The 143,602-nt window shown below is 38.7% G+C and overlaps 10 protein-coding genes across 17 annotated transcripts; 5 read left to right on the forward strand and 5 right to left on the reverse strand.

The window, feature by feature from the left end:
- Positions 1–21,284: 21,284 nt before the first annotated feature.
- LOC127798504 (sucrose synthase 2-like) lies at positions 21,285–25,794 on the forward strand. The gene is made up of 15 exons (XM_052332113.1): positions 21,285–21,391; positions 21,669–21,801; positions 21,898–22,049; positions 22,163–22,355; positions 22,462–22,580; positions 22,697–22,913; positions 23,056–23,151; positions 23,302–23,475; positions 23,776–23,892; positions 23,977–24,143; positions 24,287–24,511; positions 24,725–25,046; positions 25,167–25,411; positions 25,502–25,640; positions 25,753–25,794. Exons 1-15 carry the CDS (start codon positions 21,291–21,293, stop codon positions 25,792–25,794), a joined length of 2,442 nt encoding a protein of 813 aa, XP_052188073.1. The 5' UTR covers positions 21,285–21,290.
- Positions 25,795–27,195: 1,401 nt separating this feature from the next.
- Positions 27,196–30,070, reverse strand: LOC127797926 (endoglucanase 17-like). The gene is made up of 8 exons (XM_052331127.1): positions 29,704–30,070; positions 29,199–29,405; positions 28,894–29,094; positions 28,694–28,789; positions 28,418–28,579; positions 28,160–28,268; positions 27,902–28,065; positions 27,196–27,830 (listed from the first exon to the last, which is right to left on the reverse strand). Exons 1-8 carry the CDS (start codon positions 29,950–29,952, stop codon positions 27,498–27,500), a joined length of 1,521 nt encoding a protein of 506 aa, XP_052187087.1. The 5' UTR covers positions 29,953–30,070; the 3' UTR covers positions 27,196–27,497.
- Positions 30,071–32,636: 2,566 nt separating this feature from the next.
- LOC127797927 (60S ribosomal protein L18-2-like) lies at positions 32,637–36,191 on the reverse strand. Its single transcript, XM_052331129.1, has 5 exons — positions 36,048–36,191; positions 35,863–35,952; positions 35,635–35,763; positions 35,249–35,431; positions 32,637–33,025 (listed from the first exon to the last, which is right to left on the reverse strand). The coding sequence occupies exons 1-5, from the start codon at positions 36,048–36,050 to the stop codon at positions 32,867–32,869; spliced, it is 564 nt and encodes a 187-aa protein (XP_052187089.1). The 5' UTR covers positions 36,051–36,191; the 3' UTR covers positions 32,637–32,866.
- Positions 36,192–37,365: 1,174 nt separating this feature from the next.
- LOC127797577 (uncharacterized) lies at positions 37,366–67,561 on the reverse strand. The gene is made up of 14 exons (XM_052330601.1): positions 67,418–67,561; positions 66,446–66,734; positions 66,042–66,158; positions 60,143–60,210; positions 59,152–59,257; positions 56,903–56,974; positions 56,203–56,262; positions 55,981–56,110; positions 55,718–55,905; positions 55,372–55,556; positions 54,014–54,141; positions 51,126–51,403; positions 39,315–39,558; positions 37,366–38,290 (listed from the first exon to the last, which is right to left on the reverse strand). The coding sequence occupies exons 2-14, from the start codon at positions 66,728–66,730 to the stop codon at positions 37,596–37,598; spliced, it is 2,556 nt and encodes an 851-aa protein (XP_052186561.1). The 5' UTR covers positions 66,731–66,734; positions 67,418–67,561; the 3' UTR covers positions 37,366–37,595.
- Positions 67,562–69,319: 1,758 nt separating this feature from the next.
- On the reverse strand, positions 69,320–72,106 carry LOC127796484 (mediator of RNA polymerase II transcription subunit 28). Its single transcript, XM_052328641.1, has 3 exons — positions 71,440–72,106; positions 69,957–70,069; positions 69,320–69,828 (listed from the first exon to the last, which is right to left on the reverse strand). Exons 1-3 carry the CDS (start codon positions 71,615–71,617, stop codon positions 69,694–69,696), a joined length of 426 nt encoding a protein of 141 aa, XP_052184601.1. The 5' UTR covers positions 71,618–72,106; the 3' UTR covers positions 69,320–69,693.
- An 820-nt stretch (positions 72,107–72,926) lies between these two features.
- Positions 72,927–75,140, forward strand: LOC127798508 (uncharacterized). The gene is made up of 2 exons (XM_052332119.1): positions 72,927–73,659; positions 73,858–75,140. The coding sequence occupies exons 1-2, from the start codon at positions 72,927–72,929 to the stop codon at positions 75,138–75,140; spliced, it is 2,016 nt and encodes a 671-aa protein (XP_052188079.1).
- An 8,421-nt stretch (positions 75,141–83,561) lies between these two features.
- On the reverse strand, positions 83,562–87,021 carry LOC127796339 (O-methyltransferase 1, chloroplastic). Of its 2 annotated transcripts, none has more exons than XM_052328424.1 (7): positions 86,676–87,021; positions 85,502–85,660; positions 85,315–85,419; positions 84,724–84,848; positions 84,184–84,312; positions 83,938–84,099; positions 83,562–83,778 (listed from the first exon to the last, which is right to left on the reverse strand). In XM_052328424.1, the coding sequence occupies exons 1-7, from the start codon at positions 86,860–86,862 to the stop codon at positions 83,707–83,709; spliced, it is 939 nt and encodes a 312-aa protein (XP_052184384.1). In that variant the 5' UTR covers positions 86,863–87,021; the 3' UTR covers positions 83,562–83,706. The 2 variants fall into 2 exon arrangements, with proteins under 2 accessions (XP_052184384.1, XP_052184383.1); XM_052328423.1 differs by having other exon boundaries at positions 85,315–85,435; positions 85,509–85,660; positions 86,676–87,019.
- A 1,561-nt stretch (positions 87,022–88,582) lies between these two features.
- Positions 88,583–92,375, forward strand: LOC127798372 (outer envelope pore protein 16-4, chloroplastic). Of its 7 annotated transcripts, none has more exons than XM_052331899.1 (6): positions 88,583–88,747; positions 88,831–88,882; positions 88,978–89,009; positions 89,114–89,147; positions 90,352–90,419; positions 91,897–92,375. In XM_052331899.1, exons 1-6 carry the CDS (start codon positions 88,652–88,654, stop codon positions 92,029–92,031), a joined length of 417 nt encoding a protein of 138 aa, XP_052187859.1. In that variant the 5' UTR covers positions 88,583–88,651; the 3' UTR covers positions 92,032–92,375. The 7 variants fall into 7 exon arrangements, 4 of the variants coding, with proteins under 4 accessions (XP_052187859.1, XP_052187860.1, XP_052187862.1 ...); XM_052331900.1 differs by having other exon boundaries at positions 88,831–88,873; XM_052331902.1 differs by lacking the exon at positions 90,352–90,419 and having other exon boundaries at positions 91,897–92,038.
- An 899-nt stretch (positions 92,376–93,274) lies between these two features.
- Positions 93,275–97,213, forward strand: LOC127796412 (caffeoylshikimate esterase-like). The gene is made up of 8 exons (XM_052328547.1): positions 93,275–93,600; positions 93,687–93,777; positions 93,861–93,893; positions 95,677–95,826; positions 95,921–96,051; positions 96,159–96,296; positions 96,492–96,590; positions 96,663–97,213. The coding sequence occupies exons 1-8, from the start codon at positions 93,580–93,582 to the stop codon at positions 97,038–97,040; spliced, it is 1,041 nt and encodes a 346-aa protein (XP_052184507.1). The 5' UTR covers positions 93,275–93,579; the 3' UTR covers positions 97,041–97,213.
- A 24,933-nt stretch (positions 97,214–122,146) lies between these two features.
- LOC127796184 (uncharacterized) lies at positions 122,147–125,902 on the forward strand. The gene is made up of 7 exons (XM_052328197.1): positions 122,147–122,277; positions 122,410–122,462; positions 123,635–123,659; positions 124,073–124,147; positions 124,427–124,531; positions 124,638–124,755; positions 125,562–125,902. Exons 2-6 carry the CDS (start codon positions 122,458–122,460, stop codon positions 124,752–124,754), a joined length of 327 nt encoding a protein of 108 aa, XP_052184157.1. The 5' UTR covers positions 122,147–122,277; positions 122,410–122,457; the 3' UTR covers position 124,755; positions 125,562–125,902.
- Positions 125,903–143,602: the final 17,700 nt, after the last annotated feature.

The following is a 143,602-nucleotide window of genomic DNA, read 5'->3' on the forward strand; positions in this document are numbered from 1 at the left end:
GAAATATGGAGGCTTACGTCGACGACATGCTGGTAAAAAGTATGGTAGCCGAATGTCATCCGGAGGACCTGGAGGAATGCTTCAAAACCCTTCGTAAGTTCCATATGAAACTTAATCCTGTCAAATGTGCTTTCGGCGTTTCTGCAGGAAAGTTCCTAGGCTACATAGTACACCACCGAGGGATCGAGGTAAACCCTGCGAAGGTCAAAGCTATCATGGATATGCCGGCCCCGAGGAATGTGAAAGAGGTACAGAGCCTTACGGGTAGGATGACAGCCTTGGGCAGATTCCTTTCTCGTTTGGCAGAAAAAGGCCTTCCTTTCTACAAGGTCTTATCGAAAGCAAACAACTTCGAATGGAATTCTAAATGCCAGCGAGCTTTCGAAAAGCTTAAGGAGCACCTAGCCACGCCTCCGGTTCTTACCAAACCGAAGCCCGGAGAACCATTATACATATATCTGGCGGTGGCCAACGAGGCCGTCAGCTCAGTGTTGATCCGAGAAGAAAATAGGATCCAGAGGCCCGTTTATTATGCGAGTAAACGATTATCGGGAGCCGAGGTTCGGTATCTTCCTATGGAAAAACTGGCGTTCGCCTTAATAACATCGGCGAGGAAACTCCGACCCTACTTTCAAGCTCATACGATTATAGTGCTTACCAACCAACCTTTGAAGCAGGTTCTTAGCAAGCCAGAGCTTTCAGGCCGGATGTTGAAGTGGGCAGTAGAGCTCACCGCCTTCGACATTGAGTATAGGCCGCGACCGGCCATTAAGGCGCAGTCGCTAGCAGACTTCATCGCCGAAGGGATAGGAGCTCCCGAAGGTCCCGAAGAAAACCAGAAGCCATGGTTAGTGGCGGTAGACGGAAGCTTGACCTCGGGCGGCGGTGGGGCAGGATTAATGATAAAGAGTCCCGAAGGGCAAATATGGCCTTACGCGCTACATTTTGAATTCCGAGCATCTAACAACGAAGCAGAATATGAGGCCTTATTGGCTGGGCTGAGGTTGGCTGAACAGTTGGGGGCTCAAAACGTCGAGGTGAGTTCAGATTCTAACTTAGTGGTGCAGCAGGTGAATGGAGAATATGAAGCCCGAGAAAGTCACATGGCGCAATACTTGACCCTAGCCAAAGAACTAATGGCGCGTTTCCAACACGTAAAGGTGGAATACGTCCCTCGAGCCATGAATACAGAGGCGGACTTGCTGTCCCGAATCGCCTCTTCCTCTTTCCCTACAAGCTCTCGGGAAATTCGGATCGAATCTCTTCCGCAAAAGAGTATCGAAGAAGCCGCAGACCAATTTTGTATCAATGACGAGCCTAGCTGGATGGACCCCCTGTTGTCATATTTAAGAGAGGAAAAGCTTCCGGAAGACGACTCGGAGGCACGGGAGGTCAAACGAAAAGCCCGAAATTTCGTGATAGTCGGGGGGGAACTATACAGAAGGTCTTTTTCACAACCCCTGCTCAAGTGTATCCGACCTCGCGAAGCAGACTACATCCTACGGGAAATTCATGAAGGAATATGTGGAAACCACATCGGGGCTCGGGCGCTTAGTCAAAAGGCCCTACGACAGGGATATTATTGGCCAACAATGGTACGAGATTCCGAACAGCGGGTTAGAACTTGCGACCGGTGCCAGAAAACGTCTAACTTGGTCCATGTGCCGGCAGTCGCGCTAACTCATCTCGCCACACCATGCCCCTTCGCCCAATGGGGTATAGACATCCTGGGACCTTTTCCCCCAGCAGCTGGACAGGTCAAGTACATCATGGCCGCTATAGATTACTTCACAAAGTGGGTTGAAGCTGAAGCAGTGGCCTCTATTACTTCTCGCCGGGTGAAACAGTTTCTATGGAAGAATGTAGTCTGTCGCTTCGGAGTTCCTCGGGTGCTGATCTCAGACAACGGCACTCAATTTTCTGATCGATCCGTTCGGGAATGGTGCCAGGAGTTGGGAATCAAGCAACAATTCACCTCGGTAGCTCACCCCCAGGCTAATGGCCAAATTGAACTCGCTAACAGAACTCTGTTGCGTGGGTTAAAAACAAGAGTAGATAAGGCGAAGGGTAGCTGGGTAGAAGAACTATCGAGCATTCTGTGGTCTTACCGGACTACGGCGAAGGTCTCCACGGGAGAGACTCCTTTCAGTCTATGCTACGGCTCGGAAGCATTAATCCCAGTTGAAATTGGAGTACCTACGCTACGAGTAGAGCTATTCGACCCTGAATCCAATGAGCAGAGTTTGAGGGACAACCTAGATTTCCTTGATGAATTTCGTGACCAGGCGAAATCTTCAATGGTCTCGACACTCGGACGCTTATGCTTAGTGTCCAGAGTCCACTCATTACTGACAGACCAGATCTCTTGAGAAGAGCCGGATGGCCTGGGGCGGACGAAGACAAAACGCTCCTTCCAATCATCAGAATCTTTCGACCCGCCGGATTGCATGAGAGTCGAAGCAGAAATCTCAAGATTAGAGTATCCCTTGCAGGCGAGAAGACGGCTATCTTTCACGATCCGAGGGGAGATGGAGATCCACCCTCCGGGGTCGCGGTTGGTCGTGAAGAAATAGTCGAAGAGGTCTCCAGTTGGCTCAATCTTGCCAGAATGACAAATAAGGAGGAACCCCATCAAGTATCGCCATCCGAAGGGGGACAGCTGGGCGGGAGCGATAGTAAGATGTTGAAGTAGGGTCATCACTCTTCTCCGGGGAGGGAGCCGAAAGCCCCTGTCAAAAGCACACTTATAAATGCAAAGGCGGCCGGCGACGGGATGACATGCTCGTAGATGGCTGTTGAACTCTACCTCCCACTCTTCGGGGACGTTGTACTTTTCTCTAAACTGTTGACATTCCGCTTGGCTCATCCATTGACATGGAATCGACGCAGCAGGATGTTTTTCCCACTCAATAAGCTCTGCACCAGCGGGATTAAACCTTCCAGAACCGATTATCGCCATGGCAAAAAGCTAGGAGAAAGAGAGGCGAAAGAGGAGGAAAACACTTGCGGGCACAAGAAAAGCTAAAACTGAAGGAAAGTCGCACGAAAAGAGAAGTAGAGGGACTTAAGGGTTCCCATTTTAAAAGATTAAACTGCGGGGATAAGAGACCAAAGGACGAGCAATAATGAGCATTGATCACCCCGCACTGACAGAACTCGAAAGACGAAACGGCCTCGGACAGCGCATAGGGAAGGGATACCGCCGTCAAAACCGATTGATTTTCGCGTCTGCCAGACACCAAAAAAAAAAAAAAGGGGGGGAGTTAAAGTGAAGAGCCTCAGGGGCCTTACTACTCCTCGGGCCCTTCAAACCGAAGAGCTCAAGGAGTAGGGGGCAAGTGATGAGGGGAACGCCCTCGGTCCCATAATTACGCCGAGACGAATACCTAACAGCGGTCAAAAGATACACAGCAGATAGGCATTGCCACGTCAATCAGATAAGCACTCAATAGAGAAACCCCCGAGATCTCGGGAACAGGCTATCCCACCGAAGATCACGGAGGCAACAGTTATCCCGAACTCCTCGGAGGCGGAGGCTATCGCGAAACCCTTATCGGGAAAGTCCCGAAGAAGGCGGGAGGAAGATCCCGAAGATCCCTCATGATCCCTATCCCGAGAAAAGGTAAGCGAAGAAGGTGGGAGATTCTCCTGATCTTTCCATCAATTAACATAGTTTAAAAGGGGACAAGGAACCCTAGATCAAAAACTAACTGAATCATCGGAGATCGACCGGGGGAGCAAGCCCCGTCTCCATTGCAGGTACATTCAGAGAGGCAAGAAGGGAACGTGCGGCTACCACTTCCGAAAATCCTTCATCAATTATGATTTTAAATTTGACTGTACTTAGAATATTAATTAAATTCGATTTTAAGTGAGATTTATCTCATCTAAAGAAATATTTTTATGAATTATTTTTTGATCAAAATATGATTTTCTGTACATATTTATAGATAATTTTAGGTCTATAAATAGATATCCAATACTTTGAAATTAGTTACAGTTATATTATTTTTATTATAATAATATTATTTTAATGATATTTTATTCTTTCTATGTGATTTTTCTCAATTTAAGTTTTTACAAAAAAAATTATATTCATGGATGATTGATTGATCTGATTTTGATTTATTATCAATCTAATTTGTAACAAGTGAGAACATTTTAAGCCACGTTGATAAAGTCATATCCAGTGTCATACTTGAGATTTTGGACCATGAGTCGAAATATAAAAATAGGTCTCGAATCATTTTACAAATTTTGGATTGAGGAGAGTGATTTATATAGAGGTAAAATCGTCATTTAGACATAAGGATAAAATAGTCATTTTCTCTCAATTTTATGTACTTCTTAAATTATTATAATTTATGGGGCCGGAGACAATGGATCGTTGAATTGCACTATAAGTCCAAGTCTGGCCATATGCCTTGAGTTATACGATTGGGTCACGTGACCAACACCCATTGGTCCACGTCCCCTATGAATTAATCGATATGGTGCTTCTTAAGGATTGATTGGTAAGTTAATTAATTACATCCATTAATATATAACCTTTTCTTTTCTTTTTTTTTTGTGAAATCAAAAAAAGAAATTATTATTAAAAATCTAAACATTTGACAGAACTTCACGCGGACATTAAATTGACTGTTCGCCTAATTAATATTAAAGGAGCGATTTGTGTTAGGTACGTGGAAAATGGGACGAGGGTAGAATGTACTGACTATTTTATTTTATAATTATATATTTTGTACGGATAAGAATCAAATGATTATTTTATTTTATTGTTATATTTGGTTGGCGTTCATTTCATAAACGATAAGGTTATCTATGTGGTATTATGTAATTAAAAGAAAAATATATTAATATCCCTCGTTCTACGAAATCCGAAGATTTTTCGTCCATTTTATGATGAATTTTTTTTCATCATTTTAAAAGAATGAAAGTCATTCCACTACTTACGAGCTATGATACACGAAAATATTTTGGGAGCATCGTTTTAATGTTTGCGAGATATTTTCATTCTCAAAATATTAAAAATTATTTTTAGATTATTTCTGTAATTTTAAAAAAACATTGGGGTTATTTTGAAATGTTAAGAAAATACTATAAACACATTTTTATTCACGAAAAGGTTAGAAACAAATTTTTTTTTGTCCCTAAGTCAATTTTTTCTTTTAAATTTGTATTTTCAGATTGAATAATTATTTTTTATATTAAAAATTATATTTATAAAAAGATCTATATATTTTTTATTTCTATTTCGTTTTCCTTTCTTCTAATCAAATGTAATCTTAATTTAAGGCTTAATGCATATTTTAGTTCATGAACTAATAAAAAAAATGACTTTAAGGATATTAACTAAATTGTGATCACTATTCATTTTTGGACAAAATAATTTTATACACTTTTAGTCATTGGCTTAATCGACATTAACTGAGATGTTAACTTTGTCTCGCCACGTCACTGACACATCACTCCTCAACACTGTCATGTTACCACGGCTTAATGCATTTTTTAGTTTCTGAACTAATAAAAAAATGGCTTTAAGGATATCAATTAAATTATATTCATTATTCATCTCTGAACAAAATAATTTTATATACTTTTAGTCATTGGTTTAATCGATGTTAATTGAGACATTAACTTTGCCTCGTTACGCTGCCACATCACTCATAATATCCATGTCTGTTGTCCATATTTTTATAAAAAAAATAAAAAATAACGTCTACAAACACCCAGCCATGGTTGTCGACAGCCATGGGGAGCACTTTTTCCCTCATCTCCCTCTCTCCTCGTTCTAGACCGCTCTTGCCTCTGCACCTGTCATCGATTCAGCCATAGCTGGTCGCCTCGGAACGACTGGGGGTGGAGGACCCTAAACCTAGCAGTCGAGGAACTACTCGGGGTCGGGGACTAAGGTTCTAGGCATTGTTGTTAAAATCCCGATTTTATGCGTACGATTTTACGATTCGAAGACCCCCAAACGATTCAAATCCCATGTAAAATCCAATTTGGGATAAAATCCTATAAAATCTCGATTTTACATGTACGATTTTACGATTTTATGCTTCAGAGATCCCCAAACGATTTTACGATTCAAAGACCTCCATTGATTTAAGTTGTAATTTAGAGGATGCTTCCAACGTCTCAATGTCACATAGCATCTGACATTGGAACTTATGCAATGAATTGTTATATTTTGCCTCTAAATTGGAACTTGATTTAACATTGATTGCATAAGTTCCAATGTCACATAGCATCTAACATTAATTGTATAAGTTCTAATTTACTTGATTTAAATTATAATTTTTACTTGATTTAACATTGATTGCATAAGTAAATCAAGACAAATAAGTAATTAATTAATGGACCACCCAACTCCAAATCGGGATATTACTTAATTTAATCAATGTTAAATAAAAAAAAAATTACAATCTAAATCTAATGGAAGACGTTGGAAGCATCCTCTAAAGAATTTTAAACTATATTTTACCTCTAAATTACCTATATTTTGCCTTTAAATTACCTATACCAACCTGCTGGTTTTTGAGCTATATTTTGAAAATATCATCTTTTGAATTATAATAAGGAATAATTAGGTTATTAAATGATATTAATTCATTTTCTACAAAATTATGTTATTATAAACATATATTTACAAAAATTAAAGGGTATTTTTAATTATCTCTAAAATCTTACGATTTTACGATTCGATTTTACGATACGATTTTATGGACTCTTTGTCGATCCCACTTAAAATCCCGATTTTAACAACCTTGTGATTAGTGGTTAATTTTATAAAAATTTTGTTATAATTATATCCTTCTTTTGATCTTAAAAATAGTTTAAATTAGATATTAATATATATTTTATGGTTATATGCAAGTTTAAATTGAAAAATGAATGAAATGAAATTTTAAAGTAAAATTTAATAATAATAATAATAATATATAAAATTATATATAATACATATACATCATTATATGCATTCATGTAATATACATAATATAATATAATATATATATGTGTCATGTGTAATACATATATATAATATATAATTTATTAATAATATTAAATTATTTTTATTTTTTTTTAGGCATGAAGAATTAAAGCCCATGAAGACTTAAAGTCCATGAAGAATTCAAGTCCATGAAAAAATCAAACCCATGGAGAAATCAAGCCCATGAAGAATTCAAGTCCATGAAGAAATCAAGCACATGAAAAATTAAAGTCCATGAAGAATTTAAGCCCATGAAGAATTAAGGCCCAATTTGAGCAACCCATGGAAGATATTATTTGGAGAAGGCCCAAGGATTATTTTTAATCCTAATGAAGATTAAAAATTAATTTATAGAAATCTATTTTTATTTTTTATGTAAGAGCTTTATTAGGTGTGTTTTTCAGCTAAAATCCACTTAACTATTAGGTGGATATTATAGCTAAAATCCATTTAACTTTATGAATGCTTTATTAGGTATGTATTTTAGCTAAAATCCATTTAATATTAGGTGTGTATTATAGCTAAAATCCATTTAACTTTAAGTGTGTGAGTGCCCATTAGATATAATTATGTCTAGTTGAATAATTGAAATTATGTGGTTTGTATTGCATCTTGTGGCCTATAAATAGATCACTTGATTGCATTTGTAAGTGTGATTATTATTCTTGAATCAAAGTTTAGTTGTTTCCTTATAATTCTCTCTTTGAGAATTGTTCTTGTTCTTTCCCCTTTTCTTTAGTATTCTCTCTTGTGATCTTACTTCCTTCCTTTCTTCTTTTAAATTCTTATGCTATTTATTATTACTTTATTATTCACCGCCTAAATGGCCGGTTAATTTGTGCCTTTAAATTTTCTTGTCATTTAATTATTCACCGCCTAAATGGACGGTTAGTTTATGCTTTTAAATTTCTTGTCATTTTAATTCTTGTTATTTAATTATTCACCGCCTAAATGGCCGGTTAGTTTATGCCTTTAAAATTTCTTGTCATTTAAATTCTGTTATTTAAATTACGTCGTTTAAATTCATGTCAATTAACTTTTAAATGGAAATGAGTAGCTAAATCTAATCTTGGGTTAAGGCAAGGACAGTGTCCAACGCCAATGATTCCCAAAGAAAGCTGCGCTTTAAATAAGTAACATTAATTTAAATTTCAGTATGAGTGTATCTTAATTATTGAGAAATCACTAGATTTGGATTGGAGCGTAAGCCTAACTTAGAGCTTTCATGCCATGTATGAGAGTTACTAGAACTGGAAACGCTATCATACCCAAACCCGGATGATTAATTTAGTTGTTTTGTGTATTAATTGCAATTGAATTTATGGTGGTTGCTTAAATTAGAATCCCGCATATCATGTATGGGGATTGCTTAACCTAGAACTATCATCATCTCTAATTGCATTTAATAACAAACCCTCATATCTGAAATTAAATTAATGTTGCTAAATCTTTTATGCTAAAATTTGGGAATCAACGGGTTGGCACTGAAATTGTCTTAAACTCAAGTACTATCCAATTTTATATTCTCACTTAAAGTATTTATTTCAATTACTGCCTTAATTTATTTCCTAGTATCTGTTGTTTAAAAAACCATAAAAAACCTTTTTGCCAATTTATCCAAATGCGTGTGTGCTTGTGTGACATTCTTTTTATTTTGCCATAAATAAATCTCTCAGTGGACGACCTGGACTCATTCAGAAAATATAAATTTAAATTTGGACTACAACTGCACTCGTACACTGACGAGTATAAACCTCTCACCTAAACAAAGAAAAAAATATAAAATTTTTATTGTGTTTTGTTTTGTGTTTTAATTGCAGGGTGGGAGTGCAGTCAAATTTTGGCGCCGTTGCCGGGGAGATTGAGGCAAAAACAAAAAGGAAAAAAAAATATATATATATATATAAGAAGAAGCATCTCCTGATAAATTCGGTAACTCTATTTCTTTTTACTTTATTTTTATTTGTGCATAGTATATGATACTTAGGTCAGGTAAAACTGTAGAAAATCAGTCACTCATGTCTCAACACAACGAGAACATGCCACTTCCACAGAACATGTCTGCACGTGGTAGTGACCACGGTGACCCTGATCCCATTGATCAGGAGATGATCAGACCCCTTAGGGAGTATCTTCATCCTCCTAGGCAGACAACCCCCTCATGCATTATTCTTCCCATCAATCATCATAGGTTTAACTTCAAACCTGGCACAATCCAATTGTTGCCAACTTTTCATGGCATGGATTCTGAAAATCCATATACTCATATGAAAGAATTTGAGGAAGTATGTAGCACTTGCATGGACCATACAGCAAATGAGGATGTCATAAGATTAAAACTCTTTCCATTCTCACCGAAAGATAAGGCAAAAATATGGTTAAGCACTCTCCCACCTAGATCTATAGGAACTTGGAGAGAAATGCAAACAACTTTCTTAAAAAAATACTTCCATGCCAACAGAACTGCTTCTCTTCAAAGACAAATCATGAACTTTGCCTGTAAACCAAATGAGAATTTTGCGCAAGCGTGGGAAAGGTTTAAAAACCTTCTTCACACTTGTCCGCACCATGCTTTTGAGCAATGGAGAGTGGTCAGTTTCTTTCATGATTCACTCACTCCCCAATTGAAAATGCTAGTTTCTACAATGTGCAATGGAGAATTCTATGAGAAGACTCCAGAAGAAGCTTTCCACTTCTTTGACACATTGGCTGAGAATACAAGGAACTGGGAAGTTGGTCCAACATCTGCTCTTGATTCAAGAGAAAATCCATAACCTAGAGGGAGATACCAACTGAGTGAGAGTGACGATTTAAATGCAAGATTAACTGCTTTAACAAAGAAAGTTGAAAACATGCAACCCAAAAAGGTGCAATCTGTTAATCAAGTGGAAGTGAAGTGTGCTGTGTGTGATGCAACAGATCATTCAACTGAAGAATGTCCTACCCTACCTGCTTTCAAGGAGGTATTGTATGGGCAGACTAATAACAATCATTCACACAACTTTGAGGGGAGACAAAATCAAAATCAGAGTGGAGCCTATTATGGGAATAATCAGAACTACAATTCATACCATCCCAATAATAGAAATCACCCCAATTTTTCTTGGAGAAATGATTCTGGAAATCATTCTCAACCTCCATTCCCTACACAACAACATACCTTCCAACAAAATCAAGGTTCTTCATCCAATACTTACCAACCTCCTCATAGGAGATCTTTGGAAGATACCTTGCACCAGTTCATCCAAAGTCAAACAGGTATCAATAATCAGGTTGATCAGCTTGTCAAAAATCAAGACCAAACAAACAGAGCCATAGAAGACATTAGGAGCCAGTTGACCAAGATAACACAAACATTGAGTGTGAGAGAACCCGGGAGGTTTCCATCCCAAACTAATCCTAACCCAATTAGGCAAACCAACCAGGTAGAAGCTTCAAATAGTGAAACCAACACTCATGAACAAGTGCAAGCAGTGACTGCCCTAAGAAGTGGAAGAATAATTGAGAAATCAACTGATCCTAGGATAAACCAACATGTTGATGAAGAAAAAGAACCAAAAGATCATGAATCCACCGATGAAAAAAATGAGAAAAATGAAAAAAATGAGAAAAATGAAAAACAAAAAGAATATGAGAAAGAAATTCAATACAGGCCCAAACCACCTTTTCCACAAAGGTTGAATCATTTGAAAAAAGAGCAACAAAATGCAGATATATATGAAGTGTTTAAGCAAGTGAGAATCAACATCCCGCTGTTGGATGCAATCAAACAAACACCTTCATATGCAAAGTTTTTGAAAGATCTGTGCACTGTCAAAAGGAAAACAAATGTGCATGAAAAGGCATTCTTGACTGAACAAGTCAGCGCCATTCTCCAATTGAAAACTCCTCCCAAATACAAAGATCCAGGCTGTCCAACCATTACATGCATCATAGGAAGTCAAAAGGTTGATCGGGCACTCTTAGATTTAGGAGCTAGTGTCAATTTGTTGCCATACAGTGTGTATCAACAGTTGGGATTAGGTGAGCTTAAACCCACTAGAGTGACCCTTTAGCTGGCTGATCGATCAGTCAAAGTTCCACGAGGAATTGTGGAGGATGTTTTGGTACAAATCGATAAGTTCTACTTTCCAGTGGACTTCATCGTTTTGGACACCCAGCCGCATCAGGGGCCTCAACCTCCTGTGCCAGTCATCTTAGGTCGACCATTCCTTGCCACATCAAATGCCATCATCAACTGTAGGAATGGTGTGTTAAAGCTATCTTTTGGGAAGATGACTGTAGAAATGAATATCTTTAGGGTAGCCAAACATCAGGACACTGAGAGTGAAGTGGAGGAGATAGACTTGATCCAAACACTGACCAATGACTGTTTTGAAGAGTTCATGAGAAGACCCAAAGAAGGAAATCAAGATCTCGAAGAAATAAAAGAAGTGGAAGTCATAAGCAAAGAAAGTGAGAAGCCTACATGGATGCCTGGTTTAGAGCCATTAAGGAACTTGGACAGTAAGCTCATGGCTCCTGATAGCCATCAGTCCACGCCTGAGAGAAAGCCATTGCCCAGTGATTTGAAATATGTCTTTCTAGGAGAAGGGGAAGCATTCCCAGTGGTGATCTCTTCAAGTTTGACACCTCAGCAAGAGCAACAACTGATAAAAGTTCTAAAAGCACACAGGAAGTCATTAGGATGGACCATTTCAGATTTGCAAGGTATTAGCCCTTTGATCTGTACTCATAAGATATTCTTGGAAGAAGGAGCAAAACCAGTTAGGCAAATGCAAAGGAGATTAAATCCCAACATGAAAGAAGTTGTCAGAAAAGAAGTGCTTAAGCTATTGGATGCTGAAATAATTTACCCAATCTCTGATTCTAAGTGGGTAAGTCCAACACAGGTAGTACCCAAAAAGTCTGGAGTCACTGTTGTAAAAAATGAGAACAATGAACTGATTCCCACGCGCATCCAGACAGGATGGCGTATGTGCATTGATTATAGAAAGCTCAATTCTGTGACAAGGAAAGATCATTTTCCTTTGCCTTTCTTGGATCAAGTTCTGGAGAGAATAGCAGGCCAAGCCTACTATTGTTTCTTAGATGGTTACTCAGGGTACAATCAGATAGAAATTGCACTAGAAGATCAAGAGAAGACAACTTTCACATGTTCATTTGGGACATTTGCATACAGGCGCATGCCATTTGGGTTATGCAATGCTCCAGCCACCTTTCAAAGGTGTATGATGAGCATTTTCAGTGAAATAGTTGAGCAGATTGTTGAAGTATTTATGGATGACTTTTCTGTTTATGGAAGTAACTTTGAGGCCTGTTTGGAGAATCTGAAAAAGGTTTTAGCAAGATGTGAGGAAACAAATCTGATACTCAATTGGAAAAAATGTCACTTCATGGTGAAACAGGGCATAGTCTTGGGGCACATCGTTTCATCTAGGGGGATGGAGGTAGACAGGTCAAAAATTGAAACAATTCAAAAACTCCCCATCCCTAGGAATGTGAAAGACATCAGAAGTTTTTTGGGACATGCAGGGTTTTATAGGAGATTCATTGCTTCCTTTAGCACCATAACAAGACCCTTGTGCCATTTGTTGTCTCAAGATATTCCGTTTGAATGGAGTCCTGCCTGTCAAAATGCTTTTGATAAATTGAAAGATGCACTCATTTCAGCACCTATCATTCAGTCCCCTGATTGGTCCCTCCCGTTTGAACTTATGTGCGATGCTAGTGATTATGCGGTAGGAGCTGTGTTAGGGCAGAGGAAGGATAAGAAACCTCATGTGATATATTATGCTAGCAAAACTCTTAATGAGGCATAAAAGAATTACACCACTACAGAGAAAGAGTTACTAGCAGTTGTCTTTGCCCTGGACAAGTTTCGATCTTACCTCGTAGGGTCACTAGTGATCATTTTTACTGATCACGCTGCTCTGAAGTATTTGTTCACAAAGCAAGATGCAAAACCCCGTCTGCTCCGATGGATCTTACTCCTGCAAGAGTTCAACATTGAAATCAGAGACAAGAAGGGAGTAGAAAATGTGGTGGCTGACCATTTGTCAAGGATTCCAAGTCAAGATCTCACACAATTTGATGAACCAATTCATGACAATTTCCCTGATGAGCAACTGTTTAAAGTGAATGTTATTCGTGCATCATCTGTTGTCCCTTGGTATGCCGACATTGCGAACTACCTGGCAACTGGTCTGATCCCAGACCATTGGAGTAAGCAAGATAGGCATAAATTCTTCAGAAAAGTCAGAACATTCTTTTGGGATGAGCCCTACCTCTTCAAGTATTGTCCGGACCAAATCATCCGTAGATGCATACCCGATCATGAGCAACAAAGTGTCATCAATTTCAGTCATACTCTTGCATGTGGAGGCCATTTTTCTGTCAAGAAAACAGTTGCAAAAATTTTTCAGAGTGGATTTTATTGGCCGACACTGTTCAAGGATGTGTACAAGTTCTGTTCAAATTGTGATCGATGTCAAAGGTTAGGAAGTCTGTCAAGGAGAAACATGATGCCATTACATCCGATCCAAGTGTTAGAAGTTTTTGACTGTTGGGGTATGGATTTTATGGGCCCATTTGTCAATTCATTTGGTCATGAATACATCTTGCTTGCTGTTGACTATGTGTCCAAATGGGTAGAAGCAATCCCGGCCAGAACAAATGACCATAGGACTGTCGTGAAATTTTTGAAAGAAAATATATTCAGTCGATTTGGGATGCCACGAGCAATCATCAGTGATGGGGGTTCCCATTTTTGTAATAAAGTAGTGGCAGGATTAATGAAGAAATATAGTGTACTGCATAAAGTTGCAACACCATACCATCCCCAAACCAATGGTCAAGCCGAGCTAGCCAATAGGGAGATTAAGCGCATATTGGAAAAGACTGTTGCTGCTAATCGTAAGGATTGGTCCTTAAGACTAGTAGACGCTCTTTGGGCATACAGAACAGCTTACAAAACAATTTTGGGAATGTCTCCCTATAGGCTAGTATACGGTAAATCTTGTCATCTGCCGGTGGAAATTGAGCATAAAGCATATTGGGCAATTCATAAGATCAACAAGAGTCTAACTGAAGCAGGCTTATCCAGGAAGCTCCAATTGAATGAACTTGAGGAAATTCGGAATGAAGCATTTGAAAATGCACGATTGGCCAAGGTTCGCATGAAAGAGTTACATGATCGGCACATCATTCGAAAAAGCTTTCAGGTAGGGCAACGGGTACTCTTGTATGATTCTCGATTGCATCTATTCCCAGGAAAATTGAAGTCTCGATGGGTCGACCCCTTTGTAATCAAGTCCATCTCAGGATATGGGGCATTTGAGATAGAAAATCCGGAGTCAGGACAACTTCTAACAGTCAATGGTCATAGGTTGAAACCATACCAGGGTAGTGTTGAGGAGAATGAAGGAGTTGTGGATTTAGATGATCCATCATCATCTGATGAGTAGGGAAAGTTTCCTATCGTCTGGGAATTTGACGTTAAAAGACCACCTTTCCATTTAGGTTAAATGGATGTTTATAGATCTGAAAAAAAAATAATAATAATAAAATTAAATAAAAAAAGAAAAAAATAAAATAAAATAATAAAGAATTATATATATAAGTTGTTCATTTTCTGCATTACTTAATTAACTTTGATTCAAATAGTGTTTCTCTGTGTGCAGTCTAAATAAAATTTTTTTTGCATACGAGTTCATGCATTGAAGACCACCAGGTATGCCTATCTTCTATCCTTTTATTGTCGATTGAGAACAATGCGCAATTTAAGTTGGGGGTAAGGTGTACTTGATTTTATTGGTGTTTGAAACTGATCTATTGTGCAAATAATTTTGTTAGACTCGATAATATTGTCTTGTGTGGTATGTATGATTTTATTGGGCCCCTAAAACAAAACATTTATTAAAAAAAAAAAATCAAAAAAAAAATAATAATAATAATAATAAGAATAAGAATAAAAAAAAATTAAAAAAATAATAAAATAAAAAAAAAAAAAATTTGAATTGAGAGAGATAGAATTGACGCTGGTGGTAGCTATCTTTTCTTGGGCAGTGCAATCACACTGCCCTATAAAGGATAAGGCACACTGCCAAATGTTGAAAAATGAGGCACCAAGCGTTGAAAAAGAGACGCCAAGCATAACCCTGTAATTATGGCATGCCTCGAGCCGAGTGTAAAATAGTGATGGTCATTGCTCTATAAGAGACTCCATATCTGTATAAGGCAAGCCACCCTTCTTGAGCTCAGTCTTCTCTCTTTTGTGTTATTCTCCGATCAGGTACTCTCATCCCTTTTGTAAAGTTTATAGTTCTTTACTTTTTTTTTCTTAGTATAGTTAAAAAAAAAAAAAAAAATGGATCTTTATCTCTCAAAAATTCACAAGTACTATCCATCTCTCCCGCAGAATGATTTGAAAAAAATTTATGTTGCTAGGTGTGAAAGACTTAGGTTGTTGATGCTTAATAACATCCCTGAAGATATTCGTTGGCTGATCGAAGCAAAAGTTCGATTAGCTGGTGAAACTTCACCTAGTTTTAAGCATTTTCCAGACTTAGGGAAGAGTAGTTTTGCGAAGAAAAGAAGAGCGAAAAGAGTGAATGGTTGTTACAAATGTGCTCGATGGACCTGTAACACACGATGCAAATCTGTGGGGTTTACGTCCATAAATCGAGAAGATAAAATTAGTTTCATAAAGGATGGACTGAGTAAGGAGTCTCTGGATGATATCCGATTGACTCTTGAGACGCATCCGTGTGGAATAGTGCAAAGAGAACTTCTTGCTTTATGGACCCAGTTCAGAAGTGACCACCAACGCTATAGTCTTGGGAATCTGACTAAAAACGACCCTGTTTGCCAATCTATAAGAAAATTGGATGGGAAGCTTATCCCCACTTCATAGAAAGTGTTTAAGCCGTTTCTGGACGTAAAACCAGAGGAAGATGTGAGCCACAATCACAACTACTTATATATACGCAAGATTTTTGTTTGTATTTATTTCTTGTTGAATTGTTGTATAGCTACTTTTGATCTCCAAACTTCTTTTCAGGACATACAAAAGAAACAAACATGGAAGGGCAGTTCGTTCGTCAAATTAAAACCATATGTGTACTTTGTGGCTCTCAACTTGGGAGTGATATTCGTTACGCACTTGCAGCGAACGAACTTGGTAAAAAATTAGGAGAGAAAAAAATTAATTTGGTATATGGAGGGGGAAGTCGTGGATTGAATGGTTATGTTTCACAAGCTGTACATCTTGGAAATTCATCTGTGGTAGGTATAATGCCAATCCCTTTAGCTGAACCACATATTTCCGGGATTACACGCGGTCAACTTATAGAAACGACTTCTATGTCTGAGCGCATGGCTTGTAAGATTTATCAGTCAGATGCCTTCATTGCTTTACCAGGAGGTTTTGGAACACTTGAAGAAATCTTTTGTATAATCTCCTGGGCCAAGAGTAATCTCCATACCAAACCCATTGGACTTTTAAATGTTAACCATTTTTTCGATGGGTTACTCTCTTTTCTTGATCAGGTTTCTCATTTCTGCATCCACCATTGATAAGCTGTTAGAGAAATTACATGCTTATGTTCCACAGTACGATCCTCATGAGCCTCGGATAGACTGGTCTAAGGCAATTAGTAACAAGCGCCCAAGGGGTCCGATTAATTTAGATTTATCACTATGAGAAATGCTCTTTATTAAGATGGCTGAGTAAGGAGTACTTTTTGTACTCTTGAGACGCATCTAGTTATTGTACAACTTGCAGGATTTTTTTGGTTGTGTTCTTGAAAAAAAAAAAAAACAAAAAAAACAAAAAAAACAAAACTGTGGAATGTTGTTAGCAAAGTCTTTGATAAGATGGCTGAGTAAGGAGTACTTTTTGTACTCTTGAGACGCATTTTGCTTATCTTATGACTTGCATGAAATTTTTATTTTGGTGTGAAAATATAAATATATATCTATATGGTGTGCTCATTTGTTGTTTAAGTTTTAGCAGTTCACAGCAAATCTATGGACTTGTGGAGTTACAGGTATTCCTAACAACCCTGATTTATTACTGCAATTCAAGTTGGGGGGTGTAAGGTCTAGTCATGAATCATCTGGTTTATATTTAACTGTGAGTTTGTAATTACTAGTTTGTAGTCTTGTGGGAATTGATTGTCTTTATCTACTCTTATAAAAAAAAAAAAAATTATTATGTGTTTTAAATAATGCTATTCCTAAAGCTTTAAAGTTATGCACTGATAGCCGGTTAAGTTTGCAATACGAAACATGAATGCATTGATTTCTCATTTGAAAACGTTTATGCATGAGAATAAGTAATTTACATTCATCAGGGATTCAAAATTTAGAAATTGGTTATCGGTCATAAAGTCAAAGGTAACAGTAATTAGCTGATTAGTACACTGTATGATCCCTCAACAGAAGTGGAGACTATTACCCAAGCAAGTGTTTGAGCCTAATAACCGTTAATTCTGAGTGAAATAACACTTACTCTAAATATGCTCTCTTGTTTATCTTATCTTTTCAATGGCTTCAAAATATCAATTCACTTTGAATGTCTAGTATGATAGCGGATGAATTTGACTGGTTTCAAACTATGAATTAGATGACTGAGAAGCATGATAGGGGGATCAATTTCTTTCATTTTGAGCCTATTTTTTTTTTTCTTTAAATCAACCTCTTGTTAGCCCATTTGAGCCATTTGTAGTACAACTTCTTTCGTTACCTTTGTTTAACCCATAACCATATGAATTTTATCCAATCTGGTGTGATTTTGGGAATTAGTCTGTTTATCTATTTTCATATTTAAAAAGAAAAAGAAAAAAAAAAGTGAAAAAAAGGGGGCAAATTCTCTTAGTTATTCAGCATAACTGTTTCAAAATGAATGCTAAAAAAAAAAAAAAAAAAAAATTCCCGACACACCCTTTGCACACTCTACCTTTTCTTTGACAACCCGTATTAACCTTATAGCCCCATTACAACCCAGTCTGGTCCCTTTTGATGCTATAAATCATGTGATCTCAGAATTCGAGTTTGGAGTAGGGAATCATGTTTAAATTCAGAAGTTACTCATCTAGAGCATTATTCCAATCATGAAGCTATGTCAATTTCCTTATTCTTTCATGAAAATACGTTCCTTGTATTTGGGATGGCACCGAGTTTTGAACTTGTTCTGCATTTACTCTTATAACGGTGCACCCCCTTGTGTGTACACCTGAGGAATCCTTTTTATTGGAGAGAAAATTCATAGTAAGATTTGAAGTCAAAACTTCGAGGGAGTAAGTCTGTGTGTTGGTTATCCTAATTTTCATTCCTGAGATTGTATGACCTTTAACCAAAAATCTGATTTAGAATGCTAAATTATTTATTTAATTTTATGCATTTCGGTTTCGAATTTGAAATTTTTACATTCATACAGTTATTGTGAATAAAGTTTGGCAGGTGTATAATCCGATTGCTAAGGGACTAGCAATGTTTAAGTTGGGGGGTATGATTAGTGGTTAATTTTATAAAAATTTTGTTATAATTATATCCTTCTTTTGATCTTAAAAATAGTTTAAATTAGATATTAATATATATTTTATGGTTATATGCAAGTTTAAATTGAAAAATGAATGAAATGAAATTTTAAAGTAAAATTTAATAATAATAATAATAATATATAAAATTATATATAATACATATACATCATTATATGCATTCATGTAATATACATAATATAATATAATATATATATATATGTGCCATGTGTAATACATATATATAATATATAATTTATTAATAATATTAAATTATTTTTATTTTTTTTAGGCATGAAGAATTAAAGCCCATGAAGACTTAAAGTCCATGAAGAATTCAAGTCCATGAAAAAATCAAACCCATGGAGAAATTAAGCCCATGAAGAATTCAAGTCCATGAAGAAATCAAGCACATGAAAAATTAAAGTCCATGAAGAATTTAAGCCCATGAAGAATTAAGGCCCAATTTGAGCAACCCATGGAAGATATTATTTGGAGAAGGCCCAAGGATTATTTTTAATCCTAATGAAGATTAAAAATCAATTTATAGAAATCTATTTTTATTTTTTATGTGAGAGCTTTATTAGGTGTGTTTTTTAGCTAAAATCCACTTAACTATTAGGTGGATATTATAGCTAAAATCCATTTAACTTTATGAATGCTTTATTAGATATGTATTTTAGCTAAAATCCATTTAATATTAGGTGTGTATTATAGCTAAAATCCATTTAACTTTAAGTGTGTGAGTGCCCATTAGATATAATTATGTCTAGTTGAATAATTGAAATTGTGTGGTTTGTATTGCATCTTGTGGCCTATAAATAGATCACTTGATTGCATTTGTAAGTGTGATTATTATTCTTGAATCAAAGTTTAGTTGTTTCCTTATAATTCTCTCTTTGAGAATTGTTCTTGTTCTTTCCCCTTTTCTTTAGTATTCTCTCTTGTGATCTTACTTCCTTCCTTTCTTCTTTTAAATTCTTATGCTATTTATTATTACTTTATTATTCACCGCCTAAATGGCCGGTTAATTTGTGCCTTTAAATTTTCTTGTCATTTAATTATTCACCGCCTAAATGGACGGTTAGTTTATGCTTTTAAATTTCTTGTCATTTTAATTCTTGTTATTTAATTATTCACCGCCTAAATGGCCGGTTAGTTTATGCCTTTAAAATTTCTTGTCATTTAAATTCTGTTATTTAAATTACGTCGTTTAAATTCATGTCAATTAACTTTTAAATGGAAATGAGTAGCTAAATCTAATCTTGGGTTAAGGCAAGGACAGTGTCCAACGCTAATGATTCCCAAAGAAAGCTGCGCTTTAAATAAGTAACATTAATTTAAATTTCAGTATGAGTGTATCTTAATTATTGAGAAATCACTAGGTTTGGATTGGAGCGTAAGCCTAACTTAGAGCTTTCATGCCATGTATGAGAGTTACTAAAACTGGAAACGCTACCATACCCAAACCCGGATGATTAATTTAGTTGTTTTGTGTATTAATTGCAATTGAATTTATGGTGGTTGCTTAAATTAGAATTCCGCATATCATGTATGGGGATTGCTTAACCTAGAACTATCATCATCTCTAATTGCATTTAATAACAAACCCTTATATCTGAAATTAAATTAATGTTGCTAAATCTTTTATGCTAAAATTTGGGAATCAACGGGTTGGCACTGAAATTGTCTTAAACTCAAGTACTATCTAATTTTATATTCTCACTTAAAGTATTTATTTCAATTACTGCCTTAATTTATTTCCTAGTATCTGTTGTTTAAAAAAACCATAAAAAACCTTTTTGCCAATTTATCCAAATGCGTGTGTGCTTGTGTGACATTCTTTTTATTTTGCCATAAATAAATCTCTCAGTGGACGACCTGGACTCATTCAGAAAATATAAATTTAAATTTGGACTACAACTGCACTCGTACACTGACGAGTATAAACCTCTCACCTAAACAAAGAAAAAAATATAAAATTTTTATTGTGTTTTGTTTTGTGTTTTAATTGCAGGGTGGGAGTGCAGTCACCTTGGTTCTGGGGTTCCTCGACCCCCAACAGCTGATGGCCATAGTGGCCAGTCGCTAGATTCCTGGTCCCAACCACAGTTGGGTCGAGGAACCCAACCTCCCCATGGCCGTGGTCGGGGAGCCCAATTGTGGAGATGTTTTTTTTTTATAAAAATATGGACAATAGACGTGGATATTATGAGTGATGTGACAGCATGACGAAACAAAATTAACATCTCAATTAAGTCAGGAACTAAAAGTATATAAAATTATTTTGTCCAGAGATGAATAATGAGCACGATTTAGTTGATATTCTTAAAATTATTTTTTTATTAGTTCAAAAGTGTATAAAATTATTTTATTCAGAGATGAATAGTAAGCACAATTTAGTTGATATCTTTAAAGTTATTTTTTTTATTAGTTTAAGAACTAAAAAATATATTTAGCCTAATTTGATGTGTCTGAGGTCTCAGGGACATATTTATTAGAAAACATTTTACAAACCATTTCAAGAAAAAAAAAAAAAGACAAGAGGAGGAATGCGCAGCGACGGACACGTGTCAGGACACCAAAGCTTGAAAACCGATTTCTCCTAACTTTCTGGACTATTATCCATTGTTCTTCCCGGCCCTTGCAGCTGCTTTTATAGCTTCGATGCTCTCTCTCTCTCTTCTCCTCATCTTTCTTCTCTCTCTCTCTCTCCCTCTCTCTCTCGTCAATTCAGGAATAGAAGGAGGATTATGGCGACTGCTACGACATTGACGCGGATGCCCAGTATCAGAGACAGGGTCGAAGACACTCTTTCCGCTCACCGCAATGAACTCGTCTCCCTCCTCTCCAGGTTCCCCTCTTCCTTTTGCCACTTTTTTTTTTAATTCTCTTCCTGCATAAGTCTCTTCCTCCGGTGGACGGACGGACGTGACAGGTTGAGACCGGACCAGAGCCAACAGAACATGAACATGAACGTGATGGTCTTGTTTCATTAATTATATATTGTATATCGTTCCGTTCTCTTCTCAGTTCCTCTCTTCCCCGATCAAAATCGAAGGCTTGCCGTTAATTAATGGAAGCCGGGTTATTATATTTTCTTAAACTGAACGGACCCTGTGTTGGAAAAGGTACGTGGCCCAGGGAAAGGGGATACTGCAACCCCATCATCTGCTGGACGAGCTTGATAGCATCATCGGCGTCGGCGAGGCCAACCAAACTCTGTATGATGGTCCCTTTAGCGAAGTTCTAAGGTCTGCTCAGGTCAGTTCTACGTGCTCTTTCTAGCAATCTAGTTCTCTAATTGCGAACAAACAACAATATATAGTACAATGGATATATATGGTGTTCTGGTCATAGGAGGCCATTGTTCTGCCTCCATTCGTGGCGATAGCAGTTCGTCCAAGGCCCGGTGTCTGGGAGTATGTGCGAGTGAACGTGTACGAGCTAAGGGTGGAGCAGCTGACTGTCTCTGAATATCTTCGTTTCAAAGAAGAACTTGTGCAGGAAGAGTAAGTGGTTTAATCATCTTATCTTCTTTCATCATATATGCATAGAATTCGTGACGATCTTGTTGCATGTGAGCTACTTGTTCGCGCCAATTGAACTTAGCGAAATGCACCAGGATAAATGACAATTACGTGCTTGAGCTTGATTTTGAGCCTTTCAACGCCACATTTCCTCGCCTAAACCAGTCATCATCCATCGGTAGCGGCGTCCAGTTCCTCAACCGACACCTCTCCTCAATCATGTTCCGCACCAGAGACAGTTTGCAGCCCTTACTTGATTTTCTCCGAGCCCATAAACACAAGGGGCATGTAAGTTGAGTCCGATAATGTTCATGTGTTGTTTCCTTAATATGTATGTGCAAAATCTTCGGCTATCAGTGCATTTGATTGTCGGAACTTGATTGTAAATACGTAGGTGATGATGCTGAACGAACGAATAGATAGCATTCTCACACTTCAGTCTGCATTGTCTAAGGCAGAGGATTATCTTTCTAAACGACCACAAGACACACCCTATTCCGAATTTGCACACTAGTGAGGTTCTACTTTATGTGAATGTGTTCCGGGTTCTTACTCCCATTATCAATGTCTTGTGATTGTGCTTGTGCTTGTGCTTGGCATTTTAATTACTTCTGCATCCTGCAATGCAGCCTGCAAGGGCTGGGTTTCGAAAGGGGTTGGGGTGACACTGCAGTACGGACTTTGAATATGATGCATCTCCTCTTGGACATCCTCCAAGCTCCAGATCCCTCTGCTCTGGAGACATTTCTCGGTAGAATACCCATGGTGTTTAATGTTGTCATTTTGTCTGTACATGGATACTTCGGCCAAACAAATGTTTTAGGCTTGCCTGACACTGGTGGACAGGTATGGTTATGGTTAATCATCTTCTCCAATTGGTAAATTTTCCTTTTGCCATGTTTTTTGGCTGGTTGTTTTTGTTTATATTCATTAGATGATGTCAATTGTTGCTTAATTCTCTCTCTCTCTCTGGGGTGTTGATGTGCAGATTGTGTACATACTGGACCAAGTGCGTGCCCTGGAGAATGAAATGCTTCTGAGAATAAACCAGCAAGGACTGAATGTTACGCCTAGAATTCTTATTGTAAGTGTAAATGCTATCACATACTGTAAAGCCAATTTCTTAGACATACACGTATAGTTTGCTGCTGGCCAGGCCCATTTTAGGCACTTGCAGTGCACAGAGCGTATCCCTTACTGGAAATTGTAATACAGTTTGCAATGGTTGTCTAAGGTGACACGGTTGATACCTGATGCAAAGGGAACTTCATGCAACCAGAGGCTCGAAAGAGTAAGTGGAACCGAGCACACACACATTCTTCGAGTCCCTTTTAGAACAGAGAAAGGCATTCTCCATAAATGGATCTCAAGGTTTGACGTATGGCCTTATCTGGAGACCTTCACAGAGGTAAAACTGATTTAACAGTTAAAGCTTTTACGTACCTTTCTTTCTTCTCTCTGTTATGGGGTGGGCCGCTGAGCCCCCTAGGGGTGTTGGGGGGTGGGAATGTGGAATTATACTAAGGTGCAGTTGAGGAGAAGGGATCAAGTTAGAGTAGCTGATTCATTCCTATATATTACCTCTTCCATGACTTTGTCTTCTATTCTACATGTGCACAATGTCACAACACACTTGCGTTTCGATTGCTCATATCACTCACGAATTGGATTATCGAAACCATTCTTCTATGACTCTCTGATGGTTCAGGATGTTTCTAGCGAAATAGTTGCCGAGTTGCAGAGTGTTCCAGATCTGATTATTGGGAACTACAGTGACGGGAATCTTGTTTCATCTCTGTTAGCTCATAAGATGGGAGTAACACAGGTCACAAGTGATCTTTAATTTTCCTCAAGCTCACCCTTTCTTCGGCTGGGAAGTTAATCTCATGTTTATACACTTTTATGGCAGTGCACCATTGCTCATGCGCTGGAGAAAACCAAGTACCCTGATTCCGACATATTTTGGAAAAGCTTCGAGGATAAGTACCATTTCTCATGTCAATTTACAGCTGACCTGATAGCCATGAATGGGTCTGATTTTATCATCACCAGCACATACCAAGAGATTGCAGGAACGTAAGTTTCCTTCCCCTGGCCATATTAATGCAAAATTCTGATTTTTCTGTGTTACATACCTAGTTCAGACATGCACACTGCCACTTAGACATATCTGGTACCCAATTAATTAACTGATATTTTTGTGTTATTTGTTCTTGTAGAAAGAATACTGTTGGCCAGTATGAGAGCCACAAAGCTTTCACCCTTCCAGGACTGTACCGAGTGGTCCATGGCATCGATGTTTTCGATCCAAAGTTCAACATCGTCTCTCCTGGGGCAGATACGTGCATTTATTTCCCATACTCGGAGAAGGAAAAGAGGCTCACATCTCTACATGATTCAATCGCGAAGTTGTTGTATGATCCAGAGCAGAACGACGAACACATGTGAGTTCTTTTCCCTGTTGCTTGATTTTCTGCAATTAGAGTGAGTTTAATGTCTGTAGAATGTTATTACTCTTATTCTCAGCTATACCTGTCACAAGAATGATTTTTCTCTGCTTCTTCTTCTCCCTCCAATTACCAATATCATCCAAGTTTGATCATACTTCTCCGATGTTTGAATTATATCATGCATCTTCTATATCTGTTTTGATGCAGTGGAACACTGAGTGACCCATCAAAGCCCATACTGTTCTCCATGGCAAGGCTCGACCATGTAAAGAACATCACAGGGCTGGTAGAGTGCTACGCTAAAAGCATGGTGCTAAGGGAACTCACAAACCTTGTCGTGGTAGCCGGTTACAATGATGTGAAGAAGACTAGTGACAAAGAAGAGATCGTAGAAATCGAAAAGATGCATGAACTCATCAAGAACTACAACTTGGACGGGCACTTCAGATGGATATCAGCCCAAACAAATCGAGTTCGTAATGGTGAGCTCTATCGCTACATCGCCGACAGGAGAGGCGCTTTTGTGCAGGTATAATTAATTAATTAAGTTGTGGTCTCTTTCAGTTTGTGGGGGTTCTCATCACACACACACAATCACAGATGACAGACACATTGATCCATGTTGTTAACTCTTCTTCTCTGATTTCAGCCAGCATTTTACGAAGCCTTTGGGCTCACAGTGGTGGAGGCCATGACTTGCGGCCTTCCATCGTTTGCTACTTGCCATGGTGGCCCTGCAGAGATCATTGAGGATGGGGTATCTGGATTCCACATCGACCCATATCACCCAGATAAGGTGGCCACACTTTTATCAGATTTCTTCCTAAGATGCAAGGAGGATCCCAGCTACTGGGAAGAAATCTCTAAAGCCGGGCTTAAACGGATCCATGAAAGGTATCCATCCGTCTTCATGGCATATACCACCAACCTCCTTTTATCTTACTACATGAATTCTAACTCTCCACCCGGCCTTGTCCTCTGTAGGTACACATGGAAGATTTACTCGGAAAGGCTGATGACATTGGCCGGGGTTTATGGTTTCTGGAAGTATGTTTCGAAGCTGGAGAGGCGTGAAACCCATCGGTATCTAGAGATGTTCTACGTTCTCAAGTACCGTGATCTGGTGAGCTCTGGAATGCTATATATATATATATATATATATATATAGTTCATGGTTGTCTGTCACAATGTTCATGGATTTCAATTTCCTTATGTTTTTGTTTCTCTGTTGACAGGTAAAATCTGTGCCTCTGGCAAGCGATGAGGATGAAAGATAGGCTAGAGGAAGTAACAGAAGAGTCCCAAAACCGGTTACTTGCAAGAGCACCAAAAACTATATATATATATATATATATGAGATGTGAATAAAGCTGTGTCTGTCCATGTATATATATGTCATGCAAGAGTAACAAATAAAAATGGCTTCTTAAACTTGGAGCCCAATTCTGTAACCTGGGCAATGCCGAGGTCCTAAATTATGGATATAATGAAAAGCAATAAAAGTTGATATTTGAAAGAAGAGCTTCCAAGTTCCAACTATTAAATGGTTTAGGGTTTTCGTGGAACTATTTTTAGTTTGCCAAACTTATATTTTTGCACATCTAATCTCACATTTTTTTCATATGGTCACTCCAATTTTTGTTGTTTAGATTCCATCCCTAAACTTATATTTTAAAATTAATTTAACTTATATATTTTAACATTTTTTTCATTTCACAATTTGAACTTTTTTATTGTTTCGATTATATCTATAAATCTACATTTTCAACTCAATTTAACATTTATATTTTGACGTGAACAAAGTGTAACATGTATTTTATTATCTCACTTTATCTTTTTTTTGTTTATACATGAAAATATAATAATTAAATTGATTTAAAAATGTAAGTTTAGGTGTGTTAATTGAAATAAAAAAATTTAAATAATCACAAAAAATATAGAGGTACATAAATAAAAATATGAATTTGGCCCCTTTATTTTTTTTTATTAGTAAATAAAATTTATAGATCAAAAGGAATTGTACAACTACACTGGCATTCCAGGCAATACAAAAGAAAGGACCAAAGTTAATAACCTATAGAAAGGGTCTCATAGTGAGTTAAAATACGAGGATACAAAGTAAAATTATTCTTGTATATATGTGTTTTAACCCTTTTAATGATGTTATTTATGGATGGATTTTGGCCTTAAAAAATATAACGATTCTTAGTTGTCCAAAGAAAGTAGACCGCACTAGCAAGCGCAATTTTCTTTGCCTTACTCTACCAAGAAGACCCAAAAGCCTCTTTTTTAAGCTATTTTAAGACACTCTAATAGAAGACAAAGTTCTGCGAATGCCAAACCAAGATTTAATATGCCCCCAAATCACTGAACTCACTGAACACCGGAAGAAAACATGCTAATGCTATTAACCTGAAGAAAACATCACTGAACTCATTGAATTTGGCCTTTATTTAGTTTGAGGGAATGGAGAGAAAAGGGTTATTAACCTCTTGATTGAAGTAATTTTAAGAGGAGGGGGAAAATCTCCAAAATGTCTTTCCTCTCAAATGGGAGACTTTTCTACTCATTTATAAACCTTTTCCTTAATAGATGAACAAAGCATTACACATATATTTACATTTGAGTTTAGTTTTTAAATGTATTGTTGAATGGGGATTTGGTTGGAAGTTACGAACACTGCCAAATGCCAGCCCAAAATGCAGCTTTTTGACCATTTAGACCCACTTCCAAGAGCAGTTTCAGAGGCCAATGCCTTCGAAGTTTTAAACCCTAAACCCCATATATATAGAGAGAGTATGGGGACCACTCAAAACAATTAGAAAGCTTTTCATACAAACGCCATTTCTGACACCGGAGCAAAGCCCCCAGCAGTCCAACCAGTAGAAACCCTTTCCAAATACAAACAAGATGGGCTACGTAAAATAGATCGGATCACAGATACTGTGGGCTGGGCAAGGCAAGGCTGGTTCAGTTTAATTTAGAGGTGGGGGAACGAGTGAGCCAGATAAGCCAGAGCTCCGACGAAGGGTGCGTTGATATAAGTCGCCGGTTCCGACTGCTGATAGTCGGAGCGTTGGTCGGCGAACTGGTCTTGTTGGTCGGGCCCACCCACCACGGCCCCCACCAGGATGTTGGGATTTGGGGACTCGGAATTGAAGCTGCTGAAGCCGGACGAGCATTGTATCTTGGCCGGGTGCGACGCCACCGACGGCAGAGAGGATCCTCGGTGGTGGATCCTCAGTGGGTACCTGCCGCCGTACCCCACCATGTACGACATCTTCTTGGGGTTGTCTCCTAGCAAGTAGTCCACCTGGTCGCTCATAATATACGTCATCCGTCACAAATTTAACTCATAATTTGTAAGTTGTGTGTAAATGAAACCTGTTTCTTGGCCAAGGTCCGGAGGCTTTTGGGGCAGACGGCTGCGCCGCCGCAATTGACGACGTTATGGGCGGAGGTCAAGTACTTTGCGTAGGTTAAAAGAACGAAGGCGGTGGAGGTCACATACTGCATGTTACTGTCACTCATCTTGAACAGAAGCCCACCTGTTAAAAACTAACCGTTAATCATCTATATATATATGTATATATATATATATAGAGAGAGAGAGAGAGAGAGAGAGAGAGAGAGAGAGAGTGCCTGGAGTGTATTGGGCTTGAGAGGAGGGCCCTGGTAGGAGGGAACAGATGTAGTTATCTGCATGGCCTTTGTACTCATGGAGAGATTGGACCTTTTGGACAAGAAATGCCTGGAAATTGAAGAATAATGAGCCAGAATTTCAGATTTATTTGTACTAGAAAAAGATTGAACAGCTGAAACCTCCATAGAAATAAACAAGTGAAGTGACGAAAATAAATACATAAAAATATATAGATATATATATATATATATAATGACCTTCGAGAGCAGAATCCTGGCACCAACATGCTTGTTATCCCACCCAAAAGTAGTGTCACTTTGATCCGCCCCAAGGTTCTGCCCGTTCACTTGAATGTAGTTGAGATATGTCTGGTTCTTGCTGGCTCTGTGCAACCAAGCAGCCCCCCACAGCAGCTCATCCTTAATACACGAAGGGCACAAATTAAACAAACCCAAAAAAGGGCTTAAAATCATTTTAAAAAGGGCGTATAATTAATGGGAAATTAAGGCTTGAAAGAGGAGACAAGATGTTACCTGGAAACCAGAGTAAGAGCAGTAGAAGGGGCAGACGAAGCTTTTCAAGTTCCCATTGCTGTAGGCCCCTCTGTACTTATCAGCAAACTCGAACACCTAAAAGGCAACAAGCAACCAAAAGAACTTGAGATATGTTTTAAATTTTTTTTTAATTATACCCTGCTTTAATTAAAAGCCAATAAGCAACCAAAAAACTCTACCCTGATGGCCCTCCCGAGAAGAAGTTTGGCATAAGTGGGGTCAGATCTCCTGAACACCAAAGAAGCAGCAGCGAGAGCAGCTGCAGTTTCAGCTGCTACGTCTGAACCAGGATTGTTTCTGTCCACCTTCAACACATTTCTTGGGGTGTCCATGTCTTCAGGCCTCTCCCAACAGGCATGGTCCTTGTTTGCATCCCCCACCTACACCTTATTATGCACTAAATAAATACCTATATATATGAACATCACAGTAACCATGCATGAATGGGAGAATGTAAAAGAGAAATTAAGCAAGTGCACGAAACCTGGACATGTATGGTGTCTGGTTCGGCAGTGGCTTTGAGAAGGTAATCAGTAGCCCAGCGAATGGCTTCTCTTGCATTCTGCAACTCTGCTTGCATCAACCCACCAAACTCAATCGCACTCCAAGAGAGCATTGTGGCTGTGAAAGCCATGGGGAACCCAAACTTCACATTGTCTCCTGCGTCATAGTACCCTCCCACCAAATCAACCTGCATTCTCAAATTCATATAGATCTTAATCAACCCATCATCTTAGCCACAACCCTACATGCATTCTGAGTGCAAAAGGGACACCCCGCTTTGTGATGGTTGATATAGAGTTGCACTTGTATACAATTTTTTCTTTGCTTTTCTTTTTCAAAGAAACTATTTTTACAACTCAAACCAGAGATTTTGGTAATATAAGAGTAATCTTACCATTGCTGTTAAGGCTCGGCTTTTAACCTTTGTAGAGAGAATGACAAAGAAATTAAAAAATGTTAGAAAGAGTGTAGAGTTGGGTATTTACATGCAAGGTTGATCCATCAGAGAGAGCAGAGTCCCCCCTCCAAGTGATCCTTTGGTCAGGAGGGAGCTTCCCTGACCTTTGCCCTTCAAAGAAGAGGATGGATTTGGAGAGGGCGTCTGAGTAGTTCTGACCGGAAAAGAGACGGTGGTGGCGGTGATTGAGAGGGTTGTGCTGGGCATTGGAGAGAGGAGGAGGAGAAGACAAGCAAAAGAGAAGGAAGATCAGAACTAGAGAATATGGCAAAGCCATTAGGCCACACTGCCCTGCCCAGAGTCCAAAAGCCAAATCCCCAACTGACCAACCAACAAACTAACCGCAAGGAATCACTCTACTACTTATGCAAGGGAAAAGCTGCAAGCCCACCTCCCAAGGCTATGTGCCTCTGTTAATTACTGCAGTATTGACTTCTTTTCTCCTATCGTCCATTATTTATTCATTACAATCGGTTCTCAAAGCATCATTTATCAAGAAAGAAAATAGTAGCTGAAGAGATGGATACGTCCCTGTCCAAGGGTAAATTGGGCATGCGAGGAAGCTGTCTGCGCTCTTAGTTAGCTATGAGCTATGTTGTACGAAAATATTCTATAGGAGTTATTTTTCTGTTTTTTAAATTTTTTTATTTTTATTTTAAACCTTATTTATGTCTATCTTTTTTAAAGGAATATTCGTTCCTGTATTTCTGTTTTCTATCAAAAATATTTTCTATTTTTATTTTCATGTAACATAATCTATGAGAAAAAATTTAATTTGTAATTCAAACTTCCAGCAATAAAATAATCATAAGTCTTAATCTCATTACAAAGAGATTGGTTATATAAATTTGAGATCCCTGTATTGTCATATGCTGTGACATCCACTCTTAAATTCTAGTTTTATTTTGAGTAAACAGTGTAATGCCAAAAGCAAGACAATGCTAGTTAAGTTGGGCCTGATATATAACAAGAAATGCTTAATAGATAACCTCTTAAATATTTATCTCAAAATTTTTAATAGATAATCTTATATTAGGGTCTTTACCATCTACATCACTAGAGTAGCGAGTGATCAATGTTAGAACCCACATCTTTCGAATCATGTATTGAGCTCAATTTCAATGCATTAACATCAATCATGTTTATCCTTTCATATATCACCCATGAAAGGATAAACATGATTGATTGATAACAACATATCAAAAATGCAATAGTGTGTGTTGCAGAGGGGCAAAAGAAACCATTATTCATAGGGCAACACTATATACCATTGGTTACTGGTTAGGGTTTTATTTAGGGATTCATATACATGAGGTGAATAAGAAATGAAGACCGGTACAACATTGATCTTTGAACGAAAGCAAACAAAAGTAAAAGGCGGTGAGAGACGAAGACGGATTGGATGGGTGGCCATTGCTCGAGTACGTATGCAGTTAATTCAAACTTCAAACTTCAAACTTCAATCGGCAGAATAGGAGAGAAAAGTGTCAAATTGAACCAAGCAGATTCTGGAACCAAGATATGCTAGCAGAGCACAGAGAGAGAGAGAGAGAGAGAGAGAGAGAGAGACCTGTATATATAGAGTTGATACGGCAGGCAGCAGGAAATCCCATCCATCCATCCAATGGACAAATGCTTGAATCCCATAAGCGCCATCATCGTTTGCACAGTGGTCAAAACGTGGCGGGGTGGGTGACTTTCTTCTCCATTTGAATGAATAATCCGAAAAAGGGAAAATTTCCAGATTTCTTTTTCAATTTGCCCGTGACCGTGAGAGCATGCCAGTAGTAGCTACAATTTAAGCAACAGCGCAGAAGCAGAGAAATGGACAAGGCAAGGGACAGGGACAAGCCCAATCCCATTCATCTTCTTCAACTCAAAGCCTCAGTGGCTTGGGAGAGGAAAGAGATCGCTGTCTCTCTCCTTTGTTTAAGCAACAAAATGATATTCGGACACTCATTTATATAAACATCTATTATAAGTACATGGCACGGAGAAAATTCGTTCGCAGGCGTTTGAAGTAGCGATTATATGGTTGCGGTTATTAACGAAAAATTATTCATTTCAATATAATATAACAACTACAAGTCCCACAATCAATACTATTATTTTTGGAACAATAACTGGAAATGTCACACACCAAGAGGTGTAGAAGTTCGAACCCTATTCTTATCCATTAGTCGACCTTTTGACTCGAACATTTCTAGTTATTGCATAAAAAAAAGAAAAAAAAGTACAATCCATCAAAACCACCCAGAAGTACAGAAAATAGAAAGAGGGAAGATCCACAACATTGGGCTGCGTTTGGTATAGGAAAAATTTTAAAATTATTAAGAATGTTAGATTAAAAATCTGTATTCCCATTTTGATATAACTTTTTTATAAAAAAAATCCTGAAAAATAAGATTCTCAAAAATAAATTTTAAACAACTTTCCCAAATTTTTTTTTATGAAAATTAAGAATCCAAATTTTTCATAGATTTAAAAATATTTTTAATAAATAAAAAAATTAAAACACCCTTTACTCATTTATAATTCCATACAAATATATTATAATATATTTATATTATTTATTATAAAATATTATATATATTATAATAAATATTCATACAAATATATATATTATTATGTATATATATAATATATACATACATACACATACATATATATACATAATGTGTAAAAAAATAATATTTTTTTATTTTCTAAAGATATTGTGAATCTTAATATTTTATATAATAAAAAAATTTATCATTTTTAAATAAAAAATTAAACCAAATATAAGAATGTAAGATTCTCATAAAAAAATACTCAACATTCCTAAGAATATTTAAATCTATCGAAACATAGAATTGCATAAATTATAAGAATCAAAGATTTTCAAAAACATTCCCAATAATCATGAATCCTAAGAAGGATACGCATATAAAATGTGGAAGCCGAAGCCTGCTCATCCACAGATTTCTCTCCAATGGGAACTGCTAATTGAATCAAATGCATAATAAAATCCTTGGACAGGCATGTCACATAAACCACCTCCTAAGAGAGCAGTTATAGAAGGATATTGAGGATCACTCACTACATGTATTGAAAAATGTCTAGGATGTCAAAAGAACCCAAATTCAGGATGGGTGAACAAAACCTTTTGCTTATAGAAATTTAAGAGATTAACTGCAAGCCTCGGCAATAACTTAGACCTTGAAGCCTCTGCTGTTCCTCCTTCCTCTAGCCATCTCAAATTTCCTTCCCTTGGATCGCACATAGGGCTTAGTATGGCTGTGTGGCACACCAGGAGCCTTACCAAAATGCTTCACAGCTTCACGAGCATTCTTTGGACCTCTAAGGAGCACCTGAACGGAATAAAGAAACAACTCAATTCAACATTGAACAGGGGGAAAGAACAACTGTCACAATCCAACCAAGCACAAATATCATGTTCTAATAAACATGAAAGGCGTCCCAAATGCACGAGACTTCCTGATTTAGAAAGGTTGGGGAGGGTTGTTTTTCTAAGCAACCTTAACCTCTTCTTTGCAATGCTTCTCTGCAATCATACACATGGAGTGCAGCTTAGAGCAAACTGAAAAGAAAGACATTTACAAGGTGCAACATGTCTTAACATCAGCAACAATATCCACACCAAATTCTTGATGGACACAAACCCATCTGACTTCTAAACATATCTTATATTCTAGAAACCACTCTCCACAGGCATGATCGTTCATAATGAGTAATCACATCACTATGGTTAGCACGCAGACACACAACTACAACATACCATGCCTTCGTACATGGGGTCGGCAGATAAATTCTAGTTCTCCATTCATTCCTTAAGTCTAGCAATAAAATATATATATAAATAGTGGTCCAAACCGTGACTAACTCCACATCTTTTTACATTTTAACTTAAGAATTCTCAAACCTAAACTTAAAACTTCAATAAAACTGATTATTTAAGCGTCTTCTAATTATATATTATAGCAGATAATGTTCTTTTATTATTTCAATATTTATATGAATGCAGGTGTGATATTGAAGATGAATAAAGCTATTAGTATTTCTGATGTATCCACAGCATCTACAATTTTTTGTCATGTCCTCAACATATTTTATCTTTTGCTGATCACAAAATCTACATGGTCATATAATTTGCATCACATGCCAGGACCCAAACTTCTGGTGAAAATTTAGCCAACACATGGGTAACATGCTCACTTCCATACTCAATGATGAAAAGGTAATGTGTGTCATGTTTCCAAATATTTGGGGGTTATATTATTGAAAAGTTTTCCGACTCACCAGGGAAGGTACTATCAACTTTCATAATATAAAATGAGCCAGCTGAAGCTGAAAGGCACATTTCAAGTCATGTTTCTTTTCTTTTATAAAACTAAGATCTGGCATATTGCTCATTGTTCCTTCTTTTTATGGGGTATAGTTTATTGGGATTAAAAAATCACTCTTGACTGAAAATCTAAATATTTATCAGGCCACATGAGCCAGAAAAAAGTAGTTGCCATATCCACTAGAAAACAAAATTATTCTCAACCTACAATACCATGATAATTTAGTTTCCTTTCCCTAAAATCTTAAGACAACTCCTGAAGATGCCATGAACCAGGAGCCACAGAAACAGTAATAAGCTCCATCCTGTTGTTCGCAGAAGAGCATATAACATATACTGGTTTTTTAAGTCAAATAATTATGGAAAGCAGCATTTACCAATAAGTCCCCAACAAAATTAAGGCCTTGTACTCTTTGCATTTTTCAGGCCGTTTTTAATTTTCAGTTTTTCAAAACAAATAAAATGTGTTTACCTTCATATTTTCAAAAACGCATTTTCGAAAACAAGAAAAAAAATTGTAGAGAAAACTCAAAACAACAAAAAAGTCGTTTTGACTGTTTTCATCACTCTCAAAATTTCTAAAACGCGAAAAACACTACAGATAAAAAGAACGCATTTTCAGCAATCTCAAAACAAACACTCAAAACACAAGTAAAAATGAATTCAAAACTCAAAGCTAAAACATGAAAAGACCAGCCCCTAAAGTTTTTCTTCAACTACTTTTACTCGAGTGGAGAGGCAACATACATATGGATATTCTTTGGATTAAAATTGATAAAGAAATATCCATAAAAGATGGAAGTTAACTTGCAAGACATGATTAATGGATCATTTAAAAGAAGATGAACATTAGGACTTACACACGAAAGAGACTGAACACAAAAATAACCATGCTAACTCCCAAACTAGATCAACTCAAAACATGAATTCCAAAAAATATTTAACCTTAAATATACTGTACAAGAAAAAAATTAAGAATCAATAACCAAGCCAAATGGCTATATATATTTTACAAGCTTTCAAATATTAATGGAATGCATTTGAACTGCAAATCAAGCATTCTTTCTGGCAAAATATTAGCAAATCACATGTAATTAAATGCCAAGGTCATTTTGGTTTCCAATTGACTCGTGCCAAATTCTCCAACATTTTTAAGATTGATCAATGCAGCATGTGATCTAAACAGCATTACACTAGGAGAAATCCACAATTATAATTGAAATCATACCGTGTTCTGGCCAAGTGGAGCTCTCAGAGCCAGCTGGTCAAACGTTAGGCACTCGCCACCTGCCTTCTCAATCCTAGCTCTCGCTCTCTCTGTGAACCTCAGCGCAGTCACCTTCAAACAAGGGACTTCGTATACCCGAACATCATCAGTAACGGTACCAACAACCACTGCAATCTTATCCTCCTGACAACAAATTCGTAGAAAAGCTTGTTAATCCAATAAGTCTTCAATACACAAACATAAACACTATCGTTATTCGTTTTCCCCAAAACCTAGGGGAAAACGAAGCAAACAAAATGAAATCCTTTTTTTACTTTATTAAAACACGTGTCTTCTTAGTTCAGATAACAATCTACCGTCGATAGAGAAAGAGAGACATGTACAACCTTTCCCTCCATGAAACGGACCAAGCGAGAAAGAGAGAGCGGAGGCTTGTTGATCTTGCTCATGAACAGCCTCTTCAGAATCACAGCATTGAACTTGCTTCCCGTCCTCCTTACCAGAAATCGGTAAAGCTGATCACACATCAAACCTCATCTTCTTCAGAAAAGAACAAATCACATAAACAGTCGAATGGAGACACAGAGCGACACAGAATAGAAAAGGAGTCTTGCCTTGACGAGGAGCTTGAGATAGATATCTAGGGATTTAGGGGCGGTGCGTTTGGTCTTCTTGCTCTTCCCACCGGCTTTTAGATCGATACCCTAACAAATACCAATCAATCACAATTGTTAAAGCAAAGACAGCAACTGATGGGAATGAAGAAAGTATTCTAGGGTTTTGAAGGCGATGAAACTACCATGTCTGCCTCCGCCGCTGCCGCTCCTCCTTCCTTCGCTGCTAATTCCCTGAGCTTTAAACTGCCCCCCCACCCTGGCTATAGAGAGAGGAGATAGGGTTTAGGTCTTGCGCTTTTATTGCGTTCCAAACCCGGGCCGAACCAAGTTCGGGCTGGGCCCAATGTGAAATTGATTCCGGTACAAGCCCGATTTAACACATGAAAAATAAACAAATAAAAAATCTGTTAAATAAAATTAATAATTAAAAAATTAAAGTGTTCAAATTTTAGTTCACATCGATCTTACCTAAAATGGACTAAAATTCAGTCCGGTTGGTATTTCACATTTTAACTTTAACTGGTTTTTAGTTCCAGATTGGTCGAAGATGGAAAATTAATTAAAAATAAATAATAGTATTTATTAATATATATTATATTAAAGTATAAATTGATCTATACTTATTTAGTTTTTTTTATAAAAAATTTATTTAGATGATGTATATACATATGTATATATATATTTTTAAAAATTTTACATTAAAAATAAAAAATACATTTAAGATCTAATCAAATCGAACCAATCTAATTTCAACCTTAATTATCTCAATTTTTAATCTAAAATTCTTAAAAATTTTAGTTTTGATCAAGTTCAAATCAAACTAAATAAATACTCCTAGTTAACAATATCCTTTTTCTTTTTATAGACTAATTCTTAGTTAATTTTTTTTTGGTTGTTATGGGGCATTTTTTAGACTTTTATTGAAAGATAAAATTCATTTATATTAATTAGAAAGAAAATTTGAAAAATTTCTCCCAGTTTGGTTAAATTGTTTTAGATGTGAGAAATATAAAGTGAAGTTAAAGTTATAAAGATTTAAGTTGCACAAACAGATAAACAAAAAATTAATACAATACGAAATGTAAACGAAAAAATAAAAATTTTTTAAAAAATAAAAAATAAAAATACGTAAATAAAAAAATATAAAAAAAATTTTATAAATATATTTTTAATATAAAAATTATAAAAAATAATTATTTAATTTAAAAAAACATAAATTTTATGTATTCAAATAAATATAAATATAAATTTTATCATTTATGACTTATTAATTAACAACAAAAAAATAAAATTTTTGAGTTAAAGCCTAAAAAAACCTCTTCATATAGACTGAATATTTTTTTAATATTACAAAATAACCCTAAAATATTTTTTAAATTACAAAAAACGGTCCAAAAATTAATTTTAGTGTTTCTCGACGTTCTGGTACAAAAAAACGTGTCGAGAAACGCCAAAAGAGCATCCTGAGGTGTTTTTGTGCATCGATCAAATTACAAGATATAGTATAAAACACATGGGACTAATCAGGACTAGTGGCCAAACAATATTTGCTTTTTGAGTCTCACACACCACTAATGTAAGTCTAAACAGAAGAAGCAGAACACCCAACACAAACTACATAACCTGGACAGCAACCCAAGGACAGATGTTTTAAGTTTCATCCATCATGAGAACATATTACCCACATTTCAATTACAATCTACACTACTTGTTTCATAAGTTGGGAAAGCCTAGTCAGAATCTGGGTCTGCGGCGACGATGTCAGGAAGCGACTCCATTGATGATGATGATGCTGCTTCAGTATCCAATTGGACGGCGGCAAACGCGGGGTCAGCCCTGTCTGCCAAGGCATCCCTCCTGCTGCTGCCTGCCGCCGGGTCTTCTGCTGGCTCTGCAGCAGGCGCTGGATCGCCTCGCTTGGTGGCAGCCTCTTCAAGTAGGAATGCTTTGATCATGTCTTCATCCCCTTGCTGTTCCATCCCCGTAGCTGCACTGGCTGATGCTAACTCCCCTTCAATTCCTTCGAGAACTCTAGTACTCCCAGAATCAGCTACAGGAGGAAAGCTGGGTGTCCCTGGAGGTTTCAGAGTAATAGTTCCATCACTTCCTGAGACAGTTGCCGGAATCTCATGCTCGTCGTTTGCCAGCCAACTTTGGTACAGATCATCGTCATCGTCGTTGTTGCAGTCCTCATCATCTACAATGCAATCAACAGGCCTCTTTCCCCGGCTGCTGCTTGAAACTGGGGCATTTTGTTTACCACTATATGCGTATACAAGTGGAGACCTGCCGTCAAACTCATCAAAGAAGACGCTGCGGCATGAGGGATCAAGAACCGAAAACACCCTAGGATGTATGAGCCCTTCCAAGGAAAGAAGTGCACGAACACAGAATTCGTTAAGTTTTCCTCCTGCTCCTTGCTTGCCTGCAGAAATCATTTTCATGAAAGGTGGGTTATAAAGCAACAAATGAACCGACATCTGGGGACTAAATAGAATGATTAAGGAGAGAATAATACAGATGAAGCCAGAAAAGCCTATTATTAGCCAACTGAACTTTTAATGTGTCTGCAGTGGAGTCTTTTTCACCAAAAAATTAATAAAAAAGAACCTCTCTACAGCCACTAAAGACGAACTATTAGGACCATGAAAGTCGAAAGGCTGACAAAAGTTCAATAGGAGGAGGTGTGTGACAATATGTACTGTCTTCCACGTGAGCAGGTCAGTACTTGGTGGAGAGAGAGATCCTTGCTTGAAAACAGTTTGGATAATCTACAACTATATGCATTACTACTCCAGGCAAACGTGTCCCCACCTCCTCCAGGGTCTGTGTAGAGGAGAGTCTTCGGAGAGCTTCCCATATTACACTCTTCTTTTAATCTAGATCTGAGCATCCAATTATTGAACCCAATCCAAAAAGAATTGACACTTGTTGCTCCTGTAGAGCCTTTGTTGCAGAACCAAAAAGATGGGCAAGCAATTGCAGATGACTATCTCGAACTCAGTTTTAAATTGATTGCAACTACACTTTCTCTGCAATACATAAATTTTCTGTAACATGTCCTTGTTCATCATATCTAAAGTAGCCATCCAGGTACTTCAAATCACTGTTGATCTCATAGTTGTCTACCTTGTGTGTTTGCTTGCATATCCTAGTTCTGTACACGTGTCATAGTCTGTGTTTCCATTTTTAGATGTGCCAAAAACATTTTCAATGCACCCAAGTGAATTGAGTAAACTTACTTTCTAAAATGCCCAAGGTTATACTGCAAATTACAACAATAAAGAATAAAGACAAGTTTGATAGCTGAAACTATAAATTTTAAAAATGTCATTGAATGAGAATCAACTATACCTTTACAGAACTATACCTAACATGATGCAGAACTTCCAGAATTGAAAATGCTTTGAACAAAAATGATCTTCAAAATCTCTACCAACAGACCTTACCTCTACGGAAAAGCTCAAGACTAGGGGCTAGAGTTGGGGGCCGAGCACGAGCAGGCGAAAGAAGAGATACCAAAACTGCACGCAAGGCTGCAAGCTGAAAATCTGCCCAGGTTGGGACATGTTCACTAGAAAAGAAAACACGTTTTTCCTCGTTTTCCCATCCTCCTTTACATGCATTTGTAGCTACATTTAGAAGAAGATAATCAACACTTGATCGCCAACTGTCAGCTCCCAAAGCACCACCCTAACAATATCACATAGTTATAATGGATCGCATTTCGTTTTAGAATGGGGAGAAACAAAAAAACAGCAAAGGACAAGAAGAAAGATTCAAGTGTGTCTTCCATACATGCAGATAATGAACTTAAGTCAATGCCTTAACAGGATGAATAAAAACTGAAAACATGAGAAGATGAGGAACAAGAAACCAGATGGAAAACAAACAATTATTAAACTGTGTATGATTAATATGTAGATAAATAGAAGAGAGCAGATGGAGGTGGGAGAGAATAGATCTTAAGCAGCAATGTCATGATTCATGATTGAACAAAGGGGCAACGGCAATAAATTTGTCCCCTAAAAATTAAGTATAACTTCTTCCTCTCTGAAGCAAGTTTGCTCATTACAGATATTCTAATTAAGCAACCCTCACTGCAATGCAACTAAGTTTTGAGTATATAATCCATGACAGAACTGAAAGCATGCCCTTGCAGTAATAGGAAAATATATTGTACAAAAAACTGCAAAATGCATATTGATTTTGATACTTTACTGTTGCCAGATGATGTTGATAGGCCCCCGGTCCACTGGACGTACCAAAGACGATCCAAGGGGCAGGGGTAGGAGAGTAAATTGGCTGGCTAGCATAACAGCCAGCCATGTGCCGGGGGGGTTTAGAGTGGGAATACACAAACCAGCAGGGGCGAATCCAAATTTGGTTAGAGAAGGAGAAGAAAATATAAATAGGAGAGAAAATTGTAGGAGAGGGTCTGATTTTGGATTTTGGACTTAGTTTCTGGAGAGTTAAGGGCCTCTCGAATGCACTGTTTTTCTTGTATTCCTGATCAAATTGGTGAATTGAATCAAAGAGCAGTGAATATTTTCTGGTACCCATCATTTTGGTATCAGAGCATTGTCGATCCTCATGGTGAACTTGATGGAGAGAGTGGGTGATCTGGAGTCGAAGATGGATGGCATGCAAAGGGGAGTCGAAGCCATGGGCGGAGATATCCAGACCATGGAACGGAATGTGGAGGTGATGATCAAACAATTCGCCTTCATGCAAATAAAGTGGGACAAGCAAGAGCGAGAGAGAAAGAGCAAGTCCAAGGAGGGCGAAGGACCTTTAGAATTCACCTTGGATCCCGAAGTAACCCCTAGAATCGAAGGCGGCCACGACTTGGAAGGAGGAATTAGGGGTGGGTATCAGCCGGAAGTATGAGGAAGAAGGCTGGAGATGCCAATATTCGAAGGAGAGAACCCAGGTGATTGGATATTCTGAGCAAAAAGGTACTTTGCAGTAAATCAACTAACGAAAGAGGAGAAGATAGACACAGACGCACTGTGTTTTGAAGCCGCGGCTTTGGCTTGGTTTCAATGGGAGTCACGACGAAGGGGAATTCGGAGTTGGGAAGGCTTGAAGCAGGGAATTCTGGGTAGGTTTTGCTCCACTTAAGAAGGGTCGTTGGAAGAGCGTTTCTTGGCTCTCTGGCAAGAGGGGACTGTCAAAGAATATAGGTTGATGTTTGAGACGTTGGCTATGTCTGTGTCGGATGTTCCTAAGGCATTTTTGGAAGGCCAATTCCTAAACGGTCTCAAACCTGAAATAAGGGTTGAGATCAGGGTGCTGCAACCCCGAGAGTTCGATCAGATCATGACAGTGGCTCAAAATATTGAGGACAAGAACGTAACACTTTAGAACTATTTCAGGGCAACAAGACCACCAAAGAATGGGTACCCTTTTGCACCATCCGTCACCAACCGGACGTCCCCTGTATCAGCGAAGAGTTCGGTTTCCTCCCAAAAGTCTGTGACCCCAACGGGACCTCGATTTCACACCTCCGGAAGTGTCGGGAATTTCCCTTTTAAATGGCTTAGTGAGGCCAAATGGAAGGCCAAACGAGAGAAGGGCTTTTGTTTTCGCTGCGATGAGAAGTATTCGATGGGCCATAGGTGCAAAAACAAGGAACTCCAGGTTATGATGATCCATGACGAAGAAATAGGAGAGGCTGGGGGAGAGGAGGAAACATTGGAGGGGGGTGAAGAAGAGTTGATGAGTGGGAGGAAAGTGATTGAGCTATCCATGAATTCGGTTGTGGGATTGACTACACCACAAACGATGAAGCTAAGAGGACACATAGAAGGGCAGCCAGTAGTGGTGCTTATTGACGGAGGAGCAACCCATAATTTTATAGCAACCGAGCTAGTGCAACAGTTGGGTTTACCAAGGGTGGAAACAGTAGAATATGGGGTAATTATGGGAACGGGAATGGCAATGCAAAAGGCTGGAATTTGTAAAGGAGTAAAGCTTGTAGGAATTCAAAATTATACTTTCATAATAAATTTTGATTGACACAGCAGTCTTCTTATAGAGGGAGAGATTACATCAAAAATGGAAACTATCAAAAATGAAACTATCTCTAAGGAAACAAATTAAAACACAAAGAAGGAAATATACACTAAGATACATATGGACATAATCAAGAAAGATTCCTAAATGATAATTAGAGATCTTTCCTAATCTAAGATTAGGATCTCTTAACATTCTGATAAGTTAATACTCCCCATCAAGCTGGAGAGTGGATATCAACCATTCTCAGCTTGCTTACCATTCCGATAAGCAAGAAAGATTCCTAAATGATAATTAGAGATCTTTCCTAATTTAAACAGATCCCTTAACATTCTGATAAGTCAACACTCCCTCTCAAGCTGAAGAGTGGATATCAACTATTCCCCAGCTTGCTTACCAAAACATCGAACCTTCTTCCAGCTAGCCCTTTAGCCAACACATCTGCCACTTGATCTTCAGATGGCACATATGGGAATCGAATTAACCCAGCATCCAATTTTTCCTTGATAAAGTGTCGATCAATCTCTATATGTTTAGTTATGTCGTGTTGTACTAGATTATGGGCAATATTAATAACTGATTGATTATCACAAAGTAAGTCAATAGTACCTTGAACCTTGATTTTCAAGTCTTCTAAGATAATCCGAAGCCACAGAAGTTCACACAATCCAAGGGTCATTGCCCTAAGCTCTGCCTCTGCACTGGATCTTGCCACAACAATTTGCTTTTTACACCTCCAAGACACTAGGTTTCCCCCCCCCAAAACACACAATAGCCTGTAGTGGATCTCCTATCAACCAAGGATCCACCATAATCTGCATCAGTAAATCCTTGTACATTCAATTCAGTCCCTTTTTTAAACAAAATGCCTTTACCTGGTGTTACCTTTAGATAGTTCAGGATTTTCCGTACAGCTTGCATGTGCTCCTCGGTTGGACAATGCATGAACCAACTTACCAGACTGACAGCAAAGGCAATATCAAGCCTAGTATGTGAGAGATATATCAACATACCCACAAGTCTCTGAAACCTCTCTTTACCAACCATTTGTCCCTCTGAGTTCTCCTGCAATCTAAGATTAGGATCCACAAGTATACTAGACCCTTTTTCCTCCTGTCATTCCAATTTCAGCTAGAAGATCAAGAATGTAATTGCGTTGTGATAGAAAGATTCCAGTTTCTGAATAGGCTAACTCAATTCCTAGGAAATATTTAAGTACCCCAAGGTCTTTGATCTCGAATTCTTCAGCTAATTTCCTTTTTAAACTCTGTTGTTCATCCATATCACTTCTAGTCACAACTATATCATCAACATACACTAAGAGTGCTGTAACTTTTCCACCTGAATGTTTGAAAAAAAGAGTGTGATCACCTCTGCTCTGAGCATATCCCATAGACTTCATTGGCTTAAAAAATCTGCCAAACCATGCCCGGGGAGACTGTTTAAGTCCATATAGGGCCTTTTTAAGTTTACATACTATACCTGGATCCCTTTCCTGAAGTCCAGGAGGCACTTCCATGTATACCTCCTCTTCTAAATCCCCATGTAAGAAAGCATTCTTCACGTCTAACTGCTGCATTTTCCACCCAAAATGAGCTGCCAGGGATACAAGAATTCTCATCGTTGTCATTTTTGCTACTGGTGCAGAAGTCTCAAGGTAATTTATGCTATAAGACTGAGTATAGCCTTTGGCCACTAGTCTAACTTTATACCTTTCCAGTGTGCCATCAACTTTATACTTCAAATTAAATATCCATCTGCATCCAACTAGAGTGATTCCCTTAGGCTTAGGCACCAATTCCCATGTCTGATTTTTATTTAAGGCATTCATTTCCTCTTGCATGGCTTGCTTCCAATTATGGTTTTTTAGAGCCTCTTCTACTGACTTAATAGAGTCTAATGAGGTGAGGAAGCTTTTGTGGTTTTGGGAAAAGCGATGATAGGACAAGTTATCAGTTAAAGGGTGTAAAGTACAGCTTCTGACCCCTTTTCTCATAGCAATTGGTAGGTCTAAATCATCAGAAACGGGGCTGGAAAGGGATGAATCTAATGATTGTGCAGTTTCAGTCCTAGATCTGATGCTAGTGAGGGCTGAGACTCCACAATAGGTTGCCTCCTTTTGAACACATAGGGAGAACTCTTAAACCAAACTGGAGAGGATGGCCTGTGAACTGCTTGTTCAATACATTCTGTAGGTAGAGGAGAGGGGTTAGGAGATTGGGCTGGAACAGCATAGGAAGAAGGATTAGAACTAGACAAAACAGGAGTTGGTGTTAGGACAGGAAAAATTTCAAATTAAGTCTTGGTCCTCAATTCCTCGAGTCACCCGGGAGGACCAAGGTCTGGAGAGCCAAAGAAGGGCTGAGATTCAAGGAAAAAGACATCTTTGGATACAAAGAACTTTCGAGTTGGAGGGTAATAGCACTTGTAACCTTTTTGGGTTGGAGAATACCCTAGGAAGATACACCGAAGGGCACGAGGATCAAGCTTATCCCGATGTATTTTGGGGATATGAACAAAGCGCACGCAACCAAACACACGGAGAGGGAGAGGAGTATGCAAATAGTAATCGGGAAAAAAAGCGGATAGGCACTAGAATGGGCTACGGTGATTTAGGACTTTAGAGGGAACACGGTTGATGACATAGGCCGCGGTTAAAACGGCTTCACCCCAATAGGTTTTAGGAACATGAGTGTGATGAAGGAGTGTGCGAGCCACATTAAGGAGATGTCTCATCTTCCGCTTTGCTACTCCATTTTGTTGTGGAATGTCTACGCAAGAAGACTCATGAACAATACCCTCATGTTGAAAGAAAGAATTCAACTGATTATTAAAATAATTTTTAGCATTATTTGTTCTGAATTTTTGGACAGGAGTACCAAATTGGGTGGATACCATTTTGCAAAAATAAGGTAAGATAGTGCCAATTTCAGCCTTTTCTTTCAAAAGAAATACCCAACACATGCGAGTACAGTCATCAATAAAGGAAACAAACCACCGAGCCCTAGAACAGTTGGGAATTTTGGATGGTCCCCAAACATCGAAATGAACTAGGGAAAAAGGTTTAGAAGATAATTTGTTGCTCAAAGGATAAGACAACCTATGGTGTTTGGACAACACACACACATCACATTGAAACATCCTAGGATCTAAAGATTTAAACAAATGAGGAAACATAGCTTTTAATAAAGGAAAAGGCGGATGACCTAATCTATAATGTTGAAGCCAAATGGTGATGGATGCTAAAACAGAATGAGATGAACAAGCAATGACAACTGTTGCTTCCCTGTAGAACGGCCTGCCTTGTGTAAGGTATACAACCCATTACACTCCTCAGCCACACCAATCATCTTCCCCGTGATCATGTTTTGAAATTCACACATATGAGGGTAGAAGATAGCACGACAATTTAATTCTTTGGTTAGTTGGTGAATAGATATAAGATTGGTAGCTAATTGTGGGACAAGAAGAACTTGTTTGGCTATTAGCAAAGGGCTGAATTTAACTGTACCTTGGCCAGCAATAGGAACAGTGGTTCCATTAGCAATAACAATCTGTTTAGAGCTAACAAGAGGTTGGTAAGTGTCAAAGGAATTTACGTGAGGGGTCATGTGATCAGTAGCTCCTGAATCAAGGACCCAATTGGTATTCCCAGCAGTTTTAAAGACAAAAAAACACTCAGAATTGGCGAGTTTACCTTGTTGTGCAAGTGAACAAGCTCCATCTTGGAGAGTTTTGAGGAAATTCTTGAGTTTGTTCATCTCTTCTGCATTCAATTGTGAAATATCAGCACCAATAGATTCAGTTTTACCTACTGATTCAGCTTCCCCTTGATCTGTGAGGGAAAAATAGGCTTGAGTCCTAGGTGGACGACTCTTAAATCCACCTATCCTGCTTAGCACAACTTCTTTGCCATGGAGTTTGAAGCAGTTATCCTTAGTATGCCTAGGTTTTTTGCAATGACTGCACCACAAACCTTCTCATCCTAAATTTTTCTACGAATTTTCTGTCTTTCCTGCTTTAAACCGAGATCCATCTCTATGGCTTGACACCATGGCTGAGCCTTCAACATTGTGATCTCCTCTGATTTTCTCACTTCGAACAATGGAAAAAACCTCATTAAGAGTAGGTAATTTTTCCCTACCAAGCACTTGGATCCTCACTTGATCATATTTCGGATTAATCCCTGCTAGAAACTCTACAATCAAGTGCCTTTCTTGAATTTGTTTAAGTTTGATAGCATCATTGCCACAATCCATCTTGATATCTTGATAATGATCTAGTTCTAGCCACATCCCCTTCATTTTATTATAATATTCTGTTATAGTAGATGCCCCTTGCCTTGTTCTACTAATCTTAGTCTTAACCTCAAAAATCACCGAGGCATCTTGAACTTTATAATAGGTTTGCCTCACAGTCTTCCAAATGTCCCTAACTGACGTTCAAAACATAAAGTTTTTACTTACCTCCGGCTGCATGGCACTCCAAAGCCATGACATGATTGATGAATCTTCAATTTCCCATGCTGTGAAGGATGGGTCCGAATCTTTTGGACGAGTTCCAGTCAGGTGGCCTAGCTTTCCTCGGCCTTTGAGGAATGTGCTCACAAGTTGAGACCATTATAAGAAGTTTCGCCAATCAAGTCGGTAGGAAGGATGCATCCCGGGCATATCACCCCCTCCCATTGTTTGCTGATCATTAGGATAGGATTCATCAGTGGTAATGACCGGAGTTGCATCTGATATCTCAGGCATGTCTAAAGAAGTTTGAGTTTGGAAAGGGAGACTAGAAGTGCAGCTGGAACAGAATTGCCGAAGAACAAAACAAAATAGCAATTAAGGTTGGGCTGAAACCCTAGAGGAGTTTAGCGCAAAGAAGTGCAATGAAGGCACTATTAGGGTTTCAAAAATTTTAGAAGGGAAGGGAAAAGCTCTGATACCATGTCGGAATTCAGAATTATACTTTCATAATAAATTCTAATGGATACAGCAGTCCTCATATAGAGAGAGAGATTACATCAAAAATGAAAACTATCAAAAAGGAAACTATCTCTAAGGAAACAAATTAAAACACAAAGAAGGAAATATACACTAAGATACATATAGACATAATCAAGAAAGATTCCTAAATGATAATTAGAGATCTTTCCTAATCTAAGCAAATCTCTTAATATTCTGATAAGTCAACAAAGCTTAATCTTTAAAATCTGCAAATTGCGGAGGATTTTTTACCTCTAGAATTGGGGAGCTCGGATGTAATTTTGAGAATGAAGTGGCTAGTAGCAAGTGGAAAAAATGAATATGGATTGGAAGACCCAAAAGATGAAATTTCAGATAAGAGGCATAGTTGTCAAGTTGCAGGGGGACCCTAGTCTGAGCAAGACCTTGGTGTGTCCTTGAAGGCTATGGTGAAAGTCTTTAAGGAAAATGGGGAGGAAATGTTATTGGAATTGGGAACCCTGGCAGCCAAGATTAAAGATGATCAGAAGGAAGCTCCAGTGATACTAATGGGGGTGTTGGCCGAGTTTGAGAGGGTTTTCCCTATTCCGAAGGGGCTGCCACCTTGCAGGAGGAGGGAAGGGATCATGCCATAAACCTGGTTTCGAGAACCACCCCGGTTAGTGTAAGGCCCTACTGCTACCTTTATTTACAAAAAAAGAAATTGAAAAGTTGGTGGGAGAGATGTTGGTTGCTGGAATTGTTCAGCCTAGTTCCAGCCCATTTTCTAGTCTGGTGTTGTTAGTAAAGAAGAAGGATGGAGGATGGCGTTTTTGTGTGGACTATAGGGCTTTGAACAAGGTCACTATTCCAGACAAATTTTCCATTCTTGTGACAGATGAGTTATTTGATGAGTTGCACGGTGCCATGGTCTTCTCCAAGCTCAATTTGAAGTCTGGTTACCATCAGATTAGAGTCAAGTTTGAGGATGTTCCCAATACCACTTTCAGGACTCATGAAGGGCATTACGAGCTCCTAGTAATGCCATTCGGGCTAACGAATGTGCCAGGCACCTTCCAATTGTTGATGAATGATATTTTTAGAGAATATTTAAGGCATTTTGTGTTGGTATTTTTCGATGATATATTGGTGTATGGCAAGAATTTTGAACAACACACAAAACATTTACGTTGTGTCTTAAAGGTACTAGCGGACAACCATCTCTTTGCCAATAGGAAGAAGTGTGAGTTTGGACAGTTAGAAATTGAAAATTTAGGCCATATTATATCCCAACACAGGGTTTCAGCCGATCGAAATAAGGTACAAGCTCTATTAAATTGGCTTACTCCTACAATGATGAAGGAATTGAGAGGGTTTATTGGCCACAGGGTATTATGGACGTTTTTTTGAGAGATCATGGCAAGTTGGCAAGGCCTCTAATGGAGAGATTAAGGAAGAACAATTTCTTTTGGGATGTGGTAGTCGAGCACGCCTTCCAACAACTCAAGGCTAAAATAGTATCCTTACCTGTCTTAGCCTTGCCGGACTTTGGAAGGCCCTTCGTCATTGAAGTTGATGCCTTGGGACAAGGTATGGGGATTGCATTAATGCAAGAGCAAAGGCCTATTGCTTATTTCAGTCATGCTTTTAGTCAGTTGGAGAGGAAAAAATCTGTTTATGAGAGGGAACTGATGGCCATAGTGTTTGATGTGCAAAAATAGAGACACTACTTGTTAGGCAGGAAGTTTGCGGTTCGAACTAATCAAATGAGTCTCAAATACTTGATGGAACAACAGGTGGTGAGTCCAAAATACTTGAAATGGATGATGAAATTGATGGGGTTCCAATTTGAGATACAATATCGGCCAAGGTTGGAGAATAAAGCTGCTGATAGGATGTCACGAATCTGCCACCTAGCAACAATAATGGCCTTAACAGTGCCTAAGGTGGTCCAAATTGATCAGTTAGCCAATGAGGTAGAAGCAAATGAAAGATTGCAAGGAATTATCAAAGATTTCCAAGTTGATCCTTCTTCACAACCAACTTCCAACTAGTGAACCACCATCTCCTTTACAAGGGAAGGCTATATTTACCAAAGGGATCCACTCTCATTCTGTTGTTACTTCATGAGGACACAATGGAAGTGTAGGAGGACATTCAGGGTTCTTAAAAACTTACAAGAGGGTGGCAGCAAATGTCTATTGGCAGGGAATGAAGGAGGACATATATCGGTATGTAAGTGATTGCTCGATTTGCCAACAAAATAAATATATGGCCTTAGCACTGGGGGGACTCTTGCAGCCCCTTCCTATCCCTAACCAAAATTGGGATGACATTGCTCTGGACTTCATTGAGGGATTGCCAAAATTCTGGCAAGATGGACTCAATTTTGGTGGTGGTGAACAAACTTAGTAAGTACGGGCATTTCATTAGCCTTAAACACTTGTTTACAACTGGGGAGGTGGCAGGAATTTTTATTAAAGAAGTGGGGAGGCTTCATGGAATGCCAAGGTCCATTGTCTCGAATAGAGACAAAATTTTAATGAGAAAATTTTGGGAGAAGATGTTCCGACTACAAGGCACCAAACTCAACAGAAGCATAACCTATCACCCTCAAACGGATGGGCAGACAGAGGTAATTAATCGAACTTTAGAAACCTACCTACACTGTTTTGCTTCCTCAAAAATCAAAGGCATGGTATATATGGCTATCTTGGGATGAATTATGGTATAATACCTCCTACCACACAACTACCAGGGTGACTCCATTTCACGCAGTGTATGGGCGAGAACCACCACCCTTATTGAGATTTGAGAAGGGAACTACCCATGTTTCAATGGTGGAGCAGTTGATTGAGAGAGATTTAATCCTTGAGGAATTGAAGGCACAACTACTGAGAACACAAGCAATGATGAAGAGAGGGGCAAATCTGAAAAGAAGGGAGGTGAAATACAAAGAAGGAGACTTGGTTTATTTGAAATTAAGGCCATATCGTCAAAAATCGTTGACCGCTCGTGCAAATGAAAAGTTGGTTGCCCGATATTATGGTCCATTTGAAATTGGGAAAATGAAGTAGGCCCGGTAGCCTATAAGCTGATACTGCCACCTCATTACCCCATCCAACCCGTATTCCACGTGTCCCAACTACGGGAGGCAAGAGGGACATTGAAAGCTAATGTGGAAATTCCCTAACAGCTTAATGAAGACCTTGAGATGTTGGTAGAACCGGAGGCAATGCTTGGAGTTCAGTCAGGGATCGGAAAGAACTTATGGGAATTAGAGGTGCTCATACAATGGAAGGGGCTACCACTATTAAAACCTACTTGGGAGCCTTACCACTAGATCCAGTAGCAATTTCCATTTTTCCACCTTGAGGACAAGGTGAAAGTTGGAGGGGGGGGGAGTAATGATGTCCACTAGACGTACCAAAGACGATCCCAGGGACAGGGGTAGGAGAGTAAATTGGCTGGCTAGCATAACAGCCAACCATGTGCGGGGCGTAGAGTTGGAAATTGCTGGTTTGTGTAACAAACCAGGAGGTGCAAATCCAAATTCAATTAGAGGAGGAGGAGAAGAAAATATAAATAGGAGAGAAAATTGTAGGAGAGGGTCTGATTTTGGATTTTGGACTCAGTTTCTGAAGAGTTAAGGGCCTCTCAAATGCCCTATTTTTCTTGTATTCCTGATTGAATTGGTGGATTGAATCAAAGAGCAGTGAATTATTTTCTAGTACCCATCAGATGTTAGGGGAAAGCGTCATAATGCTGTTGTAATGGTGATAAAAGCATAAAGCCCTGGATTTTATGGAAATCCGACACGACAAACTCGGTTAGACTTCAAGCAAAAAACTTTACGGACTTCTTTAAGTGGGTAACCGTTATATTTCTTATGGTGCTCTGGTTGCTCTCCCTTGTTAAAGAGATTTCTGAGAAGATAATAAGGTGAACTTGCACTAATTATCAATTGCTTTGCAGTTCAAATATGGAGCCAGTAGAAACATTAGAGGACTACAAAACTCGTAACGGGGGGATCATAGACACACAAAAAAAATTTACATGGGGGAAAACTTAAAGCTAAAGTTTGAAATCTATTGTCAGAGATGTCAACAAGATTGGGTAATGCCACAAAAAAAAAATTCAAAATAAAATAATTTGGTAACAAAAAACTTGATAGGAGATTGAAGACAGTTAGACCATGCGAGTATAGTTATAAAACCATGATTTGAACACTTAATAAGGGACTGATATTCAAGGATGATTCTGTTCTCATCAGCAAATAGATGCATACCGACTTTTTGCACATACCACAGTCAGGAGTGCTTCTAATGCCTCTAGTGCAGCTATCTTTATTGATATTGTGGCTGGGTTTATGGGCATCCCCACATCTAGATCAACTCTATCAGGCTGCTCTTGAAGAGAATTGGCTATACTAGCCTGCTTCCGTTTCTTTTGGAAGGGCAGCAACATATCATTGGAGGGCTTTGCAAATGGACTAGAAGATATTCCACCACCCTCATGGGCACTAGAGTCCAAATCAACAATGGCATTGTCGATAACATCCTGGCTGATATAAACTGCAGTTCCTGAACATATACAACCATGCAAAAATATATTACTCAAACTGTCTAACGAGAACCAACAATTTAACTTATAGTAAACTAAGCTAACATAAAAAGGCTATTCATGGATGGCTTGAGGCCAGCCCTATTTATGTATGTGCTAACACTCTACACTAAGAACAACAAAAGTTCGTTTTGGAATTTGAGAACAGAAAATGAGAAGTTATCTGAGTTAGTGCCACCATCCAAGGTTGTGCAACATAGATTTTTCTTTCTTTTTTAATTTTATTTTAAATTATTAATAAGGTCTTGCAACTCTGCCCTCACCTGGTGGGATTAAGGCTTCTGATTGTTGTTGCAAGGTCTTGCAACTCTGATACCAATAGCATACGTGACATTTTTTCTTTTTCTCAAGGTTCAGAAAATGAGGTCAGATTGTAATTCTAGGTTTTGCTTTTCATCTTTGAACAAATGAGGAATTATAAGTCAGCTAGTCCTTTGAGCTGTCAGGTGTCAATTACTTCCACGCTTCTACTTGACCTACCAAGAACTCGCCTTTAAAGCATTATAATGCTTGTAATAATTAAGAAGGCAGATCAGTATCAAACCTTCCCTTACATACATCTTAAATACTAGGATATGGTGCAGTAAAGTCTAGTCAGGCTGTTTGGGAGGTTAGTTCATGGTTTTCATTTGTGTCACAGGAATCATAATCCCTAACTGGTATCTCATCTCATTTTTGAGGTGACACCCTGCCTTTTGTGGAAACTCAGAAGAGGCTTCCAGATATCTGCATATGTTCGTTTATCCTTTAAGGTCGTCCCTGGCTCATGAGTTAATTTGAAGAAGAATGAGATCACGCCAGTTAAGGTGGTGATAAAGATGCAGATTTTGGGTAGTAATTACAATTATAAGACAAGGCTTTCAAACAACTTATTTTGGGTTTTCAGCTGATACGAAGAGGCTTAACAAGAGATTGACTTTGGAAGAGGTGGTATTTGTCACAGGGACAGCACTTTAACACTTACCAAGACAAGTCTCTCTATCTTACTAGATATTCTAAGTTTTTTTCACTACTCTAGATGATGATAGAATGTTTAGAAGAATAAGACACAGTCAAGTTTGTTTGGTAATGTGGAATCTTTAAACTCTGACAAAAAAAATGAAATTGATGGATGTTATGATCAAGGAAACATATTAGTATTATTTGCCTTAAGAGAGACGAGATAGGTTAGACAAGAAAGCAAAAATGTTGACTAGGTTTGGCTATAAACTTTGGTGCCTAAGCAAGGTCAAACAAAGGATGAAATAGGATAATTTCAGATAAGATTTTAAAGAATGAAGCAGAATATGTGAAGAGGTCAGGAGGGGATTATCGCAGTTAAAAATTATTCTATGGGAAGAGACTTAGAATATTATTAGTACATACCCACTACATGTTGGGTTGGGAGAAAAGATAAAGATAATTTTGGGAGAATTTATAGAGATTATTGCAAGAAATACTTAAGAGGAAAGAAAATCATTATAAGAGATGACTTAAATGGTCAGGTGAACTAAAAAATGAATAGATACAGAGATGTGTATGGATTATGACTCAGAAAAGATACATAATGGAAAATTCATTTTGCGACATATGGTCTCAGTATGAGATGTTATGATAATATACTTGAAGATCAACTCATTCCCATAAAAGATCAGTTAAGATATCTTGGATCAATTATTCAAAATGACGAAAAGAATAATGAGGATGCTACCCATAGAATTAAGGTAGGATGGTTACAATAGAAAAGTAGAAATGATGTTTTATGTGATAGTAAGATTTCATTAAAGTTAAAAAATATTTAAAAGACAACTATAAAATCAGCTTTGTTGTATGGCACAAAATGTTGGGCAACAAAGCATTAACATGCACATAACATAAGCGTCACAAAGATGTGGATATTACCTTGGATGTGTGTCCACACAAGAAAAAGATAAGATAAAATTATAAATAAGGTTATCAAAAATAAAGTTAAAGTGACTCCTATTGAAGATAAGATGCATGAAATGCAATTAAAATGATTTGATCATGTGAAAAAAAAACAAAAGAGGCTCCTGTGAGGAGAGTGGATGCAATGAACGAGTATTTAGCAAGAGAGGCATAGGAAGATCAAGAAAAGCTTGCGGGAGATTCTCTGGTATGATGTGAGTCATAAGGCCATAGATAGAAATGATTGGCAAGCTACAATTCATGTAGGAATAAGGCTTGATATGTTGTTGCTATGCATCAATGTGCAGCCATTACTTTGTCCACCTGGGCACTTCATGAGTTGATATTCAAACTCAAATTAGTTTGAGGGGGGAGGTTAAATATCTTGAGAATATAGCTAGAATATTTTATAGATTTTTTATATATTCATTGTAACCTTTCATGGTTGTTTATTACCTTTTTAGGTTTTAGTCAAAGACTTATACCCATCGTATACCCTCTAAAGTGCAATACAAGCATAAAATATTCTCTTACTTTAACATTACACATATACCTCGACTATATATTTGATCAACATACTGCTGTTACTATATTGATAACATTAATAGATAAATTCAACAGTACTCCACAATGGAGGTAGGAATTTTTAGGAACTAAATGCTTACCAACCCCTGTGGAGAGCAGCAAAATCCTTGTTATTGAGTAGACCTTTATCCTTAGATCTGGCAATACACATCTCTTGAAATATTCTTTTAATATCTGCACAATTTCTGCTACATGTGGTAATAGTTCACTGCAAAACATAAAACAGGTGAGCGTGCTTTGAAGATAGAGCCAGACAGAAATGAAAATAAAAATTTTAGTCAGATCCAGTAGGGAATGTAGCAAAAAGAGAAACTAAACACCTAAGTATTTAATGGTTAAGAGAAACTAACTGAAGTTATCCCCAGAATATGCCAGTAAAAACAGATCCCATGAAGGTGACATGCACATTTTCTTAATTCAAAACAAGATCAAGTTCTATAAAATTTCCATTTATAATCTAAGAAACTCCTATAATAGTTGAAAAGAAGTAAAAAGAAAGATCTTGAACAGACACACAATTACATGAGTTATAGATCGCCAGTTACTATCTATGGCCATATCCTCTGCAAAGCCCTTATAACTCATATAATACCAACATGTTCCAACCAAGGTTCTCTTGATCTCCTCTATCTCTTTTGCTAAAGATTTCTTCCATTCCATCCACTCTCGCCACAGGACCTTCCATCGATCTCCATAACTTAGCCTGCTTTTAAGTAGGCACAGCACGAGATGATTACGCGCCCTTCCCGCTAGTGTCTCTAGGACTTCCATTGTTGGTATCTTTAGAAGAAACTAAAGGCACCAACCTAGATTGGATATATCACTCAAACTACCAAAACAGAGAACTAAAATGTTAAAACTCCCTAGCTTGAGAAGCCACTCGTCTCTAGATAAGAAATTTACACTAGTTCTCAACCTTTACTGCCTTATGGTAAGCTTCCGCTAATGTATCAGGGAGAACAAGACATTTAACTAACCTCTCATTTAACTTTTGATCTCAACCCTATAACTCAAGGGTCTTCTTACTGTTATACCTCAAAATAAGTACCCAGAATTTGCTCGGATAAGCAGTCACGGTTGACTTGAGATATTAGTAACTGCCACCTATAGAGATAAGAAAATATTTCTTTTCTAAACTCTCTTATTAGAAGCTGTAAAGTCATGAGCTCTTGTCCATAACAAATTCATTTGGACCCATAGAGAATAATTCTTGTTGGAACCAAGTTTAATTTGACAAAACAACCTATTTATGTGGTCATATGTCATACAGAACTTAGCCTAATAACTTGGGGCGTCTACTTTAACCTCTTTGATGATATCTTTAGGATCCTCAAGAACATATTCAGGCCCCCACAAACAAAAATAAATAATGCAGTTCAAGAAAGCTTCAACCTGAAACAAAAATCATTTTCTTTTTCAGGTCAATACTGTCATTCACCTGAACACACCCTCTAAGACAGCACCAAGGAGATCCAGACTGCACAAATGCAGAACTGGAAGTTCTGAACATATGCGTTCTTGTTGCATGGAAGTAATGCAAGACAATAAGGCTTGGGACAAGGACCCATCAACCATCAGCACTCTCCGAGCAAGGGCTACCAATTGTTGGATTGGAACTTTTACCTGTCATTTAAGAATAAAAAGATTATTTCTAAGAACAGCAGCATAGTTATATCAATTATATTTCACTACTGAACACAGGAAGTCCCAAAGTAACTGTTAAAGAAGTGGATCTTCATCTTTTTGTAAACTGGAAAAAGTTAACCCTAATTAAGTAGTAGTACCTGTACAGGATAAGAACATGTAAGCATTGTACAACAACAATGCATCAAGATAGAGATAGTGGATATCTGCAATGGCTCGGGTCTTTTTGTTCCATGTTCTGACACTTCTCCTGCTAGATGACCTAAGGGAGGAGGGGGATCTTTTCCAGGGGGAACCAATAGCCTCATAGCTTCATTACTTTTTGATTCTGCAAGAAGTGAAACAAACCCATAATTCCTAGATACCAGCAAATACCAATTGTCAGCATAGTCTTACTACACACCTTCTTCAACACCCTGAAAATTATCATTTAGGTGCATATTGATTGATAATAAAATCTTCTGCATCATTAATGACCAGCTATCCTCATCTCCTCTTGATTTTGGTAGTAATGCCAAGCAATGACCAAGCTCCTAAACAGAGAAATCAAATAAGTTTGCATTCATAGGCATTGCCTGTTACCATATACCAGAGACTGAGATTGAGCATTCAGAACCACTCTTACCTCCAACAATTTTCGACTGCACTTCCCTGACATAATTTTTGAAACAACAGCAGATTCAGCCTGCAAAAAGAAATTGTGTGCTTATGTTAGCAATCAAATAAAGCAAGTAAAATCAACTGCAGAAAAATATATATGTATCAGCTGCAGCAACTTAAATGAGCGCCCCCCCCCCCCCCCCCCCCCCCCTCTCAAAAAAAAAAAAATCTGAGAACTCCTCCAACAGAGAGAGAGAGAGAGGGAACAGAACTCAAAAACAATTAAACAAACAAAATAACAACAAAAAACAAGAACTGCTCATCATACAACAAGACAAGTCACATTCACAACTAAATCAAACTATGATTTACTTTTCAACCTACAGATTCAGTACAGCATTTGGCACCATAATCATAAGGTCCATGATAATTACTCTCCCACTTTGAGTTTTCAATTCCAATTCTCTAAATTTTATCACGTTTCACAACCAAATGCTTGGATTCCCAGTAGTACTGTTCTTAGATTTCACAAAAACAAGTTTTAGTTTATATATCAACGGGCTATAGAAGTAAATCATAAGCCTCGGTTGATACAAGTATGGTATATAACAAATTTAATACATATGGTGGCTTCTTTTAAGTAGGCTAAGCCATCATTTAAACACTCCAATCCTATTAAGACAATGTAATTGGAAATCTTCAAATCAAAGGACCAGAAAACATACGCTATCATAAAAACAACTAATGGAAGCAGGGAAGGAAGTTAAAAAGGTGGACAGCAATCGAACAGCTCCTTCCTGCAGGAATGACCACAACAGAAAGATGTCAGTCTTGAAATTATAAAACTAGATCACAAATGGCACTACTGAACAGATGATCCAAAACACAAAATGAAGTTACAATCACTCCAACCAGTGAAATAATCTTTCCTAAACAAGGTAGAAAAATATAGACCACAAATACAGCATGACTCTTATCTGACTTGTGTGCAAAATAGGGATGTCAATGTACATATAACTTAGCTCATGTCTAATTTAAAAAACAGATCGTTCCCCATCTTGAAATTCATTTTAAGTACAAATTTGAGGAGTTGTTTCGGCGACAAAAGTCACAAAACATGTTTTCATTTTCCAACTGATGTAATTAAATGTTGTCTATTTCGTTTTCCATCAAAAAGTGACAAAATGAGATTTTTAAGGGATTTTTCTATGCTTCAAATAGTCACTAGGGGATAACTGTGAGAAAAGCAAGTGCAGTGTGACATAATCTTCAACAGTGAAATTATCCACAATCTACTGGGAAAGGTGTGTATATGGTGGCATGAATCCAGTAATGAAATCAGTGGGATAATCATGGGAAAGGCATGCGCAAGGTGAACACAATTGGAAACATGAGAAAATCCAAAGGCCACCATGGGATAGTCACAATGATCAAAATGTTCCATCTGATTTTGAAGCTTGATTTACTTGCATTTGCTCCTTCTTAGATAGGTCTGGAATCTTTGAAACTGGTAAAGACTTTAACCTAATTCTGACTTCTTTTTTTTTTCTTTTTTTGCTACACGACCAGAAAAGTCTTAATAAGGACAGGGAACCCAAAGTTCATATTTTTCACTGCCAAGGGCTAGCAGATCAACAAACTACAAAAAAAGGACGAGAAAAAATAGAAGATGAAGAACAAGAAGAGTCCACCTTCAACCAAGATAAAATGGATGAAATAATCCAAAAGCCTTCCTATTTCTTTCATTCCACACATGGAAAAATAGTGAAAGAAAGTGATGTCCAAACTATCTTAGGTGACCTATGAGTAGCTACACCTTCAAAAACACAAAAAACCCAAAACCATGCCTGGCATCACCATTTGTACACCCAAAATCAACTACATACCACCCATATTTGGCCACAAAGTAGTGAAGGAGATGATCCACTGAATCACCACTCTGTACCCAAGAAATAACAATCAATAGCTACCTACGTACGCTTCCTAAGATTGTCAAAATTAATAATAGCGCTGATGACATCTGTCCAAGGAAGAAAGGCAACCCTAAAAGGAATGACCATACTCCAGATGGATTTCTAGGGGAAGTCAGCCCTCCCCTTCTCAAAAAGAGCATCCGAATAGGGAAAAGCAGTTTATTCCCCCCCCCCCCCCCTCCAAAAAAAAAAAAAAAACAATAATAATAATAATAAATAATAATAATAATAACAATAATAAAAAGAAAGAAAAAAGGTAATGGGCACCAAACCCATCTATAGTTCTCTTACAGGCTAAGCAAGACAGTCACAAAAACCCATCATCAAGTCACTTCCCAGTCTTGTAGGCTCTCAACAACATAACACTTAATCTGAGTCTCACTAGGTGGGATAAGCTCATTGCCAGTCATCTTTATCTGTGCCATATCTTCTGTAAGGTAATTCTAACCCATATTATGCCTAAGAGTTTTCCACCAATTCTTTATTTTATGATTATATCCTCAATAGAAGCAAAAGTAAATAGGTCAAAGAAAGCATCCTTATTATCCTAACTAATGTTTGAAGTTTTCTTAAACCCAAAATTTCATATTATTATTCCAATTTTAATCCTACACTGTTTTCAACCCTATGCACTTGTTTGTTGTCTTCTCATCTCATCTTACACTAGATAGACCCACAATATTCGCTCATGAAGGTACATTTAAGTTGTGACATTTTCTCACCACTGAAACCACCTCTTAGATCACAAATTTCAAGTTCAGCTCTAGCATGTTTAGTTCTTCAGTCTCTCAACATGAGACTGAAAAGAGCAAGGTGCAATGCATATTAAAATAACCATCAATGGCATCAACACATACTCGTCATGTCAGTTAACATCAACATTATCTAGTTTCTTTAATTAAAAGACATCAATGATAAAGAAGTTAGTTAAGCTAAATTTCTGGAATCAGGTACAGTTTAATAACCAGGTAAGAATAAGTATCCAAGCAATTAATACTAACCAATAAAGCTTCTGAGCTATCTTCATTCAGAATCTTCAAAACTGATCGCACAACTTTTACAGCCACAGAGTTTACTTCTTTCTTTACCCTTGGAAATTTGCGCAGCCTAATTTGGAGAGAAAAGACAATATCTATGAGCCTTGCAACAGTACCAATTAAAAAATGCTTCAAGGCAAACGGATGAATATTATTAATTGTAATCTCTGATTCCAAAGTGTAGCAGCATGTGCAAGCATAAGATTGATGTATATAGGTCTCTCACCTAGATGTACATACCCGGTAACAGCTGTTCTACTATAAAAGTCCACAAATGATGAAGCTAGACATCAAAGAGACACTATTGCACTAACACTATAAAGAAACTCTTCCATCCTAGATTTTAACATGAATTCCCTCACTCCCTTGAGCAAGTCATGGCGTGACTAGCAATTCCGCTCCAGCACCATTCTTAGTAAATTGTAAACAACAGCCCCTTTGTCATACATCCTGCTCAACCAAACTCATAATAGTTTTCCCTGCCTGAATAAATAGCAAGCATTGCCATGAAAATGTGTAGCATCTCTTGACACATATAATCATATATAGCACTGATGTAGGAGAGAGAAGCTAACTGTCATGACCCTAGGAGCAATAGAGGGGCATTATTGTAATAGGGTATAATAGTTTGTTAGGGATATTTTGCAATTTGTTAGGAGCACATGGGTACTGTTAGAAATCAGTTAAGCAGTTAGCTTTGCCTATAAAAAGGCCAATTGGAAGAGGATGGATATCATATGTATTGAAATGAAAATTCTATCTTCCTAATTCTCTCTATCCCTCTCTCATCTCTTCTCTAATTCTCCCTCCCTTTTCTGCAGATTTCTCCCCCTCCTTCAATTCTATCATTCTGATTTCTTCCCCCAATTCCAATCACAACCCTAGGTAACCCTAGGAATGCGACACTAACCCCAATAGCAATCATCGATAATTCCTCAGGAACAAAGAAACAAACCTTGTGATCATATCCAACAGAGAGGCACAGCAAGCCACCTTCAGGAACTGAGAATCTGCTGGAGTCTGCTTAAATAGGAAATAACACAAACACATCAGATTCACAAACTTTTTTTTTTTGGACAAATAACGCAGTTATATATCAAAAAACTTCCAACAGGCAAACCCCATATAAAAGAAAGATAAGAAACCAAAAGTTCACACCATCCAAAGCTAAACAAAAGCAATATCTATGAATTGCAAAAGGCAGGACAAAGGAAAAAAAGAGTCCAAAGACAAAAAATTAAGATCCTCATCATTTCAGCAATATCCTGAACAAACTATTGCTTGCCAACAACTTTTTGTCAAAGTGTTTGCTTTAAGACTTGCGCCCATGAAATAATAGTAGCAAAGCCATTTGTAATTAAGATGATAATTCATGTTGGAATTTGGCCCAAAACCAACTTCTAGAAATTTTTAACCCAAGCATGCCACATTTCTTTTTTGGCAAGTAATGCAATGCCACGCATAGCAAAAACCTCCTTACTAAGTGAACATATGGCTATTCTGTCTTAGATCTCAATGACAATATATGCAAAATTCCACATCAGTTAGTTTTGAACATCATAGTTTGCAGAATGTTAGCCTCTGAAACAGCAGCATACAGAATGAAATAACATTTGAGAGGCCAATGGCAATTATGGCACTTCAATGGATTGTCCATACTGCCCAAAATATTAGATCCTTCATTGGCGTCTTCCAATATATGGAGAATTAAATTTACACGCTACAGTTGTGTAGAAGTAAAAATCTTACCAAAAAAATCCATAATCCCAAAGGATGCCAGTTTTTCCATTTAAGCCATTCATAACAATCTTGAATATCCTAGTCCCACTACTAAAGATTATCTATTTTCCCAGAACTATCTCTTGCCAAAAGGAATCAACTCATTAATACTCACAATGAGATAAAGATAAAACATAGGGCTATAATTAGAAAATCAGAAATGTTTATACTTGCAAAGCACAGTGAATATTTTACCAAGTCAATCCACATTCCTTTATGCATATCAATTTATAATGTACAAACAAAGATACCAGCTTAAGACAACATACACCACAAACCCATGACAGCATAAAGATATTCAAGGCTAAAAATTAACTCTAGCCATGGAATGTGGGAGTTTTTCAGTTTAGGCATTGTGATCTCTGTTTTTCAATTAGTGAATAGATTGATTATTACAGTTTTCTCTAAGCATGTTACACTTTTTTGAATTATGTGATGCAATTCTAACCTTGGATGTGACACCTAAGGAACCCTAGTTATGATGCCTACAAGATATTTCTCTTTAACTCTCTAATCTTTCAATTTCAAATTCTGATTTTTGTAACCCTAGTTTCAGATCAGTTTTCGGCCCCCCAAAATCCATCTGTTTGGCTCTCATTTACCCCCCAACCTGTTACAAATCAAAACCCTAGCCTTTTCTACAATTTTTCCTAGCATTCTCCTAAATAAGCCTCCAATTAGTCAGCATTCTAGTAGATTCCATATCAGTCCTACATCAGAGAAAGAGAGAGAGAGAGAGAGAGAGAAGTGGGTTTCTGTCATGGCATTACACAGAGCAGTATCAGAGGGGTTTTCCGTTAGTTCACAGCAAGAAAGAAGAAAAAGAAGAGGAGAAGAAGATTTACCTGCTCGACGGAAGAGGAACCAGATCTAAGCTCTCTCTCTTCGCTAATTCATTCCATTTTCTGACTTATCGAGCATCGGTTTCCTCTTTAAACCCTAAGTTTCTAGAAATTGCAGAAAAGGGGCTCAAAGTTTTGAAAATAGCAGAAATGCCCCTGAAGTTTTTGAAAATTACAATAACTGAAAGAGGACTAAAGTTTTCCAAAAATTACAGAAGAGTCCCTACATTTCCAAAAATGATGGAAAAGACCCTTAGCTTTTGGAAATGACATTAAGGCCTTAGAATGCTTCTAGGCTAGATTTTACAAAATTAGAATTGTATTGACATAGGCTTAGACTGATGATTTAGGCTAAGGAGTTATTGTGGAATAAACACATTGCACAAAGGCCGGGAGAGTGGTTTTTCGGTTATATGAATACCTTGAAAAATTATTTCTATGCATGTTTGAAATGTTTTGGATGTTTTGTTCTAAATGCTTATTTTGATATCATATAACATGAAATGTGCAACTAAATTGAGAACATGATTTTGAAAACTGATAGCATGTCACGGTAGTTAGCTGATTCTAGCTGATTAGCATAAATAGCAATGTAATTGGGCTATTAGAATGTAAATAACCGTTAAGCATAGCTGGGGAAAATGTTCTAGCATGCAGAAACGCATGAAAGCGCACCCAAGTGCAAGCTGTAGCCACTTGTGAGTGCACATGGGCGCAGCCCAACAGCTTTTGGCGCCCAAACAAGCTTGATCAGTATATATAAACTGATCAGGAGCGCCTAAACAGCATGTTGAATGAATTCGGAAATGAGTTTCCCTCCATCTCTTCTCTAAATTCTCTCTAATTCCCTCCCTATCTGATCTCTAAATCTCTCTCTCTCTCCCAATTATTTCTCCAATCTCGTTCTCGATCCCTCGAGAACCACTGTCAGATTTAAGAATCTGACATAGCAATGTGAGGAAATATTGTTTGGTGTTAGCATGTGGTTATGTCTTGTGATATGGGACCATTGTGGGAAGACCAAGCACTATATGTGATCTAGTGATGACTCTCACAAATAGAATCCAGCTACTAATTGATGAGGAAAACTCGAAAGGACATTTTATACCAAATATGATGCGAAAAGTAAAGATTTGAGAAGAAGAAACAAAGTAGGGAGATAAGAGAGAAAGTCAATATCATTCAAATAATCAAGTTGTTTTTTTTCTAAAACCAAGCAAGAAAAAAATTATAAATACATCATGCACCTTATTTGTAGGCAAAACAAGATAAAATCCTATTCAACTAAACTAGAAAAAAATTCTAAGGTTGGGAGATAAACTCAAGAGAAAGTCAATATCATTCAAATAATCAAGTTGTTTTTTTCTAAAACCAAACAAAAAAAGAAATTCTCAATACATCACGCACTTTATTTATAGGCACAAGAAGATAAAATCTTATTCAATTAAAATCAAGATAAAACCTAAGAGATAACAAGAAAACAATATCAAATATAAACCAACTATGTGTCTTAAGTTTGAACAAAAGATAAATTAAAATAAAAAAATATAAATCATATGATATCTTCATCAATAATGTAGCATAAAAGATGTATTAGTGTCTGAATGGTTGGGGAAAAGGCTAGGAGGCATCCCTATTGACTCGACTGGTTACTTGTGGATATGGTCCCAGGCTTTGCCCTGTGGGCACCCCTAGTACATGTGGAACCACAGACTATACAAACACCCACTGAGATGATTATGGATATTGATTGATATGATTAATGGTTTCCTATGTTATACGTATGTTATACACTAAAATGGATGCATGCCAAACTCTTATTGTTGCTACACCACATGAGAAGACTAATTTAGACTATTGCACTCGTAATATTATGAAAAGAGATCATTTTTATTGTATGCATATGAAAATGCAATATTTTGGATATGATCTAATACTTGTAGAATGCCTATCACTAAGTTGTGAGTTGACAGCTCCACCTAACATTTTGAGCAAGATTAATGAGGTCGGACTTTGATAGGGGAATTGTCCATGGACTCATTGGGGCCAATAAAATTATTTCTAGATATGTAATTAGGAGACATTGTATTGTACCTTTACCACCTTGGTTTCTTTTGTATGATCATTATCGATCTTGATGATTGCAATGATGGATAGATTCTTAAGCTTCGTGTTCCTTACATTTCAACTTCGGGTTCACAACCGATCATACTACTCGCAAGAGGGGGTGTGACATTGTTACCTTATCACCAAAAAATAATGTGTACATTAATCAAAGGTGGCTTCAAATGGAAAAGGTACTTTTGAACTTTCTTCCAATAGATAATTGAGAAGGAATCAGAAAACAAAGGAGAAAAGATGACAATTAACTTAAATGTACAAATAGAGAGATCATAAAAAGCACAAGAGGAAAGTGAAAAGTGAACTCAGGTAAGGAATTATAGTAAAAAAAAAAAAAATGTCAAAAGACAAGATTATGCAAAGCAAATGTGAGTTAATTACCAAATTTTCACAAAATCTCTACAATAAATTTAAAAGGAAAAAGGTTATAAAGAATGATGAAAACATAATATATGAAAAATGAATTGTTTAGTCATTGATAGGTGAGTGTTAGTCAAAGCAGCTAAGTTGAAACCGAAAGCTTTTGTCTTTTGTCAAGCTAAGAATGTTATTTTGAGTCATGTTAATAGGGTTTATATTATAAAACTTATATGCAATATTATATAATATGGAATGACAGCCTTGTATTAAACCATTTATCATGGATGAAAAAGAAAAAATGTAGCATGGTAGTTTTCAGTGCACAATTTTGGGCTCAGTTAATACTAGAGCAGCCTAACTAGAAAGCAGATGAAGCCTTGTTCTATCAAAAGAATGATGGTAGCACTTCTGGGTGAGGGACCGTGGTGTTACAGTATTGATATGCCTTGACGACAAATCTATGAATTTACTTTGGGACAAGGTATGATGAGTTCAAAGCATAGTCGTCAAAGGTGCACCAAGGCTCTGCGCACACAGAGGTGCAGCTCTGCACACCTTTTCACAACTCAAGCAAGGTGCCATCCATGAGGCACCTGCCTAGATGCATCAGGTACACACCTCTTGCACCTTATAACAAAACCTAAAAAGATTAAAACAAATTTATATCAAATCATACCAAACCCTTAAAACATTCAAACAAAACCGCCATTAGCTATCCAACAGAACTGAGAAGTTGAAAAGACAAAGGAGGTAGAGATCCAACTTCAATTCTTACTCTTCATCAGCAGACTCAACTATCAAATCTCTATTCAAGTGTTCAACTCGCCATTGCTTCATTCTTACTCTTCATAAGAGATTCGACAATAAAAGGAGGTTTTTTATTTCCAAAAACCTTTTAAGTTATTTCTCATCATAGAATCTGTTTCCTGTTGATATGAAAGCATATTCACATAGATCAATGAGAAGTGAGCCTGCTGATGATGGCCAAAGGATCATCAAAGAAATGAGTGTAACGTGTAACTTCTATATTTGCAAATTGTATTTCATTTCACTAGCTTTTCAAACAATGTTTCATGTTGAAGTTTTAGATTTCTAGTACTTCATTAAATAATATTAGTTGTTATTATAATTGTTAAAATAATATTAACTGTTGTTATGGTGTTAGTTATTCGTCAGTCATGATTTTATGAGTTCGCACTTACCTCTTTATAGGTATATATTGAAATAATGGTGTATAAGTATTTAAACACATTTTGAATAAAAACGTGTCTCGCTTCCATGAGGTGCACGCCTGCATCTTGATCCTTGCACTTCGTGATGGAAGGATTCCATGCCTACTTCTAACTTTTGTATTAGATCTCAACAACACATTTTGCAACTAGCCAAGTTACCTTGAATTACATGGTGATGTCTATGGTAATATTTTATGATTGATCACACAAACTCAGTTTATCATTTTCTAAAGAGGCTGTAGGAAACTGAAAGAAATGACATCATGATGAACTTTCTCATATGGGTGAAACAATGAGAAGACAAGGCATAATGCAACAATCATACATACAAATTCTACATATATCTAAAAAAAAGAGGGGGGGGGGAAGATAACCATTAGTGAATATCACTTAAAAAATAAAGAAAACCATAATTATTGAATACAAACAAAAAAAGTGAAAATTCATAGTCCTCTTCTATAAAGTAAATCAATACACATTATAATTCCATAAACTACACTCATTAAATTAGTTGAAATACCTGAATAATCAATAGGAGCTTGTGGAGCCAAATGGAATATGATGCCAGGAAACGTTCAGGACTGCATTCTTGACAAGTTACTCCAAGCAGGCATATTCCAATCCAGCATTTATCTGGCTAAATCATATGTGATCAAGTAAATTTACAGTTAATTCATAGTTCATACTTGAACAAAAACCTTATGCGACGTTCATGGCTTCATGCATGCTCAGGCACATGCATAAAGGTTCGGCTAGACAGACATACAAGTTAATTATTTTTAATGGTTATGTTGAAATTGTCCCAAATCATAATACTGTTGAGGACAGGCATAAACAATACATGGAGAATTGCATTTTATGCATGCATCTATGTACACATTTATCAATATTGCTTTGCGGCATATAGATCGAACAGAAATTTACCATTTTGCTGGATGCGAGCATCAGTAAGTGATTGATCCATGAATCTATGGCAGCTTTCCAGTTCTCAATCACCTTCGGCAAATTTTCTTTTGCAGCAAGAGATTCCAATAGCAGTCGGTGAGTCTTGACCATAAACACAACATAGGATAGCTTTGGAAGGCCTTTGAGTGGATGCTTCTTGTCCGGCAAGTGTTCACTTATGAGTGAGCGCAGCAACTGAGGCTTGAGAGCAATATCGTTCATGTTTTGAATATGATCGAAAGTCACCATAGGAGGAATGGCCATATATCTGTGTTTCAATGTGCATTAGATATAATTTAGGGGTGAGCAGTCGGTTAATTTAGTCAGGATTGGCGGAGGTTGATGACTGAACCGAATTAACCAAATTATGTTATTGGAAAACCAAACTTAAGCAAAATTTAGGAAAATTCAACTAACTATTTCAGCAGAATTAACCAAATTTTAAAATCCAAACAGCAGGAGAGATTGTACCTTAAAATCCAGGGAAAACCTACTTGGCCTTAAATATTATGTGTCTTCCAATTAATCCCAAACATGAGAGTTTTCGAAGGAAAAATGGGAATGTCTCAAAGCTACAACAACATACCAACTCTTTATCCCACTATGTAGGGTCGGCCATCATATAATCAGCATATCACCATCATCGTGAACATTGAACCGAAAACACAGCCACAAACCCAACAGAATAGAAAGGGGGGAAACAGAAGAACCATTCATCAAAAGAAAAAAAAAAAAAAAGGCTATGTAATTTACTCGTTTGATGTTTCACTGAACCAAATCACACGCCCAGGAAATCTATCGATCCAAATCCACCAAAAGAACAAAGAAACACATAAAATAGAAAGAATAAAACAGAAGCAATATCAAAACCTTAAATGAAATTAGTTGCTAAAAGAAAAGCCTAAACATTTGTCAAAATTGTTTTCTGCTTTAGGAAAGAGAGATGTTAACCTTGCTCCGTGAGTGAGGGAGATCGCTGCGACGATTGACAGCGATTGCAGCAGTGGGCGAGTTGCAGGACTTGCTAGCGAGAGGAGGACTGATGGAGACCATTGACACGAGTGAGTTGAATAAAAAACCCTGCTGTCGTAACTGCGTGGCCTCATAGACTCACCCGAGCCATTTTCCACTTTTACTTTAATTATAATAATCATAAATTAAAATTAATAATAATTTTATCTAAAATTAATAATTAATCTATTTATTATTATATAAAAAGAGTAAAAGTTTGATTTAGCCGAACATAACTAACTAAACTTTTCACTTCGGTTTAGTTTTTTCTTATATCAGTTTGATTCGATTTATTTTTTTCAAAAATTTGATTTTTGATTTTTGATTCATTTTTTTGGTTGAAATAATTGAACTTTTAAACGATGTTATTTTTATATTTATAAAATAATGATATTTTTATTTTATTTTATGTATTTTTTATCAATTATTTTAATTTATTTATATTTTTTATTAAATTAATTTTATTTAATTTATATAGTTTGGATTTAATTTTTTTCAATTATCGATTAGTTCGATTTTTCGAATTAATCAGTCTGTTCATTTGATTTTACTCTCTTATTTGGTTTAATCGATTGTTGAATTTTGATCGATTCTATAATCGATCTAATCATTTGCACACCCTTAATTATATAAATTCATAGAAGAATTATTATAAATTTTATCAATTTACAAAGAGTGTTTGTCAAATTCATTCATGTGTGTAATATTTTTAATATTTTAAATAAAATAAGAACAATAAATAGGATATAGAAATGTTAATAAGATGCTTTATAACACTTTTGGCAACACTCATCTATTAATTTAACACAAAATATAATATATTAATGTACATATGTCACAATTGAGTTTTCATATACCAAAATAAAATATTCTTACAATAATATTTTTTGTACACTAACTTTTTACCTCATAAAATTATAAGTATTCATTAGAGGACTTTGTAAATTATCAAATGAGTTTTAAGAATTATTAACATTTTTGTTATGTGTAAAAAGTGTTTATAATTTTTAAAAAATAAATACTATTATTATGTAAAAATATTTATAAATTTTTAAAAATAATTAATAATTTATTCAAAAATATTGTTATTTTTTTAAAATATTTATAATTCTATATAAGTATAAAAAATTTGTGTACAAATGGCATTGTCGATATTCCTATTATGAACATCCTATTATTTACCATTGCATCCTCTTATTACACAATCTATCTTTGCAAGAAAAAAAAAAAAAAGCCCCCTTCTTGTGTATTTAACACATCAAACATGATAATCACTTTTTAATTAATTAAATTTTTAAAAGCCCTCTTGAGATAGGGTAGGTAATTTATTACACACATTGGAGAACTTGAATTATCATAAGATTATGAAATCAAATTTATGCATAATACATAATTAATATTAATCTCCGTCTATTTAAAGAGGCAAACCTCAAATTTCAGTCCACAACCCACTTGTTCGTCCCCTCAAATTGAAGGAGTGGCAAATCATAAATTTTTAAGAGGGTAAAATAATCCCAGTCAAAGACTCTGTATTGATCGAAGATCTCCCAAATTTTTAATGCAAAAAAATAATAATAATAAAAACATAGCCCAATAAGGCACAATTTTTTCGATAGAAATTAAATTATATAAAAGGATATTATTGAAAATATCAAACTTTAATAAGATTCAAAAGATGTAAAACTATACATACTTATATAATAGAATAGAATAGATTAGATGGATTATACATATTAAAATCTCACTTGACTCATAGGAATGATTTATTAGATATAATAATAATTATAAGTTAGGTAACATTAGTGAGTTCTTCGACAACTCTTGAAGATTAACAATGACATGTAAGAAATTATATTCTTTTGTCAAATAATAGTACTATATATTAAAGTACATTTAAAGTTTGAATCAGTCTGATCCTTCATCTCCTTTCTCCACCCTTGGATCAGTCTGATTAGGAAACTAACTCAGTAGATTTACAAACACAGATGATGTGTCAAATTTTGATTAGGCTTAGATGTTAAATTTTAATCTACTCCAACAAATGAAAATTTCTAACACATAAGGGGATTTATGAACCCATTGAATTGAATTCCCCAAACTTCCTCCTAATTCAGAAAAGATCCCAAATGCCTCTGCTAATGGAATGACCTCACCCATGTCCAGCAAGACAACTTTGAAATGACATGATGGGTTAAATTGGCATGGAAGAAGCACAATCATACCCTCTCTAACTCTGTCTTGTGCTTGTCTAGCTGATCCTTCATCTCCTTTCTCCACCCCTGGATCAGTCTTTCTTGCTTCTTTATAAGCTCCGACTTGATCTTCAACTCTTCTTCCATCAGGGCAATCTCCTGTCCAGAATGTAATTATTATTCAGTTCCAGAGAAAGCAGTTTGAAAGGTTCCCAAAAGAAGGGCAGGAAGAAATATTTGGATTAGGAAGAGTTAACAAATATTAAGTCAAACATAAACTGCATTACTTTTTGCAGGGTTTCTACTCTGGTAGGTTGCTCTTCGCGTTGCAGGCCAATGAAATAGAGTTGAAGCTTTTTGGCAGCCTCCATGAAGTCTCTGGCATGTCTTTCAACGTCAACTGGCAACAAATAAAACATATTTACTTCATTAGGTTAGGCAGCAAATTATATCCATGCCATGCCATGTCTTCATATGATGTCGTGAAAAATCAACAATGCGAAATAGAGCAAGAAAACAATTAACGAACACAAGATTTATGTGGCCCAATCACAGTGTGTGGTCTATGTCCATGGGGAAAGAAATAGTTTCACTATGAAGAAATTGAAGCAATGTAATCGGTCAGATCCCACAAACCCGAAATCACAACACACCCAATTACCCACCCTCTCTCTTGCAAAACCTGTCTAATAGTGACATTATATACCTGCCCAATTAGGGCTTCTCCATACACAATCCCTCCGCTACCACATCTTTTCCAGAAAAATTCGCATTTAGGTTTTCAAGTTGGTAGCGATGTATGTTAAGAGAAAAGCAGGAAATTCTAGATTCAACTCTGTACTAGTTCACAACATCGTATCAAGAGTTAATCCCACTATGGGAGATAGGCTCAACTTTACAATTCCATGCTGAATATCGGAGCAGTCTTTGCAAAGGATATCAAGATCATGCAAACCCATTATCTTATCAAGTCCCTGACAACTACAGCATTCCTTAACCCTTACTATATGAAAGGTTAGACTTGCACAATGCCGGCTACTCTTTCCTTTTCCTAAGGAGAGCAGGAGTAACAGTTAATAAGTTATCCTTCGTCTTGGTGCAGCTGCTCCACAACAGCAGTAACATACTGGGCAACAGTAATTCCATTGCTACTACAGTTTCTACAGCAGACTAGAAGCCATTCTATATTGAGCAATAACTATGTCTATTTGACGGATCAAAAACTTAGATATACTTTTTGGGCTATTGTTGATATGTTTCACTAACTAGGTTTATTCCTTACACAGCTGATGCATTAATCATATTATCGAAAAGAAAAAATAGAACTAACGATCCTCAACCCAGTCCTACATTCTGACCCAGAAGACCCCTCCCCCGACAAGGGTCCCAATTTTGACGGCCAACAGCAGTAGTAAAGAAATTAAGATTGAAGGCACAATAAACATCTTTTGATTTAGAAACCCTAAGCTGCTCGATCACTATTCACGTTGGGGATTTAGAAAGAAAATGATAATTGTTCTTGGGGCAGAATGGAGAAAGGAAATATGACTTGATTATGAGATATTTTTGGTTCCAAATAATATTTCTTCTTCTTTAATTGTTTGGTTTTCTTTTATTTACTTATTCTGTGCGTGTTCGAGTGCGTTATCTATTGCTATCTATTCTTAAGAAATAGCAAAAAGGGTTTATTCTCAGAGAAAGAAAAACAGGAAATAAATAAGTTTTCCTTCTGTTGCTAGCCATGAATTCTAGGGTTTAGGGGCCACTTACTCTGATGAGAGGGATGGGGGGAACGGTCAATTGCTTGGAGCTCTCTTGCAGGCAAGCACGGAAGCAGAGCGGCCTCTAAAGCCATCACAAAACCAATCGTGTCTTCCGGCGGTGGAGACGGAGACTGCATCTGCGGATCAAGAGGATGTTGCTGATCGAAGGATTGCCTCTCGGCCATACCTATCCCTCCCAATCAGAGTGCACAGCTATAATAGGGTTACTAAAGAAGCCTCGGCAGTCAACACTCAATAGAAAAAGCTAAAAGCGGAGACAGGATGGAACTGGGTAGAAGTGACCATTCGGTCGAACCGACCGGACTTCAAAAACCGAACAAACCAAGCTTCACTTATTAATCGAATCGAACCGAACCGACCCGACCAAAGTTTCCCACCAACCGAATAGACCGAACTACTTTGCGTCGCCGAAGATGAAGAGAGGAGAAGAATCTAATATTTAACGCAACCCTCTTCATTTTTTCAGACTTGAAACCGATTATAAATAGGAAAGAATCCACCAACAGAGCTATTTAAAAAGCATACAAAACCAATCTAATTCAGTTGTTGGTTGCTAAAGCCAAAGCCATATATACCTACATTCTACTTTAGTACTGGATCTAGAAATAACATCTTGCTGGTCGGCCCTCCAAGGGATTAAATTATTGTTGAGAAATATTCCATGACCAGTGACCACCGATTGATAAAAGAGTGATAGTTTCTGATTATTTTGGAGAAGATTAATAATAACATTATGACGAGGAGAACGTCCTCGGTCCCATAATTACGCCAAGACGGATACTTAGTGGCGGTCAAAAGATACATGGCAGACAAGCATCGCCACGTCAATCGGATAAGCACTCAGTAAAGAAATCTCCGAGATTTCAGGAACAGGCTAACCCACCGAAGGTCACGGAGGCAACAGCTATCCCGAACTCTTCGGAGACGGATATTATCGCGAAATCTTTATCGAGAAAGTTCCGAAGAAAGCGGAAGGGAGATCCCGAAGATCCCTCCATGATCCCTATCCCGAGAAAAGGTAAGAGAAAAAGGTGGGAGATTCTTCTTATCCTTTTCTGAGAGATATAATTTAAAAGGGACAATTAATCCTAGATCAAGGACTAACTTAATCATCGGAGATCGACCGGGGGAGCAAGTCCCCGTCTCCATTGCAGGTACCTTTGGAGAGGCAAGAAGGGAGCGTGCGGCTACCACTTCAAAAAATCTATCATCAATTGGCGCCCACCGTGGGGCCGACATTCTTCTCTTCTATCTCTCCAGTGCAGCAGAACACCTTGCCTTTTTTCTCTACCTTGAATGGCAACCAGAAGATAGCCGTCTAGGGCCGTGGGGAGCAACCCTGTTCCAGAGCCGAGTCAGCAGAATCCTCCCCGAAGCCCGCCGGGGAGAGCTCAGAGTCCGGAGGGCCCTCCGCCTCCCCCCGATCGGATAGCACTCCTGGAGGGTCAAGTGCAGCGATTGACGGAGTTACTCATGGGTTTTCTAGATCACCAGCATCAGCAAGCCCAGCATTCTAGGGCGGAAGAAAGGCGCGAGCCCCCAAGAGAAGAGGAGTCTTATCGACGGGATGAGAATCCGCAGAGGCCGGGACAAGATGATGGTCATGGCGAGGCGGCCGAGTCTCTTGACTTGTCGTTTGTGCAACAGCGGCAGGAAAGAAGATTGCAGCAGTTAGAGGAGGAGATGGCCGCCCTAAAGCCGAAGACCGGAGAAGCTCAGGGACCAAGGATAAATCAGCCCCTTAGCCTAGAGATCATGGCGGCCATACCACCGGAGCGTCTCCGTATCCCAGCCATTAAGCCTTACGCAGGGACCTCTGACCCGATGGATCACTTTGATCTCTTTACCTCGCATATGATGGTACAGGACGCCTCAGACGCGATGTGGTGTAGGGTTTTCTTGGCCACCTTGGAGGGGCATGCACGGGCTTGGTATTCAAATCTGGCTCATCATTCCATCGTAAGTTTTGCGCAACTCCGAGGCAGCTTTCTGGCGCATTTTGCACCTCTTAAAAGACACCGAAGGTCTACCATGGCCTTGGTAAGTATGAAGCAGAACCAAGGAGAGCCCTTGAAGGATTTCGTTTCACGATTTAATATGGAAGCCTTGAGCATTGAGAACTTTGACCACAGCTTAGCTATGGTGGCATTCCAGAACGCCCTGAGGCCCGGCCCTTTCGCCCAATCATTAGCCAAAACGCCTCCGAGTACGTTCACGGACATATTGGGCCGGGCCACGAAGTACATAAATGCCGAGGAGGTCATGCAGGCTAAGAGGGCGGAGCATGTGGAAAAGAAGGATAAAAAGAAGCATCTCGAGGAAAGGAGGAGTGACGACCGAAGGGAAAAACATCGCCCTCGGTGGGATTCGGGGGGCTTCACTCCTCTGAATGCCCCGAGGGCAGAAATCCTGGCTACTATTGAGGGAAAAGACTATTTGAAAAAGCCTCGGCCGATGAAGGCACCATCCGACAAAAGGAACAGAAGTAAATATTGCCGATTTCATCGAGATCATGGTCATGACACTGAGAAATGTCACCAATTAAAGGAGGAGATTCAGGAACTTATCAATCGGGATTTCCTGAGGAGCTACGTGGCTAAAACAGGTGATTCTCGGGGAAGAAAGGATCGACGGTCGCGATCGAGAAGCCCCCCCAAGAGGGACTGCACGGAGGATCGAAATCGGGCCCAGCAGGAGAGATCACATCGAAGAGAAGACGATCATCCTCAGCCTCTGATATTCCATACACTCGCAGCCGGGGAGGTTCCAGTCATGGAGGATGAAAAAAGTAGTGCGGTCCGGCTGAAAAGATCGAGGAATGTGGATCCAATCTCTTTTTCAGATAGCGACCTCTTGGGATACCCGACTCAAAATGACCCACTGGTGATAACAGCTGAACTCGGGAAGTGGGAACTTCGGCGGATCCTCGTGGATCCAGGAAACTCTTCAGAAATCTTGTATCGGCAAGTCTTATTAGGCATGGGGTATGAAATGACACAGTTGAGGGCAGCGAGGGTCCCTTTGGTGGGATTTGATGGTGAAGCCGTATACTCAGAAGGGATCATTCAGCTCCCATTGACAGTAGGGAGAGGTTCCCGCACTTCTCGAGTTATGCTAGACATCCTGGTAGTAGACGTACCTTCGGCTTACAACATGATTCTAGGAAGATCTGGTCTCAATGCCCTCCGAGCCATTCCAAGCACATATCATATGATGATGAAGTTTCCCACAAATAGAGGGATAGGCGAAGTGCGGGGAGATTTGCGCTTAGCCTGTGAATGTTACATGGCCTCTATAGGCATTGCGAAGAGTAAAGAAGCAGGGTCGCAGAAGGACGCTGACCCCCCGAAGGAGGTCAGTTTTTTACTAGAAGGACCCGAAGATCCCAAAACAGCAGAGCCGGTGGATGAATTGAAAGAAGTACCTCTGGAAAAGGATTGCCCAAGCCGATGCGTAAGAGTGAGTATGGAGTTAAAGGACCCGCTAAGGAGTCAAATAATATCACTCCTTAGACAGTATGCGGATATCTTCGCGTGGACAACCCGGAACATGCCAGGAGTAAATCCAGAAGTAATGACACATAGGCTGAGGGTCCGATCAGGTTTTCAGCATGTCAGGCAGAAGAAGCGAAGCTTCGCCCCAGATAGAGCTCGGGCAATCGAGGAGGAGATTGCAAAGTTAGCATAAGCGCGTCACATTCGGGAGGTGGATTATCCAGATTGGTTAGCAAATGTCGTGTTGGTTCCCAAAGGGCAGAGCAAGTGAAGACTTTGTATCGATTTCACCGATCTTAACAAAGCCTGCCCAAAGGATAGTTACCCACTCCCAAGGATTGACGCCCTAATTGATGGAACTGCTGGATGTTCGCTCATGAGCTTCTTAGATGCTTTTCAGGGATATCACCAGATTCCATTGCACCCGGAAGACCAGGAGAAGACGGCATTTATCACCAACAAGGCAACCTACTGCTACACCGTAATGCCTTTCGGTTTAAAGAACGCAGGAGCCACTTACCAACGCTTGGTAAATAAGCTTTTTCACCAACAGCTCGGGAGAAATATGGAGGCATACGTCGACGACATGCTGGTAAAAAGCCTGGTAGCCGAATGTCATCCGGAGGATCTGGAGGAGTGCTTCAAAACCCTTCGTAAGTTCCATATGAAACTTAATCCTGTCAAATGTGCTTTCGGCGTTTCTGCAGGAAAGTTCCTGGGCTACATAGTACACCACCGAGGGATTGAGGTAAACCCTGCGAAGGTCAAAGCTATCATGGATATGCCGGCCCCGAGGAATGTGAAAGAGGTACAGAGCCTTACGGGCAGGATGACAGCCCTTGGCAGATTCCTTTCTCGTTTGGCAGAAAAAGGCCTTCCTTTCTACAAGGTCTTATCGAAAGCAAACAACTTCAAATGGAATTCTGAATGCCAGCGAGCTTTCGAAAAGCTGAAGGAGCACCTAGCCACGCCCCCGGTTCTTACCAAGCCGAAGCCCAGAGAACCATTATACATATATCTGGCGGTGGCCAATGAGGCCGTAAGCTCGGTATTGATACGAGAAGAAAATAAGATCCAGAGGCCTGTTTATTATGCGAGTAAACGATTATCGGGAGCTGAGGTTCGGTATCTTCCTACGGAAAAACTGGCTTTCGCCTTAATAACATCGGCGAGGAAACTCTGACCCTACTTTCAAGCTCATACGATTATAGTGCTTACTAATCAACCTTTGAAGCAGGTTCTTAGCAAGCCAGAGCTTTCAGGCCGGATGTTGAAGTGGGCAGTGGAGCTCACCGCCTTCGACACTGAGTATAGGCCACGACCGGCTATTAAGGCGCAGTCGTTAGCAGACTTCATCGCCGAAGGGATAGGAGCTCCCGAAGGCCCCGAATAAAATTAGAGACCATGGTTGGTGGCGGTAGACGAAAGCTCGACCTCGGGCGGTGGTGGAGCAGGATTAATGATAAAAAGTCCCGAAGGGAAAATATGGCCTTACGCTTTACATTTTGAATTCCGAGCATCTAACAATGAAGCAGAATATGAGGCCTTATTGGCTGGGCTGAGATTGGCTGAGCAATTGGGAGCTCAAAGCGTCGAGGTGAGTTCAGACTCTAACTTAGTGGTGCAGCAGGTGAATGGAGAATATGAAGCCCGAGAAAGTCACATGGTGCGATACTTGACCATAATCAAAAAGCTGATGGCACGTTTCCAACACGTAAAGGTGGAATACGTCCCTCGGGCTATGAATACAGAGGCGGACCTGCTGTCCCGAATCGCTTCTTCCTCTTTCCCTACGAGCTCTCGGGAAATTCGGATCGAATCTCTTCCACAAAAGAGTATTGAAGAAGTCGCGGACCAGTTATGTGTCGATGACGAGCCTAGCTGGATGGACCCCCTGTTGTTATATTTGAGAGAAGAGAAACAACCCGAAGACGACTCGGAGGCATGAGAGGTCAAGCGAAAAGCCCGAAATTTCGTGTTAGTTAGTGGGGAACTATACAGAAGGTCTTTTTCACAACCGCTACTCAAATGTATCCGACCTCGCGAAGCAGATTATATCCTACGGGAGATTCATGAAGGAATATGTGGAAACCACATCGGGGCTCGGGCTCTTAGTCAAAAGGCCCTGCGGCAGGGGTATTATTGGCCAACGATGGTACGAGATTCCGAGCAGCTAGTCAGGACTTGCGATCGATGCCAGAAAACGTCTAATTTGGTCCATGTGCCGGCAGTCGCACTAACTCATCTCGCTACACCATGCCCCTTCGCTCAATGGGGTATAGACATCCTGGGGCCTTTTCCCCCAGCAGTTGGACAAGTCAAGTATATCATGGCTGCTATCAATTACTTCACGAAGTGGGTCGAAGCTGAAGCAGTGGCCTCTATTACTTCTCGGAAGGTGAAACAATTTCTATGGAAGAATGTAGTCTGTCGCTTCGGAGTTCCTCGGGTGCTGATCTCAGACAACGGCACCCAATTTTCTGATCGGTCTGTTCGGGAATGGTGCCAGGAGTTGGGAATCAAGCAACAATTCACCTCTGTAGCTCATCCACAGGCTAATGGCCAAATTGAACTCGCTAACAGGACTCTGTTGCGCGATTTAAAAACAAGAGTAGATAAGGCGAATGGTAGCTGGGTGGAAGAACTATCAAGCATTCTGTGGTCCTACCGAACCACGGCGAAGGTCTCCACGGGAGAAACTCCTTTCAGTCTATGCTACGGCTCAGAAGCGTTAATCCCAGTTGAAATTGGAGTGCCTACGCTACGAGTAGAGCTGTTCGACCTTGAATCCAATGAGCAAAGTTTAAAGGACAACCTAGACCTCCTTGATGAATTTCGTGATCAAGCGAGGATTCGACAAGCTGCTTATAATCAGCGCATAGAGAGATACTACAATCGACGAGTAAGAGCACGAAATTTTCTACCAGGAGATCTGGTATTAAGGCGAGCAGATGTTCAGGGAGCCCGAGAAATAGATAAGTTAACACCAAATTGGGAAGGTCCTTACAAAGTAACAGAGGTTCTCAGCCCGGGGGCATACAAACTACAGACCCTCCAGGGTACAACGGTGAAAAACGCATGGAACGTGCAGAACTTGAGGAAGTTCTATCAGTGATAACTCTTTATTATCTTCATATGATCTGTTAGTAATAATTTTACATTACATGTCTTGGCATTTTTTCTTTTTGTTGCTTTGCGATGCTATCCAGGAATAAATTCATTTTTTTTCTCCTATGCGTAAAAACTCATCATTTCCAAAGATCTGGGAAGGCACATCAGAGCAAAGGAAAAAAATTGACATACCCTCAACGGGGCTAGACCCCTCAACAATAACAAAGGATCAGACGTGATCCTCGGGGGGTCCGAACCCCCGACAAAAACAAAGGATCAGATATGATCCTCGGGGGGCCCGAACCCCCGACAAAAACAAAGGATCAGATGTGATCCTCGGAGGGTCCGAACCCCCGGCAAAGACAAGGGATCAGATATGATCCTCGAAAAGCTTAAAGGATTAGATACGACTCAACACCTCAAAGACGTCATGGGGATCAGGCGTGATCCTTGGGGGGCCGGAGCCGAGCCCTTCTGAACAAGCGACGAAGACCAATCGGAGCCGAGCCCTTCTGAACAAGCGACGAAGACCAAGTCCTGCGATAAGCAGGGCGTGGCAAAAAGGAAGGATCAAGCCTGATCCCAAACGGCCTTTTCTTGTTTTCGACAAAAAGCAAAGGAAACAAGGCAACAAAAAGGCAATAGCAAAAGAAAATTGTGTGAAAAATCTAACACTTTTATTATTACGACAACAGGTTTGAATACAAAAATGTCTACTCTAAAGAGGACAAGGCGGCGACAACGTCGAAGGGGATGGAGTCTACATCCAGGTTCGGGAAGCGCTCTTTGATGAGTTTTCTCATATGCTCGAACCCACCCCGAAGAACTCCTTCTACTTCCGTGGCATAAGCTTCGGAAATCCTCGCGACCATTTTGAAAAGCCACTTGGGCATCCTTGAGGGCGGATTGGAGTTGGACATGAGCAGTGCGGAGGTCTTCTTTGCACCGAGAATAAGACTCCAACGCTTCGACCTGTCCCTTCTTGGTTTCCTTCAGTTCTAGAGTAAGTCTTTTTATATCCTCCTGAAGCTGGTGATTAACAACTTTAGTGGCGTCCAGCTCCTCCCCAAGTCGGGAATTGGCCTGATTAGCCTCAAGCATGTTTTTTTGGACCAACTCCAAATCCTCGCGCACCTGAGCTTCGGCTTTGTTGGCAAGTCGGGCATCTTCTTGCGCCAGCTCAACAACCTTAGTTAAAATATGAACACGGTGCTCGAGACTCGACAGTTGGGAGGAAAAAGACTCAAACCCCCGAAGCCTTTCGACCTCAGACTCCAGGGAAATAATCCGGGCTCGAAGTTCGGATTCTCGTCGAGAGACCAAACCTTGGAACTCTGTAAGGTTCTAAGGAAGTGAAAACAGAATATAGATTAAGACCTACTCGCATAGAAAAAGAGCAAAGTCAAAAGAGAAATGAGTACAGTCGCACCCTCAGAATCTCGGCGCAATAGTCGATTTCGTTCGAAGTTCGTAGGGTCCCCGGTAGGACTAAAGCTGTTGAAGGAACATTGGTGGCTTCAGGAGCCGGAGGCTCGGAGGGAGTAGCAGCCGGGGAGGTGGCCTCCATCCTACGACGCTTCGTCCGGCGTGCTAAAATCTCCTTCGTCGACAACGCCGAAGCCTCCTCTAGCGAAGCCTCCCCCGTCAGCTCCGAACACCCCGCTGGTGCTAATGGCGTTAAAATTCGTTTAAAAATCGAACTGATAGGGATGCTGGGAGACGTAGCACTGGACTCCGTACCTGCCAAGGTTTGCCTTTTCTGGGCCTCTGCGCGAGCCACAGCAAGCACCTGTGCGATGGTCACTGAATCGTCTTCGTGAGAGATCGGCAAGGGCGCAGGCATGGTGGAGGCTTCTCGCCGCGCGGTCGGAGAGTCTCTGGTCTGAGAAGTGAGGAGCTGGGAAGATGGGTCCCCCGAACCCCCAGCAACGCCCCTCTTGGAAGCCTCTTGGAAGGTCCTAGGATCTTCCTCCACCGCTCTTCGCGACCTGGGCGGTATTGAGTTTTTCTTATTATTCTTCTTGCTCTTTGGAACTCGCTCGGGAGGCGCAGCCCTCTCCGACACTCTCTGGTTGCTGAAGGATGCCGAGGGGCCCTTACTCCCAGGGAAGTCCAAAATCATTCCTCTGGTGATAGTAGAATACGATATCTCCCAGACCTCTTCAACTAAGAAAGAGATAACAACGAAAATCAAGTACAGACAAAGGAAGAAGAGAGGGTAAAAGAAAAGATGAAAGAAGAAGAGCTCACAGTTCTCGCCGTCCAAACCCGCTTGGGTAAGGCTGGGATTGGAAAGCCATCATTCTTCCCAGTTCCAACTGTTCTTCATAAGTCGGCAGGCGAAATCTTCAATGGTCTCGACGCTCGGACGCTTGTGCTTAGTGTCTAGAGTCCACTCGTTGCAGACAGACCAGATTTCTTGAGAAGAGCCGGATGGCCTGGGGCGGACGAAGACGAAACGCTCCTTCCAATCATCAGAATCTTTCGACCCGCCAGATTGCATGAGAGTCGAGGCAGAAATCTCAAGTCCGGAGTATCCCTTGCAGGCGAGGAGACAGCCATCTTTCACGATCCGAGAGGAGATGGAGATCCACCCTCCGGGGTCGCGGTTGGTCGTGAAGAAATAGTCGAAGAGGTCCCCAGTTGGCTCAATTTTGCCAGAATGACAAATAAGGATGAACCCCATCAAGTATCGCCATCCGAAGGGAGACAGCTGGGCGGGAGGGATAGTGAGATGTTGAAGTAAGGACATCACTTTTCTTCGGGGAGGAAGCCGAAAGCCCCTGTCAAAAGCACACTTATAAATGTAGAGGCGGCCGGCGACGGGATGACACGCTCGTAAATGGCTATTAAACTCTACCTCCCACTCTTCGGGGACGTTGTACTTTTCTCTGAACTGTTGGCATTCCGCCTGGCTCATCCATTGGCATGGAATCGAGGCAGCAGGGTGTTTTTCCCACTCAATAAGCTCTGCGCCGGCGGGATTAAACCTCCCAGAACCAATTATCGCCATGGCAAAGAGCTAGAAGAAAGAGAGGCGGAAGAAGTGGAAAACGCTTGCCGGCACAAGAAAAGCTAAAACTGAAGGAAAGTCGTGCGGAAAGAGAAGTAGAGGGACTGAGGAGTTCCCATTTTAAAGGTTCAAACTGCGGGAATAAGAGACCAAAGGGCGAGCAATAATGAGCATTGATCACCCCGCACTGACAGAGCTCGAAAGACGAAAAGGCCTCGGACAACGCATAGGGAAGGGATACCGCCGTCAAAACCAATCGATTTTCGCGTCCGCCAGACACGCAAAAAAAAAAAAGAAAGGAAAAGAAGAAGTTAGATGGAAGAGCCTCAGGAGCTTTACTACTCCTCGAGCCCTTCAAGCCGAAGAGCTCAAGGAGTGGGGGGGCAAGTGATGAGGAGAACGCCCTCGGTCCCATAATTACGCCAAGACGGATACCTAGTGGCAGTCAAAAGATACATGGCAGACAAGCATCGCCACGTCAATCGGATAAGCACTTAGTAAAGAAATCTCCGAGACTTCAGGAACAGGCTAACCCACCGAAGGTCACGGAGGCAACAGCTATCTCGAACTCCTAGGAGACGGATATTATCGCGAAATCTTTATCGGGAAAGTTCCGAAGAAGGCGGAAGGGAGATCCCGAAGATCCCTCCATGATCCCTATCCCGAGAAAAGGTAAGAGAAAAAGGTGGGAGATTCTTCTTATCATTTTCTGAGAGATATAGTTTAAAAGGGACAATTAATCCTAGATCAAGGACTAACTTAATCATCAGAGATCGACCGGGGGAGCAAGTCCCCGTCTCCATTGCAGGTACCTTCGGAGAGGCAAGAAGGGAGCGTGCGGCTACCACTTCAGAAAATCTATCATCACATTACTCTCATCCTTGTTAGTGAAAGATAAGCCAAGAAGAGATCTAACATTCTGCAATGAACATACATAGGTTCACCACTTGAAAGGGAAAATTACAACCAGCTTGGGCACTTGAAATAAAAGGGCTCTTTATTGTTATATAATGGCGGAACTGACAGACTAACCAAGTCAAGTTAAATAGTATAAATAATTATTGAATTTTATAATAAAATATAAAAAAATTATTAAATTTTAATTTGTAGTTAAAAAATCGTTGAATTTCAATTTAGTATACAATTTCATAATTACTGTTAATTGCCGTTAAAAAATACTAACAAAATGCTGACGTCATTATATTTTAGTGTTGTTGACACATTTTTGTAACATCCCGCATCAAGTGATAAGAAATGTCCGAAACAACTTACTCTGATGGATCTACGCGAACTTCCCAGGGGGATCACCCATTCTTGTGCTTCCCCAGGTTAAGCACGCTTAACTCTGGAGTTATTTGCTTATGTTCAGCCCAAAAGGTATTCAACTAGTGTTGTTTCATTTCTTACTTATTTTCGATGTATACTACCATTTCTCTAGGCTCTGAGAATGTTACGCACATCGTGTTATCATGGACTCATAGCCACGGGTCAGCTTATAGCTCTCGCCCTTCGACAACCAAGAGCCCCACCATACTTGTGAGGCTCTTAGTCGCCCTCTGGGCGATCGAGGTGGGACGAACCCAGTGCATCCACTCCATCTCAACCTCTTAGTGGTTGCCCAGAGATGTGGGATCGAGAACTGGTGCTTACAACACCACTTCCAGCCCTCCCCCTAAGTGTTGTGGTGCTCGTGGGCGCGAACCATCTCAGGGGTGACAAATGGTAGTTAAGGCCAGGGCCCAAGGTTTCCCACAGACGGCGTCGCTTGTGGGGAACCCCCTAATGGTCCTTACAACCCCCGATAAGGGAGGGACCGATAGAGCCCCACCACACCTGCGGAGGAATGGTATGGATGCACTAGATTCGTCCCACCTCGATCACCCAAAGGGCGACTGAGAGACTTACAAGTGCGGTAGGGCTCTTGGCCGTCGTAGGGTGAGAGCTATGAGCTAACCCATAGTTGTGGGCCCATGATGATACAATGTGCGTAACACCCCAAGAGCCTAGAGAAAGGGTAGTATACATCGAAGATAAGTAAAGAATAAAACAACACCAACTGGATACCTCTTGAACTGAATGCAAACAAAAAACTCTAGAGTTAAGCGTGCTTGATTTGGAGAAACCCAAGGATAGGTGACCCCCCTGAGAAGTTCGCATAAACCCATTAGGATAAGTTGTCCTGAACATTCCTATCATTCACTACAGGGTGATAAAAAAATGTGTGTCAACGAGTGCAAAGTTCAATAATTCTTTTATGAAAAGTCCAGTGACCATTTGTATTGTTTAACCGTCCACGTTATTAACCACGTTAACATTCCATTAGTCTCTTTTAACAGAAATTAACGATAGTTATGAAATTGTATACTAAATTAAAGTTCAGTGACATTTGGTTACAAATTAAAGTTTAGCGATATTTTTGTACCTTAGCAGAGTTCAGTGATAATTTATCCTATTTAGCCGACCAACTTATGTTTGTACTTCCAAAGGAAAAGGGCACAAATGAAGATAAATTTATTCAAAACCTTAATTTTTAACTACAGAGGGACAATGAGCAAAACTAGATTCTTTCTTGTATTTTCTATTTGTTAGTTTTTTTCCTAAGAGAAATAAAGAAAGATGCTATCTGAATTTAGTTTTACAGCTCCTCAAACCCTTCCTCATCAGCTTCTTCTTCTATCCTTTGGAATTCCCTCCTCCAGGTTTCCACCTGTTCAAATGCATTAACATTATGCAAAGCACTTCGCAGAAAAGAAACAAAGAAAGGCTGAGAATTAACATGGAGAGAACAATGCTGGTATGATTTCCTCACTCATTATGCAACCAACACAAACAGTGACTACATTAAAGCTAGGAGGAGCTCTCTCACCTGATCATCAGACAGTCGTAGTTGTTCTGCAACAAATAAAATGTTGTAATCTACCGGTGCTAGTTCCCTGCCTAGGTTCTTTGCGATTTCACTGTAACTAATCAAGCTCACCCGGAAACCATTGCTCATGAAGAAGTTGTCAATCCATCGTCTTGTACTTGACTACAAAATAATTCAAAAATTCCTTCCAGTTGAACATACGCATTTGAACTCAAGTTAGATCCCAATCTCAAAAATAAAACTGACCTCAACTCCAGTCTCAGCTTTTGCCACCCAGACAGGCATTTCTCCCAAAAAAAGACATCCCTTCATGGCTAAATTACCTACAACCAACAAGATTTCTTCAAAACTTTCCAAAGTCATCAGAGGCAGTCCCTGCAAGAGAAGAAAAAAAAATGAGGCCATGTTTTCTTTACTGTTTTTAGGCTGATTTCAATTTTTCAAAATAGTAAAAACATATTTACTTTCATATTTTCAAAAAAGCATTTTCAAAAGCAAGGAAAAATTTTGTAAAGAAAACTCAACACAACAAAAAATTGTTTTGGTTGTTTTCATCACAAATATGCTCAAAATTTCCAAAACGCATAAAATGCTACAGACAAAAAAAATGTGTTTTCAACAATATCAAAACAGACACTCAAAACACAAAACTGAAAATAAATTCAAAACTCAAAACTAAAACACAAAGAGAATAATCCTGAATCTTTGGAGCAAACCCCCTAATGTAGCTAAATGCAAGATGCTACCTGTGATTGATGTAGCGAACAGTGATAAAGCCTTAGTTACCTGGAGGGCCCATATACTTGGTCGATTTCCGCTAAAGCCCTTACTTTGTAAAGCTTGTTGTATATTGGATGTCTCCAATGGAATATGAAGAAACAAGCTGCTTCTTGGAATCTTAGCACCAATATCTATCAGTGTCTCAAGAAAATGTTGTTAGAACATGCTGCCCTCCTTTAGAACAACAATAAACTCATATATGATTAACTTGGCTGGTCCAAATTCACAGAACTACATATATTTGTGAGTTCTGTACATCACAAGTACAACTCACAAACAGCTCCCTTTTGAATTATTTTTAAATATTATGGTGACAGACAACTTTGAGTGTTCCCAGTGCACGAGGCTACCAGCTTTTTGAGGGTCAAGGGAGAGTTGTTTTTATGCATAGCCTTACCGTTGCTCCGAAAAGAGGTGGTTTTCATATCAAACAAATAAGTAATTCATTCATTACATTTTTATGTATAACAAAAAATCTTCAGATCTTCATGTATAGAACTTTATCGTCCTTGCTTTAGGTATTAAAACCATGTAAATGAAGCTGCCTTTTTACTTCTAAGCTCATAAATCTATAAATTTGGCTCAAGTAATATGCACCTTCAAGCTTTTGAGCTGCTTTTCTGAATACTCTTTCAGGAGATATGTCAAATATTATGGTCGAGGTAGGCCAACTAAGTCTGTAAGGCCGAGTATCCATTCCATCTGTTAACAGAACAACCTGCAGGATATAAGTAGAGAACCATATAACCAATCTGCATTATTGATAATCAGCCATGTGTATTACATTGTACCTGCTTAGGTCCATCCATATTGTTCATTGTCATAACCAACTTTTCATCGATGAACTTTGTCACAAGGCAGTATTGGTGTGTGTGAAGCTCAATATTCATTTTAATATTTTGAGGAGCAAAGGAACCAGCATATTGGTCAGTAAAAAGAGGATCTGCAAATTGAAGCATTAATAAAGAAAAAATAGTTCATTAAGTATCTCATTTTATCACAAGCATTAAAAATTAATAACATATGAAGAGAGTGCAAGAGGGGAAAAGGAAAAGGAAAGAGAACAGGAAGAAGGAAAGAAAGCATCATGGAGAGAACAGTAAAAGAAGTTGTGCATGTGAAGAACACCCGCAGAAAGAGAATTGCTGAGGTTGCTGATGAGGCTCCTTCTTGTAGAGAAATTAAGATGCATGAGTGCCAACTGGTAAGACAATAATCAACACACAAATGTGCTTGGGAAAGGGTGGCAGAGATGACTAACTGAAAACAACACTGGAAATTTATGCTTCTGTCAAAACTTGAGACTATAATTTGTATGGGAAAAGAAATGACAATAGAATGATATGATCAATTCCAATGGATGCCCCACCAAAAAGTGGAGGCTTTTGGCAAATGTCTATATATTTTCTTCTCATTCCTTAACCCAACCAGTAAACAAAATAAACTTAGCTTCAACTTTTTCATTTTCTTTTGCTTCACAAATCCAAGATCCAAACCCTCACATTAGAGTATTGAAACTTTTATGTGTAATTGGTGAGAACAATAATCCAAAGGAGATAATTTTGGGGGGTAAGTAATACATATGAATAAAAAATAATTCGTCAGGTTAAGATAAAGTAGAAAATATGACAAAATGAATGGACAAGAGCTGAGTCGAGATAGTCAGGACAATATACGACAGTTTAGGATCATCTAAACAAATTTATGACCTAACCAAAACCAGCCAAACCCAATTGAATTTAGTCTTTGAACTACAATGCCCGCTTACTAGAATGCCCTCCCCAATGAACCTTTTGGGCATATGGTTCGGGGAAACTCTCTGTATGGGCACGCGGTTTATAATTCAAGGCGGGTACTAATGATTATGATTTGTCTTTGCAGCACATCTGTTCGAGAAAATGTCTGAACCAAAAATTTAAAATTCACAACCCAGACAAGGAAGAGAGAGATCGATTTGCCTGGACGTTGGGTCTCCTGAAAGCGAATAGAAGCGTGGTTGATGGCCGCTTGGAATAATGAGTCGTATTCATCATCGTTGATTTTGGCTTTGACGCTGCTATTGCTCCTTTTCTCGAAGGCGCAGAGTCCTGGCAATCGCACGATAGCAGTGGTCGAAGCGGGTACAAACGCCGATAAAGATGCCATTGAATCCGAGTACTACCGTAAGAACCTTCGCTTCGACGGCCGTCCAGCTTGGGATTTACATCGTTGGCTTGGTTCTATGCCTCTGTCTATCTCTCGGATGCAAACTTCGGAATGGCGGGTGGCATAACGGCCACACGCTGAATTTAATCTGCCCTTCCCGTTTTCGACTTTAATTCTCTAAGTATCCTTTATTACTCTTTCATACTCAAAAATTTAGAAGCTACACATCGCCTTTCCTTACCCAACCTTTAAGTTTAAGACAATTATAAAAAACTATCTTTGATATTTGAAAAATATTTTTATAAATATATATTAATATTCATAAGCCTTTAATCAAATATATTTATGAGTTTTAACTAAGCAAGTTTTATTAAAATAAACTTCGACTAGTTTACAAATCGAATTTTAAACTTAAACTCAAACTCAAGTCGTTTACTTTAATAAATAAACTCAAATAAGTTTTGTCTAGCAAAACATCGGGCTGTTTGCGAATAGCTCGACTCATTTGTGATTCCATCATTTAGAAATATTTAATTTTAACAAATATTGTTGAGATTTAATATAATGTTGTGTTGTAATTTTCATTCACATTACTAGTTAACCCTAATTGAACTTAGTAAAGTTTTATTTGTTAAAACTCGATAACATATTTAATTAAAAACTTGTGAATACTAATATATCTTTATAAATATATTATTTAACATAAAGTTATTAAACTTTCAAATATTATAATAACAATTATATTATATTATAATGTTATTCTATCATTCTCGCTGCCTTGACCTATTTGAAGCAAACTCTCATTTTTGCTTATTTTTATCTTTTTCTCGCTTTCATCTTCGTCTTTATCCCTTCTCCTTCTACAACATATGTCTCAATTTATTCTCTAAGGTAGAGTTTATTAAAATAAATAAAATAATATTACATCAGGATAACTTATTCGAATAGGGAAAATAGATAAATTTATTTGAAAAGTACAAGATAAGAAGTCATATAATTTATTTTTAGATTAATTTAACAAACACAATAGAAAATATTTTTATCTATGATACTTTTCATATCTTAATTTTTTCAATATATATTTTAATTAATAAACACTACCTAAATAATACATATCATCCACTAACTCAACATCTCTTATCTTGTATGGCAATCATTTATTTTTTATCCAGCCAATGGATACATGCCCCATACATCGGTGCAAGCCTCTATTTAAGGCTGAACCACCACTATATACTGCCATCGTACGCCATATTTTGATACTTTGCCGTCACTTAGTGTGTGCTGTATTCGTTTCTCGTTACCTCGTTCCATAACTGTTGATGCCTATTATTGCACCCCCTATATTTACTTATTATTGCTACTTCTAACTGTTCGCCAATAAGAACTCGAGCTCAAGTTGAACCTAAGCTTCTCGAAACTCAACTTGATTCAATACAATTGCAATCCTATTAAATGATTAAAATACCATAACGTTTAAAAGCCACTATTTCTTTTCACCTTTTATTTTGCGTCCGTACAGTTGTAAAATATGGTTAATTATATTTTTATTACAATTATTTAAAAAAATATATTTACACCAATAGGGGTATCTCTCGTCATTATACAATTTTTAATAATTTATAAAAATTATTAAATACATAATTTTATTTAACTACCAACTTAAATTACATCATATACAAGTAATTGGTCGAACTTAAACTCGTTCAAACTAAAGACATATTAAAGCCGTTTCGAGAAAAAACCTAGCCAAGCCGGCGCCTCGTTTACTCGCACTGCTAAGAAGAAGATGAATCCTGAAGGAAGAAACAAGGAGGGTGCGATCGGCGGCGAAGAAGCGCCCTGCTCTTCTCTCGCCGTCGATTCCATTCTCCGCATCGGAACGGTAATGCCAACGAGCTTCCCGTTACTCGTTCTCTCTAATCAAGTAATCCACCTAATTCAACAAAACTGACTTCGCTATCTCAGGCCGGTTTAATTTGGGGGCTCTGCTTCGGGCCATACGGTGCTGGTAAGCTAGGTAAACCAAATCACTCAGCTCTAACTGCACTGTCTTTGAAGTTCCAGTCGAAGATTTTGACGTAATCTCTTTTATCTGCTTCATTTCAAATGCAGGCCTCACTGGTGTTGCTCGTGCTTCTTTCGTGGCAAGTTTTTATTTTCTGCAGCAATAAATCGGTGGTCCTCGTTGTGCTATGAGTAATTTTCTTTCTTTCTCTATTGCTTGTTGGATGATTTTCGTGTTTTGCAGGCAAAGTCGGCTGGTAGACACGGTTTCCAATTCGGTAATTGAGCTGTGTTCTTACTGATTTTTACAATTTTGAAATTCATCATCACATGCAAGCAATATTACTCTAGCCGTTTTTTGAATTTTCATTACCTGCATAAGCTTTATCTCGTGAATTTGCTGCTTGTTCCATTGAAACAATCTGTATGATTGCTTCCCGCATTTCGGTTTTTAACAGGTTTCACAAGCATGAGAGCGTAAATAATCTTCATCCATCCATCCGTTTCCACGTCTTCCATGCTTGTCTTGCTTTCAATGTAATTACGTGGCCAATGCCTAAGCTGTTTGTGAATTAAACTTGATTTTTACTTTTGGGAGCAAATTAAGGCATTTCTGGCTGTGTATGTTTGTTTAGCTTCTAATTTGTTATGTAGTGATGCTAAGACATCATGTTGTCCAAAATTCATAGAGTACTCTTACGACAATGATTTTAAAGTTTCTGTTCCTATCTAGACAAAGATAGCAGGTCAACAATAGCTATTGAAACTGTTGCAGTTGCTGTTATTAATGGAAACAAAGAGAAACAACAAAAACAACAAAAAAAGATGCTTCATTAGCCAAACATTAGGAGTGAAAACTTCTAAGAGGGCTTCGCAATGGCGCATTGGCAGAATGTCAACATTCCAACGATGGAGAAAACAATTATGCATTGCTTTAGTTAGTTCACACTGTTTTGTGTTCTTGTGATATTTGGAAATATATCATTTATTGCACACACACACACACTTGGAAATTCTAATTTGTACTTTATTGAAATTTGCTAGTATTATGGTATAGTATTAGAGGAAGGTGATCTGCATCTTTTTTCCTCTTCTTTTTCTTTTATAATAGTTAATGTTTGCATCTGATGTTCCAAGTTGATTAGTAATACAAACATGTGCCATTGTCTTATTAATTTGTAACTATGTTATCATATTCATTCATTCTGAACACAATTGCATTATATACTATCAAATCGTCCTCAATTTTTAAGCATCTAGCAAGCATTCTGAAATCTTGCACTTTTTGTCAATCACTACCTAGTATTTCTTGTTGTTTGCTCTTGACTCAACTTCATGCTTCTTATTTTCCGTGTGTATTGTAGTCCATAATTCTTTTAACGTTTCTTTTCACCTATTTAATAATTGTCACAGTATTTTCTTTATATAATGACCCTTGATTCAATCCTAGAGTACAAATATCAAGTATTCTTATTCCTTTAGGACTTTTTGCTGGGGTGTTTTCTTATACGCGTTGTGGAATTCAGAGATATCGGGATCGAAATGATTGGGTTAGTGCTACTCTTTCCTTTCTTAGCGAAATTGCTTATTAACATTTATTATATGCTTAAGGGTAGCACACCTTGAGTTCCATCAGATACCTGGGCTTATCTGCAACAGACTGTTTTAACACTCTTCCATGAGAGAAGGGGATTTCTGATTGGAAAAGAATGTGGATGGCTGATCATAGGGACTAGGGAGACTGAATATGTATCATATGAAGGATTTCCCATTTGTTTTTATTTTTGTTTTTTTTTCAGAATGCCTATTTTGAACAGTCAGTCAGTTTTAGTGGCATTTATTGTAGATAATTTGTAGTCGTAAAGGAGTGCTTATCAGAAAACATCAGCATGAGAATCAACAATGTAGTTGACAATTGACCAGAGAACAAGAATTCATCATTTTAACCATTGGGCATGGATATATAATGGATATTGTCTATGGAGCCACCTTGGTAGATTAAATGCTACCGTGGCTCTTCCATGGGGAGACTTTATGGGGGTGATTGTGGATGTTGAAAAGGTGACGCCTGGTACAGGGAGGCACTCAGTATAATATCTCCTCCTGAATTTGCTTTGCTTTTACATGTGCCACCAATATAATTTTAGTATGAATGATACATCTGATGGAGAAATATGAGAGGTTGGATATAAGTGAGATTTAGCAGTAGGATAACATCGCTGTAGATTCTAGATGAGAAAAGAAGGTGGCAAAGAGGACACAAGCCCTTGAGTATCCATGGAATAGCAGGCATCTAAAAGAGTTGTTTGCTGACAAAGATTACCTATTTCCGGACTAGGCAAGAGTTGTCCATGGTTCTTCATTTGTTTTTAGTGAACTTGCAAGCACGTAGAATTTATTTCCAGAATGCATTATCAAGTGAATATTTAGAAGTAGTTATTGAGTTGAGAAATCAAATTCAAACATTTGCAGTCTTATGAAATGTAAACTTGATATGCCTTTTGATTCTTGGAAGCATTATGAAAAGATACTGCATGAAAGGACAATAACTCGAGATGTATGTTGTATTTGGCCTGTGAAATGTTGCTGAGAAACCCTAGTGCTGCTAATTAGTATCTTCTCACAAATCCAGACCTTGTGAAATGTTTTGCATATCAGCTTCTTTTGATTCACCATATATCCGAGTAAAAAGAAAAAAGAAAAGCAAAAAAGATTCGTCCGTTATCTTACTGTTGTCTCATGGATATGGAGGGCTGAAAAAAGAATTTTCCATCCTGATTGTACATACAGCCAAAAAATGATAAAGAGGATACAACTTTTGGGCAGACCACCATGACATCTTTTATCTGTGACCCTTAGTCAGAAATGCTTAATTACCACAAAATTGGTGGAACTACTTTCACACGCAGTGGCTCCAAAATTTAGCCTACCTCATATATAGCAAGCAAATTTGCGATTATTGTAAGACAGATACATGGATTTATATATATTGAGATGAAGATGACAAGGTGTTTTTTGTTGATGCAGTTGAATGCTCTGACGGCGGGTGCTGTAGCAGGTGCTGCTGCAGTTGCTGGCTCCCCAAACTGGAAACAGGTTGCTGCTCTGGCCGGTCTTGCATCCGCCGTTTTTGCCGCCGTTGATGACCACAGATCAAATTGAATCTCTCCTGGATAATGTTGTATTTGGGAGAGGCCGGCTAGGGTTCCCAAGGTAAACGTTACATAATAGAACGAACCCAAATGGTGAGGGAAGAACCGTAAACGTCGTTCTGGGGGAGAGTACCACAGTTTCATTTTATTTGGATAGAAAATAGTTGCAGTCCAAAGCTTACAAAATATTATCGAATAGATTTCGGAAGGGAGGTGCCACATGTGAACCAAAATTAACTCTTGCAATGATCAGAAAAACTAGATAAAAGAAAGATGGTTCTAAATTTTGTTATGTGAATCAAGTGCACCAGCTGGGAGTTATTATTTAGATGTTATGGGATGGAATTTTGATAAGTTTTATCTTTAAAATTAGATATTATAATGGATATTTTAAAGAAGATTTTATTGACAAGATTTCATAACATTAAAATATGTGTTTTTTATGATTCTAAAACGAAAAAATTGTTCAATTTATATTTTTCCAATAAGAATAATTTGTGTATTTAATGTACTTTTAGAAAAATATAAGGATAGATTTTCGGAGACAGAAACCAACAAAGATCAAATCTAATACTTAAATTGTTCAATTTATATGTATCAAAATAAATGGCTAATTTTTTGCTTAATATTTTTAAGTTTTAATATTTAATTACATATTTTTAAAATTATTTTATTTTCACATATACTTATTAAAATATTTGTGTATGTGTGTGTTCATATGTAAAAATACAAAGAAAAGTTTAAAAAATAGATTTCATAGATTTAGTTCAAATTTATATAATCTAGATATTCAGCTCAATTATAAATAAATTTAAACTAAATAATTGTGTATTAAATATGGATCGAATCTTATTTCTTTATAGACTTATATAAAAAGACTAATATTTAATTGGTTCAATTATTAAATTATTTAAATTACTCAAATTAAATAAATTGAATTTATGTCAAAAATTAAATTGAACTGATTGAATAGATACTTAAATTAAATAAATAAAAAAATCAAAATTTAAGTAAAAAATAACGTGATTTTTATCATTTCAATTAATTCAGTTATTTTTATTTTTTTAATATAAAGAACGAATTGAATGAAAATAACTCAACTTGTTAAATTTAAAAACTAAATCAAACTGACTTACATGCTAAATCGAACCAAATTAATAATTTTGATAAATTATTTTGATTTAAGAGAAATATTATTCATTAGATAAACCGAACTCGTCATAGGTTGTTGCGGCTCTGTATTCCTTTTTTTTTTTTTTTTCATTTTGCTAACTCAGCTGACTCAGCTCTGTAATCGCTTCACTCTCTCTCTCTCTCTCTCTCTGTATATTCTATGGAAGAAAGCTGGTTTATGCGTAACCTCTAAGACGACGAGAGGAGCCTTTGAATGTCAACGGAAGGAACCGGAAAACCAGATCCAATCACAAACCTGTCCTCTCCTCTGTAAAAAGCCTATTATTAGGAACAAAGCCTCTGCCTCCGCAACGTTTCCTTCTTCTCTTGCCGCCGATTTATCCGCTCCACCTTCTTCTCCACTCAGACAGATCTAAGACTCGTCATGGAAGTCCAATATCACGAGGTTCTTCTTCTTATTCTTCTCCTTCTTCTTCATGCTACTGAATGGAGGCGAGTAATTTGTGTTGAATGGCGGCTTAACTTCTGTAGGTATACATAAGGAATTCCAGAGGTGTTCAGCTCTTCACTTGCAGATGGCTGCCTTTCTCTTCTCCGAAGGCTCTTGTTTTCCTTTGCCATGGTCTCTCTCTCTCTCTCTCTCTCTCTCTCTGTTTTGTGCTTGTTCTTAACTTCTTACCAAAACAATCGTTAACCGCCTTGCAGGTTACGGCATGGAATGCGGTGATTTCATGAGAGGTAATAATGTATAATGGATTCCTCTTATCTCGTACGGTTCTCCCCTTGTTTTAGCAGCAATCCGATCTCTGAATCTCTTCCTTTCTATCCATTCACTTGTTCAACATGACCGTTCAAATATTCAATCCAACTTTTAGTTCCATCCATGTAAATTAAAATTTCCAGTTCCACGCATCTGGAATTCCCTGGCTCCTTGAAAGGCCAGAGGCCAATAGTGTGTAGCAATTTTCATGTAACCAAGGATTCTAAAATAGCATTATCTTAAAGAAAATAAGTTAAAAAAATGATGGAAGAAAGTGGCTGCAGTGCGCCCATTTCCGGTCCTCCTTGTCCTCTTCCAGGATTAACAACCAAAGCTGTCATCCTCATCTTATCTCTCCCTCCCTTTATCCATTTTTCTTTCTTGCTTCTTGTGAGAGACTGTCCTTCACAACCTTTTGGGTAGGAATCTTTGGAAATCTTATTATAAAAATCTTATTGGCTAAATTAAATTTTTTTGTATTTTTATATTTTTTATATAATAATTTAATAATTCTTTTATCTATATTTTTGAATCAATTTAACTCTTATAATTTTATTTTTTTAATATAATAATCTAATTTTTATTATTATTTTGATTACAATCATATATCTACATTTTTGAATTAATTTAATTCTTATATTTTAACATATAAAAAAAAGATTAATTGACTCATCTCACTTTATTTTTTTTACACATCAAAATACAAAAATTAAATTAACTTGAAAATGTGTATATACATAAGTGTAATTGAAATAATAAAAAAATTGAGTTACCACATGAGAAAAAAAAAAGTCAAAGTATAAAAATTAAATTGACTAAAAAATACAAGTTTAGAGATGTAATTGAAATAACAAAAAATTTAAATGATAACATCAAAAAAATGTGAAAGTGTAGAAAAAAAATATAGATTTGACCAATCTTATACCCATGTATAAAGTTTGATAAATAAATTTTAAAGATTAAGGTATGTAAGTTATAAATAGTTATAAATTATGATTTAAATAAAATTATTATAAATTTATATGTGATGTTGAAAGAAAACATCCAAAGGGGTCTAAAAAAATGCCATCATACGCAAGCCTCTACTTTTATTTAGATTGTGTAATGGGCCTCTACTTTATTTGTTTTTTAGATTTAGTGGTTGTACAGATTTTTTGAATTTTAATTAAAAGGTATGAACAGTCAATTTTAGATATTGGTTTACTAAATGAAATCGAAATTGGTCGTCATGGTCAGTTTTTCAACAGTCCAAATTGCCACTGATCACAAGCACTCCTTATATTATGATCTTATAAAATCTCTAAAATTCATAATATCATTAGGGGAGAGTAAAAATTTAATTTATCTGAATTAATTAAATTAAACAAACAGAATTTATCAGTTTAGTTCGGTTTTTTTCTTGTATCCATTTTATTTGGTTAATTTTTTTTAAAATTTATATTTTTATTTGATTTTTTAATTAAAAAAATTGAACTAATCGAATTGACCAAATTTTAAAATAATATTATTTTGATATTTATAATGCAATATTTTTTTCTTGAGTTTTGTGTGTGTTTTATTGATTTTTAGTTTTTTTGATTTAATTTATATAGTTTGTATTTGATTTTTTAATTATTAATTAATTTACTTTTTTAGATTAATCAGTAGATTCGATTTTACTCTCCATTCTGTTTAATCGATTAGAAAATTTGGCTTGGTTCAGTGAATTGAATCGTTCGCTCATACCTGAATATCATGATTGTTGATTTGAATTCAAATTAGGATGCGGCACGAGACTAGCCAGGTACGGGTATGCCGTGTTTGGGATTGACTACGAAGGGCATGGCCGGTCCATGGGCGCCCCCCGCTGCTACATCCACAAGTTCGACAACATTGTCACCGACTGCACCAACTTCTTCAAATCCATCAGCGGTAATTAACCAAACCCACCCTTCCGGCCCCATCCACGTCATCCATCTTTGAATCATGATCTCACTGTTCTGCCATATATACGTCTCAATTACAGCACAGGAAGAGTACAGAGACAGCAAAAGGTTCTTGTATGGAGAGTCCATGGGGGGAGCCGTGGCTTTACTAGTGCACAAGAAGGATCCCACCTTCTGGCACGGCGCCGTTCTTGTTGCGCCCATGTGTAAGGTATTCATCGATCCATTCATGTCATATACTGTGTACCTAGCTAGCTATGTATCTGCATGATCGGTAGGATATATAATTAGACAGCTAAGCCATATTGATAATGGCAGATATCGGAGAAGGTGAAGCCCCACCCGGTGGTGGTGAATATACTGACGAGGGTCGAAGAGATCATCCCTAAATGGAAGATAGTGCCCACAAAGGATGTCATTGATTCCGCCTTCAAGGACCCTGCCAAGAGAGAAGAGGTGATGGCGAACTTAATTAATAAGACTTATATTTTGTTTTTTTTTTAACTTGATCTTGCATATATAGTTAAGAGTCTGTCTCTTTAAGAGCTACTAGTAGGGTTGTATAGTAAGAAATAATGGAAACATATCTTAACTTCAACACAATCTAACTCAGTTTCTATGAGGTGACAATGAGTTTAATATCATGGGCAGATTCGAGACAACAAGTTGATATATCAAGGCAAGCCGAGGCTGAAAACTGCGCTAGAAATGTTGAGAGCTAGCATGAGTCTGGAGGAGAGTTTAGGCGAGGTGAGTATGACTTGTCGACCTCCTACTTGTTTTCCATTGGTATTTAGAATCAATTGTGGAATTTTTGGACAGGTAAGGATCCCATTTTTTGTGTTGCATGGCGAGGCGGATACAGTAACAGAGCCAGAAGTGAGCAAGGCGTTGCATGAACAAGCCAGCAGCAAAGACAAGACCCTAAAGTTATACCCAGGAATGTGGCACGGCTTGACCTCGGGCGAACCAGACTTTAACATTGAAATGGTTTTCTCTGACATTATTTCATGGCTTGACAAGAGAAGCGGAGACGACAACGCTCTTAGCATGTCGTCGATCGTCAACATTTCAATTGGTGGTGCTAAATTGCCAACGACAACAGATGGGAATAAACCCCAAAGAACATGGCTTCAAAGCCGGAGCAGCTACTTATGCCGGTGGCGAGGGCGTCGCCCGCACCACCACTCTGCCATGTAGATATTTCGATAACCTTTTCTTATTTAAGGGATGTTTGTTAATCAAGATATGAGATAAAAAAATCAAGATATGGAATGCATCCTGAACTTTTATCCTTTCCAATATGTTTGTTAAGCTTATCTGACTATTTTAAAAAAAATCATCTTGTAGCCTCTTATCTTGATTTTTCAAGATATGCATATTTCTCATCTCTTTAAGATAAGCATATATTGGTCTCTATATATAAAAAAAACTAACGCATGTGTCCTCTAATGCATTCTAAATAATTTAACAAATAGTTTGATAAAAATCTTGGAATGCTTACTAACCTTATTTTGACCATTTCATATTTTAGTCCGAAAATAATTTAGAATTTATCTTGATACTTCCTTATCTTGCTCATTTGTTAATCAAGATAAGAGAGAGAAAATGTTAAATATGAGAAGCATTGTTGTTAAAATCTCAATTTTATTCGTATGATTTTACGATTTTATGCTTCGGAAACCCCAAACGATTCAAATCCCATGTAAAATCTTATTTGGGGTAAAATCCTATAAAATCTCGATTTTAGGTGTACAATTTTACGATTTTACGCTTTAAAGACCCCCCAAACGATTGTACGCTTCAAGTATAAATTGCAACTTAAATCTAATGAAGAATATTGGAATCATCCTCTAAAAAATTTTAAGCTATATTTTGCCTCTAAAGTGCCTATACCAACATGTTAGTTTTGAGTTATATTTTGGAAGTATCATCTTTTAAGTTATAATAAGGAATAATAAGGTTATTAAATGATATTAATTTATTTTTATAAAATTATGTTATTATAAACATATATTTATAAAAATTAAAGGATATTTTTAATTGTCTTTAAAATCTTACGATTTTACGATTCGATTTTATGAACTCTTTTTTGATTCCACTTAAAATCCCGATTTTAACTACCTTGATGAAAAGCATTTCGGATGTTTGGCATTTTCAACGTGTTTGTTAAACTTATTTGAGCATTTCTGTAAAAGTTCTCATTGATCTCTTATCTCCCTCTTTCAAGATAAATTTATCTGACCTCCCCTCAAATAAATTTATCTGATTCTTTTAAAATAAGTTTCAATTACCTGTATGACACTTGTAAAATAGTTAATGTCATTTAATACATTTTAAAGTTTTAAATTTATTAAAATAACTTTTTTATTTAAGTCTTATAATTAATATTATTTAATATATTTTTAAATTATTATATATTTTAATAATTTTTAAAATGTAAATGACATTATTTCTTTCATTGATTTTTAAAATTTAAATCTCTCTCTCTATATATATTTTTATTAACTAATACAATTCCTTTCACCAATTTTTAAATTATTTTATTTAATTTTATATTTTATTATCTATTATGAAAATATGTTTTGGCCATTTTTAATTATTTAGGTGGAATTATTGTAATTCCAACAATAATTGTTTCTATTTTTTAACTCTTTTTAAATCTATTTTTGGACATAGATTTAGAAAATACTATTTTCATATTAATCATAAAATACTATTTTAATCATAAATTTATTGTTAATGTTAACAAACAATTTTAAATGAATTTGGTAATAGAGATATTTTGATAAAAAAAACTTTTATTTTGTGCTTATCATATGCATTAACAAACACATAGAAATAAAAATGTACAATTATAAGTGGAGTTCAAAAAATTTAACAAATAGTCTGATAGAAATCTTTGAATACTTTCCACCCTTATCTTGATTATTCTATATCTTAATCTGAAAAGCATCAACCTTATTTTAATATTTCTTATCTTACTCATTTTAACAAACATCCCTTTATATTATAATAAAAATAGAAATCAAATAAAATAAACGTGTCAAGTGGTGATTAAGATATTGATTCAAGATGTTTTGTTACATTTTGTTTTGTTGGGATTGGGCTAAACTCATTTATTTAAATTGATCAATTCTTTGTTATATTTTCTATTCATGACAAACAATGTTATTGTTGTTGTTGTTTTTTTTTTTTAATTTACATAGGTTAAAATTATCATTGAGAAAATTTAAGTAACAAATTCAAATAGGAAAAATAAATAGAACATATGAAACATAAAAGAAAAATATGTTACCCATATCTTAAAGGTTAGAGTTCACTTAAAAATAATAAATCCATATCTTAAGAGTTTTTTTTTTTTTTTGGTGAAAAACTCGAGGAGTCCTTAATCAAAGCACACAACTTTCAGTCAGAATTATCTTATCTTTTATAAAATTTATGGCCTACCAAATCTTTAACCTAAGCAGACAAACAAGTAAGTCACGTATTGTTATATGTATTTCCCGCATCTCCCCGCATGGGCCAGACTCGGTCCGATAGACCGGCCCAATCACCCAAGGCCAAGAAGGCCCGGACGACCTCGTCAAGGAAGGTCCAGCCTCCATCAAAGACCCGGAACTCGTAAAGCGAGCGTACGGCGAGCTCCCGGTAATCCCCCAACGAGCTCGGAGCAATCGACTAACGAGCTCCTGAAATATCCTCCAGATCGCTGGGCCATCCAGGTCGCTCGCCTAAAATCTCCAGCTCGCATGAGCGGCAAAGCTGCTGAGAAGTCAGAGGTAGGGTCCGATCACTTTATCTGTAACAGCCCATGCCCCTCGTAATGAGGATCCCACTCCCGGTCTTACGAAGGCGGTAAGAACTATTTGTCCCCCATTATACAAACACTGTATTTTTATATATTATCTAGATTGTAAAAGTCCCTCAAGAAAAATGGAAATAAAGGGGGCCATGAGGAGCAAAGAGGAGGGACAGAAAAAGAATAATCAGATACCGCCACTCTGGGAGAATAATCAGAGGGCGGCCGTGGACTAGGCATCGTTCTGGCCGAACCACGTAAAAGATTCTGGTGTACACGCTTGGAACTTTGGGGGAGGGGGGGGGTTTTTTCTTCCTTCCTTCTCGGTATTTTTTTGGATTGACTCACCGCGGCCCAAAACGAATCACGGTCGGCCGAAATCAAACGTCGACATTTTGGCGCTAGAGGAAGGGGCCGCTCTGATCAATAGCCATGGCTAGAGGAAGGAATACTAGAAGTTCCGAGGCGGCGGTCGACCCGCCTGAAAATCACCACGACCGACCACGAGACTTACCACCAAATGGAGGACCCATTGCCCCGACAGCCGATACTCCTTTGCCGCCGCCCGCCGGAGACGCTCCCGGCATACCACCACGGATCCCTGTCCAGCCTACTGTCCAAATCACCGGGACAGGGACGATCCGGGACTGGCAACAGCGCCAGGAAGCATTGGAGAATACGGTAATGCAACTCGCTGACGCGGTCAGAATTCTGGCCCAAGCTCAAGCACGGGCTGTCCACGACCCACCGGCGTCGCCTCGCAGGGTCCGCCAACCGCGGGAGGAGAGACACCCACCCGCGGAAGAAGATATCGGGGATAACTACCCGTCCCCAATTCACCGCTCCCCAGTCCGAGAAAGAAGCAGGCGATCGCAAGCCCAGCAATCAGTAGGACCGGACTCAACTGTGGAAGAGCTGTATCAGAGGGTGCGACAGCTGGAAGAACGACAAGGAGTCCGCAGCCAGAATAATGGCCGTGGAGATAGGACGCCGTTCGCCAGAGAAATTGAGCTTGAACCCCTGCCCCGGAGGTTTAAGGTCCCGAGCATGCCACAATATCATGGGGACAGCGACCCCTATGATTACCTGGATGCGTACAACGTGCAAATGGATCTACAGACAACCAGCTCGCTGGCTAAATGTCGCGCCTTCCCAGCAATCTTAGGAGACATCCCCCGAGCTTGGTTCAGAAGCCTTCCGCCTCGTAGCATCAACAGCTGGGAGGAGTGCCAACAGAGGTTCCTTAACCAATACAGGGCTCTAAGGAGGCAGCTCGCGCCACCTTGCCACCTCGCCACCGTATTCCAGAAAGCAAACGAACCATTAAGGGATTACATCGCCAGGTTCAGGCGCGAGGTGAGCAACGTCGAGGATCCCTCGGATGAAAGTATCCTAACGGCGATCTCCGCCGGCCTCCGAAAAGACGGAAAGCTCTACGAGAGCATCTACCGAACCCCGGTCAAAGACCTGGGGGAATTCTATGAACGAGCTTCCAAGGAAATCCGATGGGAAGACGCCTTCGGGACGAAGAAGCCCGTCGGGTCGAGAGAAGAAGTTGGGGGCTCCAGCCAGAGTAAGAAAAGGCACAACGGAGACGCCGGAAGAGAAGCTCGGGGGGAGCGCTCGAGCAATGAACTGTTCAAGCGAGCTCGGAAGGCAGAGGGAGATGAGCGACCTCATAGATCACAGCGCTTTGACAGCTACTGTGCCCTGTCAGACCCCCAAGAAAGGATCTTCGCCATCGAAAGGAACAAAGAGGAATTCGGGAAGCCCAACCCGTTAAGAACCCCAAATAAATTCCGAAACAAAGAAAAATTTTGCGCGTACCACAACGAGGCGGGTCACAACACCTCGGAATGCTGGGCCCTAAGGGACGCCATCGAAGATCTGATAAGAAGAGGTCGCTTGAAAGATTACGTGGTGCGGCCGACTAATCAACCAAGCCAGCCGCCGGTACAGCAGCAGCCTCCCACCGACGACGACCAAGCACCGGCTGTACGAACCATCTACACGATCCATGGCGGGCCCCACCTCGCTGGTTCCTCCCACAAATCCCGCGACAAATACATACGAGAGGCCAACCATGTCTTGCTAGCGAGATCGGGCGAACAGCCGGTTCCCGCGAAGCGGCCTAGGGGTAACCCAATCCCAGAGAAGATGTTTTTCTCGGAAGAAGACGCCAGAGACGTCCATTGGCCGCACAACGACGCACTCGTTATACGAGCCCAGGTCGGCAACTCCGAAGTGCGGAGGATAATGGTGGACACGGGCAGCTCGGTAAATGTAATGTACAGAGCATGCTTCGATCAGATGGGTTTGGGACCGGAACAGTTGGGTTCGTCCCCAGAGCCACTCTATGGGTTCACGGGAGACGCAGTGATTCCCGTCGGTCGGATCAGCCTTCCCCTCACCATCGGGGATGCGAACCGCCAGGCCACTACTTTGGCAGAATTCCTCATAATTGACTGCCCCTCAGCATACAACGTCGTACTCGGAAGGCCGGCGATGAACGACCTGGATCTAGTGACCTCAACCAGGTCGCTTACGGTGAAATTCCCGACCCCCGACGGTGTAGGGTGTGTACGAGGCGAGCAGCACCTCGCAAGACGTTGCTATGAGGACGCCCTGAAAATGGGAGCAAAGGGAAAGAAAGTAAATATCATCGCAAAAGTCGGCCCGCGATCAACCGGCCGATGGGAGGACCTGGATCCACGCGAGGTTGACTGCGAAAAGCCCACCGGTCCCATGGAAGAGCTCGAAGATATCTCAGTCGGCGAGGCAGACGAGGAAAGGCACCTCAAGCTAGGCAAGAGTCTAGCCCCCGAGGTAAAATCCCAACTTACAGATTTCCTTAAAGCTAACCTTGATGTATTCGCATGGAACCACGAAGATATGGTGGGAATCGCCCCAGAAGTCATGTCACACAGGCTCAACGTAGATCCAGGCTATAGGCCAGTACGCCAGAAGAGGAGGCCAATGACTCCGGAGCGTTATACCGCTCTTAAAGAAGAAGTGGACAAACTCTTGGCGAATAATTTCATCAAGGAAGCCCACTATCCGCTCTGGGTGGCCAACCCGGTCCTAGTAAAAAAGAAAAACGGGAAGTGGAGGACCTGCATCGACTTCACCGACCTGAACAAGGCCTGTCCTAAAGACAGCTTTCCCCTCCCCAGAATCGATCAACTCGTAGATGCAACGGCTGGTCACCGCCTCCTCAGTTTCATGGATGCCTATTCAGGCTACAACCAAATCCCCATGAACCCAACGGACCAAGAGCACACCTCGTTCATAACCGACCGGGGGCTCTATTGTTACAAGGTCATGCCCTTTGGATTGAAGAATGCTGGCGCGACCTACCAGAGGCTGGTCAATACGATGTTCGAAACACTGATCGGAAAAACCATGGAAGTATACGTTGACGACATGCTGGTAAAATCCGAGCAAGTGACGGACCACGTTTCCGATCTAAGAGAAACGTTTGGAGTCCTCAGGAAATATCAGATGAAGCTCAACCCGCTCAAGTGCGCCTTCGGTGTAGCCTCTGGAAAATTTCTTGGGTTTATGGTAAACAACAGAGGCATTGAAGCCAACCCAGACAAAATTAAGGCTCTGCTCGACATGAGGTCGCCTATAAGAAAGAAGGAGGTGCAAAGCCTCAATGGTCAGGTCGCGGCTCTGAGCCGTTTCATTTCAAAGGCAACTGACAAGTGTGCCCCTTTCTTCGAGCTTCTAAAAAAGGAGAAAGACTTCAGATGGACAGAAGAATGCGAGTTCGCATTCCAACAACTAAAGGAGTACATGGGACGGGCCCCGCTGCTCGCCAAACCTAAGGAGGGAGAGAGGTTGACCTTGTACTTAGGAGTATCCCAACAGGCTCTCAGCGCGGCCCTCGTTCGGGGGGAAGAAGGGGTGCAGCACCCCATTTATTACGTCTCCAAAAGCCTAATCGATGCAGAAACAAGGTACGCACCAATCGAAAAATTAGCTTACTGTCTAATAGTGGCGTCGAGGAAGCTGCGACCCTATTTTCAAGCTCATGAGATCGAAGTCCTGACCAAATACCCATTGAAACAAATCCTCCAAAAACCGGATACCTCAGGTCGTTTACTAAAATGGTCTATTGAGCTCGCTCAGTTCGACATAAAGTACAAACCAAGGACGGCGATAAAGGGTCAAGCGTTGGCAGACTTCATTGCCGAGTTTACTGGGCCAATTGACGAAGAGCCGGAAAACCTGAAAGGACCGTCCTGGGAATTATACGTCGATGGATCATCGAACGAACAAGGAGCGGGAGCCGGGGTTATGCTAATAAGCCCCGAAGGTCACAAAATCCTCTGCGCCCTGAGGTTCGGTTTTTTAGCCACCAATAATGAATCCGAGTATGAAGCCTTACTAGCAGGACTCCGCCTGGCAAAGGAAATACGAGCTGAATTCTTGGAGATTTTCAGCGACTCTCAACTAGTTGTCAACCAGGTGCGGGGAGAATACCAGGCCAGAGACACGAAGATGGCAGCATACTTACAGAAGGCACGCGAACTTTTAGCCACTTTCGAAAAATATGAAATGCATCAAATCCCCCGTTCCCAGAACTCTCATGCGGACGCTCTGGCTCGCCTAGCAACTGCCCGGGACGCAGAATTCTTGGGGGACATACCTGTCGATTTTTTGGCCACCCCGAGCACAGAACAACGAGATGAAACGCTACTGATCACGGTGCCCCAAAACTCATGGATGACCCCCATCTTGGAATATCTGCAAGACGGGAAACTACCGGAAGACAAGCTGGAAGCACGTCGCCTGCGAGCTCAAGCCGCCCGATATTGCATCTACGATGAAAGACTGTACAAGAGGGGATTCTCAGCCCCACTCCTGAGGTGCATTGACGGCACCGATTGCCAGTCTGTGCTAGAAGAAATTCATGCAGGCCACTGCGGTAATCATGCAGGGGCACTCTCTCTGGCACAAAAGGTCCTCCGACAAGGGTTTTATTGGCCCACCGTGAAGCAAGATGCCATAGAGACGGTCAAGAAATGCGACAAGTGCCAAAGGTTCGCCAAGGTTCCGCGAGCTCCGCCGGCCTACCTGCAGCAGATGAGCAGCCCTTGGCCCTTTGCCATTTGGGGCATGGATCTAATCGGGCCGCTGCCCACGGCTCGCGGAGGATGCAAACATGCCGTAGTGGCAGTTGACTACTTCACCAAATGGGCAGAGGCCAAAGAACTCGCACAGATCACCAGTGCGAAGACACAAGCTTTTACATGGGATAACATAATCTGCAGATTTGGAGTGCCACAGCAAATAGTAACGGACAACGGAACCCAATTTACCAGCGAGCAATTCATCCAATTCTGCGAGTCAATGGGGATTCAAAAGAGTTTCACCGCCGTTGATCACCCCCAGGCCAATGGGCAGGTCGAAGCAGTCAACAAAATAATCAAGCAGACCCTGAAGACAAAGCTTGAGGCTAGAAAGGGAGCCTGGGTGGATGAACTGCAAACAGTGCTATGGACCTATCGAACAACAGCCCGAAGCAGCACTGGAGAAACCCCATTCTCAATGGCGTATGGGTCGGAGGCTATGATCCCCGCTGAGAATAAAGTGGCCAGCCACCGAAGGGCCACCTTCAGCTCAGATCGCAATAACGAGCTACTGGCGGCTAATCTGGACCTGCTCGAGGAATCAAGAGATGTAGCTCGCGTGAGGATCGCAATCTATCAACAAAGAGTGGCACGATACTATAACAGGAAGGTCCGAATCCGACGTTACAACGTCGGAGATCCGGTACTACGCCTAGTACTACCAGGAGCACGGGCGGCAAGCGATGGCACCTTAGGGCCTAACTGGGAAGGTCCATTTATCATCAAAGAAAATTTGAATAACGGAGCATACCATCTGGCAAACATGGACGGTCTCCCTCTCCCACGAGCTTGGAACGCAGAACATCTTCGTCCTTACTTCAGATAAATGTAATCGTTCTTGCCTATGCTCCGTCTTTTTCATTACGAATGACTTTCATGATTCTGGTCAGAATTTATGAACTTTCATTACACTTTATTCTTATTGGTATTCGATTGAATGCCCCCGTAACGAGGGGTCGAGAAGCCATGGTTTGCGAGCTGATGCCTAAATAACCTAGCCACGGCGCTACGGTCAACGGCTTAACCGAGCATTTACCTCGGTCCCTCCATCAGGTCGTGGTTTGCGAGCTGAGAACCAGTCATCTTGACTTTATGTCATGGTTCGGAACCTACTGAGCAACCACTTCCACAAGTAACCCCGAGCTTGGGTTCGCTAGCCGAGGTCCTTTTATCTTGGCTTAAAGCCATGGTCTGCGACCTACCTGGGTGTTCCCTCTCAGTTCAAATAAAACTTGTAAAAGCCACTGGGTGTTAGCTGAGGACGTAACGCGACCTACCTGGACACATATCCCGGCCGTACAAGTCAAACGAAATAACAAGCCATGGTGTGTTAGCTGGGGTCACTCTATGACCCGCCTGAACATATAACTTGGTGCTACAGGCTGCGCTTTCACTAGCTGGGGTCCTCCTATCTTGGCTTAAAGCCATGGTCTGCGACCTACCTGAGTGTTCGCTCCCAATTTATTGAAAACTTATTAAAGCCTCAACATGCCGGCCGAGGCCATGGCATAAGCTCATACCCTAGCAAACTTTGCGTATTGGACCCTATCAGCTGAGGTCCGTCTTAACTTGGCTAAAAATAAAGCATTCGCGACCTATCAGGCACACGCCCTATAACGAGCTTCTCAGCCACCGCATGATAGACAAGATCACAAGGCCGTCCGACTTTACATATATCTCGAGAAGGCTCTCGTTATTTCGTCAAAACATGCCGAACGGGGTTTCCTGGAAACTGCCTAGGTATGAGTGTTCGCGCTGATTATTACAACTATCATCAACGAGCTGGTTAAAGAGCGTTAGTTTACGAGCTGATAAAACTCCGGATCTACCTGGACCTATTTTCGAACAGTTTATTATCAAGTTACATACTCAAAAGTTCCTTATCAGTGGACCTTTCAAAAATACGGGGGCTTTGTTGAAGAAATTTCAAGTTATACCGTGAAGAAGTTACTTTCAAGTCATGATTCAAGAATCGTCATCAGAGATAACTTGAATTCGCGAGGAAATCTGAGGCAACGTGCACAAAATGCCAATTTTTTATTATGAGATGAAGGTCACATTACAAAAAAAAAAAAAAAAAAAAAAAAAAAAAAAAATACATGTGGGAATCCTAGCTAAGAGGGGCGTTTGGTTCTGCAGAATCAACCTCGACAGGGCGAGCTTCAGTAGGTATGGTCGGCTGGAGATCGACCTCGACAATCCCGGCTGGGAAAACCTCGGCAACCTCCACAGGAGGCTCCTTGGCAGTCTCACCAGGTTGAGCCGCGGCGACCCCGGATAGCTCGGCCCCGACCTGAGGAGCTTGCGCTGCGACCAAAAACGAGTCAAGGGTATTGGCATCATCAGCATCTTCCGCGGCCTCGGCAGCATACCGAGCCACCTCCTCGACAGCCTGCGCACCGAAAAAGGAGAAATCCATCTCAGGATGGTTCACCCAAAGGGTGTACAGAAATGCCGAGCAGGTGTCGGATCTGGTCTCCCTACGAGCCGCGTCTATCCGCTCTCCGACCTCCGCCCTTATATCGTCAATGGTCCTCTTGGCAAGCTCCTCGCATCGGACGGCACGATCATCCGCCCGTGTCCGCTCCTCCTTCGCCTCCTTAAGCTCGGCCTCGGTTGATCTGAGTCGCTCCTCAGCCCTCCGCAACTCCGCCTTCGCTCCATTTAGCTCGCCGGTGAGCCCGGAGTTGGCTTGCTCCCACATGTTCTTCGATCTGCGAAGCTCCTCGTCGAGATCTTTATTCTTCTGGATCTCCATCCTCAGACGCGTCAAGCAACCCTCCACCTCCTTTTGAGTGGCAAGAAGCTCGACCTGGAGATCTTTCTTCTCGTCCGAGAGTTTCGTTATTTCGGCCTTTTGGGCGTTCTTCTCGTCCTCAAGCTTCGCGATTTCGGCCTGACGGGACGTGCTCACCGACTGAAGCTGCTCCTCAAAATCTTTGTACTGAGCTCGGAGCTTCACGGCAGCAAGAGAAGTCTGCAAAAGAAGAAATGTTAGCTCATTAAAAAACCAAAGGGGTAGGTTAAGAAACCAAGGCACGAAGAATTCCTACTTACCACCAGGCTGTGACGGGCGACAAAATCACAAAGGGGGATTCCCTTTAACTTCGGGTCGTCAAGGGGCTTGGAGTTCGGACCCAGGAAATCGGGCACGGAATCCAGGAGGGGACCAACAAAGACCCCTCCTGGCAGGGCCTCCACGGCCAGCTCCTTCTCACGGACCCTGACCCGTTTGGCCCTGATATCCTCTCCCTGTTGCAGCTGGTCCGATCTCCGTTTCGAGCTGGCAGCAGGAGCGTCTCGAACCTCCACCGCAACCTCCTTCCCACGGGCTCCACTCGAACCATGGTCTCGGGAGGCAGGTGGCCGATGCCCCAACTGCAGATGAGCTTGCTTTGATTGTTGGGGCTGACGGGGCAGTGTTCTTTGCCGCTGCTCCTGCTGCCCCCCCCCGCGACTGCTGGGTTTGCTGCTGCTGGGGGCGTGACTGCGGCTGCGGCTGCTCCGACCTGCCATCCCGCGAGCTATAGCTCGGGGTTATGGAAGACGTAGTGTTCGACCTCGCCCTATGACGCTTCGGTTGGAGGAGCTCGAGATCAACCATATTATCGTCTTGGTCGGCTTCCCCTCTTAAACTGTTCGTCTCAGCGAGCTGTAAGCCGGAAGAGAGAACCTCCGCACCCAAGTCCCTGAAATGATCTCCCTCGACAGTCTCGGTGCCAAGAGGAGGGGCGAGCTCGTATTCGCGAAGTAGCTCGTCCGAAAGCTCAAGAATCTCCGAGCTCGACTCCGCAGCCACAAGTTTGCCAAGGATATCAGTCTCCTCGGCCGATAAAATCGGTTTCTTCCCCCCAAAATCTGCATCAAAACATGAGCAAGTTAAAACAAGCACTCTCGGAACAAAGGAAAGATTCGTGAGAGCTCATCTTCTCTTACCAGGGGTCAGTGCGAAGCTACAATTCCTAAGTAGAGAAAGGGAAGGGCAAGACACGAAGAACCAACTGGACTTGTAATCGCCCACGTTGGACTTCCCCTTTGCTTTACCCTGAGGAAGGGCGGCCTTGTACGGAGAAGGACGGGCCGCCAGGTAATACAGCCCGTCCTTGGCATTTTTGAAAGAAAATAAAAATCTTATCAGTTTTGGGGAAGGGAGAGGAAGTTTGTTTATAAGGAATAAAACGGCCAAAGAAGTAAGTTGGGCATACGAATTCGGTGTTAGTTGGAAGGGGGCGAGCTTGACGTCGTTCAAGAGGGCGATAAGGTACGGGGCTATTGGGAACCTAAAGCCAGACTCGAGGTGTTGGGGGCTAATAGCTACGAAATTGGCTGGCGGGTAGGCTGCATGGGAGCTCGATGCAGGGATGTATACTCGGCAGGTCCTGGGGAGACGAAACTCCTGAGCACAAGTCATCACCTCGTGAAGCTTGTGTTAGATATGAGCCCTAAAGACCAGTTCCAGTGACACAAAGGGACTCGATCTTGTAATTCTTTAAATATTATTTAAATGGCAAGTTTATGTTTTTATTTAAATTGCAATATGGTTTAAATTATAAAACATATATCCATTAGTATAATAAGAAGTGGATACCATTCTTAAGTGTTAAGAATACGAGTTACGGATAATCCACAATTTGTTATACTATAAACATGTTCCTGGCCATAGAATTCCTATCATGGATGATAGCAACTCGTAAAGGCCAGCACATTGTCTTCCTCCTTGTTTCAGTATGAGATACTGAAAGATAAGGTTGGTGAGTCTCGTGCCATTCTGTATGAGCTATAGAAGGAAGATAAGTGGGTGCTCGTTACAAGAACGAGTTCACTGAACGGGACTGTTAACATTAAATCACATGGGTTATTTCTCACGGGTCAATGATTTAATGTTAGCTGCGATTTTACAACTAGTCCTTAGACCTGAGATGACATGGATATCTGTGTATTGGTGGATTAGGATATCAACGATATCATGTGGTTGTTCTAATCAAGGATAATCATACGTATCTATGTGCCTGATTCAGTGATACATGAGGTATGTGTGCATTAGACATGGAATCTATCACCTCGAGATTTATGAGGAGGATATCCTATGCGATCCAGTAATCACTTGACGATAAATCCTTGGCCGAGGTAATATGACGATGGAATTTGTTCCATACGGGTTGTGTCATAATTTGTCAAGATTGATTTTGGATTTGGTCATATGACAAGATTAAGAGATTCGACCTACTGACCATGATCTCATATCTTGTCGGGATATAGGATGATAGAAGGACCGTATTGTATGGTAACGTAGTAAAAGGTTCACAATACCCGCTTCACAATAAATTGGGTAATCATGATATATTGCTAGATGTCACTCATGGTTTACGAGAATTAATTGTTGATTATTCTTGTTGCCAATTTATTTGTGGACCCAGAAAGTCCCACCCAAAAAGAAATTACTTTCAAAGAGAAAATAAATAAATTAGTAATTTTATAATTACTAATTATAGTGCATTTATTTATTGGATAAATAAGAGTAATTAAATAATTATATTATGAATGTAATTATTTAATCATAGATTGGGTTGGGCCTTTTGCTAGTACATTAGGCTTGGCCCAATGGCACTATTGGATTCAAATAAATTCCATTGGATTGGGCTTGGTCCAATTGCATTAAATGGAATGGGCTTGAGAAGCCCAACCCATTTAATGAAGAATAGTTTTTAATTGGAACTATAAATAGCTCCAAACTCTTATTTTCTCTCATAAGTGTCTTCTTGATTCACTTGAATGTAGAGAGAATTTTGGAGAAGTGTTCTTGAATCCAAGAGGTAAGTTAAAAAATTTTGTGAAAAATTTCTTCTACTTATCTTCTCTCTTTGATATTCTTGAATAGAAGTGATTTCGGGTGGACCGACTCGGCATCCTACACTTGGAGGATTATACGGCGGGAAATCTAACGGTGAAATAAGATTTCATCAAAGAGGTATTTTTCGTTTATGCCTTCGTTTTATTAAACCATAATTTCTGAAAAACGGGATACCTCCAAATTAAATTTTAATTTCCGCTGCGCATATGATAAGATCTATGTAACTCAACAGTGGTATCAGAGCCATCGTTTTTCAGTCTTATGGTTTTATTCATGTGATTATTGGACATTGAATTGGTATTTTGAAAAATAAAACAATTTTGGATGAGATCCGAAGAAGAGTTGCATGCCGGCAGCGTTTTAAAACTGATTTAACACTGTTAGACAGTGCTGGAATCAGTTTTGGCGTAGCTGGAAGTATCGAAATTTGTTTCGGGACGGACGGGCAGTACCGGGTGCATCCCGGGGGGCAACCAGCACGCTGGGTGCGTGCTGGGCGCGCCCCAGCGCGCCCAGACGCGAGCGTTGGGCGCGCTGGGCGCGCATGGGCGCGCCCAGATGCGCGCAAGGCGCGGGGCTAGCCCGCGCCGCGCGGGCAGGGGCGCGGGCAGGGCCCGCGCACCAGCGCCGCGCGCTGGTGGGTGCGCGGGCCCCGCCCGCGCACCACCGCGCGGAATGCGCGCGCAGTGCGCGCACTATGCGCGCGCACTGTGCGCGCAGTGGGGGCTGGCCCCCCCCCTCTGTCTGCCATTGGCAGATTTATTTATTTATTATTATTTTTAATTGTTTTAAATAAAAATAATAATAATAAAATAAATAATAATAATTGTTATTATTATTTGTTTTATTTATTTGTTTTATTATTTAAAAATAAAAATAGAATAAATAATAATAATTGTTATTATTATTTGTTTTATTTATTTGTTTTATTTAAAATAATAATGATAATGAATAAAATAAATAATAATAATTGTTATTATTATTTGTTTTATTTATTTGTTTTATTTAAAATAATAATAATAATGAATAAAATAAATAATAATAATTGTTATTATTATTTTATTTATTTATTTTATTATTTAAAAAAAATACCAATGTATAATTAGTTATACAATTGTCCAATAATCATATGATTGCTTATAATATGCTTTTAATTGTTAATAGCATGTTGTGGATGCCTTGTTGCATATCGGTAATGGTCATGGACTTAGGACACTACATGGATGATGTATGTGTGATGTGGATGTATGGATTATTTTATTTAACGGCCTGCGTGCCGAAGGTAGCCGTCTTTTTCATGACGGTTGTAAAATAATTATTTATTGTTTTAATTTTATTGTAAAAGTAGTTTATAGTAAATTGTAAAAGCAATGGATTCACATCAATCGAGGCACGGCTTGGAGTGAAGTCATTGATGGCAAAATAATCAAGGAAATGAAGACCCTATGTGAAAGGGTTATGTTTGTAATAGTTATAGGCGTTTCCTTATTTATTCACCCACGAATGCACCGCACAATTCCAATGGCTGGAATTGCGCTTAGAATGCATGATTGAGTCCATGACCATATCGACTAATTTTATGCAATGTTTATTTACATAGTTGATGTATGTTAAAACGTTGCATGTGAAAAGTGAGACCAATTAATTAAAAAATCTCCCATATTTATAAAATTAAATTGTAACCGGTTGGACCTTAAGAGTTAAGACAATCTAATCGGGGCTCTCCATCACGGTAGAAATTGGGGCTTTTTAATTTGTGTGTTGATCGGCTATGGATACATAGGGGTTGCACATTGATTAAAATACTTTAATTTCTATTTAAAACATTTGATGAGATGGGGATGCACAAATATCGTGACCCAAGAATCTATTATGTGAGGCAATCGATATTCAACTGTGTAGACTTGTCAGCGTGATGGTATGATTTAACTATGTTCAATTGCCAAGAAACTATTATGTGAGGTATATTGGACTGGGAGCCGAAACAAAATATTTGGGTCGTACATAAGATGTACTGGACAAGCGTTGTCCACTTATTGAATTTATTATTCCAAGAATCTATTATGTGAGGAGTAATAAAATTAATAAGAATCCAAATACCCACTAGAATTCATGCCAATGTGAATTTGCTTGTTCCTTTAAATGGGAGTAAGGAATTTGAAAAACTCAGTGGGAGGTACTGTTTGATTTAAAGACCAAAATCAGATAGTTAAGAAAACAAGATATCTAATAATCTACTTATTTTCTGCAGATATATCAAATGGCTTCACTAAATGCACTTTCTAAATTTGTTGACGCAAACCGGCTAACTGGACCAAATTTCAACGACTGGCTTCTAAATTTGAAATTGATTACAAACTTGGAAAAAATCACATATATCTTGGAAACGCCTATCCCTGAGCCAACTGTTGAACATATTACTCAGGAGGAACAAGATACACTCAATAAGTGGCAAGATGATGATCTTGTTGCTAAGAGTTACATCTTGCTTACTATGAGTCAAGAGTTACAGCGGCAGCATAATAAGATGCCAAATGCGTATTCGATTATTGCTCGTTTACAAGAGTTGTATGGTGAGCGAAGTCGAAGTGCTAGATATGAGATATCTAAATCAATCTTTCGAGCAAAGATGTCTGCTGGAGGATCAGTTGGAGACCATGTTCTCAAAATGATCTCCTGGATGGATAAACTGAATGAATTAGATGCTCCAATGCATCAATATCTTCAAATAGATGCAATTCTTCAGTCTTTGCCAGATTCGTATGGGGGTTTTATTTCAAACTTCTATATGAACAAGATTGAGTGTACCCCGGCGGAACTTATGAATATGCTAATAACGGCCCAGAGTACCATGAAAACAGGCACTGTGATGGCTGTGTCCTCTACTAGTAAGACTAGAAAGGGGAAAGGTAAAAAGAAGGCCACCCAAGCAACTAAAGTGATTGAAAAGAAGAAGGGAAAAACTGTTGCCAAAGGAAAATGTTTCCATTGTGGCAAAGAGGGACATTGGAAAAGGAACTGTAAAGATTACCTTAGTTCCTTGAAGAAGGAAGCGACAGGTATGATGATAGTTCATGAGTATTTTTCCATTGCTTACTCTTCTACTTTATGGATTCTAGATTCTGGAGCGACAACTCATGTTTGTGCATCTATACAGGATCTGGAACAAAGTAGAAGGCTTGCAGATAATGAGATTGTGCTAAAGGTAGCAAATGGGGCAAGAGTTGCAGCCACAGCTATCGGCACTGTATCTTTAATTTTATCACATGAACATAGTTTAATTTTAAACAATTGTTTATGTGTACCTGGAGCTTTTAAGAACATTATTTCTATTCCTGTATTGGTGAAAGAAAATTATGAATTTTCTTTTAAGAATAATGTTTGTGAAATTTATTTTAGAAATAAATTGATTGCTACTGGTAATTTTGTCAATAGTCTTTACATTTTGAATGTGACTGTTGATAATAGTGAGCATCTGCATGTATCAAATAATAATAAGAGACCACGTGATAACCCAAATTCTAAAATTCTGTGGCATTACAGATTGGGTCATATAGGGGATGACAGAATCACTAAGTTGGAGAAAGATGGGCTTTTGGGTCCATTAGGTTCTGAACCATATCCAACTTGTGAATCTTGTATCCTTGGAAAGATGACCAAATTGCCTTTTACTGGGCAAGGTATAAGGGTCACAGAATTGTTAGGACTTATACATTCGGATGTGTGTGGGCCTATTAATGTAATAGCCCGAGGAGGTTATCAATACTTTATAACTTTTACAGATGATATGTCTAGATATGGATATGTTTATCTCATGAGACATAAATCTGAATCTTTTGAAATGTTCAAAGATTTTAAAGCTGAAGTAGAAAATCAAACTGGTAAAAAGATAAAGGCCTTACGATCAGATCGTGGAGGTGAGTATCTTAGTAACGAGTTTGAAGATTTTCTTAAAGTCTCAGGTATTATTTCACAACGGACCCCACCAGGAACGCCTCAACTGAATGGAGTTTCAGAAAGAAGGAATCGGACTTTATTAGATATGGTTCGAAGTATGTTAAGTTGTACAGACTTACCTTTGTTTCTATGGGGACACGCCCTTCTTACTGCAATATATATCTTAAACAGAGTTTCTTCCAAGTCAGTTCCTACAACACCACATGAGATATGGTTTGATAGGAAGCCCAGTCTTAAACATGTTAAGATTTGGGGATGTACAGCTTTTGTGAAAAAGCTTAAATCAGAGAAACTTGAGACACGATCTTTAAAGGGTAGTTTCGTGGGTTATCCTAAAGATACCTTAGGATATGAGTTCTATATTCCTGAACTGCAACAAGTAGTTGTAAGCAGGAATGCCATTTTTCTTGAAAAAGAGTTTATTCAAGAAAGAGGCAATGAAAGGAAAATAGAACTTGGTGAAGGGTTCACCGAGCCTGAAACTATGCCACGAGATGTCCAAGTACCAATTGAGGAGCCAGGGTCGAGTGTTGCACGTCCCATTAGAAGAAGTGAGAGGATACCCCATCAACCCGAGAGATATGGTTTTCTAAATGAACAAGAGTTGTTCCTTGTAGGAGACAATGATCACTCAGATGATCCTACCACTTACCAAGAGGCGATATCAGATATCGACTCGAAAAGATGGCTAGAAGCCATGAAATCTGAAATGGATTCCATGTATGAGAACCAAGTCTGGACTCTTGTAGATCCACCAGAAGGTATAGTACCTATTGGTTGTAAATGGGTCTTCAAGAAGAAGATAGGTTCAGATGGAAAGGTAGAGACCTATAAAGCAAGACTTGTGGCAAAAGGTTATCGACAAAGACAAGGGATTGACTATGAAGAAACCTTTTCTCCAGTCGTCATGCTTAAATCCATCAGAATTTTACTAGCCATTGCTGCTCATTATGACTATGAGATTTGGCAAATGGATGTGAAAACAGCTTTCTTAAATGGTTATATAGATCAGGAAATCTATATGGAACAACCTGAAGGCTTCACACCTAAAGTTAACGCAGGGAAGGTATGCAAGCTTAAGAGATCCATTTATGGTCTTAAGCAAGCATCCAGAAGTTGGAACATTCGTTTTGATGATGAAGTCAAATCGTTTGGTTTCATACAAAACGTTGATGAACCCTGTGTTTATAAAAAGGCTAGTGGGAGTGCAATAGCATTTTTGGTCTTATATGTAGATGATATCTTACTCATTGGGAATGATGTAGGGTTGTTGTCAAAAATAAAGGTCTGGTTGTCAAGTAAGTTCTCCATGAAAGATTTGGGAGAAGCAGCCTATATTCTCGGTATACGGATCTATAGAGATAGAACCAAGAGATTGATAGGACTCTCCCAAAATAAGTACATAGAAAGAGTGTTGAAGAGGTTCAACATGGAAGATTCCAAAAGAGGACTGTTGCCCTTTAGACATGGAATCCACCTCTCTCGTGATATGTGCCCCAAGACACAAGAAGAGAGAGAACGCATGTCTAGGATTCCTTATGCTTCAGCAATAGGAAGCCTAATGTATGCAATGCTATGTACTAGGCCTGATATTGCTCATGCTGTAAGTGTTACAAGCAGATATCAGTCTAATCCAGGTGAGCAACACTGGATTGCCGTTAAGAATATCCTTAAATATTTGAAAAGAACTAAGGATTTGATCCTTACTTATGGTGAAGGAGAATTGAAAGTGGAGGGTTACACAGATTCTGATTTTCAATCAGATGTTGATGATAGAAAGTCTATCTCTGGATATGTGTTTACCTGCAACGGAGGAGTATTCAGTTGGAAGAGTTCCAAACAGGATACGACTGCCGATTCTACAACAGAAGCCGAGTATATTGCAGCATCGGATGCTGCAAAGGAAGCAGTCTGGGTCAAAAAGTTTGTGACAGAACTTGGAGTGGTTCCTTCTATAAAGTCTGCCGTCCCCTTGTTTTGCGACAACAATGGAGCCATAGCGCAAGCTAAGGAACCGAGGTCTCACCAGAAGTCCAAACATATTGAAAGACGCTTCCATCTCATTAGAGAGATCATTGGTAGAGGAGATGTCAATGTGCAGAGAATAGATACATCACAGAATGCAGCAGATCCACTGACTAAGGCCATGAACCAGAAGCAACTAGATTTTCATCTAGATAGGTGGGGTATGAGATACCACACTGAATGGTCTTAGTGCTAGTGGGAGATTGTTAGATATGAGCCCTAAAGACCAGTTCCAGTGACACAAAGGGACTCGATCTTGTAATTCTTTAAATATTATTTAAATGGCAAGTTTATGTTTTTATTTAAATTGCAATATGGTTTAAATTATAAAACATATATCCATTAGTATAATAAGAAGTGGATACCATTCTTAAGTGTTAAGAATACGAGTTACGGATAATCCACAATTTGTTATACTATAAACATGTTCCTGGCCATAGAATTCCTATCATGGATGATAGCAACTCGTAAAGGCCAGCACATTGTCTTCCTCCTTGTTTCAGTATGAGATACTGAAAGATAAGGTTGGTGAGTCTCGTGCCATTCTGTATGAGCTATAGAAGGAAGATAAGTGGGTGCTCGTTACAAGAACGAGTTCACTGAACGGGACTGTTAACATTAAATCACATGGGTTATTTCTCACGGGTCAATGATTTAATGTTAGCTGCGATTTTACAACTAGTCCTTAGACCTGAGATGACATGGATATCTGTGTATTGGTGGATTAGGATATCAACGATATCATGTGGTTGTTCTAATCAAGGATAATCATACGTATCTATGTGCCTGATTCAGTGATACATGAGGTATGTGTGCATTAGACATGGAATCTATCACCTCGAGATTTATGAGGAGGATATCCTATGCGATCCAGTAATCACTTGACGATAAATCCTTGGCCGAGGTAATATGACGATGGAATTTGTTCCATACGGGTTGTGTCATAATTTGTCAAGATTGATTTTGGATTTGGTCATATGACAAGATTAAGAGATTCGACCTACTGACCATGATCTCATATCTTGTCGGGATATAGGATGATAGAAGGACCGTATTGTATGGTAACGTAGTAAAAGGTTCACAATACCCGCTTCACAATAAATTGGGTAATCATGATATATTGCTAGATGTCACTCATGGTTTACGAGAATTAATTGTTGATTATTCTTGTTGCCAATTTATTTGTGGACCCAGAAAGTCCCACCCAAAAAGAAATTACTTTCAAAGAGAAAATAAATAAATTAGTAATTTTATAATTACTAATTATAGTGCATTTATTTATTGGATAAATAAGAGTAATTAAATAATTATATTATGAATGTAATTATTTAATCATAGATTGGGTTGGGCCTTTTGCTAGTACATTAGGCTTGGCCCAATGGCACTATTGGATTCAAATAAATTCCATTGGATTGGGCTTGGTCCAATTGCATTAAATGGAATGGGCTTGAGAAGCCCAACCCATTTAATGAAGAATAGTTTTTAATTGGAACTATAAATAGCTCCAAACTCTTATTTTCTCTCATAAGTGTCTTCTTGATTCACTTGAATGTAGAGAGAATTTTGGAGAAGTGTTCTTGAATCCAAGAGGTAAGTTAGAAATTTTTGTGAAAAATTTCTTCTACTTATCTTCTCTCTTTGATATTCTTGAATAGAAGTGATTTCGGGTGGACCGACTCGGCATCCTACACTTGGAGGATTATACGGCGGGAAATCTAACGGTGAAATAAGATTTCATCAAAGAGGTATTTTTCGTTTATGCCTTCGTTTTATTAAACCATAATTTCTGAAAAACGGGATACCTCCAAATTAAATTTTAATTTCCGCTGCGCATATGATAAGATCTATGTAACTCAACAGCTTGGCCTTGGACGAGAATCTCTTGAAGACCGCAAGATCAGCAGCGATCTGATCTTGAACCTTCAGCTCGGTTTCCCGAGAGGTCGGGACGGCGACCTCCCTGCACCCCGAGCTCGCACCCCCAAGATTTTGGCCCTCCATAATGAGACAATCTTCGGAGCTCGAAGTGTCGTTTTCTCCTACGATATAATTGCAGCGCTTTTGACCTGAATTTCCACGGTGTTGGTCGGACATCTACAAAGGAAAAGAGAGAACAGTCAGGTCGCAAGTCGCGAACCAGACCTCAAGAAACTAGAAGAAAAACCCTAAAACGTCTCCTAGGTCTTCCAGGCCGAGCGCTTCGCAAAAAGGGGTACCGCCTAGGGCGGAGGGGCTGCAGCCGCAAGCCCGGTGTTCCATGAAAAGCTAATCCTAAGGTCATTGGACCCAAAGGCCCAGCAAACGACAAACCGAATCGTGCCGTTTCTCCAAAAATGAGAACGACATCGATCGACGAAGCCAGAGAAACCACCGACGGCTAACCAACGGTGGACGGCCTCACTAAAAGAAGAAGAAAAGACACGACAAACTTACCTAAAAGCTGCGCTTGACGACTGAATGGGGACTCGTACCAAGCACCGGACGAGAACGGCAGACGTCTGAAAGCACGGCGATAACGGAGGCCTCGAGAGAGAAAAAACAAGAAAGCAGGGAGGCAAAAGTTTGAGGGAGTTTCAAAATAGCATGAAAGAAGAAGCGGGTGGACACTCCCCACTATTTATACTGACGGCCTGATCCATCCCAACCGTCGGATCAAATGACGACTTATCACATGCTCGGCATCCAGCGGCCGCACAACAGCTTGTGGGTCCCACGAGTTTAATCATGCGCAGAAATGGGGAGGGGGCGCGCATTAAATGCGCTGCCGACAAAGCGTGCTGCGTGGAACGACGAGACTTAAGGTGATTGGACAGAAGTTGGAGGGATGGAAGAACAGCTGGCACGCGTCAGTTCCCAGCACGAAGATCGTACCGCGAACTGGGGGGCTTATGTTATATGTATTTCCCGCATCTCCCCGCATGGGCCAGACTCGGTCCGATAGACCGGCCCAATCACCCAAGGCCAAGAAGGCCCGGACGACCTCGTCAAGGAAGGTCCAGCCTCCATCAAAGACCCGGAACTCGTAAAGCGAGCGTACGGCGAGCTCCCGGTAATCCCCCAACGAGCTCGGAGCAATCGACTAACGAGCTCCTGAAATATCCTCCAGATCGCTGGGCCATCCAGGTCGCTCGCCTAAAATCTCCAGCTCGCATGAGCGGCAAAGCTGCTGAGAAGTCAGAGGTAGGGTCCGATCACTTTATCTGTAACAGCCCATGCCCCTCGTAATGAGGATCCCACTCCCGGTCTTACGAAGGCGGTAAGAACTATTTGTCCCCCATTATACAAACACTGTATTTTTATATATTATCTAGATTGTAAAAGTCCCTCAAGAAAAATGGAAATAAAGGGGGCCATGAGGAGCAAAGAGGAGGGACAGAAAAAGAATAATCAGATACCGCCACTCTGGGAGAATAATCAGAGGGCGGCCGTGGACTAGGCATCGTTCTGGCCGAACCACGTAAAAGATTCTGGTGTACACGCTTGGAACTTTGGGGGAGGGGGGGTTTTTTCTTCCTTCCTTCTCGGTATTTTTTTGGATTGACTCACCGCGGCCCAAAACGAATCACGGTCGGCCGAAATCAAACGTCGACACGTATCGAACCCCAAAGCTTGTCCCCTCAAACAAGTACAAATTATCAATACATGCACAAAGATAGAGTTGAATTCGCGATGTTGCAATAACTCAAATTCTAAAACAGGTGTGATGAACCATTTGCACTATGTGTCCCATAACAGTATTGTGTGGATGCCTTTTTGGTTATTAATCCCTTTGATATCATGACATGTGCCAACTATGACCTGATACATGATTGGTTGCAAACGACATTCATACATGTTTAACATGTACATCACACAAAAATGATGACTTAGAACAAGGAATACCATAAAAGTGTTGATTTTTTCGCTAATAAAATGTGAGGAATTATTCCCAATGAGGGTGTTCATTCGTTTGAGTTCAATTGAATCAAAGTGAATATTAAACCTGATCAGATTCAAATCAAAATTTACAAAAGTTTTAAATAAAAATAAGATTAATTAGGGTTAGGATTGGATCGGCCAATCTAGACCAATCCATACTTTTTTTTCCTTTCTTAATATATATATATATATATATAAATTGTTATGTTGCTCATTGTTGAGTAACATAACATTTGTCCAACTGAGAGAGAAGGGGTGGACCCCATACTATGGCCACATGTATGGGGTCCACCCTCTCTCTCTTAATTGGGCAATTGGACAACATAGCAGTCTCCATATATATATATATATATTTTAAAATATCATATGCATTATATATATAGTATATTATGTATTATGCATTAATTTTTACTTTAACTATTATTAATCTTTAAATCTTGGACCAATGCAAAATCAGACTAAATTGAAAAACAATTGTGATTAATATTAGAACTAAGGGACTGAATCATGGTCCCTTGATTTTAAACAAGAAGCTGGATCAACGAAGAGAAAATGTAGAATACTTTAGATGTTTATATATTAGTTTTAGATGTTGATACATTAGCTAACCAACCAGAGTAGTTTAGATGGTCCATCGCACTCACTTGAGAGGTTAATATATCATAAGCTCATGGATTTGAATCTGTCTCTGTCAAGTTTCGACTTGCGACGAACTTGTTCGTTCACCTGAAATTGTGGAGCAAGCGGTCCACGAGTTTTAGAGACGGTGAAATAAGCTTGGACAAAAGATTGTTTGTGATCGAGAGAGCTCTTAAGTTTCTAACATTACCAAAAAAAAATTCAAATTATAATTTATTTTCCAAAAAGTTATCTTCTAGTCCTTACAAATTGCTTGAAATGTCAATATTTGCTACACATCTACAAAAATTAATTCAAAGTTGAAGAAAAATAGATGAATCGAGAAGAAGAAATATCATACAATCAAATTAATCCAAAGTTAAAGAAAGAAAGATGAATCAAGAAGAAAAGCATCAGAAGATCAAACAATTAAATGAGTACTTGTCAATAAGAAAGACCAGAGAAAGTTGGATTGGAGAAGAAGTTGGCTAGACGTGATAAATAAGAAGTTAGAACGATAATAAACAAGAAGTTTATCAAAGAAAATGTTGGATTAAAGAAGCTCTCAATATGATCTCTAAAAGTTTAAGATTTACATATTGATTGAACTAGTTTGATTTCTTTTTAAACTAGTAAAGTAGTATTTGTTAAAATGAGTAAAATAAATCTCTATCAAGATAATTTATTTACAAAGTTTAAGATAAATTATTTAAAAAATAAATAAATTTATCTCAAAAATTTAAAATATGAAATCATGTGATTTTTTTTTAAAAAATTTAATTATTTTTTATATTTCACATTTTTCTATTTATATTTTAATTAAAAAACGTTACCCATGTCGCTACTAAAACCTAAACTCTAAATCGGTAGTGTTTCGACAGCTGCAACAATTGAACCGCTGATTCAATGGTGGCTCAGCCGACTTTTAAAAAATCAATCTTTTTAACTGAGCCGTTGTTCCGATTCATGGTCTGATGGGCCAGACCGGTCGATCCGGTACAATTATATTCTCCTCCCCCGCCCCCTTCCCTCTTTCTCTATCTTCGTGTCTGCTGCAACAAGAGTTGGAAGAATTAGCGACTGAAAGCAAGAGAACTACTGAGCGGCCGAGCCCTTTACCACGCGTCGGTATGTAATCAGTTTCATCTTTTCTACTTTCTTGTGATTTCTTTCGCGTGTTTGAAGGAACCGTGACATTTTTCGCTATCTATTCTCTTAAACCCTAGCCTTTTGATTTGAACTGCTTCTGTGTGTTTGCAGCTTTATCTACCAGTCGCTTTCGTTTTCCGTTCTCTGATTAGAGTCGACATGAGGTATCTTCGACATTTCTACTTCTCTATGTATCAATTTGCTAGGGCTTCCTGGAAACATGTGCGTATGCGAACTAGGGTTTTGGGTTTCGGCCTAAGAAACATGTAAAAGGTTTATGTGACCTAGCGCAACATTCTAATCCATTCCTGGGCCTGATTATGTGATATACACTTTTCACTCAGAAACCAGAATGAACCGTGTTATCCTTGATGTGTTTGGTTTGGAATCTAGTATTTTTCAGAGCTAAGTTAAAGGAAAATGCAATTAGTTTGTATACTACTTTTTTGTGGATAATTAAACCAAAAAAAGTAGATTTTTTCCCTCCATAAATCCTGGCTTCAAGTGTAGCAGTGGAAAATTAGTCCATTTTTTGCGCTCATATTCACAATCAAAGGTGCAGTTTAAGCTTGCATGACTTAAAGTTCATAAGGGCGTTGATCTGAAGTATTAGCTGCTTGTCTGTCTTCAAAGTACTTTAGGCTGAGACCTCCTTGTCACTAGCTTGACGTTTTAAGTTCTCTTTCCAATTTTTACTTGACCTAGGACCCTTAAGTGGATACCTTTACTGCAAATCCCTCTTTACCCCCGTGGCTCACTTCCTTCACCCTTGCAATAGCAGCTATTATGTTGTTAATTCCACAGAGATTCAAATTCATCTCTTTTCTTCACTTTGTTTTGTTCTTCAAAATGTTTGTATTAAGAAACTTCTAGTCTACCATATCTTTTTGATGAATACAAATATTTGTTCTATCATTTGCAATTTCCTTGTGAGGTGATATAGCTGGATAATTTTGCAAGGGCAGAAGTTCTATAGAAAATTACTTGTCATTATGTATGTCCAATTAAGTTGGGTGAACATGAGAAGTTTATGCTACTGCAATTGGAATAGTTTATTATGTTCGGTATGTAATTTATTTTTGCTGTGGCGAAGTTATGCTTATTTGATCCTCCTAAAGTTCTGTAATGTCACGAGCCTTTCTGCCCCAAGGTTCTTGATTTTCCCTTATTTATTTAATTTTGTTTTCATAAAAATTATTTCCGAATTTAGTTTGGTTGACAAGGATGTATGTTCTATGCTTATTAAATGGTCATGTTTAGTTTGCCTTTTTGTTAGATGCTTTATCTTTATAAACTTGGGTTCAGGGTACTAATTGCATTTTGCTTGTCTTTGCAGTCGTCCCACGGAGGAGGATGCCACTGTAAGTTCCTATATTTATTATTATAAGCATTATTTATTACTGTTATTGCTGTTGTTCTTGTAGTATTTTGTTCCCATCTTTATAGTTAGTTCTGGCCACTTCCTAAAGTGATTTCATTTAAACTATTGGGAAGTCAACATCAGAGGCCGGAGTGGTCAAGAATAGTTTTCTTGTTTAAGTGTTCATCAAAAGTGTTACCTGATTTTATTCGCCAGCACATTTTCCAGGATAATAAATGGGTTTTGTATGCATATGTTATATTCACATTTGTTTACATTACTTTTGCATACCATAATTTTCCAATTTTCTGTGAAAATAGACCTCATTTAACTTCTACTTCTTGCTCTCTCTCCAGTTGCTTGATTTTTTTTTAAATATAAGGTTTGTTCTTCTCACTAACACTTCCGTTACAGGCCAAGAATGAAGAAGAGGAATTCAGCACTGGCCCTCTTTCTGTTTTAATGATGAGTGTTAAGAATAACACACAGGTAATACATAATCTTCTTGGTCATGAGCTGGGGTTTATGTTATTATGTGGGCGACATTTTGATAGAGGGGCCATTCGCATCTTTAAAGTTTTTAAAAATTGGTGGTTGCCGCCTGTTGAATTAAGGTGTTGTTTATCCCCCAAGTTCAGGTCTTGGAGCCCTCTTTTGTCTAGGCATGGATAGTAAAGCCCGAAGGGAATTGTTATATCTATTTCAATTTGTTTTCTTTTCAATATCTCTAGTTGTGGAAGCTGATTTTTACTCTTTTGTACCAAACAGGTGCTTATAAACTGCAGGAACAACAAAAAGCTGCTGGGCCGCGTGAGGGCATTTGATCGCCACTGCAACATGGTGCTGGAAAATGTTAGAGAGATGTGGACAGAGGTTAATGCTGGATCACAGATAACTGTCTTATCTCTTCATTTCCTTTCGCTAATGTGATAATTTTGTTAACCTGCACGTTCTTCATCTAAACCTTGTCTCTGTCCAGGTACCAAAGACTGGGAAAGGCAAGAAGAAGGCCCATCCAGTCAATAAAGATCGATTCATTAGCAAGATGTTCCTCCGAGGAGATTCTGTAATAATTGTCCTTAGGAACCCCAAGTGAGGTATTATGATTTCGTTCTTGAATGGAAAAGTACTTATTTAGTTCATATTGTGTATTAGTTTTTTGAGCCTCCCTTTTTTGGTATCCTCTGTTAGTTGTACTTCAACTAAGTAGGATGAGTTCCATACAGCATTGAAATGCATTGTACTTGCTGTATTTCTTGGGCCACTGGGTCCATATTATGTGTTTGTTTTGACTGGTAAGTTTGAGTGTGTATTGCCATAGAGGTCCAGATTCCAGAACATATTTCTGTTTGAGTAGCAGTGGTTTTCTTTCACTTGTTTGAGTGATCAGGTGGTGGTTGGCACATCGGGTCCTCTTTAGTCGGTATATTGAGCATCTCCGTTCTCCGATTGATTTCTTGCAGTGGGAGCATGACTGGTCTGGCATCCCTCTTGTTGAAGCCAAATTAAGCATCTGTCCCTATTTATTCGTATTGCAGCCAAATTGATACTCTTTACTCTCCCATGATTTAGTTTCCCCTGTTGGTGATAGCCATGATATTGTGGTCCATACCAAGAAGTTTTAGTTATAGTAATAATAATATTTGTAACAATACATTTAATGACTAGCATTATGACATGGTTTGTTGCTTTAAAATTTTCCCTGTCTAGTTCATGATTCGTTATAAACTTATGGTTCCTTGTATAGACATGTGCTTTCTTCGCGCTTCATTGTTTCTTTATCGCACATGTTTTGTATCTCTTATCCGGGGTCTAGTTTTATGACTTTGCAGCACCCTGAGATTGATTCTGTGTTTTGAACCTGAAACTCTTGGCTGATATAGTAATATTTTTTCTATTGCAGTTGCGGGGAGAGACAGAACAGGATTTTGGAGCAATCTTAGTAAAGAAGAGGAGTCAGTTGCCATAATCGTAAGCTGCTGGATTGATGTATGATTTCCATTGTACTGAAATCATGGCTATAGGGAACTTATTTCAGTTGTACTTCTGTCAGGGTACTGAATCTACTGATGTAAGTTTTGTTTCATCAATAGTTGAGTTGAAGTTTGTGGTGTATTTCTGCGTTGCGTTGGAACTTCAAAATTAACAGTTCATTGAGCTCATCTAAAACTCATTTCTGAACATTTGGTGTGTTAGTAATAGTTAATTTGGGCGTCAATATTGCCACCCAAATTTTTGATTTAATTGTTGTATTATGAAGTCGCCATATTGACGTGGTATCATAATTTGACCGTATGCATTTAGATTGGAAATATATAGCAATTAACGATGATATACAAACTTAAAAAAATCAAAATAAAATTTATAGTGTGTTTAAAATTTGAATGGCTAAATTTATATTTTTATTTTTGTACCTTCACGAATTCTTTTTGTGATCATTTGAATTTTTCGTTATTTTAAGTATAATTTTAAACTTATATTTTTGAGTCATGTAATTCTTGTATTTTAACCTTTTTATTATGTTGTAGTTTAAATTTTTGTTATCTCTATTATACCTTTGTATTTTTGAGTTAATTTAATTTTTATATTTTGACATGTAATACAAAAATTAAAATGAGGTAAGTCACTTTTATTTTTTTTTTACATGTCAAAATATAAGAGTTAAATTGAGTATATGAATATAATTAAAATAACAAAAAATTTGAATAATCATGTAAAAAAATATATAAAAATACAAGGCAAGAATATTTTTTCCCAAATCTGAATATATGTGTAACATCTCATCTGTGGAATCAACCTAACTAGATAATTTTTTTTTGGTTAATAAGCACTAACTAAAACATTGGACATCTAGGGGATGTTAAATGGGTTTGGATCGAACTAGAACTAAGATTAGAAAAAATTTGGACCTAAGACTGGACCCAATAGGGAATGACTGGACCGGATTGGTCCCATTTACATGTGCACTGCATGTACATTTTGCATAATAGACACTGTAGTATTGCACAAAACAGTGTTTCATGTATGCAACAATATATATATTGTTGTATTTACTTGGTCTTCGGTCCAAATTTGACATTAGATCGGACTGGATAGAAGATTGGTCTTTTAAATTTTTTTGGACCGAAGATCGAATTGACCGGATTGGATTTCTCCGTATGGTCTAATCTGAATTTTATTTTTTTGGGTCTTGACTAGAACTTGAACACCTCTGTTGACCCATGAAAAGCCTTCCTTCCCTTAGTGGCTTCGCCATGGCCCTGGCAGTGGCAGATTACTGAACTTTCAACGGAAAGTATGAGTTTCAACATTATCTATATAATAATACCATGGGGGCGAACGCATACAATTTGTGCACTTGTTGTATGTATAGTAGTGAGGCCTTTCTTAATTATCGGTAGCCAGCCTAATCTTCAAAGTTGATTACAAGGTGTTCGAGAAAATGTGTCACCCAAACAAAAAGTAATGGATTTGCAATGATTTAACGACAGTGCGTGGTGGGCATCCCACTGGCCACCTTCGACGGCTCGTATCGCATGGAACCTTCAAAAGGGCGGCCACCTTCGACGGCTCGTATCGCATGGAACCTTCAAAAGGGCGATTCCGATTCCATTTCCATTTCCTGTCCCCTAAATGATGATAAATCCGGTGAAACTGTGAATAAGCCAGCGACGACGACCCATCAATAGTAATTGTTCAAAACAACAGTAATTGCTCAATCCGTTAGGACCCGATCGATCCTATCTCCCCAAATGTTAATAGGGGAATGAGTTTTGAGTCATCTCATCCCTAGGGTTAGTAATGGTTTCGTCTGGTTTCAATTTTTGCCAAAACCATAACCAAACCAATTTTAAATTACTAAAATCAAAACCAAATCATTACCCATTTGATTTTAAAAATTTAAAACCATAACCAAATCATTCGATTTCGGTTCGGTTTAACCATGATTTTTTTAGTTTAATCCATATCAACAAACAAAGACAATAGCATTCATAAATTTTTTTGATAATTTCACAACAAACAAAAATAAATTCTAATAAAGTTACCTTATTCTTGCATAAAGTTACAAAACTTATTGGATATAAAATCACATTTCCAAACCTACAATTGTTAAAATTAATAAATTAATATGTGCATAATTAAATTGTAATTTAAGCTAAAAAAAATTAGCTACGAAAGTTAATACCTTCATTAATAACATTAATATATTCTTCGTAAATTGATGCATATTCATTTGAAATGAATGAGCCAACTCCATCTAACAAAATTATAAATATAAAAAATAAATTAATATAAAGAGAGATGAGGCAGAGAGCGAGAAGCAGCGAGGGTGAGAGAGATCGAGGGCGAGCAAAAGCAAGAGGGGCCGAACCCTAGCGAGAGCAAGAGAGATGCAAAGAGCGAAGGCGATTGGCGAGCTCGTGGGGAGGAGCAAGAGAAATGAGACAGAAAAGGTGAGAGAGATTGAGGGCAAGCGAGAGCAGGGGTCGAGCCCTAGCAAGAGCAAAAGAGATCCAGCGAGGGCGAGCGAGAGCAAGGGCGGAGGCGGGCGGAAGAGCGAGAGGTAGCGATGGTGAGAGAGAGTGAGGTTGAGAGAGAAAGGAGAAGAGAAGGGAAGAAGGATTTGCAAGCAAGACAATTGGGTTGGGGTGAGCTAGCCTTAGGTGGGCTGGGCTCAGGTGGATGGGATTGTATATAATATATATTATATATACATATTATACATATTATATTATATATTATATATATATTCGATTCGGTTCAATTATCCACCATTCGGTTCGGTTTTGGTTCGAGTTTTAGTTTGATTTTAGTGAAAACTATAACCAAACCATACCCATTGAAACAGTGTTCGATTTTTTCCCGAACCAAACTATTACCCAGTCAAACGATTTTTAACCGCGTTGACCGATTCGATTTCAGTTCGATTCTCTACGATTTCGATTACAATTGGCATCCCTACTCATCCCTCCCCTACCAAATCTTGTAATAGAATTGAGTTTGGGGTGTCTAAACTCCACCTTGTATCCATTCTGTGAGAGAATTGGGGTCCGGGGACGGGCCTAGCCCGTTGTCAGCCCTAAAACGAGCTCGATGATGGGTTCATCTGTAGCACAATTGCCAGCCACTAGCAACCGTTTACTTTTGAACTTTTTTCCCACGCTAGCAACCGCTTACTTTTGAACTTTTTTCCCACGCTAGCAACCGTTTACTTTCGTATTTTTTTTCCCACTTGATCCCTTACCAAATCAAAATCAGCCCAACATTTTTAGTTTACTCAAATGATTGGCTGTTAATTTTCCTGATTATGTTAATTACACTATTATTATGGATAATTAATATATTATTACCACTATCTTCCTTTTCCCTAACGCAAGCGCTAGCGACTGATCCACTACTTTTATAATTTTATTTTATAATAACGTTTACTTTTAGAACTCTTATTATAACGTTACCCTGACAATATAATCTTAAATTATTTATTCCGCTTGGATTGAGATTGAAATTTATAAAAATTTTAAAATTAAAAATAAATCTATTGCTGTCGAGGTATAATAATAAATTTATTTGATAAAAAACATCATCGGAGCCTATAAGAAAGGAAAACAGTCAGAGAGTGCAGGGAGGTACTCGAGTAAACATTCTGATACTTAATTCAGACACTAAAGATAATAAAGATCGTATTGAAATTAATATTAAATATGTATTATTTTTTAAATGAGTGACTGTCTATTTACGAAGTAATATGAAGTAATTTCAAATAGTCCACAATTCTTACAGGATGACGTATATTTTGACATTTTGAAATCCATTAAAGTTAGAATTCTGATATTTTAAAATTCGTTAGAATTAAAATTCTTATAAATGGTATTTATTCAAATATTTTGAAATCTTTTTAAAATAAAATTTTTTTATGAATGATTATTTATTCTATTCATGAAATCTTCACAAAAAAAATTAAATATCAAAGTTATCTAATTTATACGTTATGCAAAATCTCCCGATTATAGAAAAATTTACACATATTATTTAATTTAGACATTTACTAGTCATATTTGGTATAATATTTTTATATTAATATATTATATTATATGTTTAACGAATATAAGTATATGCTGATGCATCGGCGTTTTTTAAACATTTTCGTCCACCATAAACAATGCCCCAATTAAAAAATCAATTAACATATTATCGTATGGGTGACGGTGACGGTGACGGTGAATATTCGAGCAAAGTGCCGTCGTAGTTATCGTCTCCGCCGGCGGGTGCGACACGCAAGCCGATAAAAACAGCTGGCTCAACACTGAGCCTTTCCACGTGGAGCGTTGCGGACGCTTTCTGTTCCCCCTTCAGTTTATTGTCTCACGAGATATGCCAACTTCTCACTTTTACGCGATAAGTACCAATAGATTGCAATGGAACTTTTCCCTTTTCATTTATATTTTTTAAATTAAGTTATATTTATTATATTTTATTTTTAATATCTGAATATTTTATTAGTTAATCAACGAAAATAACGATCTCAAACTGAACGTGAAAGTAGTTTTTTATAAGATGATCGTTCTCGTTTAAACTATTTAATTAATTAATAAAATTATTTTAATATTAAAAATAAGATATAATAAATACATTTTATTTAAAAATATGAGTGGCTAACCATTACCTTAATACACAAGTGTTATAAAATTATCACAAATTATTGTGTCACAGGCAAAAGTTAATTAAAAATCCAAAATAACTTTTTAGGTTATTAAGTGTAAATTTCTTCGTAAGTGATGGGTTTCGTGCAATGCACAAATTAAATAATTTCGATATTTAAATTTTTTTTTGAAAATATAAACGTCACTTATAAGAATAAACGTTATTCGAAAGAATTCTAATTCCAATAGGATTAGGGTTAGTCGAGATATATGTTATTTGTAAGAATCATAATCATAACAATTTTTAGAATGCTAAAATAAATGTTATCTATAAGAATCTTAATCTCGTATTATTTAAAATTACTCTATATCATTATATAAATAAGTAAACACTTATTCTAAAAAATATACATCTCTAATACTTATTTTAATACGATTTTCATCATCTTCAATGTCTACCTTAAGTATCAGAGTATTTCTCTTGCTCTCTGCTTGTTTATTTTTTACAAATTTAAGACCTGTTTGACAACTTTTTTTTATAAGCTTTTAAGCTACTAAATTTTTAAGTATTTTAAAACTTTTAAGTTAGATAGTGTTTAATATGATAATATATTTGAATAAATGTGTTTTTAAGTTATTAGTTAATAATTATATGTTTAGTTTAAAAAAATTGATAAGTTATCAGAATGTGATTAAAAGACGAAAATAGATAGACATGTTATTAAATAATATAAAAAAATTGCATCAAATATTTATTTTTAATAAAAATTAATTATCAATTATTTTTATATATATTACTAACGGAGAAGATAAGGGCAATAGTTGATGATGGGGTGACAGGGGCGGACGAGAGACAAAAGATTGAAGAAGAAGGGTAATAATTAAAAATTACTCAAAAAAATAAGAATAAAATGATCATTTAATGAGACAAGGTAGCTTATTTGGTAATAGTATTTTGTAATAGCTAAGGGGGGAAATTTTTATAAAACGCCCTCATTATCAAATCAAGCATTTATAACGAATAAGTTATTGATGCATTTTTAATGTATTATATACTTATATTCATTAAATATATAATATAATAAAAAAATGATATTATAATATCAAATATGACTAGTGAATGTCTAAATTAAATAATATATTTTAGTATGGTTGAGGAATTCAATTTTGACAAGAATCACATGAAGTTTGGTAACAAGATTTAATTGAATGGTTGTACCGTTTTTGTCACCTATTGGGCACCTGGGAGTTCACACCATTCTCGGGCATCAATCCCAATCCCAATCCCAATTTGGCAACTGCCACCCATATTGGTTAGGTAGGGGTAGGAGTAGGAGTAGGACCACATCCAATCCAATCAACTCACGTGAGCCATAAATTATTTGACAGTTAGAATAACGATGGAGGGGGCATTGTTTTGTTTTGTTTTGTTTATAACAGAATTGATCTCCTGCCGCACGTCGGGCATTCTTATGTTGCCGGACGCGATATTTTTTAAATATTACGATAAATTGTTATTTAAATAAATTATAATTATATTTTATTTAGTTAAAATTATAATTACTTTAATAATTATAATTATAACTATAATTAATAATTTATTTTATTTTTTTAATCACAAAAAAATTTATACATATTTTATATCTTTTTTAATTGTATCTATCAAATAAGAGTGTAACCAACAAATTGAATAGACCAAATTTTTTCTAAAATCAAACTAACTCGATCGAATAGATGTTAAAATTAAATAGATTAAAAAATTAAAAATATCAAACTATTTATGTTACCCGAATCTGACTTAATCCAACCAATAACAAACTTAAAATCTCTATCTAATTAGATCTCTTATTTCACCTCCCCTCCCCAATTAAATCATGTCAAGCTTTTATGAATAATTTAATCAATTAGATAACACTTTTATCTAATAGATACAATTAAAAAAGATATAAAATATGTATTATGATTAAATAAATAAATTATTAATTATAATTATAATTATTAAAGTAATTATAAGTTTAATGGAACAAAATATAATTAATAATTTATAACAATATTTAAAAAATATAAAATTATATATTTGTATACATGTATGTATGGGGATAGGTGTACGTGGGTGAGGGGGAGGGGTGCGGGGGCGGTGCTCAATGCAGGTAAGAGATCAATTATGTTAAACCAATTTAGATATATCAGCAGTGATACGTTGATTGACGCCCCTCACCCCAACTCACTCCCAAATATATATATATATATATATATATATAATTTTATATATTTTTTTAAATATTATTATAAATTATTATTCAAATACATTATTAGTTCTTGTCTATTTAATTAGAATTATAGTTACAATTATAAATATTTTAATAATTAATTATTTATTTTTTTTTAATCACAATAAAATTTATATTTTTTTAATTGTGTCGGTTAGATATAGATATAATTGAATCGATCAAATTATTTAGATATTAAACTGTTTATGTTACCCAACACTGATGTAACCCATATAATAACAGATTTAAAATTTTATTTCAATTAAATCTTCTATTTCACCATCCTCAATTAAATCACGTCAAATTTTTCTGAATAATTTGATCAATTTAGTTATATCTTTATTGGTAGACACGATTAAAAAATATAAAATAAATATAAATTTTATTATGATTTAAAAGAGTAAATAAATTATTAATTATAATTATTAAAATATTTAAAATAACAATTTATAGTAATATTTAAAAAATATAAAATTATTTATATATATCTGTGGGGATAATTGGTTTGGGAGGGGGGGGTTGCATGGTGGGGGCCCGTGTCGGGCAGCATAAGGTTGCTCGACGCGGGCAACATATCGGTGCTGTTGTTCATGATGCACGGAAAAGAGTGTTATTTTAATATTTTTAAATATTTATTGTATTCAAATGTTAGAGAAATATTAAAAAATATTTTTAATTTTGTTATAAATTAAAAAACGTTTTAAAACTGTTTCATAATATTATAAAAATATCAAAAATATATTTCTGTTTACGAAAAAGTTAAAAGATGAATTTTTTTCTCATATTATATGATATAAAAATTATAATTACAAAAAAGTCTCTATATTTTTTTATTTACATATTTTCTAGTGTTTTTGTTTCTTACTTTTTTAAAAAAATTCGTTTTGTATCATATCTATTTTTCGATTCCATTTCTATGCAAAGTAGGATATTATTATGAATTTTTGTATTTATATCTTTATTTTTGTTTCTATTCTTATAATTGTAAATCGTATTTTCAAGATATTTTATTTTTATTTTATTTTATGAGGCTAAGGGCAACCCATCTAAGATTTAGCCTGCGAGCACAACAGTTGGAAGACCACGCATGGGAGTTCCCCACGCCAGCCCTCCGACGGCCAAATTAGACAAAGTTATGAGAAATATATCCAATACATGTCTGGAGGCTAAATTCTATCAGGGTCTCATGTTGTTTGTCACATGAAAATCCTTACGGGCACCTTGTAGAAAAGATTCTGGAGACTATTCCAAGCATGCGCCTTGTTGAATTCCAACTTCGACCCGATCTAGATCCATTAAAGTCTCGTTAGATGATATCCTAAACCCTTAACATTGATTTATACTTTTGCTCAAACTAATCCCTAGACAAATAAATTTTATTGTAATTTGACAATAACAATTGAACTTTGCTTAGGGATGTTATCCACTGTCGGTCCCAAGTCCAGATAAAGGAGGAGGGTTGTGTTAGGTAGTCGACAGCCAACGTAAAACTTAGTCGAATCCAAAACATGAACTCTAAACAAATTATGAAAAAACGTTTGGGAGTGAGCGTAACCCTTCATAGCGACGCGCTACATTGCCCGCGTGTAATGTCAAGTGAGGTAGGACCGCTGCATCGACGCCCGGATGTAGTGACAAATGAGCAAGCGTTCCCACATTTGCTTGCACAGATGTGGGTAAAGAAGTTAGTCCAACATCAAAATCAAAATCAAAACCAAAACAAAAAACAAAATCAAATTTAAAGTCAAAGCCAAAAACAAAATCATAGATTAAGGATTGGGTCATGGAACATAGGAACATTAACAGGCAAAGCTATGGAAGTGGTAGATGTGATGATTAGGAGAAAGATTAATATTATGTGCCTTCAAGAGACGAGATGGGTAGGAAAAAAATAAAAATTTTGTCAGAAAATGGATATAAAATAGGGTACAGAGGAAATGATCGAGCAAAAAATGGAGTGGGGATCATTATGGATAAAAGCTTAGTAGACGAGGTAGTGGATGTAAAGAGAATAGGGGATAGAATTATTATGGTGAAGGTTATTCTAGGAAGAATGACTATGAATATCTTTAATACGTATGCACCACAAGCGGGGTTAGGTGAGGAGATAAAAACAAAATTCTGGGAGGACCTAGAGGGACTCATACAAATGATACCAAGAGGAGAGAAAATGATTATAAGAGGTGACTTAAATGGTCACGTGGGTAGAGACGGAAACTATAGAGAGGTACATGGAGGGTATGGATTCGGAAAAATTAATAATGAGGGTAAGTTTATTCTAGATTTTTCAATGGCATATGGACTCATCATAACCAATACTAGGTTCAAAAAAGGGACGAACACTTAATCACATATAAAAATGTCACATCAAGCACCCAAATAGATTACTTCCTCATGAGACAAGAGGACCGGGTATGTTGCTGGGATTGTAAGGTGATACCGGGAGAGTGTTTGACTACTCAACATAAACTTTTAGTACTTAACGTCCAAATAAGAAATTGGAAGAGAAAAAATTACATAAAACAAAATCCAAAAATCAGGTGGTAGGATTTAAAAGGGGAGAAACAACTAATTTTCAAAGAAAAATTAAGGGGTAGAAGAGAATGGAATGGAGAAGGACAGACAAACCAAATGTAGAGAGAAATGGCTAATGCCCTGAGAAACACAACAAAGATAGTGCTTGGAAAGATAAATGGTAGAGCCCCTAACCTTAAGGAGTCTTGGTGGTGGAATAAAGAAGTGCAATTGAAAATTAAAAATAAGAAAAATTGCTATAAGGCTGTATATTAGTGCAACAATGAAGAAAATCAAAAAAATTATAAAGAATAAAAAAAGGTAGCAAAAAAAGCTATTAGTAAAACAAGGTCAAAAGCATACGAGAATCTATATAAACGACTTGATACAAAAGATGGAGAAAGTGATATATATAAATTAGCTAAAGTGAGAGAAAGAAAAACAAAGAATTTAAATAAAGTGAAATGCATAAAAGATGAAAATCAAAATGTATTAGTGAATGAGAGAGTGATTAAGGAGAGATGGAAGAAGTATTTCACAAAATTATTCAATGATGATGGCGACTTGGGACATCTTAGTAACTTCTAAGGGAACGTGAGCTATACATTTTATCGACGCTTAAGTCCAAATGAAATAAGGCAAGCATTAAAAAAGATGAAAAATCATAAGGCGGTGGGACCGGATAATATACCAATAGAAGCATGGAAATGCATGGGAGAAGAGGATATCTCCTGGTTAATGAAATTATTTAACGCGATTCTTAAATAAAAAAATATGCCAAATGAGTGGAGAAATAGTACTTTGGTCCCTATATATAAGAACAAATGAGATGTTCAAAATTGTGAAAATTACAGAGGAATTAAGTTAATAAGCCATACTATGAAACTCTAGGAGAGAGTAATAGAGTAGGGGCTCAGAAAAGAAACAGAGGTCTCAGAAAATCAGTTTGGTTTAATGCCCGGTAGATCAACAATGGAAGCTATATACCTACTAAGGCGCCTAATGGAAATGTATCGAGATCATCAGAAGGATTTACATATGGTGTTTATAGATCTAGAAAAGGCCTATGATAGAGTCCCTAGAAAAGAATTATGGAGGGTTTTAGTGTAAAGATCCAAAAAAAAAAAAAAAAAAAAAGAAACTAAATTAATTAAATTAATTAAATTATATATATAATAATTAATTAAAACAAAAAAAAAAAACAAAAAAATATAAAAAGAAAAGGGGGAGGCGCTCGGCAGCCCCCCCCCCCAAATCAGAAAATCTCTCTCTCTCTCTCTCTTTTATTTTCTCTTGATTTCCTCTCGGATTATCTTCGATTCCAAGCGATCCGGCCGTTCGATCGTTGATCCGACTTCGCTTTCACCGTTAAAGTGCCCCCGATCTACAAGGAGGTAAGTGTTTTGGCTTCATCCTCTCTGTTTTGCTTGTTGTTTTCGTGAAATGAGGCTTGAGGCGCGATGGGGCTTGTTGGCCGAATGTTTGAGGTTAGATCTACGAAGATCCAACCGTTGGATTTTTGTGATTCTTGGATATGATGGTCGGTTTGCTTAAGAGGGTTGGGTGGCGGTCTTGGATCGCTGGAAATCGCCGGCCACGGTGGCCGGCGACGTTGGCAGTATTTTTTCTCTTTTTGGCCGAAACTTCGACTCTAGATCTACGAAGATCTAGCCGTCCGATCTTTCTCATTTTTGGATATGTTGCTCTCCTTAGTGTTGCGCACCTCGGGGTAGTTTCTGATCGTCGAAAAATGGCCGGCGGCCGGCGAACGGCGACGGCCAGATTCGCCCCTATTTTCGGCCGAAAATTAAATCTCAGATCTAGTAAGATCTGACCGTCCGATGGGTTTCATTTTAATATATGTTGATATTCGTGGCGAGGGCTTCGTATCGGTATATTGGTCGGCCATTTTTGGCCGGCCGGCGGCGGTCGCCGGCGGTGGCAGTGTGTTGGAAAGAAAAGAAAAAAAAAAAAAAAAGGAAAAGAAAAAGAAAGAAAAGAAAAGAAAAGAAAAGGAAGGAAAAAGAATAAAAGGAAATAAAAATAAAAAAAAATAATAATATAAGGAAAAAGGAAATGAGGGCTTTTGGGGTTGGGCATGTCGGGTTAGGTTTTAGCCTAGGATGGCGGGGCCCGATTGGGTTTTAGGATGGCCCAATGTGTTGGGCATGACTGACCCAGTTGTGGCAGCCCTTGGGCTGGCCCACTCGGCTTGTTCTCCCTTGTCGCTTCCGGGAACCTAGGATGACTTGGTTAGGTTGGTCCTACTCGGGATATCGATGTCAGTTTAATTTGGGTTCTCTTTAGGTCTCCTAGAATTGGCGATATGATTGGCGAGTCATTTTGTTGATCGGATTCCTAAGGACGAAGCCCTATTAGACGACTCGAGGCCGAGTAAGACTGACCCCGAGTGCGTTCTAGGCTAGCCTATGATGATGACGTGGGTTTATTTCGAATCCTGATTTCTGATGGATTCCTTTTATCTGAGGCTAGAATATTGCAATTTATTCCTTTTAAACTATTTATTAAATTATTAATTAATTATTAAGTTTTCAAGAAAATTTATCAATTTAGTTATAAATATATATATGTATGTATTTTTGATAAAGGAGGAATTTAGATAAAAAATATATTATCTATATTAAAAGAAAACTAGTTTATGGGTAAATATATATATATATATTATGATATTGCAGCCTATAAGTGGGTGTGTAGTTCCACTATACACTTACGCGTAGCAAGCAAAGCGAGACATGATGACGTAGTCGATGGCTTAGCTCGACGAATTCCATGACGCCAGATTTGAATATTGCGCGGGCCAAGGTACCAAATAATCGATTTAGGGTGTTAGGCAATGGTTAGGATTTTCGGTAATTTCTTTACGTCGTTATTCTTGTTACCTAAATGTGACACCCCATTCTATTTATTGTAGGCTCAGATTCTCAGGATTTTGTTCGATCTTCTCCCCAGACTCGGACTTGAGTCATCATTTCCCAGGCGAGTAGACAGGATATGTTATGATTACCTTATATTATGCACGTATATACTGTTTTATTCATAAATATTATAACCTTGTATAAATTTTTATATGCATAACTCGTACATGATTTTTATATGCGGATCATAGAAAAATACTCTTAAATGTTTCTAATTTGCATGAAATATTTTCATCCTACTGGGAGAGACATAAACTGAAAGATACCCTAATTGATTTCTTGTTTTGAGAATGTGAATTATTGAATGATATGGTGTATTTTAGGCACCACATGAAATGATAAATGATTGTGACTTGTGCATAAATTAGGGTATTATTTGCATTATTATTAGAGGACTATCTAGTAGATTCCCTGGTGACTCACAGCAGGAAAAGATCATGGTACTGTGAGGCTTGGCATGCCAAGGCCATGAGAGACACGGATAGTATGTTTCAGCACTGCTATCACGTGGGCCTTTATGATGATATTGTGTGATGATGATGTATGTGCCGATATATATACTTGTGTGCATGTGTATATAGGCGTTAGGCCAGTTTCTACTAGTGTGTCCTCAGAATCAGTGCATGCATCTCATACAAGAGTATAGGGGACTTGGGTGGTTAGGGAACAACTTATGGGGGTTGTCTTTAAGCACCTATTTTTCCTACACTATGTTTTCCTTTGAAATCTCAAATTATTTAACTTATGGTTTATAATTCCACTGTTTATACTGTTATTACGTTATTATACTCATGATGATCATCCTAGCATTTTATTGTATACTCTCCTAGTGGGCATGACATACCTTATACTCGCGAGTCCACAAGACTCACCTCGTTTTATTAAAAATATTTTCAGGGAATTCTCCTTTTGATTATTGGTCCAGCAGATCTTCTGGTATGATGTCATACCCTCTTTTGATTTCGGATGTATTATAGGATGCTCTGTGGAGACATACCCATATTGTAGAGTCTGATGTTTTGTCTTTATTTTTGTTGGCACATAATTGTGCCAAGGGCCCGAGATACGGGATCGGGTATGTATTATTGACAGCAGTGTGATAGATATTCTTATTTTGTACAGCTGCTGTATATGAAATATTGAGATATTATGTTAGAAGGTGAATTGGTATTTTATTCATGTTCTATATCTTGTCAGTAATATTGTTTTATTCAAATCGAGCTAGAGAAGAGGTTTACTAGTCCATTTTGGGGCCGCTGGGCCTAGGGATTAGTGCCGGTCATGACATACCAGATTTCGGGTCGTGACAGATTGGTATCAGAGCCTAGGTTACTCTTGAGTTAGGCTTGTGTCTTTTGATTCTATTCGATTCTCTAGCCTTGTCTAAGGTCTTGTCTCATTGAGTCCCACAGAGCCATTCTTAGCTGGGTTTTAGATCGTGGTGTGAGCCATGGCACATTATTGATCTAGCTTTTGCTAAGGGTGTTAGAGTCTAGTATCATTTGATCTTTTGCTTTCAGATTCTATTGCTACTTTTATTGACCTATCAGTACGATGACAGGGATGATACCTACTCGTTCTCGGACAGCATCCAGGCAGACAGATTCTTTAGGGGGTGATCAGGCTCCTCAGCCCTCACCTACCAGCGGTTACACGGTCAGAGGCCGTGGACGAGGTCGTGGCGAACGACGTGGCCGAGGCCGAGGCCGAGGCCGAGGTAGAGGCCGGGGCCGTGGTTCGGGTCGCAGTGGAGTTGACTTTGATGGTAGTACTCCGGCGAGAGATAGGGACCAGCTGATTATTGATTCCTTGGCAAACATCACGGTGCTGTTGACAAATATAGTTAATTCTCAGAGACAGCCAGAGGCGCCAGGGGGTGTGAGCCCTGATACTAGGGTTGGTGGCGGCACTGGAGATGGCACCGAGGATGGCACTAGAGGTGGCACTAGTGGCGGCACTGGCGACGGTGCTGTGGCTGGTGGCGCCAGGGGCGCCGTTAGCGGTGGCGCTGCAGGTGTTGCCGTCGGCACTGGTGATGCAGGCGAGACTAGGGGACAGCCTCCAGTGGACCTTCCAGTGGACCCTGAGGCCGTTGGGATAGATTATGAGTTTGAGCGGTTTATGGGTCTGAAGCCGCCCCAGTTCAGAGGTGCGAGAGATAAGGCTGAAGAGTTTTTGGATCAGTTGGACAAACTGAAGAGAGGTTCTCGCATACATGGCTACCGGATGGTGGAGCTCACCTCTTTTTGTCTTCATGGTGAGGCGAGCGTGTGGTATGATGTATTGAGGAGACGGCGGGGTGATGCCCCGTTAGGGTGGGCTGAGTTCAAGAGACTATTTTTGGCAAAATATGTCTCTAGCACTATGAGATTCCAGAGGGCCCAGCAGTTTGAGGCCCTAAGACAGACCCCAGATATGAGCGTTGAGCGTTATGATGCGTTATTCACTGAGCTCTCACAGTTTGCACCTGCTTTGGTTCCTACGGAGCAGGACAGGATTACACGCTTTATATCTCGATTGATCGAGCCGTGGTTCAGGAGTTTGCACGCCACTCGTTTTGGCACGTATGAGGAGGCAGTTGATAGTGCCTTAGCCCTTGAGGCACGAGCAGCAGAGGAGAGGGCAGCTAGAGACTTGAAGAGGGTTAGAGGCGACGCTGGTACTTCCTTCTCTTCTGGGAAGAAGGGGAAGGGCACGACGAGTTTGCAGCCGTTGGCAGTAGCGCCACCATTTCCTTCATTGCCTGCGCCCCCTTCCCAGAGACAGCAGCAGCAGCGGCAGTGGCAGCAGAGACAGGAAGAGAGGCCCCTATGTCCGACATGTAAGAAGAGACACTCAGGGGTGTGCAGGTATGCGAAGGCCCCGATTACATGCTTTAGGTGTGGACAGTCAGGTCACATCCAGAGGGATTGTTCACAGCTAGGGCGAGGCCCTCCAGGACGACAGGCTCCAGCTCAGCAGCCGACATCTAGAGCTCAGAGCAGCGCTCCCCAGCCTCGAGGGGGACATGGCCCACAGGGTCAGCCGAGGGTCTATCATATGACTACTCAGGATGCCCAGGCATCCAATCAGGTGGTGACAGGTACGGTTCATATCTGTGGTCACAGTGCACACGTGCTATTTGATCCCGGGGCGACGCATTCGTTTGTATCGCGGCAATTTGCTCCCTGTCTGGGAGTAAGTGCCACTCCTCTAGGCGAGCCCATGTTAGTGGGAACTCCTGTGGGTGATGCCCTACAGGTAGAGCGAGAGTATCGGGCTTGTGTTGTTTCTCTCGTGGGTAGGGATACGTTAGCAGATCTTATTTTACTCGGTCCTATGGAGTTTGATGTCATTTTAGGTATGGATTGGTTAGCTTCATGCCACGCTAGCCTAGATTGTCGTCAGAAACGCGTTTACTTTAATATTCCCGGTGAGGATTCGTTTTATATCCAAGGGGATAGGACTCGAGGGGCTAGCATGTTGATATCAGCTATAAAGGCGCAACGTATGTTGGGCAGAGGTTGTGAGGGGTTCTTGGCAGTCGTGAGAGAGTGTGACCGATCAGTTGGGGAGGTTAGTGGAGTCCCGGTAGTGTGTGAGTTTCCAGACGTTTTTCCCGAGGAGCTTCCGGGATTACCACCCGATCGGGAGATTGAGTTTTGTATCGACCTAATACCGGAGGCTCGACCTATTTCGATACCCCCGTATAGAATGGCCCCAGCGGAATTGAAGGAGTTAAAGGATCAATTACAAGAACTCTTAGATAAGGGCTTTATTAGGCCTAGCACGTCGCCATGGGGTGCGCCAGTGCTATTTGTGAAGAAGAAGGATGGGAGTTTGAGACTTTGTATCGACTATCGTCAACTAAACAAAGTCACTATCCGTAACCAATACCCGTTGCCACGCATTGATGACCTATTTGATCAATTGCAAGGCGCGAGGCGATTTTCTAAAATTGATTTAAGATCAGGATACCATCAATTGAGGATCAGGAATCAGGATGTTCCCAAGACTGCCTTTCGCACTCGGTATAGGCATTACGAGTTTTTGGTGATGTCCTTCGGGTTGACGAATGCCCCGGCAGCATTCATGGATTTGATGAATAGAGTATTTCGACCTTTCTTGGATAGATTTGTCATTGTATTCATAGATGACATATTGGTGTACTCGAGGAGTGATGTTGAGCATGAGCACCATCTTAGGACGGTTTTACAAGCCCTTCGTGAGAATGAGTTGTATGCCAAGTTTTCAAAGTGTGAGTTCTGGCTAGAGAGTGTTGGCTTTTTGGGGCATGTTGTGTCTAGTCAAGGGATCCAGGTGGACCAAAAGAAGATAGAGGCTGTGGCTCAGTGGCCTAGACCCACTACAGTCACCGAGATACGTAGTTTCCTAGGTTTAGCAGGATACTACCGTCGCTTTGTGAAGGATTTTTCTAAGATTGCAGCGCCGATGACGCGTCTCACCCAAAAGAATGTAAAGTTTGAGTGGTTAGATGCATGTGAGCAAAGCTTCAATGAGTTGAAGCGACGTTTGACTACAGCGCCAGTGTTGACCCTACCATCAGGGAATGGGGGTTATGCTGTGTACTGTGATGCGTCGAGGGTTGGATTAGGATGTGTGTTGATGCAGTGTGGGAGAGTTATTGCGTATGCTTCTAGGCAGTTGAAGAAACATGAGCAGAACTATCCTACTCATGACCTCGAGATGGCTGCCGTAGTATTTGCTCTCAAGATATGGCGGCATTACTTGTACGGCGAGACTTGTGAGGTGTTCACAGATCATAAGAGTCTTAAGTACATTTTTGACCAGCGGGACCTGAATTTGAGACAGCGTAGGTGGATGGAACTCCTTAAGGACTATGATATCCATATTTTGTACCACCCAGGAAAGGCTAACGTAGTAGCAGATGCCTTGAGTAGAAAGTCTATGGGTAGCCTTGCTCATATTTCTAGTTGGAGGAGACCGTTAGTGGAGCAGTTACATAGTTTAGAGCGGAGTGGTGCACGTTTAGAGATATCTGAATCTTGGGGATTTTTGGCGCACATCGAGCTTAGGTCTGCTTTGATGGAGGAGATTAAGGCGGTTCAAGTTAAGGACCCTAGTTTAGCCAAGATCATTAAAGATGTCGGAGAAGGTAAGGCGTTGGATTTTTCTATGGACTCTTCTGGAGTGTTGAGATTCAGGACTCGGCTTTGTGTCCCCGAGGTGGACGAGTTGAGGAGTAGGATCCTTAGGGAGGCTCATCACTCTCGATTTTCCATTCACCCAGGGACTACCAAGATGTACCAGGACCTAAAGCAATTGTTTTGGTGGCCACGCCTTAAGGAAGATGTTGCTCGTACGTGTCTAACTTGCCAAGTCTGTCAGCAAGTGAAGGCAGAGCATAAGAGGCCAGGAGGTTTGTTGGAGAGCATCCCAATTCCAGAATGGAAATGGGAACATATTACCATGGATATGGTTACAGGATTACCGAGGTCCCCTGCAGGACATGATTCAGTATGGGTAGTGGTAGATCGCCTAACGAAGACAGCTCGTTTTATTGCTGTACGTACGTCATTTACTGCCTCTCAGTTAGCTCAGAAGTTCATTGATGAGATTGTA

Source organism: Diospyros lotus, chromosome 3, assembly GCF_014633365.1.
Source record: "Diospyros lotus cultivar Yz01 chromosome 3, ASM1463336v1, whole genome shotgun sequence".
Classification (NCBI taxonomy): Eukaryota; Viridiplantae; Streptophyta; class Magnoliopsida; order Ericales; family Ebenaceae; genus Diospyros; species Diospyros lotus.

Bases quoted from the DNA above. Each gene is read 5' to 3' on its own strand.
- LOC127798504 (XM_052332113.1), top strand. From the start codon at position 21,291: ATGGCGACTGCTACGACATTGACGCGGATGCCCAGTATCAGAGACAGG. The intron at 22,050-22,162 runs GTAAGTGGTTTA...GAAATGCACCAG, and splicing joins GAAGAACTTGTGCAGGAAGA to GATAAATGACAATTACGTGC. The intron at 22,581-22,696 runs GTGAGGTTCTAC...CCTGCAATGCAG, and splicing joins TATTCCGAATTTGCACACTA to CCTGCAAGGGCTGGGTTTCG.
- LOC127797926 (XM_052331127.1), bottom strand. From the start codon at position 29,952: ATGGCTTTGCCATATTCTCTAGTTCTGATCTTCCTTCTCTTTTGCTTG. The intron at 28,066-28,159 runs GCACTCTCTCTC...AGTTTTTAACAG, and splicing joins TCAAGCCCAATACACTCCAG to GTGGGCTTCTGTTCAAGATG. The intron at 27,831-27,901 runs GTTTCATTTACA...ATGAGCGACCAG, and splicing joins GGACCTTGGCCAAGAAACAG to GTGGACTACTTGCTAGGAGA.
- LOC127797927 (XM_052331129.1), bottom strand. The intron at 35,764-35,862 runs GCAAGACTCCTT...ATGTGTGATCAG, and splicing joins ATCTCAAGCTCCTCGTCAAG to CTTTACCGATTTCTGGTAAG. The intron at 33,026-35,248 runs GTATGATTTCAA...TATTCCGTTCAG, and splicing joins CTCCACTTGGCCAGAACACG to GTGCTCCTTAGAGGTCCAAA.
- LOC127797577 (XM_052330601.1), bottom strand. From the start codon at position 66,730: ATGGCCATTCCTCCTATGGTGACTTTCGATCATATTCAAAACATGAAC. The intron at 55,557-55,717 runs GTACTACTACTT...CTTAAATGACAG, and splicing joins CATGTTCTTATCCTGTACAG to GTAAAAGTTCCAATCCAACA. The intron at 38,291-39,314 runs GTAAGGTCTGTT...TGATTTCTGCAG, and splicing joins TCTTGAGCTTTTCCGTAGAG to GCAAGCAAGGAGCAGGAGGA.
- LOC127796484 (XM_052328641.1), bottom strand. From the start codon at position 71,617: ATGGCCGAGAGGCAATCCTTCGATCAGCAACATCCTCTTGATCCGCAG. The intron at 70,070-71,439 runs GTAAGTGGCCCC...ATTTGTTGCCAG, and splicing joins CCCCCATCCCTCTCATCAGA to TTGACGTTGAAAGACATGCC. The intron at 69,829-69,956 runs GTAATGCAGTTT...CATTCTGGACAG, and splicing joins GAGTAGAAACCCTGCAAAAA to GAGATTGCCCTGATGGAAGA.
- LOC127798508 (XM_052332119.1), top strand. From the start codon at position 72,927: ATGGGTTTTCTAGATCACCAGCATCAGCAAGCCCAGCATTCTAGGGCG. The intron at 73,660-73,857 runs GTACGTTCACGG...CCCCGAGGGCAG, and splicing joins ATTAGCCAAAACGCCTCCGA to AAATCCTGGCTACTATTGAG.
- LOC127796339 (XM_052328423.1), bottom strand. From the start codon at position 86,862: ATGGCATCTTTATCGGCGTTTGTACCCGCTTCGACCACTGCTATCGTG. The intron at 85,436-85,508 runs GTACAATGTAAT...TATATCCTGCAG, and splicing joins ATATGGATGGACCTAAGCAG to GTTGTTCTGTTAACAGATGG. The intron at 84,313-84,723 runs GTAACTAAGGCT...CTTCTCTTGCAG, and splicing joins CAAGTATATGGGCCCTCCAG to GGACTGCCTCTGATGACTTT.
- LOC127798372 (XM_052331899.1), top strand. From the start codon at position 88,652: ATGAATCCTGAAGGAAGAAACAAGGAGGGTGCGATCGGCGGCGAAGAA. The intron at 88,748-88,830 runs GTAATGCCAACG...TCGCTATCTCAG, and splicing joins CCATTCTCCGCATCGGAACG to GCCGGTTTAATTTGGGGGCT. The intron at 90,420-91,896 runs GTTAGTGCTACT...TTGTTGATGCAG, and splicing joins ATCGGGATCGAAATGATTGG to TTGAATGCTCTGACGGCGGG.
- LOC127796412 (XM_052328547.1), top strand. From the start codon at position 93,580: ATGGAAGTCCAATATCACGAG. The intron at 93,601-93,686 runs GTTCTTCTTCTT...TAACTTCTGTAG, and splicing joins TGGAAGTCCAATATCACGAG to GTATACATAAGGAATTCCAG. The intron at 93,778-93,860 runs GTCTCTCTCTCT...ACCGCCTTGCAG, and splicing joins TCTTGTTTTCCTTTGCCATG to GTTACGGCATGGAATGCGGT.
- LOC127796184 (XM_052328197.1), top strand. The intron at 123,660-124,072 runs GTAAGTTCCTAT...CTTCCGTTACAG, and splicing joins CCACGGAGGAGGATGCCACT to GCCAAGAATGAAGAAGAGGA. The intron at 124,148-124,426 runs GTAATACATAAT...TGTACCAAACAG, and splicing joins GTGTTAAGAATAACACACAG to GTGCTTATAAACTGCAGGAA.